The following is a 104,804-nucleotide window of genomic DNA, read 5'->3' on the forward strand; positions in this document are numbered from 1 at the left end:
CAGGGGGGTCAGCACCCTTCACAAAATCAGATTGGTTGTGGCCCTCAGAGGCTAGCTTTCTCTTCCATGCATGACAATCTTTCTTCAAGTGCCCAGGTTTCTTGCACCAAAAACATGCCCTGGTTTCCTTATGAGCATCAATGCTTGAGGGTTTTGAGCCCTCAAATTTCTTCTTGAAATTCTGCTTTTTGAACTTCTTCACATTCAAGGCCTCTGCAGCTTGAACATTGGAGCTTGCAGAACCTCTGATGGTAGTCTTCTGGAGTTCTTTGGCCATCAAGGCTGAATAGACTTCTGCATAGGTAATAGGCTTATCTCTCCCATAGATGATTGCATCACTCAATTGGTCATAGGTGCTAGGCAGGGCATTCAATGTGAGAATGGCCTTGTCTTCATCTGAAATCTTGACATCCACAGATCCCAGATCATCAATGATCTTGTTAAACTCCTCTAACTGCTCCATGATGGATTTCTCTCCAGAAAAACTATAGGCATAGAGCCTTTTCTTGAGGTACAGCCGGTTAGCCAAAGATTTGGCCAAATAAACTTCATCCAGCCTGTCCAAGATCTCCACCGCAGTCTTGGCTTCTTGAACTTCCCTCAAGACTTTATCTCCAAGGCACAGAATCACTGCAGAGTGTGCCTTGAGCTGCATCTCCTCCATCTTCATTTGTGCTTTATCATCAAGCACCGGAGCCTTTCCCTTTTCCTCAAGTTTTGAAAGCACTGCAGCCAAGCCTTGTTGAATCAAAACCGCCTTCATCTTCATCTTCCACAGGCCATAGTCATTCTTGCCTGTGAATTTTTCTGCATCAAACCTTGCTGCCATCTCTGAAACCGTTTGATCTTCTGCAAATCAGCTTCAATCTTCCCACAGACGGCGCCACTTGTTAGGATCAACACACAAGGCTTACACACTCTTGAATAGATCACACACTCACTGTAATGTGAAGTACTCACACACTTATGCAGAAAACTCACACTAACACTTTAGTATTGAAGAGTATGTGGTTTTTGGAAAAAACTGGAATCTCTTATTGAATGAAATCATCTAACTACATACAAAAACGAATCTGAGCTATTTAAAGCTCTACAAATCAGGTAGCAACTGCTACTAACTAACTACCCCAAGAATCAAGAAAGCAAGAAGAATAACTGCTACATCTTAACTAACTAACTGCTACTCCAACGGCTAGTTTCTTCTAGGCTGCTTTCAACCAAAATTTAAAAAAATTATATTTTTTATTTATAAAAATTGATTTTTATATTTAAAAACAATTTTTACAAATAAATGAATACAAGAAATTCATAATAGCCCATATATATTTGATGGGCTTGCGAATTTATGAAACTATTCTAGGTTGTTTCTCTTTTATAGAGACATCCTTGAATATTTTTTGTTTCACTTTCAATGTGAGACAAAATATGTTGAAGTTTCTTTTATAACTACATGTTTAGATCATTCATTCATCTTTTTCCAATGTGTGATACAAAACTTTCTTTTGTTTTCTATTTTTTTTTATTTTTTACTACATTTTATTATTCACTAACTTTATCTTTATTTTTGTTATGATTCTTTTTCTAAGACAAATTTATAGATAATAATAGCATCAACTAAAATAGTTTAATTAAATTTGAATGCTGCATGTTGCTAATAATTTGTATATTTATATAATGTGGATGTGTTCAAATAATTAGATTTAAATGTAAGTAAGTTGCTAATTTTTCTCAATATATTGATTAAAATGTGAAAAAAACAACAATTAATATAATTGGTATAATAATGATAAAAATAGATAACTAAATAATGATTTGTTTAGTGGTATAATATAGTTTATATATTTATGTATTAGTAGTAGACTAATAGTATGATTTTGTATAATAGTTGTTATTCTACTAGATGTAGTATAATTTATAAAAATAAAATTATTATTTGTGAATATATTCTTGATAGATAAGAATAAATACTTATTGAGTAATATGATTTGTATATAGATAAATAATTATTCATATTATAGTTATCGCTAGATTAATACAATTTGTATAATAATTATTCTCCTAATGTGTATAATGGTATTTATTAGTTAACATACACATAAACTTATACACAAACAAATCGATAATGATAAATAATAAAAAAATAATACTTTATGTAATTATATTTGTTGTTAAGTTATAATAATAGAAGATAGTCAAGATATAAATTAATATAAACAAAGATGATGAAAATGTATCATGTAGTTATAAATAAAGAGTTTTATCACACATTGAAATAAAAAGCAACACATCCAAGAACATGTAGCTATAAAAGGGAATCATCCAATACACTCTCTTTTCAACCCAAAGGCTCAAGTCCAACATTAAATGTAAATTGTAACTTATAAGTTGTGACTTGTGGCTTGTAGTCCCGTTGAAATAAACACTAAAACGAGAAGAAGAAAAAAAAATTACGAACCGTCGAACCGGCCCGGAACTGGCGGTTTTGAACTGTCATCGGAACCGTTGGGGACCTTGGCGGGCCGGTTTAGGTTCAAGGAAATCCTGAACCGTGAACTGCCGGTTCTGAACCGGAACCGGCAGTTCAGAACCGGCGGTTTTCGACCACGCATGCCTATGTATACTCATCATTGTGGAAATATTTAAGTTCACGAAATAAATTTTAAAAAATAGGACTCGAAGTCAATTAAATTAAGAAATAAATTGAAAAAAAAATGCAAAGGAAAATAAATACGAAGATTGTCGGACACATCAGCCATTCAACTTCGTTAGTTGAAGTCCGTTTCTCTCTCTCTCTCTAGAAATGAAGCTTCCAATTTTCGATCTGGTAGAGTGAAACCCTGCAACTCCAATCACTTTGATCCCTCGTTAATTCGAGCTCTAGAAAGCAAAGGATCTCTGCACCCTCTCTACTTCGATTTCTCGATCCAGTAGACTTTATTCAGCGCAATAATCGGATTTTTTTTACCTTAAATTTGAGTTCAGTAAGACCAAAAAGGTTATAAATGGCGGCAAGGTTGTATCCTCGATCTGTTGAGGAAGTTTTCAAGGATTTCAAGGGTCGAAGAGTTGCGCTTGTTAAAGCCCTTACGACAGGTGTGCGATTGTAATTTGTTTACTTTTTCAGCCCTATTAATTTGGCTGCTAATTTCTGGGTTTGTCTGTTGTTTCTGCAGATGTTGAAGAATTTTACCAGCAGTGTGATCCTGGTAGTCTCGACATTTTAAATTCTAGTGCTGCTCGGTTTCTATTGTTTCCTAATTTTGTACTCCCTCCGTCCCGCACTACTCGCACTTATTTCCTTTTTGGGCGTCCCAAGTTACTTGCACTCTTTCCATTTCTAGTAAAAAAATTTCACCTACAGTCGTCATTTTTGACTTTCCTATACACTCATTCCTTAATCTCCGAGCCGAAAAGGAAATGAGCGAGTAGCTCGGGACGGAGGGAGTACTATTTTACTGCGAAGTGTGTTTTTTTAAAAAAAAAAATTGTGGATGCTTAGCATTAATGATTGTTGTATTTCTGGTCTTGCCGGATTTCGGGAACTGCTTGTGTAACTAAAGATGTTACTTTTACGGTTACATCTGTTTACAGGGGCGAAAGCAGAAATAATTATCGATAGTGGCTGAGATTTTCAAATTTATTTTGATGTATATTTTGAGTAATTTAGATAATTTATAGGGGCTTTTACATTATAACTTACACTAAATTTGACTAAATTTTTAAAAAAATTAATAGAAAAAAGTAAAAAAAAAATATTTCATTAAGCCCTTCCCCCTTTGACTTTGGGTCCGCCCATGTCTGTTTATAATCTGTTGAGACTGGAATTTCGTTATTAGCATTGGGAGTTTCTGTCATCATGGCTTCCTTCGTAGGCTTAAGGTTGCAGTTGGTGTGTTTTGAAAAGTATATATGCTAGGGTTTTTTTTTACAATTTGTTTGATGTACTCCATATCTATTGGATAAATATCTTTTACTACAAGAATTGTCTTCATCTGTTTTCTGATGTGTTATGTAATCTGATTGCATTTCTATTCTATTACTTTTGTCTTCAGCTGTTTTCGACATGGGCATATTTAATAAGTGGCACCAGTTTTGGCTAGACATTTGTCTTGTTCTGATTTGTAAATATGTTGGTTGTTCTAAGATTTCTCGTGTTGCTCCTCATTACCCTATTGTTGTTGGATTGAAATGAAAATTACTTTTTTAATGTCTTCCCTGTGTATTCTAGGTTTTGATTTTTGTAATTGTAGGATTCAATTGTATTATGCTTAATTGAGTTGCTTGATTTTGGTCTGATATGTACATTGTATCTGAAATATATTGGTTCATGTCAAGAAACTTCTTTGGTGTCACACAGTCACATGATTCTTTCTCTCGCAATTTACTTTTGCTTTACTTTTAACTTCGGTACCTTTTATCCTTTCTGTAAACCTCTGATTGGTGCTATTGAAGTAGTAAAATGTTATCTGAGTACTTGTATAGGTCTTTTGAAAATGTCTTGCCCATCATGTAATAACTACTATAGCCACAGGTCTCATTTAATTTTGTCTACAAATGAGTGCCGGTTACCAGTAAATGATTAGGTTGTTTCTGTTTATAGGAAGCATGGGAATTTCCAAATATGCCTATCTTAGAATGTTCTTTTACTTATTCTAGGTATGGTTGTTTCTGTTTATACGAAGCATGGTAGTTTCCAAATATGCCTATCTTAGAATGTTCTTTTACGTATTCTAGGCATGGTTAGTTTTAAAAATATCTTATTTAGTTTTGCTCACTGCTGCTGGTATTGATTCTGCCCGTTGCTTGCTTCACAGAGAGGGAGAATTTATGCCTGTACGGACATCCTCATGGGGAGTGGGAGGTCAATTTGCCTGTTGAAGAGGTACCTCCTGAACTCCCTGAGCCTGCTCTGGGCATCAACTTTGCTAGAGATGGGATGCAAGAAAAAGACTGGCTAGCTCTTATTGCTGTCCACAGCGACTCCTGGCTGCTCTCGGTTGCCTTTTATTTTGGTGCTAGGTTTAGCATTGATAAAGCTGACAGGTACACCTAAAGCTCTTTCTGCCTTTACATTTCTTGCTTAAGACTTACTAACCAATGCTTAGCAATGTCTAATCTTAAGACAAACAGCAGCAGTGGTATATTTTCAATATTAGCAACTTAGCATGCAAAACTTTGATCATTGGGAGTAACTGGCTCTCCTCTGCATTTTCCTGGCTTTATTATACGTTTAGGTTTCCGATTGGTTTGGAATTAGGACATGATGTTCGTAGATGGTAACTCCCAGCTTGTATGCCATTCGTCTGTTCTATTTTATGTTGTGTAGTTTTTCAATATTGCTAGCTTAAGCTTCCATTAGACATTAAGCTTATATAATGCTTGTCATTTGTGCAGGAAGCGGTTATTCAGCATGATCAATGAACTTCCTACTGTATTTGAAGTTGTGACGGGGGCAGCCAAAAAACTACAGAAAGAGAAATCTCCAGTCTCAAACAGCAGCAGCAAATCCAAGTCAAATTCTAAGCCGGTACTGTCTATGATTCTTGGTTTCTACTTCTGTTCTTTTTCCTCATCCCTGGCACCACCATAGAGGGAAAGGAAAGCAAAAGATTATTTACATATTATCAATCCAAAATTCACCATAATCAATACACCTTCCCAAGAACGTTACTTTTTTCGGAATAAAGTACATTTAGGTCTCAAAAACCTTTACAACTTTCTTTTTGTTGAATTGGATCGCTGAACTTTCATTTGTAAAAATGAGGTCTCTAGTTTGTGGAGGTGGACAATGGCATAGTTCTAGACTTAAATGATAAATGATACTCCCTCCGTTCCATAATAGTAGAGTCATTTTTCTATTTTGGGCGTCCATAGCAGTAGAGTCATTTCTTTTTTTTAGTAAAAAGTAACACATTTTCCCACTCTTACTTTTCCCTCTCTTATTTTATTATCTCTACTTTTTCCTCTCTCCTACTTTATTATCCTTTTATTTAATACATTACATACCTTTTTCTTAATCTCCATGTTGAAAAGAAATGCCTCCACTACTATGGAATGGAGGAAGTACTACTAAATGCAAGTACATATGGGCTTGATTCCCCTATTTCTATCTTTGAAATTCTTGATGGTATCGATTTGCTTGTGCTGATGAAAAGTATAACCTAGTCTCAGGTTAAAGTTTCAAAGCCACAGCCAAAAAACGAGGAGGAGGAGGAGGAGGAATTGGATGAGGAAGAGGATGATGAACATGGGGAGACATTGTGCGGCGCCTGTGGTGATAACTATGCATCAGACGAGTTCTGGATATGCTGCGACATATGTGAGAAGTGGTTTCATGGCAAGTGTGTCAAGATTACTCCTGCCAAAGCCGAGCAAATCAAGCAATACAAGTGCCCATCATGCAGCAACAAGAGACCCCGGCCTTGAGATGGAATGCTGATCTCTCAACTCGACTTCTAAGAATTCCGGCTACCGCCTAGGTTTGAATTCAAGTATTACATTTGGTGCTTTAACCTGTGAATGTCAATGCAGACTTTGTGGTGGCTTGATATGACTTTTAAATGTTTGCTGTGAAAATAAGTTACTATAATGTAAAGGGTTAAGGATGGAACCGAACGGAAAAATAGAATCGAAATTTAAATTTTGATTTGGTTTGGATTGGATCTTCGAACCTCCGATATTTTAGTCAAGCCTAGTAGCTAATTTATATGCACATTAAAGTTGATTTCAGTCATACCGAAGGTTCATGTTGTGTAGCTAATGATGTGAACATGTCATGTAAATACGTTGAACAAAGGTGAGTTGGGTAGAACAAAAGTTGATTTAGAGTTCATTTGGCTTTTGTTAAGAAAGGTGAGAAAATAATGAAATAGTGGTCTTACTTGAAGGTATACATTGATTTTTGGTATACCACGATTGCCCTTATGTATTGATTATACAGTATATGTCAAATTTTCATATCTTACCAATTATATATTGCTATACTATGAAATAAGATTTCGGTATATGATATTATGTATATGTCAAATTTCTCTGTTGCATCTTAGTTGGAGTAGTTCTTTTTGGTGCAAAGAGTAAGAAATATTATGTCTGTTTCTTAAAAAATACAGGAACTTTTGATATGACACGTTTTAATGCAAAATTGGTAAAGTAAGAAAGAAAAAGAGAAAATATAGGTAAAGTAAAGAGATGAAGAATAAAGATAGCAAAATTTCTAAAATGGAAAGTTTTTATTTTTACGAAAACGGACAAAAAGGGAAAAAAATTATTTTTAAGAACGGAGGAAGTAAATGTTTTGAAGTTAAATGAAAAACAATAAAGAAAGAAAAAAATGAAGTATGGAGTAGTAAAAAGAAAATAAAGTTTTTGCAATAAAATATTCAACCTTCTAAATAATAAGTAACACGTTATTTACTCCATATAGATATTATTACTGCCCCGGCTCTTAAAAATAGAAATTATTTTCATTTTGGGTTGTCCCTTAAAATAGAAACTTTCTATTTTAGGATGTGAACCCCACAATCCATACTAACACTATTTCCACTGTTTGTTCTCTTCATCTCTCTTACTTTACCATTTTTTAAAATCTCACTTACTTTACCAACAACTCGTGCCGTTTCAATAATTTATATTTTTGGGAATGGAGACCTAGTGTGAAACAGGATTCGCCGCTCATTAAGCATGTTATCTCAATCCTGATGATATGCTGCTGAAGTGTTCAATAGAAGAAGTCACTAATCTGTCACCAAATGGAACAACCCAAATGGCACACAAGAAGGATATAACTTGTTCAAACCAGAGGGTGAACGACGAAATTTGTGTGTAAAGACCTCATCCTGCCGAGGCATTCGTTCATTTCCTAGCTTGCTCTACAAGGAAGGAAGAATATTGACACGCGACCGTATCAACAAGGTGTCCATCGATCAAACATGTGCAATTCGTGCATTGCAAGGAGGAATTGGTTGAGCATCTCTTCTTCAAGTGTCCTGAAACGAAGAAAGTTTGGGAGGAAGTCAGATTTTGGATTGGCCTGTGCCAAAGAGCGAGCCACTACTATCAAGCGAGAAGGATTGCTCGTATCTATGATGGGAAGCCATTTGACGTAGCTAGACTTGTCTTTCAAGTTAAATCCACCACAGATAGCTTACTCTACTCAAGTTATCCCCATGATTAAGTCTTACGACGTTTGCTTTGCTGGAGAAGTTAGAAGGAATGATGGAAGCAACATTGGATTCCTAATGCCAGTCTTAGAATCTTGGCCAGTTTTATGATGCTACTCATGATGGGGTACGTACTAAACAAGCCCAATAGCAGTGACGGCCCATCAGCCCAAAGCCCAAGGAAGAGTATCATTTCGGCATTACCAAAGAGTTCGGCCCCAGCCTAAAGCTCGGTAAAAGCCGACCAATCAGTTCGGCATTACCAAAGAGTTCGGCCCCAGCCTACAGCTCGGTAAAAGCCGACCAATCAAGCTCTACTCTCAGATCGGCAAAAGCTGCTCGGCAATAGTTCAGCAGTTCGGTCTCAGTATTCGACCGAACTGGGAGATAGTGGACCCATGCAGAACCTCCACGACCTCCACTACACGATCTATTTAGTGGTGGACCCATGCAGGATCTCACGACATCCACGACATCCACGACATACTTAGTGGTGATGTAAGCCACGACCTAGTTAGTGGTGATGTAAGCCACGACCTAGTTAGTGGTGATGCAAGCCACGATCTTAGTTCAATGTATAAATAGAACTTAGATCAGAAGGAGTAGGAGGGTTCTCTAGACATAAAAAATCAAATAGCAAGTCTGTATTGTAAGCTGTAGAAAACAGATCAAGCAATACAACTCTGCCCTCTTTTCTTCCCGTGGACGTAGATTTACCTCAGTAAATCGAACCACGTAAATCTCTGTGTCGTGATCTGCATTTTTCTGCATTCATCACCATCAAAAATTCGCCCAGCCATCACTGGCGCCGTCTGTGGGAAACAGAGAACCAAATTTGTGATAAAGCGAATTTTTGACCCTTTTTCCACCCCAAAAAAAAATGCATACCAGATCACATACTACCCGTAATACCATTCGTGAAAACCATGAGGAAGCTAGTCCAGCCCGCAGGTCCGGAAAACAGCCTCGGGAGACATCTACTTCCAGTTTTCACGATGAAGGAACAAGCCGCTCAAAAGGCCCACACACCGAGTCTTCCCAGCAGCCTGATTTGAATGAGGCTGTCAAGCTGTTCTTGGCTGAGAAGCAGGATGAGTTCTTAGCCTTCCTGCAAAAGAGCCAAGAACCGAAGACGAAAACGGTGGATTCTCCTTCCTCATCCAGACATGAAAGTCACTACCGCAGTAGTGCCGTGTCTTCCAGGAAGAAGAATCCTCAACCCCGACATGTTCCTGTTCCTCCTCGGTACCGGAATCACAGGAGATCTCCATCTCCTCCATACCGAAGAGATGTCGGGTTCGCCATGTACGGAGCATTGAAGACTCCGTTCTCGGACGATATCACCCGAACTCCCCTTCCACAGAACTACCGAACTCCGTCGATGACTTATGACGGGTTGGTGAATCCTCATGACTTCCTGGGACGCTATCAGTATAACATGGCGAACCAGGGTCTCAATGAGGTCCACATGTGCAAGCTGTTTCCCGAGCTGCTTATCGGGAACGCAAGAAGGTGGTTCGATAGCCTCCCCCAAGGCAGCATTAGATCTTACCGAGATCTAATGGATGCTTTCCACAGGAGGTTCTTTCAGAAAGCGGAAGCCCGAATCACTTCGGCTCAGCTGCTTTCTATACGTCAAGGTCGCGACGAAAAGATCAGCGACTTTATGACGAGATTCCACAAGGAATGCCTACAAGTAGATGATCTCAATGATCTACTTGTCATTTCGGCATTCCAAAATGGAATCCTGCCCGGAGCTCTCTACAGAAAGCTCGTGGAATGCAGTCCGCAAACAGCTCAACAGATGTGGGACATTGCGGACCAGTTCTCCCGTGCCGATGAGGCAGACCGTCGCAAACGGTCTTTAGACAGCTCATCCCGAGGAGACAGGAGGAAGCCCGATCATAGCGATCAGGGACAAACTCGCCGAACTCCTTTTGGCGATCAGGGACATCCTCGCCGAACTCCTTTTGAAAGGATTCAAAGGACTCCGGTGCAAGACCGATTGGGGCCACGTCTCAATCCTGAGAAGCCGCCCGCTCAGTTCGTACCATTGAACAAGTCAAGAGCGGAAATTTTCGAACTGCATTCCGATATGTTCGAAAAACCAAAGCGGATGACGAAATCGGCCGCGCGTCGACCTCAGGATCAATATTGCTCCTTCCATCAAGACCACGGTCACGATACCGAGGAGTGCCGACATTTGGCTGCAGGTATTGATGCTCTTGTGAAAGCAGGGACATTAAAAAAATACCAAAGCAAGCAGCCGAAAAAGAACAAAAAGCAGAGAGGTGCGAACTGCGCTCCTCAGGATCCGAAAAGGCAACAGGATCCCGAAGACGATGACGAGCAGCAATATGATGGAGTAATCCTGACTATTGATGCTCTCCCTGCCGGGAAGACTAAATCGTCCCTGAAGTCAGAGCGCAGAGGCTTCAATCGAGAGGAGCCAACGCATAAAAGGCTGAAGCAGGACGAAGTGATTACATTTTCAGATGCAGATCCCGTCCCGGCCATCTCTCCTCATCAAGACGCTATTGTCATCCAAGCCGGAGTGGCAAACAAACTGATCCACAGAGTGTTTGTGGATACAGGAGCGTCAGTCAGCATTCTTTTTAAAGAATGTTTCGATAAACTAGAAGTGGATCCAGCTCGGCTTAGTCCGGCACCACTTCCTCTGAAAAGTTTCGCCCAGGAGGACACCCGCCCTGAAGGTATTATCAGCCTTCCGATCACGGTGGGAAAAGCGCCTACAAGCTCCAGTACGATGATCGAGTTCTTTGTGGTAAAAGCTCGGTCTCCGTACAACATCATCCTGGGAAGAGACTGGCTCAACGCAGTTCGGGCCGTTTGCTCTACTTATCATCTCACCATCAAGCTCCCCACTAAAGGGGGGATAGCGGTCATCCGAGGTGATCAAAAGAGAGCAAAAGAGTGTCTGCAGATTGCGCTTAAAAGTGCCGAGCAATCAGATCGGCATCATCAAGCATAGCAATCACAGCAGCCGGAGTCAGAGGCAAGCGAAATGACCGAAGTCACACCAGAGCCGAACTCAATGACCGTTCAGTTATACGAAGATGATCCATCCAGAACGGTCAAGATCGGTTTCGCGGGAACGCCTCTACTCCGGGAAAAGACCATCCAGCTCCTCAAGGAGTACAAAGATGTCTTTGCATGGTCTCCGTTGGACATGACCGGAGTGCCCTCTGAGGTAATCACTCATCGGTTAAATATTGATCCATCAGTCCGGCCTATAAAACAGAAGCAAAGACTCTTTGCGGCAGAAAGAAATCAAGTCATCCATGACGAAGTCCGCCAATTACTGAAAGCGGATGTATTATTCGAGGTGAAATATCCCTCTTGGGTGGCCAATCCTGTGATGATCAAGAAAAAAGAAGGAGGATGGCGGATGTGCATAGATTTTACCGATCTAAACAAGCACTGTCCTAAAGATTGCTATCCCCTTCCGAACATAGATAAAAAAGTAGAAGCTTTGATCGGCTTCGAAATTTTCTGTTTTCTTGATTTATACAAAGGCTACCACCAAGTCTTAATGGATGAGAATGATGCTCCAAAAACGGCTTTCATTACTGACTTCGGCATCTTTGCTTATAAAAAGATGCCGTTCGGTTTAAAGAATGCCGGAGCCACATATCAAAGGATGGTAGATAAGCTTTTTCGGCATTTGATCGGAAAAGAGGTTGAAGTGTATGTTGACGACATAGTCGTTAAAAGCAGAAGCACTTCGGAGTACGAAGACAATCTCAAGTCCACTCTCGACGTGCTCCGAAAAGCCAACCTCAAACTCAACCCCCAAAAATGTACCTTTTTGGTAGATTCGGGAAAGTTTCTAGGTTGTTGGGTTTCAAAGGAAGGACTTAGGGCAAATCCGCTAAAAGTTCAAGTTGTTCAGAACATGGCAATGCCGAAGTCCATACATGATGTGCAAAGGCTAACTGGATGTCTAGCCGCACTGAATAGATTCCTTTCCCAAGCAGCCGAAAAGCAAATGCCATTCTTCAAAGTGTTAAAGAAGGCACCAAAGTTTGAGTGGGGAGTCGAGCAGAAAAAGGCTTTTGACGAGCTCAAAAGTTATTTAGCCGAGCTTCCTATTCTCTCTGCTCCAACAGATGCTGAAGTGATATTCTTATACTTAGCGGCATCGGATCAGACCATTAGCGCGGTGCTTGTACGAGAAGAAGGCCTAAAGCAGCTTCCCATCTACTTTACAAGCCGAGCATTAAGAGGTTCAGAAACAAGGTATCAACCTCTGGAAAAAATTGCTCTGGCATTAGTAAATGCAGCAAGGAGACTGCGGCCATATTTCTATGCTCACAAGGTATGCGTCTTAACCGATCTTCCACTTCGGCAAGTTTTGACCAAGCCAGAAGCATCAGGCAGAATCGCCAAATGGGCCATAGAGTTGGGAGAACACTCAATCGAATACCTACCTCGGAAAGCCATCAAGGGACAAGCCTTGGCAGATTTTCTTGCAGAAGCAAAGTTCGATCAAGCAATCCCTGTCATTGCCGAACAGAAAAATTCTACCAATGCCGAACTAGCACAGCCCCTGGAATCCGAAGTAGAGCCACCGGACTGCTGGAGCGGATTCGTAGATGGAGCTTCGAATAAAACGGGAAGTGGAGCTGGTATTTTACTTATCGCTCCCGACGGACACGAGGTAACTTACTCACTTCGGTTCTTATTCCCAACTACTAATAATGAAGCCGAATACGAAGCTCTCCTTGCCGGACTCAAGCTAGCGCAAAGTCTATTTATCAAGTCTCTCAAAATCCATTGTGATTCACAAGTCGTAGTGAATCACATGTTGGGTACAAGTGAAGCCCGTGATGAGAGGATGAGGAAATATTGGGACAAAGCGCAAAGCATTAGCCGAAGTTTCTCTTATTTTCGGATAATCCGCATTCCCAGAGCGGAAAACAGCCGAGCAGATACTTTAAGTAAGTTAGCCTCATATCCAAGTTCAAAGGTGGAGGAATTGATGCACCGAAGCATTGATGAAGCTGGGGTACATTCAGTAGCCAGCTCGCCGAACTGGATGACGCCGATCTTACAGTATCTAGATCAAGGACAACTGCCCGAGGATAAGAGAGAAGCTCGGAAAATCACATGCCGAGCACTTCGGTACGAACTTCATGGAGGAGTCCTATACAGAAAGTCCTACCTTCAGCCGTTATTGCGATGTGTAGGGCCAGAAGAGACGGACTACATCCTTAGAGAAGTTCATGAAGGATCTTGCGGTAGCCACATCGGAGCTAGAGCTTTAGCTACAAAAGTTCTGAGATGGGGGTATTATTGGCCAACTTTGGTACAAGAAGCAGTGCAGCTCGTCAAAACATGTACGAAGTGCCAAATCCATGCAAATATCCCAAGGATGCCGCAGACCGATCTATACGCTATGCAAAGCCCTTGGCCTTTTATGCAATGGGGCATAGACATAGTAGGGCCACTACCACAAGCTCCTCGGCAAATGAAATTCCTTATCGTTGCCGTGGATTACTTTACAAAGTGGGTAGAGGCTGAACCATTAGCTACGATAACGAGCTCGAAGGCATTGGATTTCGTCTGGAAGAACATAGTGTGCCGATTTGGCATACCCCACATCCTCATTTCGGATAATGGGACTCAGTTCACCGACAAGACATTCAAGAATTGGTGCCAAGAGCTGAATATTCAACAGCGGTTCACGTCGGTCTCCCACCCACAAGCAAACGGACAAACGGAGGTAACAAACCGTATCTTGGTGAAAGGGTTAAAAGCTCGGTTAGAACAAGCCAAAGGACAATGGGTAGAAAATCTCCCTCAAGTCCTATGGTCCTACCGAACTACACCCAAAGCCTCCAACGGTGAAACTCCGTACAGTCTGGTGTACGGCACTGAAGCCGTGATTCCGGTTGAGATCGGCGTACCCAGTCCCCGAACTCTAAATTTCTCCTCATAAATGAATGATGACGGACTGAGAGCCGAACTAGATCTGGCCGAAGAAAGAAGAGAATTGGCCTGCATAAAAGCAGCCAAGTACAAGGAGCAAGTAGCTAGGTATTATAACCAAAGGGTGAAAAAGCTGCAATTTCAAGTGGGAGATCTCGTCTTGAGAAACAACGAAGTAAGCCGAGCAGAAAAGCTGGGCAAACTCGAACCCACATGGGAAGGTCCATATCGGGTGTCAGAAGTCCTCGGCAAAGGGTCTTACAAATTGACTCACATGTCAGGAGAACAAGTACCCCGAACATGGCACATTTCCAACCTCAAGAAGTTCCATTTGTAAGAGACAGTCCGGTCAGTCAGTCTTGTGTCTAGTTCGGTCCTAGAGGTATGTGCTTTCTTTGTGCTTGGTCGTCCTTTTTTGTCTATGTGCGTTTGGTTTGTCTATGTGCGTTTGGTTTGTCTATGTGCGTTTTGTCTGTCTATGTGCGTGTCGTCTCTTACAAATGTTACTGAGGTATCTTGTTCTTCAAAGGCTGATCCCCTTTTTAGAACATATATAAGCCAACGATTGTGAGTCCAAGCTTCTAAGGAGGATACAAGACCACAATTCAGCTTAAAAAACAAGTAGTTCGTCTGAAACGAACTGCAACAATAAGCCAACGATTGTGAGTCCAAGCTTCTAAGGAGGATACAAGACCACAATTCAGCTTAAGAAACAAGCAGTTCGTCTGAAACGAACTGCAACAAAGGGAAAGTCCGATCCACGCGATAAAACTCGCCGAACTAGGACAAGGGAAAGTCCGATCCACGTGATAAAACTCGCCGAATTAGGACAAGGGAAAGTCCGATCCACGCGATAAAACTCGCCGAATTAGGACACAAGCTTAGTCTGGTCTAAGAAATTTACTTCATAAGACCAAAGACAAGTCCGGTCAAAGAAGTTTACTTCATAAGACCAAGGACGAGTCCGGTCAAAGAAGTTTACTTCATAAGACCGAGGACGAGCACGATGAAATTTTTTCGCCGAGCTGTAAATACGCAGTGTTAGAAGCGAAATAAAAATTTCATTTATCAGAATGCCGAAGTGACTCGCTTCGCCGAAGTGATTCACTTCGCTTTTCGGGGGGGGTAGTGATGGGGTACGTACTAAACAAGCCCAATAGCAGTGACGGCCCATCAGCCCAAAGCCCAAGGAAGAGTATCATTTCGGCATTACCAAAGAGTTCGGCCCCAGCCTAAAGCTCGGTAAAAGCCGACCAATCAGTTCGGCATTACCAAAGAGTTCGGCCCCAGCCTACAGCTCGGTAAAAGCCGACCAATCAAGCTCTACTCTCAGATCGGCAAAAGCTGCTCGGCAATAGTTCAGCAGTTCGGTCTCAGTATTCGACCGAACTGGGAGATAGTGGACCCATGCAGAACCTCCACGACCTCCACTACACGATCTATTTAGTGGTGGACCCATGCAGGATCTCACGACATCCACGACATCCACGACATACTTAGTGGTGATGTAAGCCACGACCTAGTTAGTGGTGATGTAAGCCACGACCTAGTTAGTGGTGATGCAAGCCACGATCTTAGTTCAATGTATAAATAGAACTTAGATCAGAAGGAGTAGGAGTAGTGATGGCTGGGCGAATTTTTGATGGTGATGAATGCAGAAAAATGCAGATCACGACTCAGAGATTTACGTGGTTCGATTTACTGAGGTAAATCTACGTCCACGGGAAGAAAAGAGGGCAGAGTTGTATTGCTTGATCTGTTTTCTACAGCTTACAATACAGACTTGCTATTTGATTTTTTATGTCTAGAGAACCCTCCTACTCCTTCTGATCTAAGTTCTATTTATACATTGAACTAAGATCGTGGCTTGCATCACCACTAACTAGGTCGTGGCTTACATCACCACTAACTAGGTCGTGGCTTACATCACCACTAAGTATGTCGTGGATGTCGTGGATGTCGTGAGATCCTGCATGGGTCCACCACTAAATAGATCATGTAGTGGAGGTCGTGGAGGTTCTGCATGGGTCCACTATCTCCCAGTTCGGTCGAATACTGAGACCGAACTGCTGAACTATTGCCGAGCAGCTTTTGCCGATCTGAGAGTAGAGCTTGATTGGTCGGCTTTTACCGAGCTGTAGGCTGGGGCCGAACTCTTTGGTAATGCCGAACTGATTGGTCGGCTTTTACCGAGCTTTAGGCTGGGGCCGAACTCTTTGGTAATGCCGAAATGATACTCTTCCTTGGGCTTTGGGCTGATGGGACTACTCTTTTTCCTTTTGGGATCTTTTTTCCCTTTAGGTTTTTGGTCTAAAAGGTTTTAACCAAGCCCGACCGTTTCCTCTTTGGGTTTGTGAGTAGCATTATCCTGATACGATTTCTATATATCTCTTAAGCTTTTGCCTTTTGTACTGGTCCTAGGCAAAAGAGAATGTACATGCATTATGTTGAGATTGTTTGTTGTATTTATCAATACAGTTTTATTGATATTGTACATGCATTATGTTGAGATTGTTTGTTGTATTTATTGATATTAATCTGTTTATCAACATATATGAAAATTAAAATTATAACTATAAAATTTCATTATCCGATCATCGTAAGAACATATGCAATTGAGATCTCGATAGAATTCTTATGAACTTACCTATAATTTGATATATTTTTACCAAACAATAATTTAAATCAAGAGAATTATGTAAATTTAAAGTTTTAAGATAATTTGGAGGAGAGAGAAAGTGATTAGTTTTAACTACTATATAGGAAATGACATTAATACCCTTGAAGTTTATTTAATTATTTTTTAATTTTAAATATAATCCACTCGGCATAATTTCAACCACTAGATTTCTTAATCTAATGACTAATATTTAATTTTAATTTGAAATTGCTAATTAGTTAGTAATTGATCATACCCGTATTCCATATATTCAATTAATTTAGTTATTAAAAAAACTAGTTATTTTCTACTTATATTATTATTATTATTATTATTATTATTATTATTATTATTATTATTATTATAATAATACTATCGGATAGTAAGCTTCGCATGAGTATTTAATTGTGAAAAAATGTGGTTTGGAGATGGACAATATAAGCCTCAAAACCCCTAAATCTGCCACGGTGTTAAATTAGGGTTTAGCACAAGTCCTGAAAATCGCAGGTCGAATCACGGGGAAGAAAGAGAAGAAGGTGAGCGAAGAAATCGGAAAGCATTTGGAAACTATGAATGTGAAAGTCAAGGAAATTCGCGAAAACCCAGAAAAGAAAATCTCGCCAGTAATCGGATATTTTCCTTCCGGATTTGACCCGGTGAAGAATTTGGAGGAATCCACCTCGCAATCCGGAGTCTCTAGCGTGAAGGTGTACAAGAATGCCAAACGAAATCCCAAAAACCCTAGATTGGAGGTGGTGGTGGGAGTCGGCGGGTCCGCTGTCAATTTTGTAGGAACGAGCTATTCCGGCGAAGCTAGGACACCGCAGCTCTGCAATTTTGCTCTTGGGGTGTTGGACAAGAACACCGGAGTGCTGAAGATGGTTCCTATTGCTGCTAATAAGGTATTGTGTTTGTGCGTGGCTGAAACCAACTCAGTTTTCGCTGATTTTTGTTACTAGAATTTCTTATTCCAATTTGGTGTTTTTTTCAGTTTGTGCGTGTTTGTGGTGGAATATCTGTTTTATTTGTTGAATTTGGTTTTTCAATTTGTGGCTTTACAACAAAAAAAATTTAAACTTGTTTGTTTTGCACTTGTAGTTGAAGGTTCTGATTCTTCTTAAATTTGATGTTTTTCGACTTGGTTTTTTAAGTGAATGAACGAACTATTCACGATTTTGATGCCCCTTGATATTGATTTGTGATTCCATTTTGAATTTGGTGTTCTTTTTTCTTATCTGAGGCTCAAATATGGTGATGTTTGAGTACAAAGATGAAAAACTGCAGAGGCTGTTTTATTTGTTTCTGTAATCAATATATTGAAGCATTTTATTGTGTGACTGCAGATATTCAGGTTGGAACCAAAGGTTCCTGGGGTGGAGCAGCCTGAAAATGAATCACGAGATGCGGAAAAGGAAGCAGATACATATGAAGAGAGGTCCGAGAAATTCATGAATGCCACACGCATGTATTCAACGAAGAAAAATATAAGAAGGGTATGCATTTTTTTTTCGGGTGGAAGTTAGATAGTTTGGCTGTGTTTATTAAATCTCAGTCCACCTCTGTGTTAGTAGTTTGTAGGTAAAGCTTTTGACATATGCTATACATGGCTGGCCTAACTTGAGAATTACGAGCATCCTTTTCTTTTATTTCCTGAAAGAGAATCAATATCACAAATAGTGGGAAACGGGGTGCAGGCTTTGATTTAGTTCACTTCTAATATGTAGCACTCCTTTACTATCAGGATGAGAAACGCGTAACCTTACGTAGAACAGAAGATGTAGGAGTGCAAGAAGGTATGGAACAAAAATTGGAGGGGATCAAGGTGAACATGGAGGCACTGGTGGAAGCAGTCCCTTCAACTGCTAATGCTCGCAATATCCCTCCACATAATTTGGATGCCAATGAGGTAGAGATGGCCTATCCACTTGACAAGATCATTCTAAAAGGGGAGTGGGATTACCTTCAAGACATTTTTGACAAGTTGCATGGTGGATCCGAACTGGCCCAAGATGTTTACCCAAGTTTTGTTCTCAATCGAGCTCATTCATTGCAAAATATTAAGGTTAGAATTCATAAGATGATTGAAGTTCCCTGTTTTATTGTTTGGCTGTGCTGCAATTGATTTTCCTTCAACATGGTATTATCCTTCTCATGGTTAACTGATTAAATGACTATCAGCTTATCACTTTAATTTCTCAAGTTTTCGTTCATTTGCTGAAAACTGTTGGCATTCTCTATAAACTTGGAAAACATGTCAGTTACCCTAAACTTGTTTCTATGAAACTTTGATATTCAAATAAAGGATTTGGTTTCATGATTATTTCCTTGGGAATCCAACTTGTTCTTTTGTATAATCGTTAGTCATTATTTTCTCGTGATTCCAATTTGCAATACAAACAACCTGATGGTTTTGCTCTTCCTGTATCTGCTGGTTAATGCACCATGCTTTTGACTGCTAGTTCTATTGAGTTAATTGACATGATTACAATCCTTTTTCTCGAGCTTATAAGATATCTCAACATGTAATCATGGACTTTATTGTGTTGAGTCTGAGCTATTTTGTTATCGTTTCTGCCTCTGAAATTTGTAGAATGAGTCAAGTAGAAGGAAGATGGCTGGAATTTTGTCATACATCACTCATCTCATACGATTCAAGGACCGACACTCTATGGATGGGGTGTCGTCTACAAAGTTTCACAGATTGCCTAGCATCTTATCCCAGAAATTCTCCACCATGTTCGCTTCCACTACGGATAAACGACTTCCTCAACATAAACAGGATCTGCTGATAAGCTACGTTCTGGTGCTCTCTCTCTTTGCTGATGATTTTCGCTCTGACCCTTCAGACATCACCAGGGATCTCCGGATGAACCCTTTGACACTAAGAACTCACTACGAGTCCTTGGGCTGCAAGTTTGTTCGTGAAAACATGTCTCTGGTAGCGACCCTCCCTGTCCCGCTGACCTTCCAGACGATCAAGATCAAGAGGAAAAGGCAAAAGTAGATATATGATCACATTCTAAGCAAATCCATTCTTGCTGAGTGTTTGTTTATCTGTGATATTACTCTTAGACGGTGCAAATTTACAGTTTTAATTGTATTTTTGATAACCAAGTTTCAGTTTCTACTTGCTTCCCTTTTGATATATACTATGAACTTTTTAACGTTTTACAATAGTGTCGATGATCGCATGGTCAAAAAGTACTTTAGACAACAACCCTGAGCATGAAGTAAAATCTAGCTAGAGTGAAATTGTGAGAATATATATTTCTTGCTGCCTTAGAAAGTTCAATCTAGAAATGATATATAATTTCAAGTTATCTAATGAGGAGTAGTAAATGTTCGGATAAAAACACAAATCGACCATCGTCTGAGGAATTTAGGAAATAATAACTAGCATTCATAATGCTTCATTTCTAATTTTTTTTAACTTTCAGCCACATTTCTTTACCTATCCAAAATGCCAACAATACAACCGAATTAAAACACCTATATAATATTTTTTATCTCATTATGTAAAGAAGAGATTGGACTGTGAGCAAACCTTATGGTTGATCCTGAATAATTTGTCCTACTATGCATGAATTCTAATATCTTGCAAGTACTAAATATTCTAACTCTTCGGTAAAATCTTTTGCAACATCCCAATTATTTTCAGCATAATTTATTTAAAATGCGCTTTTTAAAAGTATAACGAAATACTAAGTTTCATGTCTAAAACGATTAGAAATATTTGAATATTTTAAAATAACTATTCCAATAAAATACTTCCACCTAATTGATTAAATTTCGACAATATGGCGAAAGCAAGGCGTATAAGCCATATTTGGCATTAACATCACATATGAATTTATTAAACTATCAAGAATTGGGCAAGAAATATCAAAACTACATGCCATGAAAACGACAAATAAAAAAAAGAATGGGTATTTACAACATTAGACGGGAAAGAAGAATAAATGAATCTGTGTTACCTGAGGTGGTATTACACCCAATCTCTGGCCTAAAACTAAAAGGCTTCGTTCGAGTTGGCATAGTGATATAGCGGTTTCATCGTGTCAAGTTTACTGATCTCTCACTTCACCTCACCTCGGAAGCTAACTGATATCTCATTATCTGCATGCACCATTTACTGGTTAGGATTTCCTTCTGCAGCTTCCATTGAGGGAGAAACAACAGATTCCCCGAGTGTTAAATAGGTAGGAGTCGGCATATATATACAGAGGGAATGAGGGGAAATTCGTAGCTACAAGTCCTGATAAATACTGCATAATCTAGTCATTGCCAATATGCATTCTCTCCAGTCCCTTGAGGGTGGAGTCGACAGGTTTTGTGTTCGAGGGGTCATTATTGGGTGACGTTGTGGGGCGACTTTTTTGTGCAGCACCGTGATCTCCATTGACAGGATCATCACCATTCCTGGGGATCTCTGGATCCCGATTGCTAGAAATTGCAGGTTGCTTGGATGTTCCGGCTTTCAGGCCGTTTGAAGTGGATATCTGCAGAAACCATTTTAGAGGATATGCATTCGATGCATTGAACGTTAGAGGATAGACCGTGGTGGTAGGTAGTAGTCTTACCTCCTTTGGTGCAGCAGTATCACTTGCACCTGGATCTTTCACTTTAGACGAATTTAAAGCGTTTCTTCCACGCACAGGTGGCTTGCCTTCATCCAAACCTGCAGAAAGTTGTAGAAAATCCATCAAATTCAAGCATTTATAATGACATCTTCCGAAAAGAACGAGATGGCTAACAAACGAGCGAGTTTGTATGAAAATAACAGGGGGTATGCGATTTCGGAAGCAACAATTCTATCCAGGAACTCAAATAAATGATCAAGAATCACCTGAGTCTCTGTCATTATTAGCATTTGGCAGCATTGAACTCGTTCCAGCACCCTGTCCGAAAATTTATGAGGTTGTAACTCGGAGCGAAGCAAGAGCAGGCGAGCCTAAATTGAGGTACTTACTAGAGAACGCGATGGAGGATTAGCAAGCTGCGACTGCTGATACTTCAAAATAGTCCAATCAAATACGTAATCAAATTGAAAACCTGATAAAGAGAAACGTAAGCATAAATAGAGGATGCGCTAATATAATCAGCAGAAGATGTTGGGAGGGTAAGGCGGACACCATCACCTTCACGAATAAAAAGGTCACGGAAAATTCTTTTCAAATAACCATAATCTGGTTTGTCCTCAAATCTAAGTGAACGGCAATAATGGAAGTAAGAAGCAAATTCTGTTGGATATCCACGGCATAAAGACTGCAACGAAAAGATCAAGTTAAAACCCATCTCTTCTTGCACGGCAGGGACCATACTTCGGTCCAGCGGCTACAAAAAGTTTAATCACCCACCTCTATTGGTGTTTGAACCTTTTTCTCGCTAATTCTGTCGTACTTTTGTTTCTTGTTTCCAGCTTGCAGTCCCTGCCAGGGAAGGCTACATTTTTTTCTAGATAAGAGTCAATGTCCCAAAAGAACTAACAATAGAGAGAACTAACAAGACAAGATTCAAGAACAACCTTCCTCTTAAGAAGTACATAAGAACGTATCCGAGTGATTCTAGGTCATCCCTCCGGCCTTGTTCTATCCATAGGTTAACGCAGTGGAGCAGAATTAAACATGAAAGCAACAAAAAATCAGCTTTCTACTACACCTGTAAGGTCAAATGAATAAAACATATGGCATTTCACATACGTACCGATGCCAAGATGTGTATTTATGCTTGCAAATCTGGCTGTTCCCGTCAAATTCTTATTTTCTCTGAATGATAGAGTAAAGTGTTGCTGAACTACCTTAACGGGTATTGAAGAGAATATTGAACTAAATCAGATTCAACTTAAGTTATAAAGAACACAACATACCTATATGGAATATGTTGATGATTAGAATCTCTATATTTCTTGGCGAGCCCAAAGTCAATGACATAAACCTAGAGGTTAATAAATGGAGTTATCATCCGCAAACCATTAAACAAAATTGAGAAAACTTAAAAATAAGGAATGAAGGAAAGCAGAAGACCTGATTCGCACGCCTTCCCAAGCCCATGAGAAAGTTGTCAGGCTTAAGATCTCGATGCAGAAATGACTTAGAGTGAACAAACTCGAGGCGATTAAGCTGAAAGAGAAGCAGAGATTTCCATGATAAGTGAACCATTAAATTGTTTAGAATCCTAACCAAACAGATTGCATTACCATCTGATCTGCAAGCATGAGAACAGTCTTTAACGACAACTTCCTACTACAAAAGGTGAACATGTCCTCAAGGCTCGCCCCCAATAGGTCCATCACGAGAACATTATAGTCTCCTTCAACCCCAAACCATTTAGTATTTGGGATTCCGGCTGTCAAAATCAAGAAATGCCAAAAATGAGGATACGGATAACATAACCAAGCAAAAAAAGGAAACAAACATCAGCAGCAAAAGAGGATATTACTTCCTCCTTGGAGTAATCTGTACAGTTTCGACTCATAAAGCAGTTGGGGATGTCTAGTCCTTGCATTTTCCTGAAACACGTTCCTATCAATCATAGATCAAAACAAAAGACACTAGGAGAATCTACTAAGAAAATTGTATAAATACATTACGATAAATATCCAAGAGCATGAGAAATATTTAATAAACACTTTTGGGGAAAAGTTACAATGATGAACCCCTTCCCTCTATGTAGCTTGTGTTCACTAAACTAGAAGTACAAGCCCCGGGTGTCCCTTGGCGATCGCCAAGTACGTTTGTATAGAATTATAGTTTCGCCACCTTATTTTAAATCCTAGCTCATTCCAACTCAGGAAAAATAACGAATAACAGGTAGCTGACTAGAAGTACCAATGGCAATGACGATGATGATATGAGCTCTACAAACACTGACGACGGAAGACAAGAACAGAAAACTAATCTTTAAGCCATGCTCAAGACAAAGAAACTCAATTTTTTCAATGTCATTTTTTACAGGAAGCAAAACATTCATTCATCAATGATCAATCCATCAAAGATTTAAAAAAAAACATGATCAAATATTAAAGATGGATCAAAACAAATTTACATGGAAGAACAGATAAAAAAAATTGGAACTACTTACAAGCTTGATAGCAACATCCTCATTCGTCTGGATATTAGTGCCTGCAAACAACAAAAGATAACCAATTAATCCAAAAAGGTGTCGAATATTAACAATCAAATCCAAGAAAATGATGAACAACATGCCTAAGTAAATCTCTCCAAATGAGCCATTCCCAATTTTTCGCCCCAACCGAAACCTATTCCCCACACGCTGCTCCATTTAGAATCCCCCAATCATATCAAAATAAATAAAGTTGAAAATGGAGAAAACGACGCTGAGAGGGGGAAGAACCAATAATGATCTTCAACTTAATGTTTATCACGTTGATTCAATTCGATTAATGAACAAACAAATTTTTTTTTGCCTTCTCACCAAAACTTTAGCACCAAGAAATAATTGCAAATAATTTGTTGGTATTGCATTCCTTTTTTCAAATTAGTTATCAAACTTTAACATGAACAAAAACGAGTGCATTTTAAATCATTTGAATATTTAAATTTTAAATTGTTATTGATTTTATAAATTTTATGTGGTGGCAACTGATGGGGTACGGACTAAACAAGCCCAACAGCAGTGACGGCCCATCAGCCCAAAGCCCAAGGAAGAGTATCAGTTCGGCATTACCAAAGAGTTCGGCCCTAGCCTACAGCTCGGTAAAAGCCGACCAGTCAAGCTCTACTCTCAGATCGGCTAAAGCTGCTCGGCAATAGTTCAGCAGTTCGGTCTCAGTATTCGACCGAACTGGAAGATAGTCAACTCATGCAGGATAGTGGACCAAGTACAGAGATAGTGGACTCATGCAGGATCTCATGCAAGATAGTGGACCCATGCAGGATCTCCATGACCTCCACGACATCCACAACCATCATTAGTGGTGATGCAAGCCACGATCTTAGTTCAAGGTATAAATAGAACTCAGATCAGATAAAGAAGGTTAAGTTCTAAAGAAGTTCTCTAGAGATAAAAGATCAAATAGCAAGTCTGTATTGTAAGCTGTAGAAAACAGATCAAGCAATACAACTCTGCCCTCTTTTCTTCCCGTGGACGTAGATTTACCTCAGTAAATCGAACCACGTAAATCTCTGTGTCGTGATCTGCATTTTCCTGCATTCTTCACCATCAAAAATTCGCCAAACCATCACTGGCGCCGTCTGTGGGAAACAGAGAACCAAATTTGTGATAAAGCGAATTTTTTACCCTTTTTCCACCCCAAAAAAATGCATACCAGATCACATACTACCCGTAATACCGTTCGTGAAAACCATGAGGAAGCTAGTCCAGCCCGCAGGTCCGGAAAACAGCCTCGGGAGACATCTACTTCCAGTTTTCACGATGAAGGAACAAGCCGCTCAAAAGGTCCACACACCGAGTCTTCCCAGCAGCCTGATTTGAATGAGGCTGTCAAGCTGTTCTTGGCTGAGAAGCAGGATGAGTTCTTAGCCTTCCTGCAAAAGAGCCAAGAGCCGAAGACGAAAACGATGGATTCTCCTTCCTCATCCAGACATGAAAGTCACTACCGCAGTAGTGCCGTGTCTTCCAGGAAGAAGAATCCTCAACCCCGACATGTTCCTGTTCCTCCTCGGTACCGGAATCACAGGAGATCTCCATCTCCTCCATACCGAAGAGATGTCGGGTTCGCCATGTACGGAGCATTGAAGACTCCGTTCTCGGACGATATCACCCGAACTCCCCTTCCACAGAACTACCGAACTCCGTCGATGACTTATGACGGGTTGGTGGATCCTCATGACTTCCTGGGACGCTATCAGTATAATATGGCGAACCAGGGTCTCAATGAGGTCCATATGTGCAAGCTGTTTCCCGAGCTGCTTATCGGGAACGCAAGAAGGTGGTTCGATAGCCTCCCCCAAGGCAGCATTAGATCTTACCGAGATCTAATGGATGCTTTCCACAGGAGGTTCTTTCAGAAAGCGGAAGCCCGGATCACTTCGGCTTAGCTGCTTTCTATACGTCAAGGTCACGACGAAAAGATCAGCGACTTCATGACGAGGTTCCACAAGGAATGCCTACAAGTAGATTATCTCAATGATCTACTTGTCATTTCGGCATTCCAAAATGGAATCCTGCCCGGAGCTCTCTACAGAAAGCTCGTGGAATGCAGTCCGCAAACAGCTCAAGAGATGTGGGACATTGCGGACCAGTTTTCTCGTGCCGATGAGGCAGACCGTCGAAAACGGTCTTTAGACAGCTCATCTAGAGAAGACAAAAAGAAGCCCGGTCATAGCGATCAGAGGCATCCTCGCCGAACACCTTCTCCACTAAAGGAGGGATAGCGGTCATCCGAGGTGATCAAAAAAGAGCAAGAGTGCAGATTGCGCTTCAAAGTGCCGAGCAATCAGCTCGGCACCATCAAGCGTAGCAATCACAGCAGCCGGAGTCAGAGGCAGGCGAAATGACCGAAGTCACACCGGAGCCGAACTCGATGGTGTACGGCACTGAAGCCGTGATTCCGGTTGAGATCGGCATACCCAGTCCCCGAACTCAATTTCTCCTCAGAAATGAATGGTGACGGACTGAGAGCCGAACTAGATCTTGCCGAAGAAAGAAGAGAATTGGCCTGCATAAAAGCAGCCAAGTACAAGGAGCAAGTAGCCCGGTATTACAACCAAAGGGTGAAGAAGCTGCAATTTCAAGTGGGAGATCTCGTCTTGAGAAACAACGAAGTAAGCCGAGCAGAAAAGCTGGGCAAGCTCGAACCCACATGGGAAGGTCCGTATCGGGTGTCAGAAGTCCTCGGCAAAGGGTCTTACAAATTGGCTCACATGTCAGGAGAACAGGTACCCCGAACATGGCACATTTACAACCTCAAGAAGTTCCATTTGTAAGAGACAGTCCGGTCAGTCAGTCTTGAGTCCTGTTCGGTCAATGTGCTTTCTTTGGTTTGCTTGGTCTTTGTTTGTCTCTGTGCGTTTTGTCTGTGTGTTTTGTCTGTCTCTGTGCGTGTCGTCTCTTACAAATGTTACTGAGGTATCTTGTTCTTCGAAGGCTGATCCCCTTCTTAGAACATATACAAGCCAACGATTGTGAGTCAAAGCTTCTAAAGAGGATACAAGACCACAATTCAGCTTAAACAAGCAGTTCGTCTGAAACGAACTGCAATAAGCCAACGATTGTGAAGTCCAAGCTTCTAAAGAGGATACAAGACCACAATTCAGCTTAAGAATCAAGCACTTCGTCTGAAACGAACTGCAACAAAAGTCCGATTCACGCGATAAAACTTGCCTGAATTAGGACAAGGGAAAGTCCGATCCACGCGATAAAACTCGCCGAATTAGGACAAGGGAAAGTCCGATCCCCAAATTAGGACAACGGAAAGTCCGATCCAAGCGATAAAACTCGCCAAATTAGGACACAAGCTTAGTCCGGTCAAAGATGTTTATTTCATCAGACCAAAGACGAGTCCGGTCAAAGATGTTTATTTCATCAGACCAAAGACGAGTCCGGTCAAAGATGTTTATTTCATCAGACCAAAGACGAGTCCGGTCAAAGATGTTTATTTCATCAGACCAAGGACCAAGTCCGGTCAAAGAAGTTTACTTCATAAGACCAAGGACCAAGTCCGGTCAAAGAAGTTTACTTCATAAGACCGAGGACAAGTACGATGAAATTTTTTCGCTAAGCTGTAAATACACAGTGTTAGAAGCGAAAACAAAATTTCATTTTTCAAATCTTGTTCGGCATACAACTCCGCTACCCTACAAAATGGCGTTACGCTATTACAAAGGACTATTCTACTGTCCGGGGTTGCTAAAGTTGAGCCACCTATTCACAAAATCCTCGTGAAGCCGAGTTCGGGCGTTCTCGGCAGCTGAAGAATAAGCAGGTCGACGAGATGCTCTAATCGACCTACCACCTCTTCCCTGAGCCCGGGAAGCTCTAGCACCTCGGCGGCGAAGAGTCTCTTCACGAAGCATTTGTTGATCTTGCTCACTCATAATCACAGCTCCTCTACGAACTTCAGTCCGTCCTTGTCTTGACGTTTCCGGCTGTTCCTGAGTTCGTTGCTGACTTGGAGTAAGGTTTTGAGCAAGTGAATCAGGGGTTTGAGCTGGAGTGTGACCATCTGTTGACGGGAAATGCCTAAGGAATCTCTCGATTGAGGGACGCCGGGAAAGAATGATGTCGTACCGAGAAGCCCAGCGCCGCAATGATTTCACGACTTGTTGGCAAGCCGAGCTCTCCAGCGCATTGTTCCTCCGGAGTACATGATATTCCTCCCACAGTTCGTCAACTCGTTCCTGAACTTCAGAGATGGTCATTCCCCCACGCCTGCAGATGAAATCCTCATACGCAGTCCTCTCAGCGACGGCAGTGTTCAGCTCGGCCTCCAGATCCTTCTTTTCGGACTCTAAGTCCTTATTATCGGCCTCCAGCTTCATTGAACGAGCCAAGAGTTCGTCATTCTTCATCTGGTCAGCTATAGCTCTTTTCTCAGCTTCGTCTAAAGCCGAAGAGTACAGCCGCTTCCAGTGAAGTACCTCCAGCTCCTTGAGAGTTAAGAATACAAAGCAGCTACGTCAGTTCGGCATTTCAGCTTACCGAGCAGGTAGTAAACCACAACAGGAGTAAGAGAGTACGAAAGGCTATACGAAGACACAAGAGCAGAAAGAAGAATTTTTTCATTCATAAGAAAAAAATTTTTCTACACAAGGGCTTCAAGGCCGTTTTACAAGAAGGAAGAAACTAAACTAAGAGAAGGAAGATGAAATCATACTCCGCTAGCTTCGTCTCCGCCTTCTCGGTGAGGTTCAGCTTCCTTCTCCTTGTCTGCTTCAGCTTCAGCCTCGGCCTCCCTGCTCTCCCCAGCCTGCTCGGCGCCACCGTAGCCGATCTGCTGCGCCTCCTGCTCGGCCTGCTCATCGCCGGTCTGCCGCTCATGCTGCTCGGTCTCACCCTCTCCATGGAAAATTGGAGCGGGTGAAACTGACCCTATGGAGGCAAAGATAGCCTCCATGTTCTCATCGCGGTCAGCTCGGCAACTACGAACTTGGTCTGCAGAAAGCAGGACCGAGGACGAAGCAAGCTCCTCAAGCACCGGCAGACTCTGAAGCCGAGCTGCTATCTCTCGGCCGTACAGCGGCAGGATGACTTCGGGACCCTGCTCGGCTTTATCGGTCATCAGTTTCAGCAGATCACCGACAAAGGCTGAAAATTGGTTGCTCAGAAAGAGTTTCTCCGCGAAAGCACGGAGAACCTCCCCTTGGGCAACCACGGCAGCAGCATCCCTCCGTTTCGTCTGCTCTCGCTGGATGACGAGCTGGTTTTTGGCAAACTGAGCTTCATCCTGGGCCGAAATCCTAGCAGCTCTGGCCTTCTCAAAGTTAGCCTCAGCCTGTTCGGCCCGATGACAAGCAGCCGCCAACTTCCTCTGCATCTCAGCATAGTCATTGGACGCTTTGGAGAGTTCGACGGCGACGAGCTTGGAGAGCATATCGTTCCTCTGAAAATAGATAAAGAAAAAAGTCAACAAAGGGGCCACAAAAAATACAGAAAAAAAAAGCAAGGCCAGAAAATCAAGAAGAGAATTCACCTCGGCGAAGTCCGTGGGCCATAAAAAGGGCTCACAGATATGTTCCGAAGGAGGCGCCAAGACCACGTCTTTCTCTGGCGCTCTCGGGGGCTTCTGGGTCTTCCCCTTCCTACTTGCCGAAGTCGACTCCGGCTTCTTTGGATCCGAAGAGGTCTTTTGCCTCTTCGGATTCTTCTCGGCATCAGGCGCCGAGCTGGTAGCCTTCTCTTTCTCCGGCTCTTTAAGCTCGGAGGATTTGCGGCTCATCTTATTCAGCATGTACACTGCCAAAAAGCAAAAAAGCAAGGTTAGTTTTCGCCGCTAAAGCAGTAAAGCATAAAAAAGAAATCCTCACCCTCAGTTTCTTCGTCCGAAGACGAGATATTGAACACGAGGTCGCCCTTGACGAGCTCAGTTTCCGAGTATTGTTTCCTAATCATAGGAATCTTATTGAGCTCGCCCTCGAGCTCGGCCAACGGTTCTAACCGAGGATGGGGAATCACGGACTTCGGCCCTCTCCAAGGAAAGCCCGGAGCCGAAGTCCTATTATAAAAAAAGAAACGGTTTTGCCATTTCGGCCACTTGGTTTTGCAGAAGGCCCTAAAAGGCTGTAAGGGGATCAAGTAAAACCAAGATCCCTTCCTTTTAAACTGGAAAAAATTAAGGATTGCCCGCAGAGACAGATCCTTATCTAGCCTACGGAGTTCGGCAGCAAAAGCCGACAAGTGCCTCCAAGAATTCGGAGTCACCTGACCTAAAGGGAGTTGAAAAAAATCAAGAAGCTCTACAAAAGGTGGGGGAAGAGGGAAACGAAGCCCGCATTCTAAGCAGGCTTCGTAAACGGTGGCATAACCCTCCGGCGGGTCGTTAGCCCTATGATCATCGTCGGGAACCACCGCCTTCCCCCCGGGAAGAAGATATTTTTCGTGTAGAGATATCACGGTGTCCTTACTCAAGACGCTGTGAAAGTATTCTACAGTCTTCTCCCCGGACTCTTTCCGGCTAGAAGACCCCTTGCCCCCTTTCCTACCGCTACCTAACTCGGAAGAAGAAGAAGAAGACATGGTTCTTACTCTTTGCAAAATCTGAAGAAATTCTGAAGAAATTCTTGAAAGCGGAAGGAAATTTTTTCGCAAAGGAGATAGAGTGCAGAAGAAGCTATAGCAAAAGTGTTCAACTGATGAAGAAAGGACGTATTTATCAGATTCGGAGAAGATTTCAAAATCATCGCACCGTTTCGAATCCCACCTTTTTAGGATTCAACGGCCGGATTTTACTGTCGCATTTAATGCAGTCACGCGCAAGGCACGTCCCCTGACGTCAGCCTCCCCCGTACCTTTATCCAGAATGCCGAAGTGACTCGCTTCGCCGAAGTGATTCACTTCGTCTTTCGGGGGGGGTAGTGATGGGGTACGGACTAAACAAGCCCAACAGCAGTGACGGCCCATCAGCCCAAAGCCCAAGGAAGAGTATCAGTTCGGCATTACCAAAGAGTTCGGCCCTAGCCTACAGCTCGGTAAAAGCCGACCAGTCAAGCTCTACTCTCAGATCGGCTAAAGCTGCTCGGCAATAGTTCAGCAGTTCGGTCTCAGTATTCGACCGAACTGGAAGATAGTCAACTCATGCAGGATAGTGGACCAAGTACAGAGATAGTGGACTCATGCAGGATCTCATGCAAGATAGTGGACCCATGCAGGATCTCCATGACCTCCACGACATCCACAACCATCATTAGTGGTGATGCAAGCCACGATCTTAGTTCAAGGTATAAATAGAACTCAGATCAGATAAAGAAGGTTAAGTTCTAAAGAAGTTCTCTAGAGATAAAAGATCAAATAGCAAGTCTGTATTGTAAGCTGTAGAAAACAGATCAAGCAATACAACTCTGCCCTCTTTTCTTCCCGTGGACGTAGATTTACCTCAGTAAATCGAACCACGTAAATCTCTGTGTCGTGATCTGCATTTTCCTGCATTCTTCACCATCAAAAATTCGCCAAACCATCAGCAACAAAACCATGGCATCAAAATTACACATTTACTTCCCTTATTAAGTTAATTCATTGCAACCCAACCATCATATTTTAATAAAAACAAGATAGATAGGAGTTTCTTCTCCAAACTACAGAAACATCAACGATTCTTCTCTATTATTCTCTCTTCTGTTGATACGATCACAAATGTAGGATGCACCGGGAGTAGGGAGCAAGCGCACAGAGAATAAAAGGGAAACACACATCACGCGTGGGAATAACTTGTTATGAATGCACCTACACCATCTGTCGTGGAGCAGCAAGATCAGGACGAGGAAGTGATACCGGACACGGAGGAGCAGCCGGTAAGGGCGAAGGAGAGCTCGACGACGGCGAGGAAGTTGAGGCCGAGAGACAAGCTCAAGACACCTGCCAAATTCTAGAACTTCACCACCAAAAAGGCGTGAAGTTCATAACGTGGCAGCAGCTTTATTATTATGCTTTTTCCTTGTTAATTTATTTTATTATTTATTTTGAGACGTTAATTTATTTCCGTTGAGCCGGCCTAAAACTATAAAGCTCCGTGCGGGTTTCTTTGTTGGTTCTTTTCCAGATGTTTAGGTTAAGTCGAACCAACCCTAGGGTCCTAGAAATATATAAATAGGCTCTTTCATTAACATCCTTTTATAAATGAAATATTTTGCCTAAAAGTTATCGTGTTTCTCAAATTAACAAACCTAAGGCTGCCGTCGGAACTCGAGTTCCGCATTCAGCATCTCTTTTCTACTCCGAGAGGATAGTTTTCGGAGCTGTTACGAAAGACGTCCGTAACTTATGGTGCTTTCATCCCGTTCTCATGACTTCACAACAACCCCAAAGCAGTTTACGAGCAAGCAGTACGTTACCAGATTTGAAGATTGGCCCTAACCGTCGTCAACCGATAGCGGGACGGAGGGACAACGGTGGTGTACCATGGCCACCGCCTCGCGAGGACAATCAATTGGATACGTCTACATCAACAGAGACAGAGTTAATGGACCCAGAAACATAAGGGTTTTCTCAGATGATGGCGCGATTTGATCGAATTGAACAAAGTGTTGGATATTTTAGTGTAATTGGATTAACTTGATTGATCAATATAATCATAATGAGACATCAAATAAGTTGGAAGTGCGGAGTGCACACTTGTTTGAATTCGTTATGATTGGACGGGGGTTCGGGGGCAGCGCCCCCGAGAGCGGGGTCCAAGGGGCGGAGCCCCTGGCTGGGGTCGAGTCTTCGTCCGGAAATGTAATTTCCGATAATTGAAGGACTAATTTGCAATTTTAGAAACCCTTTGAAAATCGGTTAAAATCGGTTACCCAAAACGAAGAGACGCAACTCTTCGTGAAGAGACGCGATGTTTTGCTTCTACCTCCTATATTTGATCAATTCTCGGTTGTAGAGATCAGAATTAACATACGAATTTTTCGAAAAACCTGAATTGTATCCGATCAAATAATTGGTAGAATCACCAAATTGATTTGATCTGAAAGTGTTTCACGCCTTTCAGAATATCTGATTGTTCACATTCTCTGTAAATCTCCCTAACACAAAGGATGGATAACACGGATCGACAAGGAGTATGGCGAGTATCGTGACCAGCGTCGGCGAGATCATGATTTCGACGACCGTGACCATGGTTTGGGTATCCGTAATCGGTGGGGCAACAACGGCGCACGTCGTGGTGATCGTAGTGGTCGGGACTCCTTTCGGGGTCTTGGGGCCGGCACCAACCGCGCAGAGGTGGTTATGAAAGCCGCCATGAAGGGAAACCGCGACGTTCGGTTTGGGATAATCCCGCAACAAGACGCATAGCGTGGGATGACGATGATGACGGTTCAACCCCCCCCCCCACCAACGTGTTGGGACTCTCCGCGCCACAGGTCCAGGGGATACCAACGACACTCAGATAATGCCCGCGGAGTGAGGATGGATGTTTAGCACTTTGATGGGTCTGGCGCACCTAACTGTATTTCCCGGGTGCAATACTATTTTGACCATAAGATGATAGCGGATGAAGATCGTCTACATTATGTGGTCATGCTTTTTGATCCCCCAGCCTTTGAGTGGGTGTTCAATTATCGAGCGAACAACTATTTCATTTCGTGGCATGAATTTCTAGACGACCTACGCCATCGTTTCGACTCGCAGAGTTTCAGAAATTACACTGGCCTCATCGCCAAATTAACACAGATGGAATCCGTTGTGGATTACCATGCTACCTTCGAGCAATATCTTAACCGGGTGGAAGATTTGTCTGAAAAATCCTTGATTCTGATAAAAGAATTAGGTAGCTGACTGGTTTGCTAAAGATAGTCTTAGATTACATGCAGATTTTCTTTTATTTCAATTTTCACCTAGAGAGTTAGTTTATTTCAATTTCCACCTAGAGAGGTAGTTAAACTGCTTTTAGCAGATGTTATTGGTGTTTCTTTTTCAAGATTTGTTAGACATTTGTAATTTAATTTAAAGGCTACTGCCCTCTTTAGCACCCAAAAAAAAAATTATATTCTATATTATTTGAGGAGCTTGTGACTTATATAAGTACTAACTATACGTTTCAAGCATATAAAATCAGCCACTTCCAAAATACCAGTGAAGGTAGTATAATTTTTATTTTTAAATTTTATTTTCTAATATCAATTTATTCTGTGAAAGCTCTAATCCACCGATTGTCTTATTGGACTAGGTCATTTTTTGAGATATCACAGACAATTTTGACTTTCCAAAAATTTTCAGTTTTCCAATGTACGTTCTTGATATTTTTCTCCTATTTACTCATTAAACACTAGTTTTCTCCTATGTACGTTCTCCTATTTGCTCAAGGCCGCGATTTCACGGATGAGGTAAGCAGGAGATTTACAAATGAGAGGGAATGACTCCCACCAAGGGTATTGACATATTTGAACCAAATTTGTGGAAGAAATAGTAGTTTGGGTGGTTAATCAGAATTTTGTGCTCTTAGAATGATGTTCTTCTCATTAGAAATATCAATGCAACCAAAGGGTTATCTAGATAAACTACTAAATTTATAGGATTATGATTATTAATATATAGCCTGAAAAATATCTCAATCAGATTAGCTCATCCAGGCACAATGTTTTCTCTTTTTGTTCAAGCCTGCATATGCTGATTAATACTCCCTCCGTCTCATAATAGATATCACACTTTCCATTTTAGTTAATTTATCTTACTAAAGATGACACATTTCCTTTTCTGAAAAATGTTCTCTTTCACGTTAATATCAATATACTATTTTCCCTCTCTTCGTTTAACACACAAGACAACATCTCTTCAAATCCTTTGTCATTACCCAAATGTATTGCCATTTATTATGGGTCGGGTCGAGTAGTATCTTGTGGGTTAAGGTTCTGAAAGAGTTTTTTGCTTTGGATCACGTGTCCAACGACACGCGGATAGGTCTAAAGAGTCTGCTTGACCAGTTCACACATTTCTTATGCACATGCACGAATGTGGATAGGTCTAGCCAGTCTACTTGATCAGTTTGCGATTCTATCTATATTTCAATACAAGCACACGTTTCACGAAGGCAGAAAAACTCTCTTCACATGTACATTCATGTTTGTGAGGAGGCATCGAAGTTGGTGCTTGACATAAAATTCAAGATTTTAGTAGAGACAATTAAATTTTTTGAACATTATGCCCGTCCAATTGGAATGTTTCCAATTGGATTTAACATTCATAAATTATCTAACAAATCAGTCATAAGTCTTATTAAATGCATTATATAATCTGATTTGAATAACAACCAAACAACACCATAACAATGTTTTGTTTTTCATTCGAAACATATCATTTTCAATAAACAAAATTATCATTTCTTATTACGCAAAATATCGTTTTTTATTAAAACAACACTGCAGCACAATATCAATTTTCATTTGAAACATATCACTTTTATTCAGCAGAAATATCATTTCTTACATCTCAAAATACCATTTTTTATTTAAACAACAATAAAAAAACACTAAACACAATATCATTTTTTAGAAGCAAAATCAACATTTTTTCTATTCAGAATATCATTTTTGATATTTTAAAAATACACCATGTGAACATATGCAATTAGGATTTTGTTAGATTCATCGTGAAATTGTTGATATATTATATGTAAAAAATTAATTTTAAAGTTTTAAAATAACTTTTAGTAGAGAGAAAGTGTACGACCGCACTTTCTAAGGATAGAAAGTACAGTTAATCGCAACTAGTTGGGGATTGAAGAAGCGGGAAAGAAATGAAGAAATAATTTTGTAATTGGGCTTGGCTCAAAATCACATAAATAACTTAAATAAAATCATAGTATCATCTCGACAAATACATAAACTCGAATAAAATAGTATATCGACAATATGTTAGCTCAAAAGAAATCTTGTTTTAGCGGAAGCGTTCAAGAGCGAATTACATAATGTATGAACACATGATGCATCCAGGCATTATACTATTGAAGAATATTCGCCATCTCTGCTCAACACCAACCATCGTCATTACTGCTCAACCTGCACATTTTTAAAACATATGTATGGCTGAATAGTTGATGCACTCAATGAACACATACCAAATATACTTTTCATAAAAAAAATTTATAATGCCACCATTGAGTGACCTCGGGGTTTTAACTTTAAAAAGGCTCGAGACACTATAACATTTTATCACAAAATGCGACTGGCCAGTCGACCATCATCATCGTCATCATCATTATTCCATATCTAACTATATATGACAGGGAATATGGCAACATTCCAAGTCACTAGACTGGCCAAGGATGACACTCAATCTACATTGTGTATACACTAGTCCGAGTAGGGTTTGCAGCCATACAGAGACCCGAATTAGATTAAAACTATACATGACAAAGCCACTTCAAATAGGTTTAGTAAATCAAAACGCGGCATGATAAACATACTTCAAATCACCTTTCACATCAAAATATACTTAATATCAATTGTTATATATGGTAGTTAAAACTAATCGCTTTCTTTCTCCTCAAAATCATTATAAAACTTTAAATTTATGCAACTCTTTCGATTTAAATTATTTTTTCGTAAAAAATATATCAAAATAAAGGTAATTTAATAAGGATTCTAACGAGATATCAATTGCATATATTCCGATGATGATTGGATGATGACATTTTGTAATTTTTATTTTAATTTTCTTACATTTTGATAAAAAAATTTTATATGAATAAGTGCATCAAAAAGTTTCAATACAATGCACGCACAATATCAATAAAACTGTGTTGAAGTTTTCGTGTACGTATGTTGATATCAGAAAAACCATGAAAATTATCATATTATGACAGATTGATGATTTTACCCTTTTATTGACATTTTATCTACTTTATCCGTCCCATAAAAATATGCGCACTTTCTATTTTCCATCCTATAAAAATATGTGCACTTTCTATTTTTGGAAAGTTATATCAATTTAATAATATAAGTCTCACTATCCACTAACACTACTTTAACTACCATTCTCCCCTCTCTCTCACTTTACCATATCATTCTCCTCATCTCTCTTCCACTGTTACATACTCCTACTTCTTTTCCTCTGTCCTAAAAATCATAACACTAATTATAGAAATAGATTCGACTCTTGTGTCTCTGCATAATTTTCAATAAACAAAAACAAACAAAATTGAAGAATGAAGTGCAAATATGCACCTATAATTAAAGTTTGTAGAATACGTGATGTGATCTTACAAACTATTCCTACATACACATCTCACTTGAGCTCTCACTACTTCAACAAAGAATTAATACAAGATTTCGACCAAACCAAAACAACTAAAAGCATCAACTTCCAATATATAAAGAAAACAAAAATAAACACTAAAAACATCAAGGAAAACAAAAATCTGTATGCAGAATCACGTTTGTTGTTGTACACCATTGTTGATCGAATACTTCTTGTTGAGTCTCCCTTTCAACACCCTGATCGTCGCGTCCACTCTTGCCGTGAAGCCAATCTTAGTCGAGTGTCGGGCCTTGCTCCGCTCAGCCTTCCACATCCGGTGATCCCGGATGTGCTTCTTGTAGTACTTGATCTCCTGGATGACGTGGTGGTCAAGCGGGTTCACCAGCCGATGGAAAGAGATGTGGGCGAGGTAAGGCAGGTTGCACACGACGGTCACCAGCAAGGTGGCGCTCCAGTAGATTGGGGCCGGGCCGAGAACTTCCGTGAGGATCCTGAAGGCGTTCACATCAAGGGCGTAGTTCAGCTCTCCGTAGATGAAGAGAAAGATGTACCAGAAGGCGACACTGCCCCACACGAATAGGTGTTGGATCCATGTGAAGTGGCTCATTGTTAGAGCAACTTGGCAGTTCACGGCCCATATGACGCCAGTGAACATAGCAGTCCCGAGGGCAGTCATGTCCGCGGTCTGTCCCGAAGCCCGGAAGGCCTGATCGTAGTAGATGATGATGTTGAGGAAAAACACGATGAGGGATGTGTATAGCCCATTTGCCATCCACCCGAATATTCTGTACCAGTCGAAGAACAGGTTTTTTGGGCCTTGTTGGTATAGAGCTGGAAACTGCAACATCAGCATTTTTCATGAATACAATACAAGCAGAGAGAGAGGGAGAGGGAGAGAGGGAGAGGGAGAGAGAGAGGCCTAACCTGTAAGCATACTTCAGAATCAACATCCTGTTCAAACACCCCGAGCGAAATGACAGGCAAGGATGTAAGAACAACATTGAACAGGATCATGTACCAGTCAACATACACCGATTGGCCGGAAAAGCCAGCAAACGCCTCAAAGTAGAAGATTGTGAGGCCAAAAGCTATGTTTTTATAGAAGAAATAGCAAATCTGCATTCAGTTATTGAATTTCCCGGAATCAAAATTAAAACACAGAATTTCGGATTTTGCATTATGGTGATACAAATTCAGGCCACAAGGAATTACCATCTGAGCAATCCTTTTGTAACACCAATGACCGTGTACGACCAGAAGCTTCTCCAGAAACCTGAACTGTGCAATAGCGAAGTCGCTAGCCATCACTGCCTGCAGATAGCAGATGAGTGAGCCAGTTTTGGAATGTACGAATAAACAGTATGTGCACGTAAAAGCATTTTGCGGGCTATATAAGTACGTGGTGTAATATCTTTTTCACCAAAAGGTAAAATTCATTAATCAATAATCAACATATCTAGCGTTCTATTTCAGTTACATATGCTTAATTACGCTAAAATAGTGCATCAATGCAAGAAACGCCATATTTCTGAGACAAAAAATTAGTAAGTTCGCATGTGTATTAAGTTGTGTACGCAACAGAGTTTTTGACCAACCTGCATTCCTTCACATCCACTAATGCCAACCCCAATATCTGCTTCTTGAATCATGCCAACATCATTAGCACCATCACCAATTGCCAGTGTCGTTTTCCCGGTTCCTTCTTTCACTAATCTTGTTACCTAATGATGGAGAGCATAACCAACTGTGAGAATTGAGCCAGGAAAAAAGCCCCACCATGAACAATTACATATCCAACAAAATTGGCAAAGCGACAGATTATGGAAAGTCTTGAGAGGACAAGAATATATATCCTACCAGAGCCTTCTGCTTAGGTGAGACACGGCAGCATATGACAGAAGCACAACAAATTGCTAAATTCAAGAATGGAATCTTCATGTCGTCCTCCAAGGCATAAGTTAGAGTTTTTCCGTCAATGATCAGAGCAAATGCCGCATGGGGATCCTTTTCCAGCTTAATCATTTGGGTGGCATTGGTAATTTGCATTAATATATGTTCTTTTAAAGCCTACAGAGCAGAAGATGTAACTAAGGCTTTCATAGATGGATACATTTGCCCCATATCCACATTCTTGACAAAAGAAGCTACCTGTTTGGGATCTTGGACTAATGCATCCGTGTTCATTGATGTTATACATATCTGCTGCATTCCCTGTCGAAGCAAACTACAAGAGAATCTGCACAACGGCGAGGTTTCGGTTAGCATTTGCAAAGCCTCAATCATTGAGTTGCCATATGACAAGTTAAATACTAAATAGTTAAGAGTCATACCCTATATTAATTGCAGTTTCCATCTTATCACCTGTCAGAACCCAGATCTTTAAACCAGCTTGTGCTAGTTTGTCTATACACTGAGGCACCTACACAGAAGTAACAAGGAGAAAATAAGACGGGAGAGAGAGATAGAAAATTGATAGGGTCAAACCATTGATAAGACATAAGTCGTACTCCATTCTGCAATTTGTCCTCTACAGCAGTTGCACCGACAAGTAAGAAGTCCTTTTCCATCATATCAGCAACCCGTTCGAGCATTGCTTCCCTATCACCACCTATTGCAGTTTTTGCTCTGATAAACTCTTCGTTCCAAGCAGCATATTTGTCTTCCTCAAGTTTCTTGTAGGCAAGGGCTAGTGTTCTCAAACCAACCTCGCCATATTCATTCAAATGCTTTGTGGTTAGTTCCTCATACATTCTACCATTCCTTGCTAGCCTATCAAAGACGATGCTGCAAAACAAAGTTTGCATAATAGCAGGTGGAGTCAAATAAATGCAGTAGAAATTATCAACACAGACAAAGCCCTTCACGTAAACAAGGAATTACAAATAGAACAAAAATATTATTTTCCGTTACTTTAGATTTTTTTATTTTACCTATCAGCTCCTTTGCAAAAGACAAAGATCTGTCCATCCTCATCCCTAACAATGACAGACATTCTCTTCCTTTTGCTAGTGAAATCCAACAGGTTGAGAACTTTGTACTCCCTGCACATTACAAAAATATATGTCAAGACATCAATCACAAGACCAGAACTGCAAATATCAATTAATGGTCTCACCGTTCCACAGGTTCTTCAGAGGGACAATATCTCTCACGAACAAATATGCTTGACTGTGTCCGTCTGCAGAACTCAAAACCGAATTCTCTAGCAGCAACAAGAAATGCAGCTTCATCAGGTGATTCTGCTTCATAGGTGAAGGCTCCGGTCTCTTCATTGTGTTCTGGAATGGCAGTGTGGCAAATCGACAGTATCCTGAAAAATAATAGGATAACATCTGCATTGGGTTCTTTACACCAATTCCCATTCATGAGGCGACTATCCTCAAAGCTGAACCCCTTTATGGGATGCCTCGGATCCATTTCAGACTCTAATTCAATTTCCGGTTCTCCGAAACTGCACCCGCCTTTTCGCCAAGAATGAGGCATACTAGCTTGGCTGTGGCCGTCCAAGTCCATGGAGATCTGTTTGGCAGCAGCAAGTTCCACATCACTAGCACACATGCCATATGCAGTACCAGCAATCGAGCATTTCAGGAAGTCCATTTGGTTGCAAGTCAGGGTGCCGGTTTTATCTGAAAGGATTGTATCAACTTGTCCCAGTTCCTCATTCAAGTTTGACGTTCGGGCTTGAGCAGGAGTTCCAGTCTCTACATCAAACATCTCAACATCCCGGTTTATGAATAATGCTTGGAGGACTTTCACAACCTCAATAGACACATAGAGGGATATTGGTATCAAGTATCCATATAATATCAGAGCAGTGATTAGATGATAGAACCCAGACCTCAGAGGGTTCCCTGGATCATATAGGTTTTCTCTATCTGGAACCTGTAAGTACCACTTCTTTGGCAAATCGTATTTAGTCTTCACAATAAAACCGATGGAGCTGATGATGGAGATGAACACGAGGAAGCTGAAAAGTATGTATATTATTTTGTCCATTTGTTTCTCAATCCTACTCCTTTTAGAAGGAGATCTCGTGGAATTCTGCATAACTTTGCTATCAGGACCAGTGAATATCACCACTCCATATATGTAGGCAGTATTTCGAAGTTTCGAGTCTCTGAGGAGAATTTGACTGGGATCAAGAGGATAGATCTGTCGATCATACTCGAAATTACCAACAAAAGTGTAAAGGCTAGGATTGGGATCCTCACATTTTATGGTTGCCTTGAACTCATTGAAAGTTTGATCATCATCCAGGGGGAGTGTTACCTCTAAAGATCGTTTCACCTTCAAATTAGTCTCCCCGTCCAGGTTCATCGTTTCAACATAACAAATTCCATCTTCATAACTGGAAGACAACAGAAGCAAATCTGCAGGGAAGAATTTATCCTTCTCTACCTTCACTACATCTCCAACCCTAAGCTTCATCCACGGTTTAAGACCAAATAAACCGTCCTTTTTATGTACACGAGCTTTTCGCAAATTGACCTTCATATCCTGTATAAACCGACGCCAATCTTCCAGAGCTTCTTTAGCCATACTCAGTCCGACCACAAAAGCCAAAGGTGCAATCATACTCAGAGCGGAGAATGGTGATATAGGAGTCAGCGACAAGATCGCAGCAAGAAGAAAGTAAAGGTTGGCAACACGTCTAAATTGTTCAAATATGGCTCTTGGCAGAAATGTAACAACATTGTATTTAGTGGTGGATATGTAGTTCGAGCAATATTTGAGAGGTTTTTTCTCATGCATACGAGGCTCGTTGCAGTGAACCACTCGTGAGTAACCAGGTCCATGGAAGTCATGTGGGCCATCTTCTTCATAAGTTTGTGGCCTAAAGCAACCAAATGTATAAAGCTGGCTCCTTCGGATCCTTGCTCTTATCCTACCCCGAGCCATCCACAACAACAGTCAATCTCAGAGTCACTTTGCTACCTCAGATTCATAAACATAAACACCCAAAACTTGCCTCCACAGTGCAAGCAAAGGACCTGCTCATAACCACTAAACCCCACTGCTAAAATGACGTGCCCACATTAAGCCTATCGGCCTAACCTTAAAACATCTGTATGAGCAAACACAGCTGACTAACGCCTTCCCTGCACACAAATAATAGCAAGCAGATTCAATGCTCTGTTCATTGTATAAAACTCATGTTCATAAAGCTAGTCGCACTAACTCTCGTGTTCATTCAGTAGCAATTATGTAACTCATACTCACTTTCCTTGTATACAATTGATGTTCATAAAACTAACCACACCAACTTTCATGTTCGTTTGATAATTATAAAAAAGGTCGGAGTCACTTTGCTACCTAAGAATCACAATCATAACATAAACACCCAAAAATTGCCTAGAGAGCAGACAAAGGACTTGCTCACATAACTATATTCAATTATTCATTTGTAATGCTGTATACAACTCGCATTCGTAAAACTAATCAAGCCAACACTCATGTTCGTTCGACAACTATTAAGAGTCTCAGAGTCACTCAGAATCAAAAGCATAAACACCCAAAATTTGCCTCCATAGATCAGGCAAAGGGATTGCTCACACAACCACTACACCCCATGGCTAAAATTAGGTGCTCACATACACCCGACTCTAAAACCCCCGTATGAAAAAATGCAGCCGTTTAACAACTGGAAAATATATAACAGCCAGATTAATTACTATCTTCACTTGAAGCAACTCATGTTGATAAAACTAATCCCACTAACTCACACGATGCAACCACCAATCTACATGATCATTAAGATAAAGATTTCGAGATCCCTAACACCTTCTAGTCAACTACAGATAAGAAAGACCTAACGGATAAAAAAATCAAATTACTAGGCGAAAATAAACCCAGAAATTCATTTTCAAAAAAATTGAAAATTTGAAATCAACAATCAAAATATTCGGCTACAAGGCATAATTCACAACAAAACGAATACATCACTGCTTACAGAAACATTCATACTTGAAAACACCACAGAATTGACAGTAAAAAAAAGGCGCAGTAAATTCATAAGGAAAATGGCAGCTAAAATTCTACTAACCAGCTCAATAGCTTTGAAGAAAAAAAAAGTGTTCTTGAACCTTCAGTCCACTCACCGTGTGAAGCATAACCCACATTGACCAAACAAGATTCACGCAGATGGAAGTGAAAAAGATGGTTGCTTTACTTTTTACCGGGTAAAATCTTGATGAGGAGTAGAATTTGGCGGAAGCCCGGGTGGAAATTTCAACTGGGAGATCGCAATAGATGAGGTAGAATGCAATAAACGAGAGAGATGGAGAGGAAAGAGTGAGGTGAGGTGCCAGGGTGGTAGAAGAGAGGGAGATTTATTTGATTCGGTTCTGAGTTTTCTCTCTCCAACTCACAAACAACGCCAGTGTTTATCAGTTAAATAAATAGGCTGAAAATAATACATTAATCGTGAATTCAGACTTAATTATGAATATTCAATGTAGTGAAATATTACATGTACTTTTAGTATAATCAATTTCTTGCAGTCAAGTATATTTCCAAAATTATATTCTATGTGGTATGTCTTAGTATAATCAATTTCTTACAAGTATAATTCCAAAAACAAATTCTACGTGGGGTATGTCTATTTGCGATTGTAAATGGTGCAGAGATGGCAACCAAAATTATGACAAGTCAATTCATCAAAACAATATTATCATGGTAATTAAAAATAGTGACTCTTTTTATTATTCTCTGTCTCTTACAAATAATTCACTTAATTCATTGTTATTTTTAATAACTTATTTCGCTTTTAAAAAGCGGGGACATTCTCCATTAACATACTTGAATAAGTTTTCTTTCTATCTCTCTCATATTTTATCATTGTGCATTAAACCTTGTCCATTTCAAATGTCTCTATTTTTGTGGGATGCGGGAGTATGTAATTTGAATTTTATACTCCCTCAATCCAGTCCAGGAAATATTGAGAAATGGGTGAAAAAAATAGTTGAGTGTTGGTCCCACTTTTATATACCATATTAATTTTATATTAGAATATGAATATAATAAAGTAGTTGAGTATGAGGTCTACTTATCTAAAATGAAAAAGTGAATATGGACAATATTTTGTGTACAACCCAAAATGGAAATGTGGACAATATTTTACAAAGCTATACCGTTTTGGTTTAGTTAGAGATTCCGACATGCCATTTCATATCGATGCAGTGTCTTTTTGGACATTCCGGCATGCCATCTTCGATTCAATTTGGACAAAAATCAATTCTATGGAAAATTGGCTACTCACTAAAAATTCATGATTATTTACCACATTTAAAATTTGGTAAAAGACATGAATTGATCTATAGTTTGTGTATTTTCCAACTATTAGCTCGATAAAAAAAATACTCAATAATCAAACTATACTTCTAGAAGTATTACTTACTGTATTTTCCTTTTTCGTTTATGCATAAATAGTTTTATGATAAATTGTGCAGAAATAAGTTTTTCATGCTGCAATAATTGGAAGAAAATCTGAAATATTTAAACTTTGATATCTTGATCATAATTAAATTACTTGGTTTGGATCGCATTGTGTCGTCTTCTATTACTCGACTTAAAGGAAATTAATTAGATTTAATTACTTAACTGAATACCGTGGCGTATCCAAGATTTTTTATCTGGGGGTGTAAAAAAAGTTTTATCAAAAAATTTCATTTTAATAAAAATAAATTATTATATAGTAGTATCGCGTAAATTATAAGTATCCATGTATTATTACTTAGAAATATACTTATATAGATATGAATATAATGAGGAGGTTAGTTTTATGAATATTGCTTTATGATACTTATTTTAATTTAGTAATTTATATTGAGTTTTTTTTACACTATTACAAAAATATATTACTTTATACTAGTCATATAAATATCAATTAAAAAATAATTAATGAAAATAAATATGAAAGACTACACACTAAAAAAAAGGCAAGGAGCATTTGTCCTAGCGGCAAGGAGCTTAGACATTATTGCATGAGGTGCCGAGTTCGAGCCCTCTTGACATCAGTAACAAAATTACTTTGAATGAGAGGTGATATAGACTAAAAGATAACATTAGTTAATTTAGAGAAAATAATGTTAAAAAAACGAAATGTGCTCAAAAGGTATCGAATACAGGCCTCAGGCTTGGAAAAAGAGCCCATTTTCCAATAGACCATGGATGAATTTTGTAAAATTATAAGTACGTATAGTATTAAATGACAAAGTTTTTGGGTACCCCTTTGTTCCCATGTGTATATGTCTCTGACTGAATAGTTAGGGGAACAAACACATTCTTTGGATATGAAACAGTTTTATATATTTGACATAATTGTACTTTTTGAGGTGCCTACAATTTAGCATAGTAAATAACCAATAGGTCCGTTGATAAATACTTTCAGTCTAAAAAAAATAAACAGAATATGTAGAAGAAGAAAAAAAAGGCAATCCCTGTTTTAGAGTTTTATCTTGGCAGAATGTCGTAAACCTTAAATTGCGATTTAACATCTAGTAAAATTGTTTAGTAGTAATTGATAGACGTAAAACGCTATTTTAATTTCATATTTTTATTATAGTGAATTATTAATTGATAGTGTAATTATAATTCAAGCATCGAATTTATGTAATTTTTTGATAGATTGTGGTTATTTATATTACTTCAAATTTTGCTCAGATCATCCAATTATGATCATTCACTGGTATGCAAGCTGTATATATATTGTACAAACTCCAAACTCTTCAATACAGTGTCAATACAATATCAACATAGTGTAAAATTTCTAGATTTTGATGTCAACACAGTATCAACCGTTGACGCTGTATTGATATTTTCTGTTGATGAATTTTGTCATCAGTTAATATTTTCTAACGGTTCAAATTATAGTTTGCATTTAATCATTTGCCCTATGTTATATATAACAAATCATAAGTATTACATTTGAAACACAATATTGACTTTTCAACTTTGATATGAAAACACTTAATCAAAATATACATTTGAAACACAATATTGACTTTTCAACTTTGATATGAAAACACTTAATCAAACATATTTTGTTGGATTTTATTTACATTTTAATCGTGTCGAAATAAGAGTCGTAGGAATCAATCTAATGTAGTAAACCGGATTAAAAGAAAAAAAGAAACTTGTGATACACGAATCTTTTTCCCGAATGGCATTAGGCACAGTGGCCTTGTCACTGAACCGGATGGAAGCGAACGGGCTTCATGCAGGAGAAGCATTAGGTCGGGATTCGCGGCCGGCGCGAATCCACACGGACAAAGGCGCGACATGCACCCGTCCCCGCATACTCTATTGCTATTGTCTAATTTTCTACTCCTGTGCTTGCATGTGTGTTTAGAGAGAGAGAGAGACACTAAGTCCACCAAAACATATTTCTTGGATCAAGTTAAACAAATCACCAATTCTTTGCTAAGAAGAGATTGAACTAACATAATTATTGTTCATCTCAAAATCACCAGTTTTTTGCTAAGAAAAGATGGGAACTAACATAATTATTTCTCATCTCAAAGCAAAGTGAAACTCCATTACATATTAAAGTAAGAGCTGAAAAGCAACAATTTTAAGGCATCACAATTGCCTAGCCCCAATCAGGTTTTTGCCCTCAAAATGTCTGTGCTCTTTGATCAGATCATCCAGAAACTTGCCAGAAGTTTGATCATGCTGTGATTCTATACCGACCCTTTGTAACTCGTCGGGAAATGACTCTCCGGCCACCCTTGGTGGATTTCCTGTTCAGGAATAAGGAAAATGTATCAGTCTAGAAGCAAGCTTTGGCTAGGGTAACCACGGATGTCGAACATGATTGGTGCGGTTATCACAGAGTATTTCAGAAGGTCATTTCTGCACAAGGCGCCACTTTTGTGTGTGATTTGAGGGGAGAGGAGGATCATGTACATGACAAAGCATGCATGTAGATAATAAAATAGTGGCGGAGGTAGAGTTTCAAAGAATAGGATGAGATTGTTTCTATAACTACGACTACAATAGTTTGAATGAATATCACAAGACAGAATTAGAGCACCAAACACACTAGTAAGTTCATAAACCTAGAATTCTGAAATTTTAGAATAAAGGAGAAAATCTCATAAATTAATGTCAACATATATGGAATGGATCATAGAATTATTACATACACAAATTTTATGAACATCTTGAAGCATATTTACAGCATGATCCACCTACTCCAAAAGTTAATAGTTGAAGCATGTACATGGACAAACCACGTGTATTTGTGTTGGGAGACAGTTACCTAGCGAAGAATCCATGAACCCTTTTGCGTCTGATGTTACTTGGTTGGTACGTCCTCTTTGTGTGACAAAGCATAGGCTCACTTGATGAAGATTCGTCTCCTGTAAGGAGCCGAAAAGAATATAACATACAATAGAAGTCGAAAGGAGTAACTCAGAAAAAATTGTAAAACAAATGGTAACTTTGACTTTGTTAAAGCGCATAGATGACATATACCATATACCACTCGCAAGCAACTGTCATCAAAGATAGAGAAGCACGACTAACGTATGATAGCAGACTACAAGCTAATGTAGATAACTCGCAGATGCTAAAAGTTTGCAACCAACAACACAAGATCATGTATTTATGACGCAGAGTCGCAGCACACTCATATGCTGGTCAGACTATAAGGTCACGCCGTATACAGCTAGATAAAACCGGCTTATTGGTCCCACAACCATATAGGAGAGCTTTTTGGCCAATACCTTTGTTCCTTTGATATAGGACATGTCAGACCAATTATTTGATACAGCTGCCGCCGTCATCTTTTAGTGCTGCAGCTGCTGCCCCACCTTACTATTTGTAACCCCTAGCCAAATTAATAAGGACTAAGGAGGCGTGTATTTCTGGTCTTTTAATAACATGTGGTTAGTGGTGGCATTTATAGTCGGGACAACTCTCTCAGATTGCACAAAACAGTCATTTCTAAACTGTGGTGAGATGTTGGGGCAATGTTGGAAGACACCAGGGTTGTCTTATCTTAAACTGTGGTCGTGGTAGTGGCAGAGGGTCGGACTACAACAGAAATGTTGGCGCTAAGTCCGAAGAAAGCAAGGTTGCAAAACTTGCAGGGCCGGATGATGCCTTGTGAATTGAAATCTTGCCGGGCAAAGGCAGGGCAGGAATGTTGGTACAGAAAGTTGCATCAAGGCGCCACATGCGCTCAAGGATATCTTGCATCGACTGGAGGAATGCACACCCATTGCAGACAGAACCTCAGACACTAACCTTCTCCGATCCAACAGTTTTTGTCTTTGGGCATTCCACGCTCACCGCACCATTTGACACGGAGTGAGAGGCAGACGCTTGGGAGGAAGTTGCCAAGATAACAGTATACGAACACATTACCTTCTGTCCAATTCGGCACTGCTCCACGTTTTCATGCTCAAATAACTAACTAAATATACATAACTTCCTGCTCTACGTTTTCCTACTGTTGCTATCACCATGACTATCACAAGATCTACATTATCTTAGTCACGAAATCAACATTCTTCATTGCTAACCACTTATAATATAAAAAAAAGGAGGAAAATAACAAAATTGAAAATAAAAATTCTAGTTCGAATCTAATTGAGCTTCAACAATTACACTTGGGGCTAAATGCAGTTTAAATTGCAATCACATTCCAGTTCTACTAAAGAACAACACCAGAATTACAACTAGAAGCTAGCTTTCCAAAGCAAAAAAAATACAAAACAGAATTAAAAAAAAAAAAACTCAATGAAATGGAATTTACCTTCGGGCAGCAAGAAGGGGAGAGAAGGAAGGCCACAAGGGTAGAGAAATCCTTCGGAGAAGAGCTTTCTGAGAGAGTCGACATCGTTCTGAGGCTGCGGCGGGGAGTAGAACGGCGCCATTTTTTGAGATTGGGGAATAAACAGAGAGGGGAGCAATTTGGCGGCCCCGATCAATTCGTGCTTCGGAGAAAGAAAGGGGTTGGGGCTTGTGTGGAAAGCCCGACTGAGGAACCGAGTCGACATTGAAGCTCCAGCACGAATTAGGGATTTCGAGGAAGCCATTTTTGGATGGTTGGATCAGTTAAACCCTATCGAGCAATTCAACTGTATAATATTGGGTCTGATTGTGGTTTATCATTCATTTTTAATTAAAAACATAAACATTTGATTTCCTAATTAAATATAGGATCTAATCAAATACAAACTCTATTAAAAACTCCAAACTATTTGGACCATTAGAAAATGTCAACCGATAATAAAATAACATCAACAGAAAATATCACCACAATGTCAGCGGTTGACGCTATGTTGACATTGTATCGAAGCAGTTGACGCTATGTTGACATTGTATTGACATGATGTTGACATCAAAATCTTGAAATTTTACACTATGTTGACACTGTACATAATATTGTTTACGACTTAATTCTTCATAATTTGTCCCACTAAGTTTGTCACATCATTATAATGATGTTAGTTTTTCTTAAATTACTAACTTATTAACATAAAAAAAAACTTATTAACATGGTGTATTAAAAATGTCAACACACACAATCACATTAAAATGTCAACAAATTGTATTAAAATATCAAATAAGTTTATGTTGACATTTCAATGTCAAATTGTGTTGTCATTTTTAATACACTATATTCATGAATAGGCAAAATTAAGAAAGTTAGCAATGGATCACACATCTTATCATTTTTGAAACTGGATTTTATTTTTAACTAACTCATTCAAACTTATATTTTGTTATGAAACTAATTGTATATAAAAATATAATTCATTTTTCTTTATATCAAGATATGCCAAATTTTATAGGATGGGGCAGTATTAACAGGTCAACCCAAAAATCCATCCTTAAAAAATTCACTTATCAGTTTTAGTCCTGGAGTTTTTTTTAACTCTTTCTACTTATTATTCCAAGTTAAAGACATCAGAAATTTAGATAATTACTGAATTAATTTGTCCAGAACAAACTAAGTAGTTTTTCAATCTCCTCTTAAAAAAATTCAACTCCTTCCTAGCTAATGTTTGTATCGAACAATATGATTTCAGTCATGAATTCTAAATCAATAATTTCGGCTAATGATGTTTTAGTGATGTAGCCACTAGTTCCTGTAATCCAGAAGAGTTGGGCCATTTCAATCAAATCTGAAGTTATAGTAGAACAAATGTCAACACACACAATTATACTAACTGTTCTTCTATGGGGAGAATTCAAGTTGATAAATAACATATTGGCTCTCCCACTACTAATGTGGAAGCATTCTAGTATTTTCACAAAATTTGATCTTTATAACCAAATTAGAATTATAAAAGATGAATATAATTCAAAATCGTAGTAATATTCAAGCACAATCTGATATAGTTACAAGTTGCAACAAAGTTGATCCTGAACCCGAAAGAATATTAAGATTTCTGTTGGAGCTTGGCTTTCAAAGCCTCAATGACAGCTGAGAAATCATCATCACTTAGCCCTTTAGATTTGGCCACTTTGTAGAGCTCGTTCGCAGCTGCTGCAACCGGAGTTGGCTGAGAAACAGACTCGGCCAACCCTAGAGCGAGTCTTAGATCCTGTACACGGCCATTATTACAGAACGAACAGCAACTTCCGTTCCCAGAGAGAGATAGTGATAGAAGAAGACATCATACCTTCTGCTGATGCTTCAATGGAAACGCAGTCGGGTAGAGCGACTTCACCATTGAAGGACCTTTCATGGAGTACATTGGTGCACTGATGGCACCCTGGGAGATCACCTGCAGACGACGTGGTTCAGACAAATGTTGGAATGAGTAAATCCGAGATCAAGGAGCCAAGCAATGATCGTGAAGGAAATCAAATGTAGAAAATAAACACACCCTATAAAATCAAATCGAGATCCTTGAATTCTATCTTAGAAAGACATACCTCGACAAGAATGCTAGGATCGAGACCTACTTTCTCACTGAGGAGCAGTCCTTCGGAGAATGATGCCATCATACTGCAAATCAAGCTAAAACAATCAGGATTCTGTGGACGAGACATAGGCATGTGAACCCAAAAGCGATGAGTTATAGCAGTTGCGAACCTTCCCATAATCATGTTGACGACGAGCTTCATTGCAGCTCCATTGCCAACTTCACCAAGGAAAAATCTTGACTAGAACAATTCGTGAAAACATGTCAGAACACTAGAGACTGCCGCGATTCTGATGAAGAGAAAATTGCGGAATCACCTTTCCCATGAGGTCTAAATACGGAGCAGCCCTTTCATAGAGAGATTTGTCGCCTGAAAGATCGAGTTTCCAATCATGCAAGACCTCTGTAAAACAATATTCTTGAAGAAAATTGAAAAATGTGCTTGATTACCAGCAGTGAGAAAAATCAGCTTCCCATCTTCAGCTGGCTTTTTCGAGCCTGACACCGGAGCCTGTCGAGACAAAGGAGAATACACAGTTCTCATTAACACTATATGATTATAACTCTCTTTCTTGGTATTTAGATAAATAGTTCTAGCAATTAACCTCCAAAAACAGAGCTCCAGTAGATTGTATACGTGCACTGATCAAGCTGGAAGTCGGGCCATCAACGGTAGAGACATCTACATAACTGCAGAAATGCTTAATGAGAAGTTTGAAGTTGCATACAATTTCTTTTAACAAGAAAGTTGGAAAAAAAAACGCACCCTTTCCCGGGACTCATACCACTTGCTGCCCCTTGCTTCCCACATGCTACATCAACCTGAAAAAAGAACGAAGCTCAACGAGCTAACGCTGATAGGGAAAAATAGCTATATCATCGACGACTCACTGCACTTTCGGGATCAGCAAGCATGGCAAATGTGATGTCACAAGAGGCAGCTACTTCCTCAGGTGAGGGCTTGTATCTGCATCAATTTAAGCCTTCCTTTCTAAGCAAACTGAAATGATCTTGAACACCCACTAAATGGGAAAGCAGTGATTAACAACACAGCATATCAACAACTTACTTTGCACCCAACGAGATAAGGGGATCACATTTGCTTTTTGTGCGGTTCCAAACAGTTACATCGCATCTGTATCACATATCCATTACAATTTACAAACAATTTGTTGAAGAGGAACAATGTATACTATAACTTTCAATCTTACTATGCAATAGACAACCATAAACAACAAATAATATAAATTCAACTATTAAAATACATGAATCCTACCCTGCTTTTATCAGATTTTGTGCCATTGGAGAACCCATAATCCCGAGTCCCAAAAAACCAACGCGAGCAGGGAGCTCATCTGTTTCAGTTTGAGCAAATACAATGATCAAATTTTGTTGAGTAACTATACAAAAATAAACAAACACATACAAAAAAAAGGTACCTTTGGATTGTTGAGAGGAGAAGGCCTGAACTTGAACACAGAATTGGGGTTTAATGGGAGAACAAGAAATGGGCTTAGCCCCAAACTGGACTGGATAAAAGCTAGGGCACATAGACATGGCTTTTTGTGGAGAGAGAGGTGCAGCATAAGAGAGATAAAGGTTAGTGTTGCAGGTGGCCCTCATCATCAAAATCTTGGCCATGCCCTTTTCGAAAATTTGAACCTTTTGTCAGTTACTACTCATAAATTGAAAGTTTATGGGCATGATTGTATCGTTACTCGTTGCGCGAAAAGCGCAAAAATCGATTAACTGACATCCATGGATGGACGTAGTGAGGTTTCGCACTCTGGATAAGGTCACAGCATTCTAAACGACACCGTATTGATACAAAACTGTTGAACAACCTTAAACGAGGTTGACATTTTGTGTTTAGGTATTAGAGATTTCTATTGTTTCATATTAGTGTCATGAATTTAAAGTTTTTGTTTTTTCAAAGTACTATTTTGTGCTTTGATGTAATTACGCAGAAACTTAAAGATATTAACTCAGTTAATGTTAATCATTGCAAGGTTGTTATTAAAATTAGATCAATATAATTAATCTTGTTATTAATCTTATCTATCGAACACTTTGATTTGTTGTGTGATGAAATGGTAGAATTGGAAGGAAATGAATGAATTGGGATGCCATGAGAAATTATACAAAGATATTTATAAAAAAAGGAGTTTAAAACAAATTTATCGTTGGGAAACGATAACAAAAAATAGACCATGTCATCTCTTCTGCTCAAAATAGATCATGATGAGTTTTTTTTGACAAAATAGTTGCCCTTTTCAACACATTTTCTTGCGTATGCATACATAATTCTATATCTCAATCACTATATGACAACAACAATTTATACAATGTAAATAATCTCTACTCAACCATATCCCTTTAAACACAGTTGAAACAACAAAATATTTGAGCATTTCTAGTTAGAACCATCTGCAGAATATCAAATATCCATTCAAGAAATCAAGCTGCATTTAGTCTCACTTCCGGTAGGGATGAAACCTCCCATTTTTTCCATCACCGTTGCCGTACCCTCTACCACTGCCATATTCACTGCCGGAAACATTTGCACCATTCACTCCATCGCTGCCATTGCTTTCAAAGCCTTCTTCGTCTCCACCAGCAGCAGCAGCGCCACCACTGTATCCATTATGCATGCCATAACCAGCAGATCGGTTATAACCAACCGAAACTCCAAATCCACCGCCACCATATGCACTACCACTGTAGAACGGGGCACCGGATCCATAACCATAACCATACCCACCGTACCCCGGATAAAACCCTAAAGCTCCACCAGCATAATTCCCGGCCATATTTCCATAGCTACCATAGCCACCGTACGCTCCACCCATCTTAACTCCATAGCCACCTGCATAACCCCCCTCTGAAACATCAATAGAGTTAACAGGAGGATTTGAACTACTGCCACCATGGCGAGGCTGGCTTTGACTCGAACCATCAAAACCAGATCTTTTTGGCTCAGCCCTCTTTATCTCAACCTGCAAATTTCCAAAATTGATGTTTAGTCACACTATTATGTTGCAAGAGCATAATTTACAAGAATGTCATCTACTCACTTGCTTTCCTCCAAGTTCATGCATTCGACCATTTGAGAGTACCCTTTCAACACCATCTTCATTATCAAAAGTAACAAAGCCAAAGCCACGAGATCTACCAGTCTCTCGATCCAGCATAATTTGGTGGCCGACAACATTACCGTAAGAAGAAAAGTACTCTCTCAAATCATCTGCAAAATCCAATGTTGAAAGTTATGAAGTAGTTGCTCAAATATAAATGCTGTATTTGTCTTATGATCAAAACGAATAAAAGATCATGGGTGTTTATAGGTAATACCTTCAGTCAGTGTCACTGGAAGACCGCCCACAAAAATTTTCTTCGTACCTGAGCCTCCTCCACCACGAACTTGCACATTCTCTCTGGGAACAGTTCTCTTTACTTCAACCTGACATTCAATGAATTTTTAACCATTAACCACAAAATCTTGACACCGTGCTGAATTGTGGAGAATTATTCTTACCGCTCTTCCATCAATGACATGGTTTTCCTCTAAAACCTTTTCAGCAACCTCCGGATCCGCAAATGTCACAAATCCAAAACCACGTGGTCTCCCAGAGATTTTATCGTACATTATGACACAATTTGTAATTTCTCCATATCTACTGAAGTACAAGCTCAGTGATTCTGAAGAAGAGAGGAGCAAGAATAGTAAGCACAAATAAATAAGTCACACTAGATGTCCCTTCAGACTGTACATTGAGATTTGAGGTGTAGGTAATTTGACTTCAAAGATAAAAACGCTCTCCATAAGCAACACTGAAAGTAAAGTGCTCTGACAAATAAAATTTATGATCGTGAGTGAACAACAGGTCAAAATTAAATAGTCATAACCAGCTTATCGTAGAACTGTAGAGAAGAGAGAGAGAGAGAGAGAGAGAGAGAAGAATAAAGAAGCACAAATACAAATAGATCATCGACACATGTACGATGACCAGAATAGGTTTTAACAAAAGGTAACTGAAGAATAGATACCAAATGCAAATGAAATGACTAATTTACCAGTTGCACAACTAAACATAATGACATACAACCTACAATCCACACATGAAAGTCTCCAAGTACTGCATTACATAACAATTAACACATATGCATTACAACTTCAAATCTTCAATTCATCCATATAATGGAAATGGACATTCTAAAAGTGATAACACCCACGAGAATAGAATACCTAGCTACACAAGGAAGCATACAATACATGGCTTAAGTTACTGAATTCATATACACAATGAATTTCAATTCATTCAGCTGGAATACTTTTTATAAGGAAATAAGAGGAATACCTTTCGGCGTCTCCCAAGCAATGCCTCCAACGAAAAGCTTTCTGTAAAAACACAGAGAAAAACCAAACCAATAAATCACTAAACTAATCAAATAATTTCAATCTAATAACAGACCTACAATAATTGCTAAATTAACAAAAACTAACCCATCAGACGAAGAAGAATCATGCTTTAATCTTGTACTAACATCTATATTATCATTCACACCGTAGTTTCCCCCTTCTGGTTCGTAAAATCTTCCATAATGCGGCAGCTCTTCGTCATATCCGGCACCGTTCCGTGGAGCGCCGCTGTAATCCATTGCTGATGGTTCTACCTATCACGACAAGAAAAGGGAAACGCCTGCTAGAATAGAAATCATCGCAGCGTTCTTAGGCAAAATTAAACCCTAAAATTGAAGACGAAAAATCACCTAGAGTATTAGGTAGCCACAGTTTGCGGTAAGGTGCCGCTTCACAGGCTGAGCTGCCGATTTGAATTTGTTGAGAAATATGAAACCCTAGCTTTTGGCACCTTCGTGATTACAGAATTTGCTTGTCTGGGGATGGAACTTTCTTCTACGCACTTTTTAAAATACCATACATACGACGGCGTATAGCTGTTCGGGCTAGAAATTAACATTGGGCCCATCAACTCTATGTACTTGCGAGCTAAAATATCGTACCTGATTAAATAAATGTCTCATATTTGATCACTTAAAATTTTTAAAAATTGTTTAATAGTATAGGAAAAAGTATTACTAAGAATAAAAGTTAGTGGATCGTAAATTGTATTTTACCAAAAATGGTAAAATTAAAATAATACATTTATTGATGGGCGCACGTAAAAGGAAAAATTCTACGGATTGGATCATTATCGGGTCAAGCTGATGGCGACTCAATCTAATAAGGCGGAACCCTACTTGTTAATGAAACTAAATGACACGATATAATATAGGTTGAAACGACACGATAACTACACAAATTAATTTTGGTTTCAATCAATTTTCATTTTACTTGTTCTATTTTTATTTTTATAATTTTTCTTATTCTTTTGTATTTCAAAAATATGAATTTGATATCGACAGTGACCAAATTGAAATACTATAAGACTGTGTTATTATTATTTTTTATATATTTATGAATGTAAAATCTTAGATAAATGAGTGATAAATACTAAATTATTTGATATGTGCCAAATATATCTTAAACTTTTAATAAATCAGTAAATACTCAAAAAATAATTATAACATATAGTAGTACTGTAGTACAAATAATATAATCAAAGTAAATAAAATGACATGATAGTTTTTTCGGTTCTATTGTTCGATTTTAACAAGAAACTGAACTGATTGAAACTCACAAAATGTAGTAGTGTGATTTTTTTATATGGTGAAAAAAGAAAATAAATACCTCAATTTAAAAAAAAATAGAAAAGATTGTTTTACTCCAAATCCCTCAATTTCCAACTGCCAAAACCACCACCTAATGGCCGACGACTCCACCACCGTTGACTGGTCGAGCCTACCGCCGGAGCTCCTCCAAACCATCGCCAAAAACCTCCCCGCCCTCGCCGACTACATCCGCATCCGCGCCGTCTGCCACAGCTGGCATCGCGCTGCCCCAATTTCCCAGCCCTATCTCCCGCGCGAATTCCCATGGCTCATGCTTCCCTTGGACCGCTCCTCCAACCGCCGCTCCTTCTCCAACCCTCTGAACAAAATTCACCAATCCCTGACCCTCCCCGAAGCCTCCCACAGCCGCCGCCTCGCCGGATCGTCGCACGGCTGGCTGGTTCTCGTCGACGATTCGCCCCCGATTTTCCTCATCAATCCCCTCACACGCGACAGAATCTCTCTCCCGCCCCTTTCATCCTTCCAAACGTCACCAATTTCGACTTCTACAGCATAGGAAGGGAATATGTTGCGATTCAGCTCTATCCAGCTGAATATTGCAAGCTCAACTCCACAATTACACTCCGCAACGCCAAATCAACAAGATCAACACCACAATTCACACACAAAAACAGATAACTCAACTAATCAACTAATAACACCAATTGCAGAATGTAATACAGATGACTTGATAGATTCAGATGATCAAATAAGAACCATATGTAAGGAATTGAACGATAAGGAAATACGAAACTAAGCTAAGATAAAATGCTTCGGATCCACGATCCTCTGCCCAAGGTGCTCAAGCACACATTCACACAATTTTTCATAACTGCTATCAGGTTCTTTGCGATTGTAAGTTTTGTGATCGTAACAATCCATTCCCCTTAAGATTCCTTGTCCTCAAGGAATCACAGAGATAAGCCTACTGACCTTCTTCTTCCTCCGCTTAAGCAACTACTCTCCTTTGCAGCCCACGTTCACTTCTCTTCATTTTTATCATGCAACAATTACTCCCCCTAAAGCTTCCTTGTCCTCAAGGAAGGAAAGAACCCGAGCCTCCAACGAATGAGCCACTGATCTCTCTTGTATCCACCTTAATACTCTCACCACTATATCAAATGCTATTATCAGCAAGCATTTGTATGTCAGCCTCAATGTAGCCCATCTCCAACTCTTTGGCCTAGCTTTGCCAACATACTTCATAGATTTCATCTTCACCATGGGCTTAGGAAATCGAACTGACAATCGCTTTAATGAACGATAGTTTCTTGGGCTCGCATATGAGGATGCTAAAAACCACCCAACTCTTTCAACGCCTTCAAGCGGATTATCAAAACTTTTGGCAATGTCTTCAACATTTTCAAAAGGGTTAGATGCAGCAAGATGCATCTGTACAAATTGAATCATGGATGTTGAAGACAACGATATGTTCATCTCCTTCTTCTTGGGCTCACTAAGACCACATAACGTTTGAACCACAGCTTCGTTTGCAATCTTGAAAACACCATCACATTCGTCTGCACCGAGCCATCTCATTACCCCCTGCAACTTTGCCTTATCCATATCCAATTGCTTCCCCAAATGTCCACCGGCCACATGAAGGTCATGAAACAATCCAAACGCCTCTAGAGCAAGCAGTAGTCCATTTGCTGCTTTATCAGCAACCAAATTTGTAGTAGCCAAGTTTTCATGAGATTCTCCTATGGAACGAGTGATAAACTGTTGTACAACACAACACCCATACTGATGCATTGCCATATCCAGATAGTACTTTATAGCAGCAACAAAAATGAACTTACTAGCCTCTGTAATGAAGCATTGCAAGCACCGCTGAACCATCCGAGTGCCATGTGTGTTCAGAGACATACTAATGAGTTTCCCTGGTTCCTTAACCACCCTTAGCAATACTTGCCTTTTCTGCCCTCCATTGCACACTTCCAACAATTTTTGCATAAGAAAATTACCAACTAAAGACCTCATTGACACTCCGTCGAATAGGCCAGGTAAATGCCACAAAGCACCACTCATCTTATCAGGTTGATTTTCCACCACTGTAAACCCATTTTTCCACCAAATTTTCGAACGCCCTGTAGCATCGAAGATGCTACATTCCCCATACACAACAAAACCCTTACTACGATCATCAAACCCCTCGTAGAGCTCATCATCACGTTGGGCCACGAACTTCAGCTTCACCATAGGTCTCGGAAACCAATTGAGCAGCCACGACAATGACAAACTGTAACAGTTCAAGATAGGTAAACCCACAGTCAGCTCATTCACTGGCGCATTTTGTCGAGCATGTGATAGACGTTTAGTCCCCTCAAGGTTATCCTGCTCCAATTCCCTCCCCTTCTTCACCTCCGTTGATTTCCAATTGGGCAGAGGCATGAATATCTCCATCTCCTCTGTTTTCTGCAATGGAGTCACCGTTACCTCCAAAAACTCCACATCCTCAATTTCCATCGACACTCTTGCACAATCCTCCACTCCTATCTCCAACTCTGTATCCATTTCTTCATATCTTCCACTGCTATGTTGCTCCATTAGATCCTCATCAGCAATTGCTCGATCAACATTAATTGATTTCTGAAAATCCAGATTATCGGAGAATTTAGGAAGCTTCAATTGTAATTTGCAGCTGCCGGAACTCGCATCCCTTGCCTCCATCGTGGAGCGCAGGTCTTGAAGCGACCTCAGTATCTTATCTAATTTCACCTCTTGTTCTCGCTGGATTTTGCAGAAAGATGCCTCCATCCTGTCCTTAATCCTCTCCCATACACTCTCCCATTCCAACTCTATCTTCTCCGCCTCCGTCAATCGCGTCGCCGACGTCATTTTCCGAGGAACGTTGGCTCTAGATACCATTTGTTGCGATTCAGCTCTATCCAGCTGAATATTGCAAGCTCAACTCCACAATTACACTCCGCAACGCCAAATCAACAAGATCAACACCACAATTCACACACAAAAACAGAGAACTCAACTAATCAACTAATAACACCAATTGCAGAATGTAAACAGATGACTTGATAGATTCAGATGATCAAATAAGAACCATATGTAAGGAATTGAACGATAAGGAAATACGAAACTAAGCTAAGATAAAATGCTTTGGATCCACGATCCTCTGCCCAAGTGCTCAAGCACACATTCACACAATTTTTCATAACTGCTATCAGATGAGAGTCTGTATTTATACTCCATCTGTTTCCCTTCTCTCTCATTTGCATTTAGACTCCTCAACTTTCCTTCCCTCTCATTTCTGCTTCAGGTTCTTTGTGATTGTAAGTTTTGTGATCGTAACAGAATACACTGTCCGATCGCCGGAAAATGAGATCAATTTCTTCAGCCTGAAGGAAATGCGCGATTCCTTCATCAGAAAGGTGATTCTCTCACACAGTCCGTACGGTAACACCAATTTCTTCGCGTTCGCCATTCTTAATCAGCATGAAAATCTAGCTTACTTTAAAAATGGACACGACGAGTCGTGGAAAATTATAGATGGAGTAGAGTCGCACGGGGAGGATGTGATTTATTTCAATGGCGCATTCTACGCGGTTGATAAATTCGGATCGATTGCTGTTTGTGATTTGAATGGGGATTCGCCTGTGGTGAAGTTCATCAATGTGGTGCAACAAATTGATGGTGATATGAAGTATTTAGTGGATGCAATGGGTGATCTGTTGTTGGTTGCTAGGTATTTGGAGTTCCACATTGATATGCAATACTACATGGAAGTGTGCAAGACGGTGAAATTTCGCGTGTTTAGGTTTGATTGGAATGGTCAAGAATGGGAGGAATTGGCGAATTTGCACGACAAAGTGTTGGTTTTGGGGGATAATTCGTCGCTGGCGCTGCTGGCAAGAGATTACAGAGGGTGTAGAGGGAATATGATCTATTTTACTGATGATCATTCTGGATCAAATCGTGATAGTATCGGTGGGGATCATGATGTTGGTGTTTATAACTTGGGGGATGGGAGTATTCATGACCTTCCCTGTTATCCATGTTGGCCGAGTTGGATCACTCCAAGTTTGGATATGGATCCTCTGCTGTGCAATTTTGCACAGCAGGAGGTGCTGTTTCTAATGCACAAATAAAATAATATATATTTATTTTATTTTATTTATTTAATTTATTTGATTTTTTTATTACCATGTGAGACACAGCACCTCCTGCTGTGCAAAATTGCACAGCAGAGGATCCATATCCCTCCAAGTTTATGCTAAATATGTAAGCTCAAGGTTTTGCTTCCTATTCAAATTATGAATGCACTAGCTTCTGATTGTATAAGAGCATCAGCAATGGAGGCGTCAAACCGCGACGCCGATTTTTCGCCGACGACGATTCTGACGCCGAACCATTGAAACCGGCGTCGGCGAAATCGGCGTCAATTTCGGCGTACCCATGCCGATTTGTGTGGTGACACCGGTTCTAACGCCGATCCTCACGGCGCCATTGTAGGCCTCGGATCGGAGTCAGAATTTAATTTTTAATTTTTTTTTCCGAAAACACTATATATACGCGCTTTGAACGTCATTTTCATTCGAACCACTTGTTTTAACGAGTACTCTCTCTATCTTTCTTTCTGTACAAGATCAATTTAAGAAATGAGTAATGCCGGTGGTAGTGGTGGTGGTAGTGATGGGGATGCTGATGAGTACGAGCGTATGCTGAACGAAGAGCTAGATGCCTATACGAGTCGTGAGGTTGATCGATAGATGCAGAGTTATATGCAGCCGCCGGTACCTAACCCACGACCAGTTGTCCGCCGTCGACAAGTGTGCACCTGTTCACAGATTACTTCGCAGAGGAGCCGCGTTTTAACGCCAACCATTTCAGGCGTCGTTTTAGGATGAGGCGGGACTTGTTTATGCTTATTGTTAACGGTTTGGAGCAGCGATATCTGTATTTCCGCTTCAGGCACGATGCGGCTGGCAAACCCGGCCACACCCCTATTCAAAAGTGCACTGCGGCAATCAGGCAGTTGGCCTACGGCACTTCGGCAGACATGTGGGACGAATACCTTCACATCGGTGAGACGACTGCCCTCGAATGTATGGTGGGCGCGGAGGATTGGAAGGCATTAGTTTTTATTTAAATTTATGTAATTTTTAAATGTATTTTTTTAAAATTATTGTACTTTTTGAAATTTTAATAGTATTATTCAATTTTCCTGTATTTATCTCGTAAATTAAATTCCGTATGTTGCTCCGATTGTAAATTAAATTTATATAATTGTTATTAGTGATGTGGATAGGCTATGTGAGGGCTATTTGATGTCCAGTTGCATGTCCAGATGATGTGGCAGGAGGATTTTAGTGCTGGATGATGTGGCAGTGGGAAGGCTATGTGAGGGCTATGGGAGGTCCTAGACCATTGTGGATGCTCTAATGCTTTCCATTAGGTGAGATTTTGTATGGTGACTGAGATATATGAAGCGTGTGTTTTGCCTTTGCTTTTGTGCTATGTTATTCTTCTTCTGTGCTATGTTTCATGTGATTTCTTTCGTAAACCCTTTAAACAACTGAAAATTTTGAAGAGGGCATCCACCTCTGTTTCTCCATAATTTACAAGGGCAAATGAAATATATATCTACCAAGTGTACTTTTTTTCCTTGTTTTATAAGTAGGAGGGTAAAAAACTCATGCAAAATGCAATCATCTCCGAGAACAAAATGTCATGTGATGTGCTTAATGTTGTTAGTTCGATCTGTATTCTTAGAGTGTCCAGGGAATATGATTCATTTTACTGATGATCATTCCGGGGAGGGGGTGATCATGATGTTGGTGTTTATAACTTGGCAGGCTGGATCACTCCAAGTTTATGCTAAACATGTAAAAGAATCCACAACGGGCTCAAAGTGCTCTGGCCGCCGCGGGTGGCAAACCCCGTTGTGGCATCCACAACGCTTACTTTCTTTTTCTTTTTATGTAAAAAACTCTACCAAAATGCAATGTCTTGTGATGCTTGTATTCTTAGAGTACCTATATGTTGGGCTGGGCCAGGAAGGTCTCTCAACCCTCTTCTCTTTTCTTCTCATCATCGTTATTGCACAGTATTTTTCCCTTGTCGTCGACTCGTCGGTAACATGGCTAACAAGGAAAACTTAGGCGAACTTATGACTGATACACTTGTTTGTCTTGTGAAATGTTGAGAGTATTTATCTTCTGTCACCAAAAGTACAAGAGCCAACTTATCTGTCTAACGAATGGATTGATGGGAGTGAGTTGAAAATATTAAATCAAGTATCTATATATGATTGTGTACTAGAATAAGCTGAATATTTAGGAGAAGAGGTTTGATTTGATGCATTTGGAGTTTGGACAAGTGTTCTGACATAATAGAGCAATTGTTTGATCGAGACAAATAAAAACGTAAAGAAACACGGATTTACGTGGTTTACCAACATTGTGTTGGCTACGTACACGGGCAGGGAAGGAGAAGTCCGTTCGTCTGACATTGTAATTAGGGGTGAGCAAAAAAACCAGAAACCGAATATCCGAACCGAACCAAACCGAAATTTTGAAATTCGGTTAGGTTATTTCGGTTTTTCGGTTCGGTTCGGTTCAGTTTTGAAAATACAAAAATTCGGTTTTTCGTTCGGTTCGGTTCGGGCGAAGAAAAAAACCGAATTATATATATATTCTATTAATTTAATATATTATATTATATATAATATATAGTATATTATTTTAATAAATTCTACTATATTATATATATTATATGTATTATTAATTTTATATTATATATAAATATTCTATTAGTATATATAAAATAGTAAAATAAATTACACACATATATATTAATATTATATTTATTTTTTCGGGTTTTTCGGTTTTTTCGGTTTTGTTCGGGTTTTTCGGTTTTTTAAGTTCGGTTTTCGGTTTTTCGGTTTCGGTTTTGTGATTTTTCGGGTTCGGTTCGGTTTGGATTTTGAACTAAATTCGGTTTTTCGATTTTGGTTCGGTTTTGACAAAAAACCGAACCGAAACCTGAATGCACACCCCTAATTGTAATGATGCATCTGCAAGGAGAATTCAAGTCTAGGTGGAGATTTGTTAGTATGCCTAGAATCAGTATTGTTTGCCGCTAGCCAAAAAGAAGCCGCGACGCCCCCTTGCCTGGGGATCCGCCCCTGGCCTGACGCTATGCTATGTTTCTGTTTTGGGTCAAATTGTTATATTGGGCCCAACCCGTCTCGTGTGCCTATTTAAATAGAAGTAGGACACATAACTCTGTAATCCGAAAAATAATCTGAATACAATTTGTTCTCCTTTCCTATATGTGGACATAGCCAAGACAACGTTGGTGAACCACTTAAATCCGTGTCCCTTTACGTTTCTGTTTGTCTCGATTACACAATTACTCTATTATGTGACAAAAGTAACAATATGGTTTATTAACCAAAAAGTATTGAGTCTTTTGAGTTGGGCTTTAGGGAAAGATATGTGGGTAAATATCAATTTCCTGATACCATCCACTATATGGAAAAGCAGATATGATGTTTGAGCAGTTGAGGCAGAGTCTTTGGAGAGTTGTGGCTCGTGGCAATTAAAATTCTATCCATCTTATAAAAATAAGAATATTTGGGACAATGAAAATTAATAGAGTAAAGAGATAGAAGAGAGAAATAGCTAAAATAGCCTGAGTAGATTGTGAGATTTATATTAAAATTAATATTTAATATTTAATAATATAAATTATAATTAAATTGATGTACTAGGAATAATGAGAATAATGAGTTGGAGAATTTTTTTTATAAATGGTCCCTATCAATTATGGGACATGGTGTAGTATTATAATTTAGATCATCAAGTGGAAAATAATGTAAACATAAAATTATTGTAGGCATGGCCTACCACTCCTTATCTAGTTTGCTTTTTGTCGCCGCAATTTCATTATGATACTCCTACCAGACAAAAAAAAATCAGAAAAGCCGTTTAATTCAAACAGACACAGAATTAAACAAACAGTAGGCAGCAAGCTTGTCGTTGCCTTTTCTTTCCATTTTTACATCATCTGCTGGAGGTCTAGTCTACTACGAATCTAACAACCTCACCAACAAAACAAAACGAGAAATCTAGTCTTCACTCTAAGCAATACACCTCATAGAATAGGTAGAAACAGTAGAATCAAAAGGAGTATTCAACACCGCAGGATGATCGCTCTCGATCCCGTAATCAACGGTGGTGGGGCGCCACTCCATCTCCTCATCAAACTCGTGCACGAACTCCGGCATCTCCGCCCCCTTCCGCCGCACGTGCTCCCACAGGAACTCCAGCCGGCTCACATACCTCACCTTCCCGTACCCCGCGCCCCCGAAGATCAAACGCCCGAACGTCGCCAGGAAGAGCCGCGACTGGATCCCCGGGTGGACAAAATACACGGCCTCGAGGCTCTCCGGAACGGCGTCGTATATGCACTTCAGCGCCGAGATGCCGGGGAAGTTGTCGCCCCTGTTCACCTCCGTGTGGACGTACACGGCCGAGAAGGGGCGCCCCTCCAGATTCGGGAAGATCTCGTCTTCTAGAAACTTCTTCGCTGCCTCTGCGCTCACGAGCTTCGCTGCTCGTTTCAATCGTTTCAATCAATTCATCGTGGTTGATGAAATTAAAAATTGAATTGAAGGAGAGATGTGTAAATTACCAGGGAAGAATTTTCCGATGATGCGGAGGAGGGGGCGGCCGCGCCTGTCGCAGCCTTGGAGTTTGAAGATTTGGAGCTCTTTGATGAGCTGAAGCTGCTGGGAGAGTGGGAGAGGGGAGGAATCGGGTGGTACTGGTGATGATGGATTCATTGCTGTGAATTGATTGTGTGTTTATTTCGCTACACTCTGTTGATTCGTCGTTTTTAAAGGGGGATTTTAGGGGGTGGGGTGGGGTGGGGTGGTTTGGGGGGTGGGGTTTGGATAATGTTAAATACTTTTATTAAATGAGACTATAACATTATTTAAAACAAAAGAAATGGGAAAGTCAGATACATTCTTCATTATCGGATTTTTTTAAAAATTTTGTGTATAATCTCATCGATGGTATGTACGACTGGATATTTATTGCCTCCATATTTGTTTTATTCTTAACACGCTATTAATTCATTCTTAGCCTTATCCTTATGTAATAGTTGTTGTTTGGTAATTATGTAAATTTTGAAGTATGTAGAATTATTTTTTAATTATGAGTTTTGAATAAATCTTATATTAGTTTAATTTGAAACAGTTTCAGGATATATTAATATTAAACAACTGAATACATCGTCTAAGATGAGTGTATAATGCATCAAAAAATTCAATGCTAGTGATTAATCTTACGTATTAACTCTTCTTAGCAGTACGAGGTTTCTTATATTCAAATGTTGAAATTTGTTCAGAGAATATACCCCGAAAATGTAAATATAAATTAGAATGAAAAATCAAATTGAATTACAGTGTGTTATAATGGTAAAAATGTGTTCCATTTAGAATTGATTTTAATGAGTTTCAAAATATTTCCAATTAGGGAAGAAGAGGATATTCCATAGAATCTTCCATTTGAAAATGGACAAAAGTGAAGGGATCAGAGGCGCAGTAGCACGGAATCAATGCCACGTTATGAGCGTCTCGCACTTTTCGTCTTACTCGGCAGAAACCAAATCTTGTAGTACTGTACTATCTTAATTTTTCTATTTTCAAAATCAAAGCTAATTTTAAAATGATAGCAATACTCATTTTAATGTTCAATTAGTAAATAAAAAAAATACTCCCTATATCCCACTTTAAGAGTTCTATTTGAAATTTGATACGGATTCTAAAAAATGTAAAAACAAGTTAATGTAAAAAGATACTAGAATGTGAGTCTTACTTTTATATGGTAATACTATTATTATAATAGAATATGAGTGACAAAATGTTAGTGGAATAAGAGACTTATTAGTCTATTACCTTTAATAGAATATTTCAATCGAGACTTCTAAAATGGAATACCTAAAAATGATAAATTAGAATTCATAAAGTGGGACGGTAGTAATAAGAATAGTATTGTGAATTGCAGAATCTACATTAAATAGTGTTTAATTATTCAAATGTATAAGAAATTAGAATTGCATAATTTCAAGAGATAAAACAAAATGTAAATACTTGATATTTTTAAAAGATAGAAGCAGATTTATTATTGAAAATTATAATTCATCCAATTATGATTCCAGAGAAATATAATTTCCGATATACAGTGACTATTCATAATGTCTCTTTCTCTTTCTATTATTTTCAACTCAAAAATGACATTAAAATTATTGTAGTAGTCCCTGCTCTGTCAAATCAGAAAAAATTATGTTTCTGTTGCACAAATATCTTTAATAAATATAAAAAACATCGACACCACTCTCATATATGATTATCTAAATAATCTTTTAAAACAAAGATAAAAAATGGACATATACATCTTGATGATGTGCGTACCTCCTCCACCCATCTTCTTCCTATCTGCCGCCTCAACTGTTGTAGCCTCCTCCACCCGCCTGTCACTTTTTTTTTTGTTATTTTGATGATGATAATTGTATATATTGTCGTAATAAAAAAATGAAACATAATAACCATTTGGTTCTTGTTTTTTAACCAAATCGTTAATTAACTCATTTTATCTACGAAAAAATGTCTCATTGATATCCATGATCTAAAATCTTATTTACTATTACAATCACATTTAATTATAAAAGAACTTTAGAAAAGTCACACTCTGAATTCCATTAGAGCATCCGGCAACGGTGTTATCCACGGCAAGATGGCTTGTCTAGTCGTCCGGGGGACAAGACGCTGGTGAGACCCATTGCGGATGACGCACCTGACACACGTGGCTCGCTATAGAGAGGGCAGTCAGCCCACTCGTCCCCGCGAGTGGAGGTCGTTATGACCGTTGGAATTTTTATTTTAAAAAACAGAAAAAATATAATAAAATAATTTTCTGCATCCTCAAATATTATCCTCTAGTTACTCTAGTTCGTTATATTTTTATCCTCTAGTTCCTCCCATAAATATAACCCATTCATTATTCATTTTTTAATAGTATCAAAAATTATCCACAGTTCATTCTACTCGTATTCATCTCTTAAAAATATTCATTCTACTTACGCGTGATGCTGTCACCCGTGTCCAACTCCAAGAAGATCTAGTCAAATATATTTGGGCATGATTTTTGGCAACGAGTAGGCGATTCCATGAAAACTATGCATTTTGTCGCTCTAAGTACATTTTAATTTTAGCATTTCAATTACTCTCTTCATTCTATTATTGTTGGAGCATTTATTTTGGGCATAAAGATTAAGGAATCTATATTTAAAAAGTTAAGTGGAATGAGATTGAGAATAAAGTAGAAGAGAGAATAAAGTAAAAGAGCCTAAAGTGAGAGAAATAATAATGTATTAATAGAGATTAAGGTGTTAATATATTTTTGTAGAAAAAAGAAATGAATAAACTCTAATAGATTAACCTAAAAGAATTTGTTCTAACACTAATGGAACATAATGCTCTAGTGCACTTTAAATGGTGGATAAAGAGAATAATATTTTATGATATGCTACATCATTATTTAATTCTCACTTCTCAGTTCACTATTGCTTGAATATTTTACTTTTTGAATGTAGAGATGCCTACGGTTCCAGAACCAGCGGTTACAGTTCGGAACCGCTGGTTTTGGAAATTGTTGAACCTAGACGTCACCAATCCGAACCGAACCGGACGAACCGGCCCGGAACCGTCAGCGGCGGTTCCAAACCGGAACCGGAACCGTCGGCGGCGGTTCGAACCGGCACCGGAACCGCCGGTTCCGGATATTTCGCGAACCGTACCCGGCGGTTCCGAACCGCCGGTTCTGAACCGCCGGTTCGGCGGTTCCCGACACCTTTTCAGACCTACTTCTTAGCCTTTTCAGAAACCACTCCCCTGGCAGCCGGTTTGGTCAGAAACCGTTGACGGAAACCGCCGGTTTCGGCTGAAAAACCGCCGGTTCCGGCGAAAACCGGTGGTTCCGGGGGCAAAATCGGCGGTTCCGGCCGCATTTTTCAAAATTTGAAATTTCAAACAGTTCTCAAAACCGCCGGTTCCACCTCAAAACCGGCGGTTCTGGCGGCAAACCGGTGGTTCGCCGTGATTTTTCAAAATTTATTTTTTTTAATCACAATTTTCCCCTATAAATACCCCCATCCTCTTCATTTCTACTCACCCCATTCTTGTGTTAATAAGAATTTCTCTCTCAATCTCAATTTCTCTATTCTCCATCCTCATTCTCTCAAGTTGTTTACGTTATTTGCGCTCATAATTTACTCACGTTGTTCACGTTATCATATTCACACAATCACACTACTCTCTACTCTCCACTTTGAATTTCCATAAATATCATGTCTTCATCTCGTCGTGGCGGTGATCGGGGAAAGGGACTTGCCCAAGATCAAAGTGATACTCGTCGTCGCCGTGCCCCTACTAGAGCACAAGTTGCGGAGGAGGTGGGAAGGCGAGCCGCTCTTCGAGCACAAGTAAGTTCTAATGTGTTTTATTTTTATGTTAGTATTAAATTCATTTGTGTTAGTATTTTTACTTAGTCGTATCGTATAATTTTCGTAGGAGGAAGAAGATAGAAATGCGGCCTTGTTACTTGCCCTCGGCGGGCCCGACGACGACGACCAACAAGGGGGGCATTCACATTCGGCTTCGCGGTTCGAGTACGATGTAAATCTATCGTCGGACGAAGGCGATGATGGATCGCATCAATTCCCCCCTTCTAGCACCGGCCAAGTAAGCGAAAATGATGATGAGGAGGCCGATGCTCCTCCTCCTTCCGCAGGACGACAAAAGAAGAAGATGCCTCCCAAGTTGAAATCCGATATCTTCACCAAACATTACAAGAAGGTACCGGTTGTAATTTCAAATCCTAATGATCCGACCACTACCGTGGAGACAAGTGAGTTCAAAGCATATTGCAACTATTGCGATAAAGTCTATCCCTTTGGAACCGGTGGGGGATATGGTACTCTCCATAAGCATTTGAAGACAAAACACCCCGTGGAATATGGGCATACTAAGTCCCAAACCCAAATCAACTTCCCCTCCGGCTCATCGTCTCAAACAGGTACGCCACTATTTAAATATGATCCTAAAAATGTTACCGATATCATGGTAAGATGGGCGGCAATGAAACATTTGCCGTTCAATTTTTTTAATGATAGAAAATATGAAATTACTATGCAACAAGCTTTTAATGTTGCTGCAAAAAGAATTCCCCCCACTACTGCTCAAAGATCTAACAACCGTCAGTTTTTTGACAAAAAAAGGGAGATTGGAAAATTTCTATCCACCTTGGGGCACAAAGTTAATATTTGCTCCGATGTGTGGACGGATTCTTTCCAACGAAATTCCTACATGGGAATTTCATGTCATTTTATAGACAATAGTTGGTCTTTAAATAAACGTTTAATTGGTTTTAGATAATTTCCTTCCCCACACACCGCACAAGCAATTGCATTTCTAATTATTCAAGTTTTGAATGAGTATGAGTTATGCAACAAGATATTTTCGGTTGGTTTTGATAACGCAACCGCCAACACCGCTAGTATATCCGATTTAATTGCGGCTTGTTCCCCGGTGATAAGTGGTAAGTATTTTCACCAACGATGTATTTGTCATATTTTAAACTTATGTGTACAAGATGTTTTGTCTTTATGGCAAAGACATATCCAACCTATTACTACAGCTGTATCCTTGATCCACTGGAAGCCTCAAATTGGCAAGGCGTGGAAGAAGTATTGCCACTCGAAGAAAATAAGGTACACAAAGTTTACTTTAGACGTGTCTACTAGATGGAACTCTACATATGACATGTTGCAATCTACATTAGAGCATATAGATTATTTAGTTGATTTTTATAGAACTTACCCTGTTGATGATTTGTATCTAACATCTTCTTGTTGGGAACAAAGCATGAGCTTATTTAAATTATTCAAAGGTTTTCGAAATGCCACTATGGAGTTATCGGGTGTGTATTATTGCACATCCGTTCGTGTTTTAGAACATTGCATGATCATATCACTTGGTTTTAAAACTGCAATAAAAAATTCCACAAACAATCTTGAGCTAATGTGTGTTTTATATTACATGATTGAAAAATGGCTCAAGTATTTCAATGAGATCCCAACTGTTTTTTTGCTTGCCAAAGTTTTGGATCCAAAGTGGAAACTAGTTGGTACTTTCAAAATTTTAGAATTTTATTACAACAATTTAGCTTCTATTGATCTTGAACCACTCCGAGCTTTGCAAACTGACGAAGACGACGACAACTACATAAACCTTGCCCAAACATTCCAAATAAACCTCCCCACATCCCAAGCCTCCAAAGAAATTTCGAGTTCGACTTGCGGGCTCTCTTTCACGATTACGAAGCCAAGTACAACACTACCCACCAAGTTCGACCTAGACCCCCCCGTCAAACACATAACTTTGGCTTCTTCCAAGTTGATGACCCCGACGCCCAATCCCAATTGGCGGACCTATACGGCTTCAGCAGCGGAGGAAGGATGGCACATTCGACAAGTGAGTTAGATTTATATTTTGACTCACATTTTTCATTAAATGAGGAAGAAGGAGGTCCCGTTCCCCAACAAATCGACGTCCTAGAATGGTGGGGATCACACGAGAAAGATTTTCCAATCCTTGCATCAATGGCCAAGGAGATCTTTGCGGTTCCGGCTTCCACTGTCGCCGTCGAGTCGGCCTTTAGTGTTGGAGGCAACGTCTTGGACGACCGAAGAAGTAGACTCACCGGGCAAAACATGGAAGCCACCATGTTACTTGATGATTGGTGCTCCACCGAAATTAGAGACCAAGAACCGAATTGGGACAATCAAGTAGTACAACCGGACCAAGACTACTTCCCCGATGAAGAAGAGTAGGCGCCAATTCCTCCAATCAAGCCAAATAGGTAAGCAAGGTAAGAGAACTACGTGGACTTTGATTCCAAAATGCAATTGAGCATTGAGGATACGTAGGCATCTCAACTTAAATTTCAACTTAAATTTTAAATTTAAGTTTAAATTTAATTTGAGCTCAAGTCCTTTTCCTTTATTTCTTTTTTCTCCCCTTTGTTTCGAATATGTAATTTTGTAAATTGTAATCAAGACTTTAAGTTTTTGTAATTTATAATTTTGAAGTTGTAATTTCTAATTTTTATGTTGTAATTTGTAATTTTAAAGTTGTAATTTGTAATTTTAAAGTTGTAATTTGTAATTGTAAAGTTGTAATTTGTAATTTTAAAGTTGTAATTTGTATCAATAAAATTGCATTTGAACATCGCTTTATTCTAATTGTATTTATGCAAATATATCTACATATTTTACTTGAATTACAAATTTAAAATGCAAAAAAAAAAAAAAAACCGCCGAACCGGATGAACCGGCCCGGAACCGGGCAAACCTAGGCGGTTCCGTGGTTCACGTGAACCGGCGGTTCACGGTTCCGGAACCGGAACCGCCGATCCTTGGCCGGGCCGGTTCCGGTTCCACTTATTTTCGAACCGGAACCGGCGGTTCCGAACCGTGAACCGCCGGTTCCCGAACCGTGGTGACGTCTAGTTGAACCGGAACCGAACAGCGAGGGTGTTTCGCGGCTATGATTCGGAACCGCCGGTTTTCCGGCATTTTTTTACGGTTCCGAACAGCCGGTATCCGACGGTTTTTGGCGGGGTTTTTGGCGGTTCCGACATGGTTTCGGTTCCAGAATTTTGAAACCCGAATCGAACCACGGTTCCAAAAATGACTGTTTCAGTTCGATTTAAATCTCACGGTTCCGGTTTGGAACCGGAACCGCCGGTTACGGTTCCTCGATTAACTGCCCGAACCAAAAACCTTGGGCATCTCTCATTAAATGTATTCTTTTTCTTTGTCTCAGTATTATTCTCTCCTTCCCCCTTTATTGGATTTTTAACTAATGTAATATATTCACATTGTTACATTCATAATATATTAATGTGATATATCCAATTCGAATTAAGAAAGCCGTACACAAGTTAGGATTTTTTAGTTTTAATCATTTCAACAAAAATATTGATTTCAATTTTTTATTTTCAGGTATGCTTTTGGAAGGGAAATTTTGGATTAAAGACAACTTTTTGGGAAGTTGAAGCATTTTTCTTTTCTATTGTAATAAAGCCTTCTATGTCAAATTTATCTATCTTATTTATAATGGATAATTTTTGCCTTATATTATTTTATGGTTTAAATGACAGTTTTGTAAATAATGTTAAAACTTGGATCTCTATCTTTTTATGTCACCGCATGGTCCATTTGGAATATTCGTAACTACATCGTGTTCTAAAACATCTAACCCAATTGGAAGTTTGAGAAAAATCGACTGTTTTGGCTCCTTGGCAAGTGGATTAGAGGATGGTGCCCACACTTCCCCTTCTCACCGAGACAAATACTGAAGAATTGGAATGTCATTAGAGAGTGGGTGGGTTGACACTAGGTTTGAAGGCTTGAGAAACACACGAAATAGGTGGGCGCTGCCTCTTGCTCCCTACTCGTTGTCTGATATTCTCTCAGGTACCCCTTGGGTCTTACTTTGCTCCTGTTGTTTGCCTTCTTCTTGTTAGTTCGTGGTTTGCCGTGCTTTCGACTGCTACTTTTTTCTTTCTAGCTCTCTGTCGGTTTTGCACTTGTTGTACTATTAGCTTTGTTGAGTTTTTTGCTTCCGTTTTTTAGTCTGTGTACTTTTGATGAGGTTGTACTCTACCTCGTCACTTTTGGATGGTTTGATAATTTTGAATTATCGGAATTAATTTTATATAACAATACTCTTTCCATCCCAGCTCAAGTGATTTCTTTTTGATCGTTGTTTTGCAAATATGATATAAATAGTTAGAGTAGAAAAAAAAAAGTAAAGTAAGAGAGAGAGAGAATCGTATCATTTTTCCAAATACGTGCCAAAAAAGGTCAATCACTTAAAATGGGATGGAGGGAGTAATATATAAGTAAAAATAAGTTAACATATCTAATAAAATAAAACTCTTGATGTACTACAAGATTAAAAGGAACTCTTTATGTAACGAAGGAAAGAGCTAATAAGTCAATGCCCCAACTTCCACGTTTCCATATTTTATTGATTTGATTGCTCTAGATCATCTTAACACAGACTAAGTTTTATTATTTTAGGGTGTTTCAAAATTTAGTTCTGTCTAAATATTGAAAATTGTTAATTAATAATTATCATATACATTATTTATAATATAATTCCTAAAAGAAATTAACCCTCATTCAATTACTAATTTCCTCGCTTTTTTTCCTTTTTCTATCTTTGTCTTATTTTATCAGTTGTACATTAAAATTTGTGTCATTTACTACCTATTTCTTTTTTTAGGACCTTTTTAGGATGAATGGAGTAAAATTCTTTTTTTAGGATCTTTTTTAAAATTCGTGTCATTTTATAGCTTTCGTATGAGCTACGATAACATCATTTTTATGGTTATATATCATCGCAATTTTTTGCAGAAACAAATTTGGTAAAAACTCCAAATGTGATACTTTATACTAAATGATAATTACAAGAAGTACGTCAATAATATTGTGAAAGTGTGTCCATGCAAACTACTGGAGCTCGGCTTCTGAGCTCGGAAATGAAGCTCGGCTTTGAGTCCGGTTGTGATCGAGTGGTGGAGCCTCGGCAGCTCCGAGAAGAGATCAAGAAATAAAGCTCGGCTTTGAGCTAGCCGAGAAAGGCAGTTCGGTTGATAGCCGAGAAAGGCAGTTCGGTTGATAGCCGAGAAAGGCAGTTCGGTTGATAGCCGAGAAATGCAGTTCGGTTGCTAACCAAGAATGGCAGTTCGGTTTTAGCCGAGCAGCGGTTATAACTAACTTTGGGAAATAGAGTTAGTTGGATTTTATTTCTTGATTGCATCTTGTATAAATAGCTCGATAGAGCTCAGTAGTGAGAGAGCAGAATTACACCATATACACACACTCAGAGAGATTAAATCTCAAGATAGCAAGCAGTTGTGAGCGGTAGAGTGTGAGTGTGAGTTCGTTGTAATTGTAAAGAGTTCGTCAATAAGATTCCGGTCATCTTCTCCGTGGACGTAGGTGGATTATCACCGAACCACGTTATATCGTTTGCGTGCTTTATTTCCTCGTTCGTGCGTGTGTGAGATCGGCGGTATCACGACCCAACAAGTGGCGCCGTCTGTGGGAAACGTTGAAACGTTTTCTTGATTGGTTTTCTGGGCGAGTTGAAGTCCGGGAGCTCTGTTGTCTGAGCCGATCTTGGCGATTGCCCACCGTTTGTTCGAGAAATGTCCACGGCCAGGTTCGAGGTGGAGAAGTTCACCGGCAGAAACGATTTTGGGCTGTGGAGGCTGAAGATGAAGGCCATCTTGATGCAGCAAGGCCTATGGGATGTCTTGAAGGGAAATAGTGATCCTAAAGAGAATCCGGAGGCCGACGAGAAGGAGAAAGGGAGGCTTCAAGACATGCAATACAAGGCCTATAGCACCCTGATCTTAAACTTGACAGATAGGGTGCTTAGAGAGGTTTCCAAGGAGGAGACAGCCGCAGGGGTGTGGACAAAACTTGAGTCATTATATATGACCAAGTCCCTTGCGAATCGATTGCATTTGAAGCAGAAACTTCTTGCCTTCAAGTTCTCGGATGGAAGAAGCATTGCTGAGCAGCTTGAGGAGTTCGGAAAGTGTATTGATGATCTTGAAAACATCGATGAGGTAATCAAGGATGAGGACAAAGCCTTGATGTTGCTGAATTCCCTTCCTAAAAGTTTCGAACATTTCAAGGATGCGGTGCTACTTGGAAGAGAGTCCAAGGTTACCTATGAGGAGATTCATTCTGCCCTAAAATTGAAAGAATCACAGAGGATTGATCATCCAACTTCTTCAAGGAAAAATGATCCAGTAGCTGAAAGTTTGTATCTGAAGAAAAGTCAGAACAAGAAAGGCTTCAAGAAAAAGAAACCAAAGAAGGAGAGGGCTGAGGGAGAGAAGGAGACCAAGAGCTGCTATTATTGCAAGAAACCGGGCCATTTAAAGAAATCTTGCAATGCTTGGAGAAGGAAGCAAGGGCAAGAGATGGCTGGCAACCTGGAGACTGCTGATCTAGCTCAAGAGGTGGAGGCCAACGAGGCCTTGAATATACACTCAGGAGCAAAGATTGAAGAGTGCTGGATTATGGACTCGGGCTGCTCCTTCCATATATGCTCTCACAAATCCTGGTTTCAAGAATTGTCAGCATGGAGAGGATCAGTGATGCTGGGGAATGATCAGACGTGTGATGTCAAGGGCATTGGGGAGATCAAGCTCAGAATGAAGGGTGGAAGTGTCAAGACTCTCACAGAGGTCAGGTTTATACCACAGATCAAGAGAAACTTGATCTCTCTTGGATTGTTAGAATCAAAGGGGTACAAGTTTGATTCCAGTAATGGGATTCTCAGAGTAACAAAGGGTTCCAGAATCATTATGGAGGCCCAAAGAAAGAATAGCTTGTACTACTTGCTGGGAGAGACAGTGGTTGATGCAGTGAATGTTGCTCAGTCAGAGAATCTTAATATTTGGCATGCTAGGCTGGGACATGTGGGTGAAAAGGGCATCAGGCAGCTGGCCAAACGTGGTGTGATGAAGTTAGGTACATCAGAGAAACTGAGTAAGTGTGAATCTTGCATTCTTGGAAAGGCGAAGAAGCTGCCATTCACTGGTGGGAAGCACACTTCAACCGCACCCTTTGTGTATGCCCACAGTGACCTTTGGGGGCCATCTCCAACTGAATCCATAGGTGGAGGTAAGTATTTCATCTCCATCATAGATGATTATTCAAGAAAAGTATGGATATATATCCTGAAAGAGAAGTCCCAAGCATTTGAGAAGTTTAGAGAATGGCATGCTAGATATGAGAATGAGAAAGGGTCAGTGCTGAAATATCTTAGGACTGATAATGGCATGGAGTTTCTGTCTACTGAATTTGATAGCTTCTGTAAGGAGAAGGGAATAAGGAGACATAGGACAGTGCCAAGAAACCCCCAACAAAACGGGTTGGCAGAGAGAATGAATAGGACATTGCTAGAGAAAGTGAGATGTATGCTATTTTATTCTGGAATGCCAAAGAAGTTTTGGGCAGAGGCCGTTTCTACTGCAGCTGCCCTCATCAATAAGTGTCCTTCTTCAGCAATCTCTGATGAGACCCCAGATCAGAGATGGTATGGGAGCTTGGGAGATTATTCTGCATTGAAGATTTTTGGATGTGCAGCTTATGCACATATAAGGCAGAATAAATTAGAACCAAGAGCCAAGAAATGTGCAATGTTAGGATACCAAGATGGTGTGAAGGGATACAGATTGTGGAACTTGGATGGAGAAGGTCAGAATGTTATAGTGAGCAGAGATGTAATATTCAATGAAGAAGAAATGCCATTCAAGAAAAATGGAAGAGCCTCTGATGGTGGCAGCAGCTCTAGTATGCAGAACTTTGAGTATGGTGAAGGATCTGGTGGAACAGATACAGATGAGGATGCTGATATTACAGAAAATCAAGAAGAAGGTGGAGTACTTAATCCTCAACCAGCTCAGGATGTGAGTGATCATGATCCACCAATGGAGCAAGCTGCTGCAAGTCAGGAAATTAGAAGGAATCCGAGGAGGAATGCAGGCTTGCCTAGTAGGTTTTCAGATTATGATATGAGCTTCTTTGCTCTATGTGTAGCAGAAGTACTCATGTTTTCAGAGCCCTCGACCTATGAAGAAGCCATGAGTTGCAAGGAAAGTCAGAAATGGATCAAGGCCATGGAAGAAGAAATTGAGTCCCTATTGAAAAATGGAACTTGGGTTTTGGTGATTGATCCAGGGATACAGAAACTGATCAGTTGCAAATGGTTGTTCAAAAAGAAGGTAGAGGTGGGGGAGGTTGAAAGCATACGTTTTAAGGCAAGGCTGGTTGCTAGGGGGTTCACACAAGTGGAGGGAATTGATTACACAGAGGTGTTCTCTCCAGTGGTGAAACATACTTCCATTCGGATCTTGTTGGCCATGACTGCTCATTTTAACTGGGAGCTGCATCAACTCGATGTGAAGACAGCTTTTTTACATGGAGATCTAGAGGAAACAATCTACATGATGCAGCCTAAAGGCTTTGAGAAACCTGGAGAGGAGAAGAAAGTTTGCTTGCTGAAAAAGAGCCTATATGGCCTCAAGCAAAGTAGTAGGCAGTGGAACAAGAAATTCCATGAGCAGATGGAGCTGATGGATTTTGAGAGATCAAACTTTGATAGCTGTGTATATATCAAGAGAAAGGGAGATCTGATAGTTGCCTACTTATTGCTGTATGTAGATGACATCCTGTTGGCTGGATCTAGCAAGAATGAGCTGCAGATTGTCAAGAAGGAACTGAAGCAGAAGTTTGAAATGAAAGACCTTGGGGAGGCAAAGCGGATCCTAGGGATGGATATCATCAGAGACAGAGGAAAAAGGGAGCTGAGGTTGGTTCAAGCTGATTACATCAGGAAGGTGATAGAAAAGTATCAAGTGAAGGATGCAAGGTTCGTCTCCACTCCATTGGCAGGCCATTTCAAACTTAGCAAAGAACAAGAGCCAAAGACAGATGAAGCTAGAAGGGAAATGAGTCTGATACCCTATGCGAATATAGTGGGCAGTGTGATGTACTTGATGATTTGTACAAGGCCGGATGTTGCTCATGCTATAAGCGTGGCCAGTAGGTACATGGCTGACCCGGGCAGAGAGCACTGGGCCGCGCTGAAATGGATCTTGAAGTATCTAAAGGGATCTGTAATGATTGGTTTGAAGTTTGGTGGTGGAGCCTGGTCTGAAAAGGATGAAGTTCTTGAGGGATTTTGTGATTCGGATTATGCTGCCAACTTGGACAACAGAAAATCCCAAAGTGGCTACATATTCACGTTATTTGGCACAGCAGTGAGTTGGAAATCAAATCTACAGTCTGTGGTTGCATTGTCTACGACCGAGGCTGAGTATATTGCGCTAACAGAGGCTGCAAAGGAAGGAAAATGGCTGCAAGGGATACTACAAGATCTAGGAATGAAGCTGGGAGCAGTGAAGATTAACTGTGACAGCAACTCGGCTATATGTTTAGCAAAACATCAAATGTTCCATGAGAGGTCGAAGCATATAGATGTGAGGAGACACTTCATCAGAGATGAGATTCAAAGTGGAAAGATCAATGTGGTGAAAGTTCCTACCGAAGAAAATGCATCAGACATGTTGACAAAATCTCTGCCAACTTCGAAATTCAAACATTGTTTGAAGTTGGTTGAGATTGTGGAGTGTTGAAGCTTGTAACAAGGATTGAGAAGGGAATCCGGATATTGATGGAGTTTTGCAAGGACAAGGTGGAGATTTGTGAAAGTGTGTCCATGCAAACTACTGGAGCTCGGCTTCTGAGCTCGGAAATGAAGCTCGGCTTTGAGTCCGGTTGTGATCGAGTGGTGGAGCCTCGGCAGCTCCGAGAAGAGATCAAGAAATAAAGCTCGGCTTTGAGCTAGCCGAGAAAGGCAGTTCGGTTGATAGCCGAGAAAGGCAGTTCGGTTGATAGCCGAGAAAGGCAGTTCGGTTGATAGCCGAGAAATGCAGTTCGGTTGCTAACCAAGAATGGCAGTTCGGTTTTAGCCGAGCAGCGGTTATAACTAACTTTGGGAAATAGAGTTAGTTGGATTTTATTTCTTGATTGCATCTTGTATAAATAGCTCGATAGAGCTCAGTAGTGAGAGAGCAGAATTACACCATATACACACACTCAGAGAGATTAAATCTCAAGATAGCAAGCAGTTGTGAGCGGTAGAGTGTGAGTGTGAGTTCGTTGTAATTGTAAAGAGTTCGTCAATAAGATTCCGGTCATCTTCTCCGTGGACGTAGGTGGATTATCACCGAACCACGTTATATCGTTTGCGTGCTTTATTTCCTCGTTCGTGCGTGTGTGAGATCGGCGGTATCACGACCCAACAAATATCATTTTCAGTAGATATTGTATAATTCATGAAAGTTAAAGTTTTTACACTTGGTAGTTTCGCAGACAGCCATGTTAGGAATTTTATAACACGTGGGTTCGTGAACGTGTCGATAATGCCATTGGACCACGATGCCATGCATTTGAATTAATCAGAGATAAGATGGGCCCAACAATTTATAATTAATTAAAGAAAACTTAAATCCCAATTGTTAATGGTGTATTCAAGAGTGAAAACAGTGGTGATAATTTATTGTTTATTGTACTATGACAAAGGGTGGTTTGCATTGGGCTGCAGATAAACCGTTCGCATGTATTTGAATTATACTAATATCTTACTGATTTCAATTTAAATTGCATATCATAGCCCACTCCGGCGAGTTACTGTTTCAAATGATTCATGTAAAGTAATAGACCACCAAAGGTGGAGTCATTATTTTAAATATATACTTCCTCCAACGCCTAAAAAAAAACTCTTTCTTTTCTAGTCCTCTCCTAATTGTTTTTACTCTAATAAAGTAGGACCCATTTTTCATTAACACACTTTTCTTTTATATTAAAACTCATGCTATTTCAAAAGTTTCTGTTTTTAGAGATGGAGGGAGTACTTTATAGACTAAACCAGACCAATTATTTGAATCCTTTTAACTTTAGGTTATCTAGCAAAATTTAGGAAAAGAAATGCATCCAAAGTATAGTCCAAAACATAGTACTAATGTGGCCTCTAAGCACTAAACTATCAGCCCACAAAATAAAGTAAAAAAATCAGCAATTATAACCCAAACGAAGTAAAACTTGAGGCAATCAAAAGGGCCCATTCTTGCATATTGCAATACTAGAAAGAACGCAATTTGCAATATTATAACTATGAAACCGAAATACATAGAATATTTTATAACAATACAATTTGCAAAGACTATAACTAGGAAAATTACAGGGCAAAAAGTTAGGTAAAAACAAGGAGCATAATACTAAAATTACATGCTACAAAAAAGGTGTATCTTGTTGTTGTTGTGGTGTTGGGAGGCATTGAGATGAACAATTTGTGTATCGGATCTGAATCGAAACACTTGCAATGGAATCCTAAGATCGTAAGGTACTTCAACTTTACTAAAACTGCGATTTTGCAAATTATAAAAACCACCTCCTTCCATACTTGTTATGAAAACCACATTGCTACTGCAAAACTCCACAGCCACCGGGTGTTGCAAACCCGTATCTCTCATATTCACCACCGCCTTCTTCTTTCCATTGCTCCACACCTCCATCTCTTTTTCCTCTACTTGACACATAAACCCTAATTCCCCTTCATATTCCACCAACCTCGGCCACGTCCATCTACTCTTAGGAAGGCATCCTGGCAGCGCAGAGCATCGAAAACGCCTCTTCTCCACGTCCAGCGTCAGCACGCTGTCGTTCAATGTAAGCCAGTGCACGAATCGGCCTGCGGTGGTGACAGAGGGCGAGCCATTCATCACAATCTCTCCGTAGGGAGGCGAGCATTCGATAATCTTCTCCCATCTCCATCTCTCGGAATCGAAGATCTCGCAGTGGAGCTGGCTCCCTAACGCGTACAATCGAACGATGACGTAGCGAAGGGGATGGGATCGGGCGACGACGACGGCAACGGCCTTGGTTTGGTAGCGGAGTTTGGGATTGGGGAGAGGTTGCCATTGGGCGGTGGCGGGCTTGCAGGCGTAGAACCGCTTGTTGCGGCAGCAGATTTGTCTCTCGCAGATGAGAATGCCTTGATCGCAGGAGGCTAGGATTTCGACGCCGTCGCAGCGGGGCCACGTGGATTCGATGGCTCCGGCGGCTGTGGAGACGAAGGCGGAGCGGTAATTTGAAGATTTCAAGGTTTGGAAGAAATAGCCGAAGAGGGAGTTGGTTCGTAGGGAATGGAGAGGGATAAAAGTGGGGTCGTAAATGATTTGTTTCCAATCCTTTGAAACGGATTTGCATTGTTCCAACGTTTCCAAACTTGTTCGGCTCAGAATCTCGAAGATCAACTCCGGCAGCAATGTCGCCATTTGTGAGAGAATGAATGGAGGATAATGCATGTGGGTATATTATTATTATATATAGGCAATGCAACTCTTCTACTATTTGAATTCGAATTGGAGTATATATAGAGTCAGGTTGGGATTCAATCTAATTATGTAAACTTTTCCTTTTACGAATATCGGTTTTTAATTTAGGAAGTTTTATGTACTCTATAGCCTTAATTTTAGGATATTACCACATATTTTGTGGAGTATATTTTCCTAATTAAACCAGAGTATAAGGTAGGAAGTTATCTAAACATGATTTTAAATTATCGGACGGACTCCTGGAGTTCAAGTCTTCAAGAATCAAGATATAGTTAAGTTTTATGAGGCTGGCAGATATTTATATATTTCCAAATTGGGTAGTGATAAATTAACAAAAATTGTATACACAATTTTGGACATTTTAGGTATTTTACATTTAAAATGTAATGTATTACATATTTACCCTTTTTGTCGACCATTTAGGAAAGATTAAGTTTCTCATAATCAACATTTATATATTTAAGGAATGATTAGTAATTAATATGTGATCTGTCACGCCCGCATTTTCTAAGGATAGAAAACACGGTTGATCGCGACTAGGGGAGGATTAAAGAAGCGGGGAAGAAAGGGGAAAACAACACAACTCGACCATAGCTCAAAACAAACGGGAATAGCTCGAATAAAATCAGAGTATCTCAACAATCAACAACTCAAAAATGAATAATATTTCAGCGATACAAGAACTCAAAAGAAACAACACTCAGCGGAAGCATATCGAGAGTAGAATAATGCTATGTATGAAGACACAACATATTCTTGACATTTGACAGACATTCTTCACTTTTATGCTCAACACCCACCGCGCTCGTCACCGCTCAACCTGCACATAGGGAAAACACTGGCTATTCCATTAATCATCTAAAAGAATTGAAGGAAAATTTTCGGGTACACAAACGACGTCCCTTCAAGAAGAACTAAAAAGATAGAAAAAGTCGGGGTATTACAATCTACCCATCTTAACAAAAATTTCATCCCGAAATTTGCTTACGTTTTTCGAATATAGAATTTCTCCATCATATTGTCTTCAAATTTCCAAGCACCTTCTTCATATTGTTTAATTAACATTGTAGTTGAACGTCACGTCGCTGCTACCTTTAATAAATTACGCGAGGTTAGACTATATTAAATTAAATCGTGCACTTCGCATCATCCCTCCTTGTCTTGCACCCTTTTTTGCGTTTGAACTTCATTTCGTCTTCACTATCTTCCACTTCTTGAAATCTTCCTCGTATTCTTTTTGTTCTTGTCGTTCAGGGAAAACGTAGGAAATAGTAAAATAGTTCACACATCAAGCTTGCTCCAAAGTTTCACGCAATTCCAAGAAAAAGTTTCATGGTCCACCGGCCTCCATTTGCACTCTCGATCTCCATGCCTCGTCGTGCCTTGACAAATTAGGGGTTCACCCCAAACTTTCAGATTCTCGTTCGTGGAGGTCTAAGGTTCAATTCGCGTTGGGAGCAATTTCGTTTTCGTCACTCGGGAAAGTGATAGATTAATTGTCAACTTACAACTATGGTTCCCGCACGTTCCATCTACCTTAGTCTTAGGCACTCTAAGTGCACAACACATTTCACCACCTCATAGATCAACAAATATCACATTTAAAGTCATTCATACTTCAAATAACAAGTATAATACACAACATATCGCTTCCCAAAACACAACGCTTTCACATTTCACATCTACTTTCAAAACAAACATTTTCTTCAAAACTCATATTTTTCTCAAAAATTTCGACATCTCACTTTCAACTTTGAAGTACAAGTTTTGACTCAAAACTCAAAACATACTTGAACATCAACTTTCATCTTTCATGTAAAAACAAACAATCCATCGTCCCTCATCAAAACTCGTTCTTTTCTCAAACATCAGCAAATACTCTTCTCAACTCGAAATCAATCCCTCACGGAAAGATTCTACTTCCTCATTCTTATAAAAATTTTCTCCTCTTTCTTTCTCAAAAATTTTCTCGTCGTCCTATCTCCGAAGCTTTCTTATAAAAATTTTCACATAAAAATTATATTACCTCTTTCTTAGTTGAGCGTGGCGAAGCGGGATGTTGAGCCTTCCAAATTTAACCTTATTTTAGTCTAGCGAAACAAGTTTAGACTAAGATAGAAAAAGACTCTCGGGTCCAGAGTGGAAAGAAAAATTGCTCTGATACCACTTTGTCACGCCCGCATTTTCTAAGGATAGAAAACACGGTTGATCGCGACTAGGGGAGGATTAAAGAAGCGGGGAAGAAAGGGGAAAACAACACAACTCGACCATAGCTCGAAACAAATAGGAATAGCTCGAATAAAATCAGAGTATCTCAACAATCAACAACTCAAAAATGAATAATATTTCAGCGATACAAGAACTCAAAAGAAACAACACTCAGCGGAAGCATTTCGAGAGTAGAATAATGCTATGTATGAAGACACAACATATTCTTGACATTTGACAGACATTCTTCACTTTTATGCTCAACACCCACCGCGCTCGTCACCGCTCAACCTGCACATAGGGAAAACACTGGCTATTCCATTAATCATCTAAAAGAATTGAAGGAAAATTTTCGGGTACACAAACGACGTCCCTTCAAGAACAACTAAAAAGATAGAAAAAAGTCGGGGTATTATAGATCAACCGTTACGTAAGTATCTTCTTTCATCAACAAAAATGAGGATATTCCTTTTCCATTTTATCCAAATTTAAACTCTCCCCTACAAATTATATTCATATAGTTCATGATTTCATGATTTTCGGTTGAATATTATGATTAGGAATAAATTTAATAAAAAGTTACAATATTTTTAGGAAAATATCATAGATTAACTTTCTTCAAATTTGCAAAATACGGTACTTCTGTAAAAGTATTTGAATTGACTTACAAATGGAGAATTTTATTTAATATTCATGCACTAATATAAAATTTTATTTATCGTTTGAGTTTGCTAAAAACTGATAAATACTTACTTATTTTTAATTCACTATCTAATAATCATTGAAACCAAATTATTTTATTATGAAATAATTTTATATTTTAAAATTATAAAAACATCTATATGCATATATGTTCAATTTCATAATATTATCAGTCAATGAAAAAATAATAATCATTCGCATCCAATTATGTTGTTTCTAAATAATCTTCAAAATTCTAGGTTATAAAACAAATGCATGTATATATACTTAATTTTTTTATTTTATCATCCAACGAAATAATTATAGCCGTACTCATCCAATTATTTATAATTCCTAAAATTCTAAGTTATCAAAACGATTACATTTATATATACTTAATTTTTTGTGTTATTATTCATTGAAATAATTATAGTCATTCACATTCCATTATTTTATTATAAAATAATCTATAAAAATTCTGAGTTATAAAAACGACTACATGTATATATACTTCATTTCTTAGTGTTATCATCCAACGAAATAATCACAGTCATTCTTAGTCAATTATTTTATCATTAAATTCTTTAAAATTCTAAGTTATAAAACAACATGTATATATATTTAGTGTTATCATCCAATGAAATAATCATTGTCATTCGCATCTAATTATTTTAATAGTATTAAGTAAAATTATAAGTTATGTAAAGTATATATTTAATTTCTTAATGTTATCATTCAACGTAACAATTATAGTCATTCACATTCAATAATTTATTATTAAATAACCTTTAAAATTATAAGTTATAAAAACGACTACATATACATATACTTAATTTCTTATTGTTATCATCCAATGAAATAATATTAGTCATTCACATCCAATTATTTTTTGTTAAATAATTCTTAAACTTTAAAGTTATAAAAATAATTACTTGTATATATACTTAATTTCTTAGTGTTATCATCTAACGAAATTAGTCATTCGCATCTAATTATTCTATTAAATAATCTATAAAGTTCTAAGTTATAAAAGGACTACGCGGATGTACACTTAATTTGTTAGTGTCGTCATTCAAGGAAATGATCATAGTTTTTCACATTTTATTATTTTATTATTAAGTAATCTTTAAAATTCTAAGTTAATAAAAACAACTACATGTGTATATACTTTATTTCTAAGTGTTATCATTCAATGAAATACTAATGGTCATTCTCATCTAATTATTTTATTATTATATAATTTCTTAGTTTTATCATCAAATGAAATAATAGTAGTCACTCACATGCAATCATTTTATTTCTAAATATTTCTTAAAATTCTAAGTTATAAAAACAACAATTTATACATACTTAAATTCTTAGTGTTATCATGCTTGTGGAACCTCTATTTTGCATCTCCATGTACTTGTTTAGATCTTAGTCACTTTTGGGCTAAGATCATGCTTTTGGAACATTAAAAAAAATCTTAGTGTTATCATCCAACAAAATAATATTACATCCGTCCCATTAAAAATAAAATGTGTTTTTTGGATTATCCCACTGAAAATGACACATTTCCTAAAACAGAAATAACATCTTTTCAATTTTTTTCTCTCTTACTTTATTCTTTCTTTATTTAACTAAAAAAACAATAATAGTACTATTAAAATCTTGTGATAGTATTTAATATGATGGAGAGAGTAATAATCATTCGCATCTAATTATTTTGTTATTAAATTATCACTGAAATTTTAAGTTATACAGACGACTACATGTATATACTTAATTTTCTAATATGTTAGTCCTTTTAAACTTTTATTTTTTTTTCTTAAATTTGTACTATATGACATTAATTTAAAATTGTAAAGTAACTTATTTTTGTTTTCATCATTTTACTGTTAATGCACAAAAAATTACTATAAGTATAAAAAATTTAAGATATGTAATCTTATTATTTTGAATTTAACGATAATTTAGTGCTAAATATTAGTAGTAGTATATTCGTTTGTTTGAAACTTATGCATAAGCAACAGTCTTGGCTACCATTAAATTATCTTTGTTTATAAAATTTCCGTATATAAATGATACCTTTTTTATTGTATTCATCTTCCACATTTTCATATTTTCCATATTTTATAAAAAGGGTAATTTAGTAAGAAAATAATATTTAATAAGAAAACCGATTTAAATTAAAATCGGTTTAAAATATAAGGGCAAATTGCATATACAATGTTTGTTAATATATCTTTACTCTTCCAAATTAAATAAGAATATTACCTAAAAACGATCTAATTTATCGTATGAATCCTTTTGAGTTCAAAATGCTATTTTTGATTACAGATTTTTGATAGGCAAACAAAAACAAACATAAGTACAGGAAGCATTTAAAGATGTTCACTCTTATTGCCTTAATTTTATAAGGTTAGCAAATATTTTATTTATTTTTTTATTAGAACACAAATTAACGTTCTTAATTGTATTAAAAAATATCCTTAACTTTTTTTTTGTTATAGTCTAAGTTAAAAAGTTACCAAAATATGATTTTAATTCTCGGACGGATTCTTAGATTTCAAGGTGTGCTTAAATTTTATGATATTTTGATTTTGAGAGATAATGTCTCTATTCCATAGCACTAATATATTATTATTTTCAGTATGAAAATGACTTTTTAAGATTATGGCATTATCATAATAGGGTTTAAATGTTAATTGTACATTATATTTTATTTTTAATTAAAATTATATTTTGTGTATATACTTTATTACTTCTTATCTTAAATTTATTTATTAAATACACCTAGGAGATAGATTTAAATTATGCGTATATTATTCATGAATTTAGTGACACAATGTGTGCCATACAATCATTTTTTTATTTATTCTCTTTTATTGCATATATTTAAAGACTTTAAAATGAAAAGTTTTTGTTTTTAGGAAATAGACTAAAATGGAAAGTGTATTATTTTTAGGAAATTGAGTAAGTATATGATATATGGGCGCCCATCTCTCCTACTTTCCCTATTTTGTCTCTTACTTTACCCATTTCTCTCTCTCTCACAAACACACACTTTACCAATTGTGTTATCTTACATTATCAATAATGAATTAAAACTTGTGTCATTTCAAAATTTTCTATTTTTTCAAAAATAGAGGTAGTCTCACATTAAAATATCATGAATACTGATAATTGTGAATTTATATATAGAATTTGATAAAACATTATAGAATTGATCCAACTTTTTTCACTTATTTCTTTTTTCTTAAAATTAAAAAATTTCTTAAAACCTGCACCGATCAAATATGTGATATCTATTAGAGACTAGATGGAGTACTCCCTTCGTCCCATAAAGATTGTCTAATTTTTCCATTTTCGTCCGTCCAACAAAATTTGTCTCTTTTCACTTTTTGCCATTTTTGGTAGTGGACCACATATCCCACTATCTTTTTTTTTAAATTTGAAAATCCATTTCTCATTTCAGCTTAGCTTTCTGACTAGGGGCAGCTACATTCAGTCTTCGACCACTCATTCCTGCTCACATTCTATTACAAAACTAATATATAAAAGTAGGACCCACATTCCACTAACTTTTTCAAACCCAGTTTTCAATACATTTCTTAAAATTCGTGCCCGGTCAAAGTGAGACAATCTTTGTGGGATGGAGGGAGTATTTATTTTGCACGTAGTGTCATTATGATAACAAGAATATGAAGACCACACAAACGAAATACCATATCAACATGCCAACTCATGAACTTACAAATTCTATCAAAAGCCACTTAGCTCTACAACAACCAACTAATGTAGCACGAGGGCTGCCAATATTGTAAGAAAAAAGTAGTTTATCTTATTGACTTTGTCGACTTGTGGCCGAAGCCGTCGACTAGCTGGTCTTTTCTTCTGGAAGTTTGCAACCTGCTCAATATCAATAATATGTATTCTCTTAATCCCTCCTAATTAATTCAAAATATAAAAGTAGTACGCGGTTTTCTGGTCCATCCTATAGCACATAGATATACCCCACAAGAAAAGCAAGGCCCCATTTTTGGTGAATTAATTCCCAAAGTTGTATCGAATTATTGTTGAAGTTGAAGATGGGCGTGGAGCGTTGGTCATTGGTGAACCGGCTGAAACGGGCGGTGAAGAAAATCACATTTCTGCTTGATTTCAACATCAACCGATGGAAACTGGCGGCATCATCTAGCAAGAGACGACTGAGCCTGAGCTTTGCCGATAAGCCCGGGATAAGGGCCTGTTTGGATGAGCCGGATTCCTCTCGAAGCTTGCAGCGGACTATTAGCTATCAATCCTCGGATGACGACGTGGATACCAAAGCCGATGCTTTTATCGCAAACTTTTATAAACAACTTCAGTTTGAGAGACAAATCTCGTTGGAGCTCAGGTATTGTAAGGCCGATACCATTAATTCTCCCCGAGTCTGATGGATTAATATTATCCCATCAAGATCAACTCTTTGCCAGCTTTCAACAAAATCATAAGAGGCTGTTTTATTTTTTTTTCTTCATTTCTGTTTGTTGTGGAGAGTTTTCAATTTTTTCGAAAAGTCTCTCAGATTTTTCATTCATTTTCTTTTGCGCTTGATATTTATTCTACGAGCGTATTTTTGGTTGTTGATGCTACTATATAATTAAGAGATTTGATTTTTGTATAGCATTCGTTTTATTTTCGTATAAAGTTTGATTATCCAATGCTTTGATCGATGGATCCTTGTAATGATTTGTAAACAAATTGAAGTTGTTAATTTCAGTGATACAACAAATTTACACGACTTTTGTTACATGTTAGACTTATGTACGGTTGTTCCTTTGTGGCGGCTAGCTTAATTTGTATACGGCTGCACAGACCATGTTTACCTTTAGGCCATCCGCAATGGCGCCTAGCGCACCGCCTAGCGCGCGCTGCACAGACCATGTTTACTTTTAGGCCATCCGCAATGGCGCCTAGCGCACCGCCTAGCGCGCGCTAGGCGGTGCGCTAGGCGGTCCATTGCAACCGCCTAGCCAATTTCGGAATAAAAAACCGCCTAGCGCTAGGCGCTGGGCGATCCGCTCGGCGCTATTGCAGCGTCCGGATCACCTAGCGCATCGCCTAGCCGATTTTTTATTTTTTTTATTTTCGAAACACTATATATACGCCATGCGCCAAACGGAGGCTCGTATTCGACTCCAAAAGGATTTAATTGAAGAGTTATGGGCACGGAGGACTGCACGACGTTAGTTTTTTTAATTATGTAATTTTTTTTAATTAATGTACTTTTAAATTTTAATAATATTATTGAATTTTCTCGTATCTGTGTCGTAAATTTAATTCCGTATTTTGTGTGATTGTTAATTATTTGTTTTATATAATTTTGAGTGATGTGGCTAGGCTATGGCTGGGCTATTTGCTTGTTTTGATGATGTGACAGGAGGATTTTTAGTATTGAAGATGTGGCAGGAGGAGTTTGTGGCTAGGCTATGGCTGAGCTATTGCTGGGCTATTCCTATTGTGGATGACCTTATAAGTATCAATCCCATGCAATTCATGACTAGTTGAATTTTCTTCACACAAAATTGAAAATGTTAATTAAGTAAATAAAATAATAAAAGATAAAATTAAATTCCCTCCATCCGAATATAAATGTCACATTCGAATGGTGACATAAAATTTTATGAGATGTTGTTTTGTGGAGTACATATTAAGTGGAGAAAGAAAATATATTTCTATATATTAATGTGGGAGAAAATTTTTACCTATTAGAAAAATATAACATCTTACAAACCAAACTAGAAAGAAAAGTGTAATATCTATTTGAGTAAGAAAGGAATATAAATTATCACAAATAAATATATATAAAATTTATATAATTATAGATCACATTAATTAATATACAAACCAATTCCGTTTATTACTAAGCGTGACTATATTATTAATTTATTTTTGGTAAATGTTGGAAAACCAAAATAGCTTTCCATCTACGTTTATTACTAAGCGTGATTATATTATTAATTATTTTTGGTAAGTATAGAAAAATCAAAATAGCCGGACGATCGTCTTGGTGATTATTTTTGGTGCTTTTGAAATTTAAAAATGATATTTATGTTTGAATTGATTACACGTCTCATCAATCCCAACCCCTTTAATATAGGCTGTTTGAATAGATGTGGTAATTTTTTTTATTAAAGTGACTTTAATCTCCAATATCTAATTTATTCAACTTTATCAATTTTCTTCCCCAATCTTAACTAATTCTAGGCTTTGCCTAGACTCTTCTCATTTATCAACATTCCACTTTTGTTCTTCACCTATTTTTCAACCTTGAAGACACCCTTTTCACCAAAAGCTAATTATTCACTATTTTTCACTTTCATTTTTCTTCTCTTTTCCTCTTTTTTTTTTCTTTTTCTCCATGGTATCATCACTATCCTTTCTTTCTTTTTCTTTTCTACCTCAACAACCTTGTTTTTCATTTGTTAACACCACTTCCAAACTTTCATTTCCCTTTGATTTTTTAAAAGTAACACATAAGAAACCCCTTGGTTTGTCAAAGAAAAGGTTTAACGGCTCAAAGTGGGCTAACAAGGATTATTAACATGATAATGGGTAGGGGTAAGATTTAGGTAACAAGGATGGCCTAACATCCTCCCTTATCTCTATAACCATTCCTAAAAACATAATCATAAAAACAATAACAAACACAAGTGGAACAAGGAAAACATTCCCAAAAATTCAACAATCCAAAGCCAAAGAGAGAGGTAAGAGGGAATCCACTAGACACCCCCCAAACTTATTCCAAGCAAAGCTAGGATAAGTTTGGAAGAGAGAGTGGATTTTGAGAGGACCTTCCATCTATTTTTCTCCCCGACAGTATGCAATTACACCCCACAATTATCGGCTCTAAGCACTATTTTTTATACCCGAGAAGAACCTCAATTTGTGATTGAAGAGTATTTTGAGCTCTTGTTCTCCTCCCTTGTCCAACTCTCCTTCTCGGCTCAAGTGGAAGACACCTTGAGCGCGTAAGGATACACACCTACAAAAGATAAGAGAAGAACAAACCAAAAGTTATAACTAAGCAAGAAAATTAAACTAAATAAAACAAATAAAATGTCTAAACTAGTATTCTCTATCTTAGCACAATATCAAACACAAAAGCAAATCTAGTCCCCGGCAACGGCGCCAAAAACTTGGCTCATGCTAATTTAGCAATCAAAAGCGTCACCCGCAAGTGTAAGAGATATGTAGCATGTGGCAAGTTGAAATTATCGATCCTTGAAGACTAAGTGCTTGAATGAATACTATGAAGCAATTTCAAACACTATTTAGACTAATGAAGGGGTTTTTGGTTTTTGTTATCTAAAGACGACAATAAACTAAGTGACAAATGCAATTAAGTTCAAATAACCAAAGAAAGCAAATAAAGAAAGGTTTTCAAATAATATAGGAAAGGTAGGGATATGGATCCGTTGGTACGGATCACGGGTGTCACCTAGGGATTATGCTAATCTATTGGGTCTCATGCATGGTTAGGAAGGTCGGGAAGGTTGGATAGACCCCCTCTCGGGTGCATCTAACACGTTGATCGGACTCTAATGTTGGAGTCTCCTCCCAACACTTCAAGTCCGACTCCCTAATTCTATGGACCCAAGCCCTCTGTCTAGCTATGCATCTCTCGATCACATATAACGCACGGAGTTGTTGATTATTTAACAATCTAATCAAGCATTTCTCAATAACAATAATTAGATAAGATGTATCAAATTGGTAATCAAGCAATTGAATAATAAGAGCCCAATAACCAACAAAACCACACAAAGAGATAGATAAACATAATTCAAGGTTCAACCCATAGATTCATACAAACTTCACCACATCCCTAATGAAATCTAGCTACTCATGGTCAAAGACAAAACAAAAAGAAATACAAAGGAAATAAAAAGAAACATAGTAGAAAGATAAACTAGAACTCCCTATAGGCGAGGTTGATGGTGGGGAGTCTTTTCATTCAATCTCTTGAGAGGAGAAGCTTCTTGGCCTTCAAATCCTCTTCAATCTCTTGCTTCAGCTCTTGATTTGGTAGTGTGGGGGTTAGGGCTCGAATGTGTGAAGTCCCTTTTATATCCGGAGTGAAAAATGAGCAAAATAAGGAAGCTGTCAAAAACCCGACCGGGTGATCTGTGAGTGGCAAAACACCAGACCGGGTCTTCTCTCTAGACCCCTATTTCCTGCTACAAAACACCCGACCAGGTTTTCCGTGAAATGGAAAACACCCGGTCGGGTCTTCTTTCCGGAGTCAGCCTCGTTCGCTCCGTTTTGCTCGTTTTAGACCTATTTTTACATCAAAACTCCGACAAACTCGTTAAATCTAAACATAGCAAATAAATGGATGAAACATAGACTTTATTCCTCAAAAGATTCAACAACATGTGTTAATCATCCATCTAAACATCCTAAACTATGAGTTTGTCACCATCCACCGCCCCACTCGTCTCCATGCATATCTAGTAGACTTCATCTTCATCGGTCATCATCTCTAATACTTTCATCATTCTACGCCGGCACAATCTTCTCCATTAGGCCAGTCTGTTCCTATCTATAGGTAAGAAGTTCAAACAAAATTCAATTGCAAATCCTATATTGCAATTTCGAGAAATATTCGGTGATGTTCATTCGCTGTAAGGTTGGAGGATATGCGGCATGGTGTCACGACCACAACTCCCTAGTGATAGTTAGAGCAGCTATAACGTGACTAAAATTGTCTCAAATAAAAATGATCAACATAAGAGATAAGTCAAACTCAAAACATTAATTCTGAAGGCGAAGATGGTACATAGCCAAAATAAAACCAGAGTATAATAACTGGGTTCATAGTTCCTAGCACATAGTCCTATTGCAACGGAAGAGTCCAAGAAAAAGTAGCATGTATGGAGACATACTACTTTGGGCTACCTATTGCTACTTATTAATAATCATTTCCCAACACCTTATACTCCTCATACACACTCAACCTGCACGTTAGAAAAGAAGCACGCATGGCTGGGTACTTAATATACTTAGTGGACATAGTACTAAAATATAAGTTTCATTTAAATTTGTCTGCCACAGTTGAGTGAACACGAGGTTTTTATTTAAAAGACCCGAGTCACTAAATATCCTTTAGTTTCATAAAATTGATTGCACAATCACATAAACATAGATACCATATCTGAACGTATGTGAACCGGGAATGTGACCACATTCCACGACGGTCACTGGACCGGCCAACTCGAAAGTTAGCACACGATCCCCATATGTGTACACTAGTCCGAGTAGGGTTTGCGGCCCTACTGGGACCCGAATTCGATTTAACATGATTGACATAGCCAAGCAGATAGGTAATCGTAAAAACAAAACATGGCATGACAAACGTATTTAGAAAAGATTCGCATATTCATACTAAAATCACGTTTTGAAAATAATGCCCACCTCAAAAGCTTTTTCCTTAGTCGAAAAGTTCATTTGATTCGGTCTTGAACGACGTGCGAAGACGCCCCTTTTAGAAAAATAATTAATACTACTTAATTAGGCTTAGGAAGCCAAGTAACTTAACGTGAATACATCCTAAATGCATGATTGTTTTATTCCGTTTTCCTTATTTCATAGAACGTCCTTGAGCATTATCTCCTATGCAAATTATTCAAGCATTAAGGTAAATTCGAGGTCTATTAATAATTTCAGATTTATTTGCTTACCATTTCTTAACATTAATTATTCGAGCACTAAACTAAAGTCTGAGAGTTAAATTTATCATCGCGGAATTAATTAGCGGTCCATCAATTATTTGTTCGGTCAACAAAGGAGGGCTCATGATTTAATTCGATACAGCAGACCCAACTTAATCCGTTACTCCTTTTAATGATTTTAGGCCCAAGCTTCCATTTAATTTAAAAACTAGTCCAATATAAAAAAAATCCTTGGCCACAAAGAAATAAAAGAAAAAGGTCCAAACTAAAATAAAACACTACACAACTAAAAGGTGACCCAAGATTTATTTTATTTAACCTAACCCACTTTATTTCTTCACAATTAAAAGAGGTGAGCCCAAAGTTATTTGAGAGGCCCAAATTAATAAAAGAAAAGAGAGCCCAAACTATACTCCCTTCCCACTGTCGGCAATCTCCACTCCCTCACTTCGACTTCCCCAAAATTAGATCCCAAAAAAAAGAAATCCCAAATCCCTAATTCTCGCCAACTTCCACCTCCGCCATACTACCGCCGGACGTCACTCCCGTGCACACCATTGCCGTCGCCAGTTCGGACAGCAGCCGTCCCAGCCGTGTGCTTCCGTCGCTGTTGTGGGATCGCTAGACCCGCCATCGCTGCTGTGGAATCGCCGGGTCAGCCTTCGCCGCTGCTGTTGCTCGAGTGGCTCGTCAGTGTCGGCCGTTCGTGGGTCCGTCTTCGCTACCACCGCCAGCGCCCGTGCCTCGACGGGTCAGGTTGCTGTCCGGCAGAGGCTTGATTCACCCCGGAACAGCTCCGACACCCACCCGAACAACCCCGAAACACTCCGAAAGATAAGGTCTCTTTACGAAATTATGTTCTTTCGCACTTTCGATTAACTACAGCAGGTGTTCAATTGGTGATGATCGATTGGTGTTAAAAGGGTTGTTTGCTCGGTGCTATTTGATGGTTTAGTTATGTGTGGGAGGAAGATAGGTGGTGCTATGTTGTGAGCAAAAGCATATGTTCATGATTTGAAAAAAAATAGTAGAATTTATACTCCTTGGATTTATTCACAGTGGTAAAGTTTAATATGGTTTTTGTCACTGATTTTGACCTACGAGGCAGATTATGTTTTTTTTACCAACTTGTCATGGTGTGTTTTACTGATCTTATTTGGGATTTAGCATGCCTAAAGAGATTTCTAAATTGTGGTGTCTCTACTTGAATGAAGGGACTCATAAAGGGGAGTTGGGTGTTACTTCTTGAAAGAGGTAGTTCTCAATTTTCAGCTTCCAAAACCTCAAAGTTCACACCTCATCTCAAAAGAATCTAGTTGCAGTGAAAGGGAAAGGGTGAGCTTGAGCTGAGTGTGAAAACATGTGGGAAAGGGAAGGGAAGAGGAGAAATTACCTATGGAAAGCAGGGCTGCCTGTGAGAAATCTGCAGAGCTCTACTCCAAGCTCTCCCTCACTTTCAATTTGCTATTGTGGCTGGGGAACGAAGTGTGAATGAAGGGAGTTTTGAAGGTGGTATGGGGGTTCTTATAGGCTGATCTTGGTGTACTTTGGGAGGAGTAAATGGGGCTGCCTGGACTCTTGTTTTCATGTTGCAGGAGATCTCCTTTTTTTTTTATTCTTACCACTTTTAATTAAGGAAAAATTTGTTTTATGCTTAGGCCCATGTCTCCCTACATTAATGTGCTTTGTCTGGTTTTATATAGTGTATCAAAGAGGATGTAAGGGCTGCCTTGAGGGGGAGGAGTTGCAGGCATTTGACTTGCCCCTTTGGGTAAGTTCTTGGTCTACCTTACTAAAGAGGGGTTGGTTTTTTTCTCTAAAAATATTTCTCTTGTTCTTTTGTAATTAATACTTGTTTTTATCTTGCAGGTGGAACAATAATTTGGCTGTCATACTGCTACCCGTGACATGGGCTCACTGCCCCGGGCCCAACGGGCTGATCGGGTAGGGCCGCGGTGAGGATGTGGTTTGGGCTCTGGAGAAAGAGGCCCAAAGTATAGCTAATAGAAGCTTTTAGTTTCTTAGTCTCCTTGGCTCATTCTTGAACAAATTTTTTTGGTAATAGTATAGTATTCCATTTAGATTAATTGTATTATTCGAGATGTATACGAACATTTTAGTTCGGGGAGAATGACTTCATATCCTTGTACAACGTTCATGTATTTCATAACATACATTAGTTCGATTATCACTTTAACTTTTGTTTAGCGAACTAACAATACTAAGCATCGACAAACAGGGTACCAAGTTCCATTTAAAAACGACATAAGCGAGCGACAAAAACTCTAGTTCGACATGAAACATAACGAAAGAGGATAATAAAGGGGTGGGTATTACACATGGCTAGCCATCTTTTCCTTTTTTTTTCATTCTTGGAATTATTTATAGAGATTTGTTTGTTTCATGCTGTAATAAAATTGGCTTAAGAGTCTCTTCGATTCAATTGACCCTTCTTATTCTTGGGTTAATGAGCATTGGTTGTAAAATGTAGAGAACACTAATGTAACTACGTTGACTATTCAATTCAACTGACTCTTCTTATTTAACCAATCGTTATCAATCCTATATTTTTTTTTATTTTATACTCTCCTGTTTGTAAAATGTAAAGAACACTAATATAGTAATTACGTAGAATAAAGACTTCGATTCAACTGACTCTTCTTATTTTACCAATTGTTATCAATCCTATTTTTTTTTTATACTCTCGCGTTCTTAAAAAAATAGACCATCTTGTTAATGTGTTAAAAGTATACCTCTCTTAACGAAGAATTTCTGTCACGAAACCAACAACACACGAGAACGGCGTCCCTAAGCTTGGGATCGGCGGTAGATAAACGATAGACTATATTTTTTCCTCTGAATTTCCGCCAGCTTTGACTGCACTGCGCAATATTCATAGAATAGTCATAACTTTCTACACAGAACTCTGATTGAGACGTACAAGATATCCACGCGAAGATCATTCTAAGATGAAGAGAATGATATGCAATAATCACTGATTGGACTTCAACACTGCTGGGAAACTCGGCTTGAACTGAGGCCGTTGCACCTTGGCCATTTTTGCACCATTTCTGTCTTTTTCTATCAATTATCAACAAACACGAAAAAAATACCAAATGTATAACATATGCAATCTAAGAACATAATTTGCATGATTGACATTTAAAATAAGTCAAATATAGTCCTAAAAAACATGCAAAATCCGTGTTTGTCGGTCCATTATAAAAAATGGTAAAAAGGGAAATGTGACAAGTTTTGTGGCACGGACGAAAATAGATAAATGTGACAAATTTTTAGAGACTGGGGAGTATAATTTTGTAAAAATCTAAAATAGTTAAAAACGAGAATGAAATGGAATTACAATTCTTTGACTAAAGGGAAGGAATGAATATTCCAATAGGGTCACTGTTCCTTGGGCACTTGAGACACTTGGATCTTTTTCGTCTGTAGCCTTTCGCCATTATCCTTCTATTTACGTCACCTTCTCACTGCTTCCTCCTCCAATATGTGCAATCGTCTCAAACCATCAGTTCCGCTAAAATAACATCTTATCATGCAAGTTAGTTCCATTTTGGGCATAAAATTAAAGATGACCAATAAGGGTTACACAAATCAGCATATCAATGGCACAGAGTGGAGAAGCTACGCTATAGCGTAGGCCCCCCCACCAATTTTGATTTTGAGTAACATATTCATATTATTTATTTTGGAAGTGTCTGTGGTGCATTTGGTTTGAGTCGTTCGATGCTAAGGTCTAATATGTGATAGGAGGTTGCGTGTACGGTCTGTCTCTAAGAGCATCCTTAACGCCGTGGACCAGCCTGCAGCCTGGCGCGTTGGAGGGGAGGGAGTCACGTATCACGCCGCGCCTGAGGACGAGAGAGAGTCCTAGGGCCGTGCCCTGTTGCGTCCTGGCCTAGGGTTGGAGGGTGGTCGGACAGGACCCAAACCCCCAATTCATTTTTTTTTTAATTTCAATATTTTGCCTATTTATATACTTTTTCTGTCCCAAGTTATTTAAATCTTATTCCATTTTAGATTGTACCAAGTTATTTGACTCATTTCTCTTTTTGACTAAAAATAAAACATCTATCACACCTACTTTAATTTTTTTTTCTTTTATTTTACTCTCTCTTCTCTCTTTTGCTTTATTTTACATTATTTAACTCACTAAACATAACTTTCTTAAATATCGTATCGAAAAGAAACGCCTCAAGTAATGTGGGACGGAGAAAGTACCATTTGCTCAACATTTCCCACCATCTGCTCACTTTATTTTACCTCTATCCTCTCTATTTATTCCGATTCCATTTTTTTCATTTTTAAGATTTATAATTTTTATTTTCTAGGATTTATAATTTATAATTTTAGGGTTTGTAATATTTATATTTTCTATGATTTGTATTTTTTTTAATTTCTAGGGTCTGTAATTTTTTTTATTTTCAACTGAACAATGAATTTTCGTGTTTTAATAGTTCAACATTTTCTATTTTACGAGTAAAATATCTTATAGTTGTGAATAGTGTAACTTTAATAGTCGGGGTCTGGATGGGGCCTGCAGGGTTGGAGGAGCTGTGGTCTGGCCTAGAAAATTAGGGGAATGATGACGTGGAGAGGACTTGGAGCCTGGATCCGGGCCGGGGTTTAGGATGCTCTAATAGCGGCGGTTGTTATTAACTTTTAAAATCTAAAATTTTTATAAGGTCGAAACTTTAAATTATTATCCCATAATTTGTATTTTAAAATGTAAATTGGTGAATATTTAAACATATATAAAATAATATCCACCCATTATACTTTATAGTAAAAAAAAATAGGTTAGGTGAAAAAATATACTCCCTCAATCCCCACAGAATATGCACTATGAGTTCGGCACGAGTTTTAATGTAAAATTCGTAGAGTAAGAGAGTCGTAAAAAAAGGTTTGAGGGATAATCGAGCACGAGTAGGAGTGTGCAGAGAATACTTACTCTTTGCATTCAGAAACTGGGGTTAATAGTACACATGATTATTACTCCATCCGTCCCACAATAGGAGTCACATTTAACGTAAGCAATAGTTTTAAGAAATTTAAAGGATAATGAGTTGGAAAAGTTAGTGAAATACGAATCCATATTTTTATATTGATTTTATAATAGAATGTGAGTTAAATAAGTTAGTGGAATGTGAGACATATTTACCTTTTATGGTAAAAGTGAAATGTGACTCTTATTGTGAGACAAATGGTGTATTTGGAGGTAAGATTTATATGAACCCTAAAGTCCTAAACAATACAGTAACTAGAAATTTGTACACTAATTAAAACGAGCATATTTGGAATTATAATCACACAAGTAACATAGCTTATTCCATAAATCACACATGGTATAAACGTTTCAAATGACACTAGGGTTAAAACGAGCATATTTTCGAATATGATCATTTTTCTCAAACTCTGACATATTTTTTATTAAGCATCACCAACGCTTCTATTCCTCCGGAATTGGTATCCAAAAAGTAAACAGAATTAGTTCCCGCCAACGTTTCAAATTCAGAGAATTGCGACATGTTGCTTGACATACACACGGGTTTTCCCCACCCAAAATCAACCTCGGAAAGACCAATATTTGCCCAACTGCTGAAAGCAAGCCATGTAGCTTCTTGAGGTATCTCATTCCTCAATTCCTCTAAAAATTCATGCACACCATCACTTCCCAGTCGTCTCACAAACTCACCATCTATTTTTGCTATACCTTTTTTCACCTCCCACACCAACTCCGTCAACTCCTTTTCTTTTGGTTTGTTCCACAAGCTCACAACCGGCCACACTAAATTACCAAAAGTATCATCCGGAAATGGGGGCGTCGCCTTTCTCCGCAGGTTGACCGCTTGAGTCATCATCCTTTTCAGCGGCCACGGCCTCCATGAAGCATTTCAATATCACAGCAGTCACCACATTCACTCGCGAGCCACTCGTTTGGGCCTTGAGAATGGATAGGGTAGACGCATCAAAAACGTACCTTCTCACCACAAACTTCCCCGCACTCATGAATTTGTAAATATAGCTGGAAGGTAATAAGTTGTTTGGCAATGAGGGATTTTGTGGAAAGGAAGATTGAGATATGCGATTCAAAGGAACAAACCCTAATCCCTGTGCACTGGCAGCCCAACGTTGGAGAAATTTGGAGACTGAAACTATGTCTACAATTACATGATGATCATGGCTATGCTTCCGCAGTCGAAACAGAACAGTTCAACTGAATCAGCATTACGCTATCACCCGGGCCTGGCGGTTTCTCCTCTGTAGGAAAGAGCTTGTTAATCAATTCAACATTAGGCTTTTGTAGAAAATTGCTCAATCGGGCATTCACTTTGGCGACGAAGAATGGAACGCCTTGGTCGTTGCAATCTGCAGAGAGAGCATCTCTAATAATTCCGGCAAAGGGATAGAAGGTGACCAATGTTTGAGAAAGTGACTCCTTCAGATGTTGTATTATGTTACTGTTGTTGTTGCCCAAGTAGTATAAAACTACGGGGACGTATATAGCAGGCATAATCCGATCTAGCAAAGAAATGTTGTAAACTCTAAGGTGAGGAGGTGTTGGTGAAGAGGGTTTTATTTTCTCCACTGAAATGATATTGCTAATTTCCATTCTAATTTTCTTTTCTTTTTTTTCTATTTTTTTTTGTTACTGATCAGCTTGGTTGTTAATTCCCCTTTATAGACTAAGTTTTGCAAACTCTAAGAATAGGGAAATTAATTTTTAGGGATAATATCAATTGATTTTTTATTCCATATAAATTAGGGCAATGTACGTACTTGATAGGACCAATGTATGTTGTTTATTATTGCATATTGGCATAGAAAATAAGGCAATTCCATAAGGTAAAATAAGTTTTGTCAGCTCTAAGAAGTAAGAACAGGAAAATTTGTATGCAATATTGAACGATGTATACTTGGCCAATCAAGTATTTACGTAGCCCTAACTAATATTTGCATAATAGAATAGGGTAAGCATAATAGAATAGGGTAATTAATTGACATATCATTATTGCATACTTGTATGGGCGGCTGAAGACAGGTTAAGCGTATACTTTGTATAGGTATAGAATTTGTGATAAAATATTAATTGCATAATTAATATCATTAATAGAATCAATGACGGAACCAGAAAATCAAATAAGCCGGTGCTGAAAATAAATTAAAATTAAATTAAAATAATAATAATAACAATAATAATAATAATAATAAATATTATTATTATTATTAAATAATTAATAGTAGTACTCCATTCTTCCGCAAAATATTGTCCAAGTTTGACTCAACACGAGTTTTAAGAAATGCGTAGAAAAATGAGTTGAAAAAGTTAGTGGGATGAGGGTCTCACATTTATATATAAGTTTTATAATAGAATGTGAGTGTAAAGAGTTGGTGGAAAGTGGAACTATTTACCAAAAATAGAAAAAAATAATGTGGACAACTTTTTACGGACGGACCAAAATGGTAAAAATGGACAACATTTCACGGACGGAGGGAGTATTATTTTAAGATTATGAGGATAGTTAGATTTGAAAAAAAGAGATGAGTATGTGTTGAGCAATTAAGCAATTGTACTTCCCTTTCTATCACTTGACAATAAACAAAATAATTAATCGTCCAAAATAAACAATTGGACAAAAGTAATATGCAATGTATATTTCAATTTTCAATACTAAGATGAGTAATATTTGATAATGCCTTCCTCATCACTCTTCTATTTTATTGTTCAAAATATTATATGTTGCAAATTTGGTTGAGATATTTGCAATATGCTTTTTTATTATGAGTACGATATTAGTATATTTATAATATTTCATAACTTATTAGGTAAATTATTAAATTCAATACTTTAATCCGAGTAAAAGTCATGAAGTGGAGTACTCCCGCTAATTAATTTAATATTATTGCTCCTTAAAAAGATAAAATAGCTAGCTTACAGTGTGTCAGACATTTCCAATTTCCAAATTTCAATTGTTTCTATCTCTATTTCACACAGTAACTCTTCCTTTCTACTCCCCCTATCTCTCCAAAAATCATAGAACAAGAACAAAAGTACGGATACTCTCTTGAATTTCCGCCCCAAGCATGCAATAATTATACAGTGTCCGGCACCGGCAAGCCCCCGCTGGCTTGTCCCTTACTAGTTCCGTCGCTGAATAGAATAGAATATTAATATCAGGATCCCATAATAGAATAGGGTAATTAATTGACATATCATTATTGCATACTTGTATGGGCTACTGAAGACAAGTTAAGCGTACCTACATACTTTGTATAGGTATAGAATTTGTGATAAAATATTAAAATGGATGGTGATTATAATGATAAGGTTTAATTTTTGACATGTTTATTGTGTAATTTCTTATATGGGATGATGATTATAATGATATGCTTTAATGTTTGACAATATGTTTATTGCGTGATTTCTGATATTGAACAGCAGAGTAGGACTTAATACTATAAATAAAAGTAGTATTAGAAATTAGAAAAAGGAGCAAATAATACATCAATATGTTCAATCATATTATTTGTTACTACTCCCTCGTCCCAAGGAAGATGATCCATTCCGTGGACGACACGAGATTTTATGCAAATTTGTTATGCATGTTGAGTAGAGAGAATAAAGTAAGAGACATAAAATAAAGCAGACATAATTTTTAAATCCTCATTTATAGAAGATCTAAGAATAAGAAAACTAATATCAATTGACTTTTTTATTCCGTAGAAGTTTGGGTTGGGTGTATTTGATTGGTCTCATTATATCTTGTTTATTCGCGCTATGCGCGGTATAAAATAAATTTATTTTATTAAGTTGACATTGTGAATAAACTTAATAAAATAAGAAACAACGTTATATATATGATTAAAAAATAAAAAAAATTATATATACTAACATTATGTTACATAATTATAAATATAAATTTAAAAAGTTTGAAATTAAATCAACATAGAAATAATTTGTAATTACAACACTTATATAGGCCTCCAGAATAAAGCAAAATATCATTCTTAACAACATAAACAGTTCAATATTGAAACACTATTAATATGAAATCGATATAAAATATTCCATATATGACTAAAAAATGTTAGGAGGACATTGATATCACCATAAAAAATAAAATGATGAATTACAAAACAAATAAAAAACACACATTATAAATTATAAATATAAATAAAATTTGACATTAGAATGATAAAATAATAGTTAGTAAGTTATGAAAAAACTTATTGTAATTAACATTAACAATACAATAATAAGAACAACAAAATAAAGAAAAAGAAATAATAAAACACAAATACAACCAAACACACACCATAAGAGCACCACAACTCTCTCCCCACAGCCTCCGACTCGTGTCTTCGACTCTTCACCTTTCACTCTTTCATAGGACTCTATACCCACTGCATCCGTCTCTATTGACTGTTGCAGGAGAACTCTCGTCGTCGGCCACTAGAGTTGAATGCAGTAATGAAATGAAATTTATCTAATGTTTACACTGTAAAGATAATTTCACAATGCAAGATCATGTATTTATAGACAAAAACTAAAGTTACAATCTTAAAAAAGAAAATTAAATGACAGCAATTTGGCTCATTGTATTCCAAGTAACCCACAATCTCATAATATACTTTGCATAAATTCTGGGTACTAAATGCATTAATAGTATTTAATTAGCCTACTTAAATTTAATCGTTACTTTTACTATTTTAATTTCTACCCATGAATGATAAGAACACATTAATATTCAACTTTCCAATTTGGGCATAATCCTAAGCAGTTATATAGCCAAATATTTTGTTTTACAAATCTAACGCCTCAATCGTGAGTGAAGTTACAAAGACAAAATGATGACAATTATTTTTTTAAACAGTTTTACATTAACAAATGAATTTCAATCACCATTTATAAATTGTGAAACAAGCTCTTCTGGCTTCGCTGATCTGAATTTAGCTCTCAAGGTTTCAAAAAGACTCATGTTTGCTGCTAATCACTTTGATAACTCTGAGTTCAATTGTGTAAGTATGTTTATTTTATATTTTGATTTATGATGTTTGAGTTCATATAAGTATTAATCTTAATGAAAAATATGATCTTGACTCGATTGGTTTGTAGATTTTTGATAATGGCTGTTGTTAGTTAAATGAGTTATGTTAAATTATCATTTTTAATTACTTTGACTTAAAATTAGGGATGTCAATCGAGCCAGCCCACCGGGTTTCGGGCCAACCCTATTCGGGTTGCGGGCCAATCGGGTGTGGGCTAATCGGGTTGTGATTTTTCCAGGTTATAAAAGTTCAACCCTAACCCTAAAAGCTCGGGTTTCGGGCTAGCCCATCGGGTTAATCGGGTTGCTACCGATAAAATTAACATTCGATCAATTCAATAAATAATGGTGAAAATGAGTTAT

At 38.5% G+C, this 104,804-nt stretch overlaps 9 protein-coding genes, 1 long non-coding RNA gene and 1 pseudogene across 15 annotated transcripts; 4 read left to right on the forward strand and 7 right to left on the reverse strand.

The window, feature by feature from the left end:
- Nucleotides 1-2,755: 2,755 nt before the first annotated feature.
- LOC121780036 (PHD finger protein ALFIN-LIKE 4-like) lies at nt 2,756-6,662 on the forward strand. 2 transcript variants are annotated; one of them, XM_042177554.1, is made up of 5 exons: nt 2,756-3,093; nt 3,174-3,206; nt 4,815-5,043; nt 5,395-5,527; nt 6,166-6,662. In XM_042177554.1, exons 1-5 carry the CDS (start codon nt 3,003-3,005, stop codon nt 6,424-6,426), a joined length of 747 nt encoding a protein of 248 aa, XP_042033488.1. In that variant the 5' UTR covers nt 2,756-3,002; the 3' UTR covers nt 6,427-6,662. The 2 variants fall into 2 exon arrangements, with proteins under 2 accessions (XP_042033488.1, XP_042033489.1); XM_042177555.1 differs by having other exon boundaries at nt 6,172-6,662.
- Nucleotides 6,663-17,201: 10,539 nt separating this feature from the next.
- LOC121780328 (DNA-directed RNA polymerase I subunit rpa49-like) lies at nt 17,202-19,915 on the forward strand. Its single transcript, XM_042177899.1, has 4 exons — nt 17,202-17,672; nt 18,114-18,263; nt 18,512-18,832; nt 19,361-19,915. Exons 1-4 carry the CDS (start codon nt 17,340-17,342, stop codon nt 19,772-19,774), a joined length of 1,218 nt encoding a protein of 405 aa, XP_042033833.1. The 5' UTR covers nt 17,202-17,339; the 3' UTR covers nt 19,775-19,915.
- Nucleotides 19,916-20,568: 653 nt separating this feature from the next.
- Nucleotides 20,569-24,239, reverse strand: LOC121779933 (casein kinase I-like). 2 transcript variants are annotated; one of them, XM_042177409.1, is made up of 14 exons: nt 23,976-24,239; nt 23,851-23,891; nt 23,209-23,278; nt 22,967-23,115; nt 22,794-22,889; nt 22,637-22,704; nt 22,474-22,535; nt 22,295-22,358; nt 22,128-22,212; nt 21,909-22,035; nt 21,740-21,822; nt 21,617-21,668; nt 21,351-21,448; nt 20,569-21,269 (listed from the first exon to the last, which is right to left on the reverse strand). In XM_042177409.1, the coding sequence occupies exons 1-14, from the start codon at nt 24,049-24,051 to the stop codon at nt 21,045-21,047; spliced, it is 1,296 nt and encodes a 431-aa protein (XP_042033343.1). In that variant the 5' UTR covers nt 24,052-24,239; the 3' UTR covers nt 20,569-21,044. The 2 variants fall into 2 exon arrangements, with proteins under 2 accessions (XP_042033343.1, XP_042033344.1); XM_042177410.1 differs by having other exon boundaries at nt 23,209-23,291.
- A 12,793-nt stretch (nt 24,240-37,032) lies between these two features.
- LOC121780216 (probable phospholipid-transporting ATPase 4) lies at nt 37,033-43,444 on the reverse strand. 2 transcript variants are annotated; one of them, XM_042177750.1, is made up of 11 exons: nt 43,194-43,444; nt 40,208-42,194; nt 40,023-40,133; nt 39,600-39,876; nt 39,423-39,511; nt 39,241-39,328; nt 38,950-39,159; nt 38,688-38,813; nt 38,305-38,403; nt 38,017-38,208; nt 37,033-37,930 (listed from the first exon to the last, which is right to left on the reverse strand). In XM_042177750.1, the coding sequence occupies exons 2-11, from the start codon at nt 41,992-41,994 to the stop codon at nt 37,265-37,267; spliced, it is 3,645 nt and encodes a 1,214-aa protein (XP_042033684.1). In that variant the 5' UTR covers nt 41,995-42,194; nt 43,194-43,444; the 3' UTR covers nt 37,033-37,264. The 2 variants fall into 2 exon arrangements, with proteins under 2 accessions (XP_042033684.1, XP_042033685.1); XM_042177751.1 differs by having other exon boundaries at nt 43,139-43,444.
- A 3,016-nt stretch (nt 43,445-46,460) lies between these two features.
- LOC121778182 lies at nt 46,461-49,191 on the reverse strand. Its single transcript, XM_042175481.1, has 3 exons — nt 48,857-49,191; nt 47,357-47,456; nt 46,461-46,835 (listed from the first exon to the last, which is right to left on the reverse strand). Exons 1-3 carry the CDS (start codon nt 49,137-49,139, stop codon nt 46,763-46,765), a joined length of 456 nt encoding a protein of 151 aa, XP_042031415.1. The 5' UTR covers nt 49,140-49,191; the 3' UTR covers nt 46,461-46,762.
- Nucleotides 49,192-50,384: 1,193 nt separating this feature from the next.
- LOC121780257 (glyoxylate/succinic semialdehyde reductase 2, chloroplastic-like) lies at nt 50,385-52,804 on the reverse strand. Its single transcript, XM_042177801.1, has 12 exons — nt 52,418-52,804; nt 52,255-52,333; nt 52,048-52,113; nt 51,870-51,945; nt 51,745-51,800; nt 51,584-51,668; nt 51,429-51,489; nt 51,296-51,348; nt 51,149-51,219; nt 50,989-51,061; nt 50,733-50,837; nt 50,385-50,654 (listed from the first exon to the last, which is right to left on the reverse strand). The coding sequence occupies exons 1-12, from the start codon at nt 52,617-52,619 to the stop codon at nt 50,490-50,492; spliced, it is 1,092 nt and encodes a 363-aa protein (XP_042033735.1). The 5' UTR covers nt 52,620-52,804; the 3' UTR covers nt 50,385-50,489.
- A 368-nt stretch (nt 52,805-53,172) lies between these two features.
- Nucleotides 53,173-55,908, reverse strand: LOC121778453 (heterogeneous nuclear ribonucleoprotein 1-like). 3 transcript variants are annotated; one of them, XM_042175808.1, is made up of 7 exons: nt 55,749-55,908; nt 55,483-55,652; nt 55,337-55,377; nt 54,514-54,677; nt 54,330-54,438; nt 54,053-54,222; nt 53,173-53,974 (listed from the first exon to the last, which is right to left on the reverse strand). In XM_042175808.1, exons 2-7 carry the CDS (start codon nt 55,635-55,637, stop codon nt 53,453-53,455), a joined length of 1,161 nt encoding a protein of 386 aa, XP_042031742.1. In that variant the 5' UTR covers nt 55,638-55,652; nt 55,749-55,908; the 3' UTR covers nt 53,173-53,452. The 3 variants fall into 3 exon arrangements, with proteins under 3 accessions (XP_042031742.1, XP_042031743.1, XP_042031744.1); XM_042175809.1 differs by having other exon boundaries at nt 55,483-55,678; nt 55,749-55,905; XM_042175810.1 differs by having other exon boundaries at nt 55,483-55,648; nt 55,749-55,893.
- A 732-nt stretch (nt 55,909-56,640) lies between these two features.
- Nucleotides 56,641-60,814, forward strand: LOC121778910 (annotated as a pseudogene).
- A 3,828-nt stretch (nt 60,815-64,642) lies between these two features.
- LOC121778297 (protein GDAP2 homolog) lies at nt 64,643-65,554 on the reverse strand. Its single transcript, XM_042175619.1, has 2 exons — nt 65,364-65,554; nt 64,643-65,282 (listed from the first exon to the last, which is right to left on the reverse strand). Exons 1-2 carry the CDS (start codon nt 65,512-65,514, stop codon nt 64,810-64,812), a joined length of 624 nt encoding a protein of 207 aa, XP_042031553.1. The 5' UTR covers nt 65,515-65,554; the 3' UTR covers nt 64,643-64,809.
- Nucleotides 65,555-80,674: 15,120 nt separating this feature from the next.
- Nucleotides 80,675-81,757, reverse strand: LOC121778911 (F-box protein At5g49610-like). The gene has a single exon (XM_042176298.1). The coding sequence runs from the start codon at nt 81,755-81,757 to the stop codon at nt 80,675-80,677; it is 1,083 nt and encodes a 360-aa protein (XP_042032232.1).
- A 13,019-nt stretch (nt 81,758-94,776) lies between these two features.
- On the forward strand, nt 94,777-96,571 carry LOC121780021. Its single transcript, XR_006045973.1, has 3 exons — nt 94,777-95,213; nt 95,589-96,145; nt 96,244-96,571. It is a non-coding gene; the product is annotated as an uncharacterized LOC121780021 (long non-coding RNA).
- Nucleotides 96,572-104,804: the final 8,233 nt, after the last annotated feature.

The sequence above is a fragment of the Salvia splendens genome, chromosome 19 (genome assembly GCF_004379255.2).
Source record: "Salvia splendens isolate huo1 chromosome 19, SspV2, whole genome shotgun sequence".
Taxonomy (NCBI): Eukaryota; Viridiplantae; Streptophyta; class Magnoliopsida; order Lamiales; family Lamiaceae; genus Salvia; species Salvia splendens.

Coding starts and splice junctions, on each gene's coding strand:
- LOC121780216 (XM_042177750.1), bottom strand. CDS start 41,994: ATGGCTCGGGGTAGGATAAGAGCAAGGATCCGAAGGAGCCAGCTTTAT. Junction 40,134..40,207: donor TCTGAAGAACCTGTGGAACG/GTGAGACCATTA, acceptor TGTAATGTGCAG/GGAGTACAAAGTTCTCAACC. Junction 39,877..40,022: donor TTTTGCAAAGGAGCTGATAG/GTAAAATAAAAA, acceptor TTTGTTTTGCAG/CATCGTCTTTGATAGGCTAG.
- LOC121778911 (XM_042176298.1), bottom strand. CDS start 81,757: ATGCATTATCCTCCATTCATTCTCTCACAAATGGCGACATTGCTGCCG.
- LOC121780257 (XM_042177801.1), bottom strand. CDS start 52,619: ATGGCCAAGATTTTGATGATGAGGGCCACCTGCAACACTAACCTTTAT. Junction 51,946..52,047: donor CTTATCTCGTTGGGTGCAAA/GTAAGTTGTTGA, acceptor AAATTGATGCAG/ATACAAGCCCTCACCTGAGG. Junction 51,669..51,744: donor GGTATGAGTCCCGGGAAAGG/GTGCGTTTTTTT, acceptor GCATTTCTGCAG/TTATGTAGATGTCTCTACCG.
- LOC121779933 (XM_042177409.1), bottom strand. CDS start 24,051: ATGGAGCAGCGTGTGGGGAATAGGTTTCGGTTGGGGCGAAAAATTGGG. Junction 22,036..22,127: donor AGGTTCAAACACCAATAGAG/GTGGGTGATTAA, acceptor TTTTCGTTGCAG/TCTTTATGCCGTGGATATCC. Junction 21,823..21,908: donor TGACCTTTTTATTCGTGAAG/GTGATGGTGTCC, acceptor TCTCTTTATCAG/GTTTTCAATTTGATTACGTA.
- LOC121780036 (XM_042177554.1), top strand. CDS start 3,003: ATGGCGGCAAGGTTGTATCCTCGATCTGTTGAGGAAGTTTTCAAGGAT. Junction 3,094..3,173: donor TGTTAAAGCCCTTACGACAG/GTGTGCGATTGT, acceptor TTGTTTCTGCAG/ATGTTGAAGAATTTTACCAG. Junction 3,207..4,814: donor TTACCAGCAGTGTGATCCTG/GTAGTCTCGACA, acceptor CTTGCTTCACAG/AGAGGGAGAATTTATGCCTG.
- LOC121778453 (XM_042175808.1), bottom strand. CDS start 55,637: ATGGATTACAGCGGCGCTCCACGGAACGGTGCCGGATATGACGAAGAG. Junction 55,378..55,482: donor GATTCTTCTTCGTCTGATGG/GTTAGTTTTTGT, acceptor GTGTTTTTACAG/AAAGCTTTTCGTTGGAGGCA. Junction 54,439..54,513: donor ATGTCATTGATGGAAGAGCG/GTAAGAATAATT, acceptor ATTGAATGTCAG/GTTGAAGTAAAGAGAACTGT.
- LOC121778182 (XM_042175481.1), bottom strand. CDS start 49,139: ATGGCTTCCTCGAAATCCCTAATTCGTGCTGGAGCTTCAATGTCGACT. Junction 47,457..48,856: donor CCCCTTCTTGCTGCCCGAAG/GTAAATTCCATT, acceptor GGCTCCTTACAG/GAGACGAATCTTCATCAAGT. Junction 46,836..47,356: donor GTTCATGGATTCTTCGCTAG/GTAACTGTCTCC, acceptor ATTCCTGAACAG/GAAATCCACCAAGGGTGGCC.
- LOC121780328 (XM_042177899.1), top strand. CDS start 17,340: ATGAATGTGAAAGTCAAGGAAATTCGCGAAAACCCAGAAAAGAAAATC. Junction 17,673..18,113: donor TTCCTATTGCTGCTAATAAG/GTATTGTGTTTG, acceptor GTGTGACTGCAG/ATATTCAGGTTGGAACCAAA. Junction 18,833..19,360: donor ATTCATTGCAAAATATTAAG/GTTAGAATTCAT, acceptor TGAAATTTGTAG/AATGAGTCAAGTAGAAGGAA.
- LOC121778297 (XM_042175619.1), bottom strand. CDS start 65,514: ATGAATCCATCATCACCAGTACCACCCGATTCCTCCCCTCTCCCACTC. Junction 65,283..65,363: donor CATCGGAAAATTCTTCCCTG/GTAATTTACACA, acceptor TGAAACGAGCAG/CGAAGCTCGTGAGCGCAGAG.